The sequence below is a fragment of the Natator depressus genome, chromosome 9 (genome assembly GCF_965152275.1).
Source record: "Natator depressus isolate rNatDep1 chromosome 9, rNatDep2.hap1, whole genome shotgun sequence".
In the NCBI taxonomy this organism is placed as follows: domain Eukaryota; kingdom Metazoa; phylum Chordata; order Testudines; family Cheloniidae; genus Natator; species Natator depressus.
Window position 1 is genome coordinate 61,882,866 of NC_134242.1, and position 121,602 is coordinate 62,004,467.

General features: G+C 49.4%; 1 protein-coding gene and 2 long non-coding RNA genes across 3 annotated transcripts; 1 reads left to right on the forward strand and 2 right to left on the reverse strand.

Moving 5' to 3' along the window:
- Positions 1–8,459: 8,459 nt before the first annotated feature.
- LOC141993535 (tumor necrosis factor ligand superfamily member 10-like) lies at positions 8,460–25,524 on the reverse strand. The gene is made up of 5 exons (XM_074963082.1): positions 25,040–25,524; positions 16,220–16,366; positions 15,302–15,338; positions 12,520–12,627; positions 8,460–11,549 (listed from the first exon to the last, which is right to left on the reverse strand). Exons 1-5 carry the CDS (start codon positions 25,268–25,270, stop codon positions 11,107–11,109), a joined length of 966 nt encoding a protein of 321 aa, XP_074819183.1. The 5' UTR covers positions 25,271–25,524; the 3' UTR covers positions 8,460–11,106.
- A 1,193-nt stretch (positions 25,525–26,717) lies between these two features.
- LOC141993536 (uncharacterized) lies at positions 26,718–88,885 on the forward strand. Its single transcript, XR_012640881.1, has 4 exons — positions 26,718–26,738; positions 28,087–28,238; positions 81,244–81,339; positions 88,832–88,885. It is a non-coding gene; the product is annotated as an uncharacterized LOC141993536 (long non-coding RNA).
- Positions 88,886–102,658: 13,773 nt separating this feature from the next.
- LOC141993537 (uncharacterized) lies at positions 102,659–107,628 on the reverse strand. Its single transcript, XR_012640882.1, has 3 exons — positions 107,484–107,628; positions 105,503–105,628; positions 102,659–103,633 (listed from the first exon to the last, which is right to left on the reverse strand). It is a non-coding gene; the product is annotated as an uncharacterized LOC141993537 (long non-coding RNA).
- Between the last annotated feature and the right edge of the window lie 13,974 nt (positions 107,629–121,602).

The window sequence follows — 121,602 nt, forward strand, 5'->3', positions numbered from 1 at the left end:
CAGCCAAGAAAGGGCTTTGTGGAGTAATGCTCCAAGCTTAACAAATCAGTCCAAATGTAGGACAAACCCATGTGGTGTTCCAAGGGGATGTTGTGATCCAGGGCGTTGCTGCGCTGGGGATGGGTGGAGGCAGCATTGGCAGGTGCGTGTGATACATGTTGGGCAGTCTTGATGCAGCCAAGGTAGAGGAGCAGACTTTGGGTGATGGAGAACTGAGGCAGTCCAGCTCCGCCCAAGGAGAGGCTGTGTGGAGAGACGTGGGAAAGTCATGTCACAGCGCTGCAGGAGTAAGGCGGAAGCTGAGACAAGGCCAGGGAATCCGTTAACATGGATGTAAATCCAGGCTGGAGTCTTCCGACTGCAGGTCTGTAGCTTGTCAGCTCTCTGGGGCAGGAACTGCCTGTGTGTGTATGCAGCGCAGTGGAGCCTCTCTGCAATGCCCCATACAAATAATAATAACCCAAACGTTGCAGATTTAGGTTCAGCAGCATTGTCCCATGCACTGCAAACCTCATCCTGCTATTGTGCCAGCCCAGGGCTTCTGCTCTCCAGTGGCAGCCATTGGCAGAGCGTGGGAAGTATAGGCCCAGTCATCTTCCTGTGCAGCAAGACCTATCCTTTCCCCCCTGCTCCCGGGTTGAACTTTTGCAGCGCAGGCTCTATGCTGGGATCATGGATGCAGGTGAGGACTCGGTTGGAGTTTACTGAATGCAGTGATCCAGTGTAAGCAAATCACCTGCACCTAGTAATATTTCCTGGGAGTCATTCATGTCCATAACACAGCTCCCAGATCCTTCCGGCACTGCTGTTTATCCCTTCTTTATATACACGCACCCTCTCCATTTTCAAGCCATGTATCACAGCCACCTTCCCTTTAAGCATGCAGGACAGGACAGGAGGCCCTTAGCAGCCCAGTGTAGTTCCTCCTGCTTCAGTCCCAAAGGTGACTGCTCAGTGATATATTGTGATTCCTTTGCCGCTCTCCTCCCAATGGCTTTGCTTCTGCAGTATCCCCAGATCACCTTTGCTCAGAGCAAGGGCTCAGGATTGGGATCTGAACCCGTAGCCTTCCCCATACCAATGAAATGGCCTATATACACTCATTCAGAATCAGTCTTGCTTTATACATTGTGACAGGGTCGGGCTATAGGAGAGTAATAGAAGGCAAATATATTAGCCCCAGGCTAAGTAGGTCCCTTTTCCCTTGGTAAGGTAACAGGGAAGGTTCCAGAACAATCAGGAACCTTCTTGCGACAATTAAGACAGGCTGATTAGAACACCTGCAGCCAATTAAGAAGCTGCTAGAATCAATTAAGGCAGGCTAATCAGGGCACCTGGGTTTTAAAAAGGAGCTCTCTTCAGTTTGTGGTGTGTGTGTGTGTGTGAGGAGCTGGGAGCAAGAGGCACTAGGAGCTGAGAGTGAGAACGTGGACTGTTGGAGGACTGAGGTGTACAAGCATTATCAGACACCAGGAGGAAGGTCCTATGGTGAGGATAAAGAAGGTGTTGGGAGGAGGCCATGGGGAAGTAGCCTAGGGAGCTGTAGCTGTCACACAGCTGTTCCAGGAGGACTCTAGGCAGCTGCATTCCACAGGGCCCTGGGCTGGAACCCGGAGTAGAGGGCGGGCCCGGGTTCCCCCCAAATCCTCCCAACTCCTGGTCAGACACAGGCGTCGTCAGTCTGGACTGTGAATTCAGAAAAACGGTCAAGCTGAAGGTTGCCATGAAGCTCCAAGGTGAGCAAATCCGCCAATAAGTGCAAGACTCACCAAGGTAGAGCAGGAACTTTGCCACAACATGTATGGGAGACCTCCAGAGAAGGTCACAGGAAGTGGCGTGGAGGGTTCTGTAGCTGTCAGGTTTTCAGGATCAGTATTAAACATATACCCCAGGCTCGATGCTGGGTGGCACTCTGTTGCCAAACCCACTGTGAGACTTAGAACAGAGGCTCCGACCACTGGTGGTCATTAAAAGACCTCATGGTACTTCTGGTAAGAAAAGAGGGCTTATCTGTGTGCTCTGGTCAATTCTAGTTTGAGTGGGGGTGATCTGCTTCCCCAAAGTCCTATGCAGTCTTGATGGGCTGCCATATTCCTTTCTTCCATTCTTAAAGCATTGTGTTGATGTTCATGGTGAAAACGGCAGCTGCCTTCCACCCCAGAGGCAGCTGCAGTCCTGTCTTTTCTTTCGCTGTTTTTTTTTTTTTTAGTCCGAGACTTCCAAGCTTTTTGTGTTTCCTTTCTTGCCAGTGGTGCTCTGTTTGGAATGAAACGTGTTTCCTGTGTTGCGAACAGAGCCAGCTGGTTCCCAGCTGGGGTTCATTGGCTGAAGCTAATAATGGTTGTGCGTGGCTGACATTCAGAGTCCGTGGTGGGTTGACACGGAATTTCTCTGTTTCTGGGGTTTGTCTTATTACCAGTCTCCCGCCTGGCAGCTGGATATCAGCGCCTTACACTGATGAGACGTCTGGAAATGGCCCTACCGCCGTTTGGTGCTTTGTTTTACCCTGCGGTGCCCAGGCCTCTTAGCACAGCACCACTGACCCTGCCCCACTGCTCCACCAAACACCACTGTGAACCCCAGAGCCAGGGGAGACTTGGCCGTTGACGAGCCAACGACAGCAGAGCTGGGTGAGCTGGGGAGTGACTCGATTTATGGAGAGCCCCAGGCCGGGGATGTGTAGGGGAGGGACAGCGTGGTGGGGCTCCCCACCTTTTTGGCTTTGCAGGAGAGCCTGACTTCATCCTATGTGACACCAGTTGCTCTCTCCTCTAACACACGGTGTGTTGCTCAGCAAGGTTTGAACTGCACCCGCCTGTAACTGTAGTCACACTGCACTACTGCTAGTTTGCCTTGTATTTCTACAGCTCCGTTTGTCCCCGGGGGTCCATCCACTGGGCACAGAAATCACTTTTCCTACCACTGAAGTGCTAGCCACCCGTTACCCAAACTGGAGTTTGGCCAGGGCTAACCCTCAGACTCTTGCACAAAAGTGCCTTGGGGTCTTTGACCCGGACTCCTGGGTGGCCTGGGAGCTGGCAGGCAGCACCTCCTGCAGTGTAGCCCTTTCTACCAGTGTGCTGGGGCAATGCTTTAATATGTCCTGGGGGGGAAGTGTACCCCCCTGTCGTAGGTGCCGACTTCTAGTTTTCCCCGAGGGGGCTCCACCCTCCCTCCATTCTGAGACCCCGCCCCTGCCCTCAAGACTCAGCCCTCACTCCGCCTCTTCTCACCCCGTCCCCAAAGCCCTGCCCGCCCGCTGCTCACGGCTCTCCGCCCTCTCCCGGGCCCGTCCCCGAGCCTCCAAACAGCGGTGGCTGGTCGGTGCTGAGCACCCCCTATTTTTTTCTGTGGGTGCTCCAGCCTCAGAGCACCCACAAAGTTGGTGCCTATGCCCACTATGAATCACTAGGTCTACTTCCTACAGCACCTCAATGTCTTTGGAGGTCTCTGATCCAGCACTGGGTAGCCCTGACCCTGCCTAGCTCGTGAGACCTGCTGTGATCACAACCTGAGGAAGCATAGCAGCCAGCTGCTAAGGGACCCTAAAAGATTGAATCACTGGAGGGGGGGGGGCAGGAGAACAATTTGCCTGGGGTATTATGGGTAAAACTCTCAAAAACATCTTAGTGACTCAGGAGCTGAAGTCACAGTGAAAGTCATTTAGGTACTTTTGTAAAAAGCCTGGGGAAAAGTGGGTCTAAGCAGGGGTAGTGTATAGAACAGTGGTCCCCAAACCTTTCATGTGGGGAGTGGGGTGCAGACAAGAGTAAGGGGGCTGAGGCTGGGGGCGGGGCTGTGTCCAGGGCTGGGTGCAGATTCGTCGCTGGGAGCCAGGACCACGGCTAAGGGCAGAGCCGGGACAGGGTGCAGCTGGGTGGCCCCACCCAAATGTTCCTCTGTGCCTCCCCCCCCCCCCCCCCAGTTTGGGGACTACTTGTATAGAACTATTTCAAGTACCCTGTTCGTGCACGAGTCCTCTTGTAAAAAGAAAAGGAGGACTTGTGGCACCTTAGAGACTAACAAATTTATTTGAGCATAAGCTTTCGTGAGCTACAGCTCACTTCATTGGATGCATTCAGTGGAAAATACAGTGGGGAGATTTATGTACATAGAGAACATGAAACAATGGGTGTTGCCATACACACTGTAACGAGAGTGATCACTTAAGGTGAGCTATTACCAGCAGGAGAGCGGGGGGGGGGGGGGACCTTTTGTAGTGATAATCAAGATGAGCCATTTCCAGCAGTTGACAAGTTGACAAGAACGTGTGAGGAACAGTAAGGGGGGGGGGAATAAACATGGGGAAATAGTTTTACTTTGTCCTCTTGTGGTGCCCACCAGAAACCACCCCAAGCAGCAGTGTGAGCGTAGCTAGGCCTGGCAGGGAGTGCGTCTATTTCCTAAACACAACTGTCAATCAACCCAGCAGTGCCCATGGGCCTTCCTTCACATTGTTTGTGCAAAGAGCAACAGATGCGCCCATTGGCAACAAGAATGGGCTCCTAACCCAGGCACGCTGGCATGGCCAGTAAGTGTAGAGGCCCTCGTGAAATGGGCAAGGGCAGTGCAGCTGCAGCGCTGGGTGTGTGAGTGAGCTCCTTGTCTGGCGGTGAAAGGGGTGACAGATGTCTGGGTGTCTGAGGCAAATGGAGCTGTCTCATAGCTCAGGAGAGTGCTGGCCCAGCGATATCAATAGATGACGCTGAAGGTCTTGCCTGGGCTTGTTAAAGCCCAATCTGCAGAGGCACGAATGGGCACAGTCCCCAGTGCCCGCACTGTTTTCATGGAGAAGAACGAGTTGGAAGAAACCACAGAGAATACGCAGGCCCAGAATAGAAATAAAGGCCATTTGGGCTCCGTACAGCACTGATGGGAGAGAGCCAGGACCGAAGGGGCAGCCATTGCCCCCTATAGGAGCAGAGGGAATGAAAGGGAGGGATCCCTGTCCCTGGGCTCATTGGTTCCTACAAGGTCTGAATCATGCACTTAGCAAATCTCTGCAGGAGGCAGTTGGCACCCTGTAGGCAGGTCCAGGCAGCCCCTCCCTGCACTCTTCCCCCAGCCACAAGCAGCCCTGGGACAAGCTCCCAAACAACAAACTGACTTTGCTGAGACAGGAAAATATCCCAATGAGAACAAAGGAGCAGCTCCTGAATCCCTTAGGGCAACAGGAGTAGGGAGCCAGGCTGTGTTCCCTTGTTGGGGCAGAGGGCATCCTCCTCCTTCCACCTCCTGAGCCCTGTGTGTGGGATCTGGTAGAAGGGATTTCCCATGGCAGACTCTCACCTTGGCACCTGGGCTGTTCTCTTCCCCAGTCGGAGGGAGGTGCAGGTCCTGCTCTGCCTGGGATCGTTAGATAAGTCTAATTCAGTGGTTTTTCTATCCTTTGGACCTATCCTGTTGACGCACACACCCAATGCATGGATTCACCTAAAGCAATTGACAAGGCTCCAAGAAGAGGAACCGGTTTGCTGAGCAGGAGCTGAGGACTTTTCAGGCTGGATGGAGGCTCTGAGAGAGGGGCTCTGGGTCTTGGTTTGGGGCTGTGTCAGATCATCACAAACTATAAATGCTTTGGACAAGGGTGTTAGAAACAAGCTCTTCACCTTTGCGGGTGCCACTGGAATTGGAGGCAGAGCAAATTCTGAGGAACTGCGGAAGCAGATTCCCAGGGCTGCTGAGTGGACGGCAGATACCAAGTGGTGGTCACTGCAAGGGGCAGAGGTGAGAGAATTAGCCTGGGAGTAAGAACCACTCTGGGGAATGCAGATTTAAATGGTTCGGCCCAAGGATCAGGAGTGCGAGGTTAAGGTCCGAAAGCCCTCGGCCCAGAGTACAGCTGGATTAGAACAGGCAAGCTAGAGCTGGAGTCCTGTTAGCAGAGGGATCAAATACAGAACAAGAGTCATCTGGTTACTGCAGGCGCCTTTTAAAATCCATCTGCAAAAATTAATCCTAATCAGTTGCTCCGATGCCATGCAGATGAGCACAGCATGACCCCTTAGCTAGAATACTGTGTCTAGTGGAGGGCTGGAGTGGGAGACCACAGACTGATGGCATGTTTCCTCTACTCAGTCACCCTAACCCTACCTTCTCCCCGTTCCCAGCGGTGGTGAGACGTTGGAGTGTGGCATCCCTCTTACACTGCAGGAGGATCTGCTCTCAACCTATAAAAACAGGGAGGCTGGTTTAGTGTGTGAAAATCTTGAAGGGCCAGGTACGTTTGCAAGCTGGGTAAGTGCAGGGGAGGCAGCTGAAATGGCCAGTGCCACCCTGTAGGGTTCTGCAGCTGATACAGGCGTTAGCACACCTGGACTGCCCAGGTTTGGAAATGCCCAGACCTGGACTTGTGATCCTGTGGAGCATCACTGATTATTAATGTATGGTTTGTCATGGTAGTTTGTACTATGTGCTTTCCAAACAGACAACTAGGAATGAGCCCACCCCAAGGACCGTGCAATCTAAGGACAGACACACACCAGTAGGGAGAATGAGAAACATCAGCTAGTGTCTAGCCAAGATTTGGGCCCCATTACGCATGGGTGCACACAGTGCCTGGCACATGCTGAGAGACAATCCTTGCCCCACAGAGCTTGCAATCTAAATAGACAAGAGAGACGAAGAGTGGGAGAAAGGAAGTACTATTAGTGCCCTTTACCAATGTGAAACTGAGGCACAGAGTGATTCAGGGGCTTGCCCAACATCACCCAGGGAGCCTGCGAACGCAGATCTCCTGTGTCACAAACCAGCACCTTAACCACCAGACCAGACTTCCTACCTCACCTCACCACACCCCTCAAGAACAAGATTCCCTGTAAGCCCCACGGCCCAACTGGCACTTAACTGAGGGCAGGGGAGCGTGTACCAGGCCTAGGGCTGCATGAAGGAAGGCATCGGGCTGCTCGTGTGACTGAGTTCTCCCCACGCATCCTTTCAACCACAAGGGTCTCGGGTTGAGATTCAGAGAACAGCAAGACAAGCCAGAACAAACTCCAAGTCTCCCCAGGACCAACACATGCACTGAACCTGCTCAGCTCCGTCTTAAAGATGGCAGGGAATTTTGGTGAGTAGAGGCGTTCGCCCTGGTCTCTGGCCCGCCGTGCACAGATTGATTCTGTACACGTCTGTGTTCCCAGGGTGCTATATGCATCCGGTTTGCCTTGGGCTGTGGAATTCTTTGTCAGGAGAGGTGGTCTTGCAGTGGGAAATACTCTTACACGCCAAATGCTGGCCCTATTGAAGTCACAGGGAACTTTTCCATTGACTCCAGTGCAGCCAGGTTTTTCACCCTCTGACTTCAATGGACTTGGGATCAGGGCCCTTGTCTTGAGTTCCAGGGCTACAAGTCCTGCTCTAGAGTGGCTTCAGCCTGTGGCGTTCCCACCCTCCCTTATGGGTGTGTTGGCTGGCCTGAGAGCACGACGTAGCACCAAATCCAGATTTCCAAATAACTTCCCCTTTACTGAACTAACAAAAAGCAGCCCAGAGGCACAGCAAGAAGCACTGGAGTACTGTGTCCAGTTTTGGGCCCCACACTACAAGAAGGATGTGGAAAAATTGGAAAGAGTCCAGCGGAGGGCAACAAAAATGATTAGGGGACTGGAGCACATGACTTATGAGGAGAGTCTGAGGGAACTGGGATTGTTTAGTCTGCAGAAGAGAAGGATGAAGAGGGATTTGATAGCTGCTTTCAACTACCTGAGAGGGGGTTCCAAAGAGGATGGATCTAGACTGTTCTCAGTGGTGGCAGATGGCAGAACAAGGAGTAATGGTCTCAAGTTGCAGTGGGGGAGGTTTAGGTTGGATGTTTTTCACTTGGAGGGTGGTGAAGCACTGAAATGGGTTATCTAGGGAGGTGGTGGAATCTCCTTCCTTAGAGATTTTCAAGGTCAGGCTTGACAAAGCCGTGGCTGGGATGATTTAGTTGAGGATTGGTCCTGCTTTGAGCAGGGGGTTGGACTAAATGATCGCCTCAGGTCCCTTCCAACCCTGATATCCTATGATTCTAAGCAGTCCGTTACTAAGCATGAGGTTCAGTGATCACTCGGGCCCAGGTCCTCACAGGTATTTAGGCACCCAACTCCCATTGATTTTGGTGGCAATTGGACATCAAAGTAACTTTGAGTATCTGAGCCTCCGTGGGGCCATGTAAGGTGTTTGCAAGAGCTCTGCTTTATCCTGAGTCCGGTGGGATGCCTGCTACCAACAGGCTGGGCATAACACGAGTGCCACAGCGCCCCACCCAGACTCTGCGCCCGACCAGTCTGGGAAGCTCAGCCCTGAAAGGCACAATGCCCACTCTAAATGCCTGATGAGCCTGAACTGGCTTTGGTGGGTTGGACGTCACGCAGCAGCGACTCATAGATGATCGGTGGAGCGGCCTTGCTCCGTATAAACAGCTGCAAACTCCGTGATTGAATACAAGTTTTATTGAACAAGCACAGAAGTCTCACATCAAAAATCCACCCAGCTGGGCAGCGCATACTCACACCCTTCACTGGAGATGATCCTGCATTTCAGCCTGTCTGTACCTACCAACAGTCTTGGTGCTATTATGATACACAGAATATACAAGTTTCAGAGTAGCAGCTGTGTTAGTCTGTATTCGCAAAAAGAAAAGGAGTACTTGTGGCACCTTTAGAGACTAACAAATTTATTTGAGCATAAGCTTTCGTGAGCTACAGCTCAATTCATCGGATGCATTCAGTATACAAGTAATTACACAGATGGAAGTTGGGTCTCTATCCTGCCTGCCCAGAATCTACAAGTATCTTACACCTAGCATGGGATGAGCCAGTGAGCCTTGATTCAGTGCTAGAGGTTCAAAATCTGCATTCAGTTACACCTGTGCAACCCCACAGCCTTCAAGGTGTAATTGGGGGCAGAAATGGGCTATGCAATTGAGATCTAAGCCTTGGCTATGGTGGGATTTTAGCCACCAGAGCATGTGTACCAGTGTAGACCCCTAGTGTAAGGCATGATGTGCAGCTGAAGCAGCGTTTGTACTGGGGCAACAAACCCCAAGACAAACCACACTGGTGTAAATTGTGTCTACACCAGAGGTTTTGCATAACTGCAGCTCTACTGCTGGCTGAAATCCCAGTGCAGACAAGGCCTTTGTTAACAACACTGGTCTTAGTGATGCATAAACCAGGATGGAATCCAGTTCGCACACTCTCAGATTCGGTGACTCAGCATGGTTGATAGGAATGAAGCATATTTTGTTTCTGAAGCTCTGACTGAGCCAGATGGCAGGTGGATCTGCAAGTCAGAAGATGCTGTTTCCACTGAGTCACTTTCAGCCAGGGAAAGTCAGCTGTTAAGTGTTTCTGGGGAGAAACAGTCATTGAAAACTGTCTCCTGCAAACGCTTCTGTTTGGCACAGGCTCTGTATCCTCTCCATCCCCTTCCACGAAACCTACAGCTTCGCCCTAACAACTTTTTCTTTCCCTTTAAAAACCAACCCCACCTCGAATGGCATCTAAAACCAGCATTTCTTCTTTCCTGTCCATTAGCAACCAGCTATGCCAGCTCCGAGCTGGATCACCAGAGCAGCAAACGCTGAGGAGGGGATGTTAACCCAGAATCCTGGTAGCATCAAGCCCTTTCTGACAGGCATGGTGTAAACCATGCATCAGTGAAGAGGGGAGGTGTGTGCAGAATTGGATGGGTGCGAGAGGCCCTCGCAGGGTTGCTTTGGGCTTGTCTATATGGCTCGTGCACCCATTTAACTAAGCTGATTTAGAAGCTAATTTAGTTCCATCGGTGCCCCCCCACACACACACACACACACCCGCCATAGACACTCAAACCAGTTTCATTTAAGTAGACTACAAACCGACTTCAGCTAACAGAGTTAAGACCCTCTTACACAGATTTACTGGTGGTGCCTGCAGAGTTGTATTGGATTAAAATCCCACCTTCTGTGAAAGCAGAATGTGTCTGTGCGTGGCTCAGGCCCAGCTCTAAATACCTGCAGGCTGTCTCAGACCTACCTGTGGAGTGGGGCAGGAAGAGCAAAGAAGGGCGAACCTGATTCACTGACCTACATTCCCCTCCTGCGGTGAGCACACTCTGCTGCCAGCACCCTCCCTAGTCTCTTTTCCTCCCTCTGGCTCTGTGTTGAGACAACATGCAGCTTGCTGTACTGCACAGAGGCGGATGCTCTGGACCCAGGTGACCTAGTGGGAGAAGGACCTGGATTCAGACCCACACTGGACTGTCACATCCTGGCTACGGGGACACCAAGGTGGTGTGGCACAGCCCCGTGTGCAGATTTGATGCACTGTGGCACATTCCCCTCACACCGCTATGATGTGGCTATGCGTGTGTCACATCATATCAAGGCGTCGTCGTCATGTGTTTTGTGATGGCCTGCTCCAAAGCTGGTGCTGCCTGGATCAGACACAATCTGCTCAGTCCTAACAGGGCAGACCCATGTTCCCTGGCCCAGCTCCTTCCCCTGGGTAGGAGGCTGAATGCAGAGTGCTGACTGCTGAGTCCTTTCCACGTGTGGGGTGGCTGTGCGGGGGGAGAGAAATGACTGCTCTGACTCCTCTGACTGCTCCCCCCAGGCTTTACCCCCTCCAGGATCTCACGGGTGAGTTTCACAGCATGTAAGGGCCTCTCCCTGCCCCCACCCCTGGGGAAGGCACCAGCACGCTGAGGATGGGGTGAGGAGCCCTGTTCTGCTCTCTCTGGAGACCTCCGCACAGTTTGCTGCCTCCTCCTATGGCTCTGACTCCATGATGGGGTGGGGGGGTGCATTGGAGGTGCCCCCCGGGCTCTTCCACCCCACAGGGGACGATGACTGTTCTGCAGCTACGGGGGCAGCCCTCCAAAGGCAAAACCCAATGGGAGCGGAATCAGGGCATCGCCCCGTAAGTCAAGGAGAGCAGTTGTCCTGGCCACCATCCACAGGCCTGGCAGCCGTCACAGCACCCATAACCTGCTGAGAGTGGTGGGTTTGCAAGGCAGGAACAGTGATGGGATCAAAGCCTCGACCGGGTTTGTTGTAGCTGGGCCATGCAGGGCAGTGACATCAAGACAGTCTGCAATGGGATCGTCCAATGGGAGGAGGGTTTAAACACAGGCCCCTCCCCCTCACAGTTCAAGCCGGAAGGCCCCAAAGTAACTGGCCGCTGTATCGTCGTAATCAATGGCCAGGGACGAGACGGAGACGAAAAGCTCGTCACCGGCCTTGAGCTCGAAGAGGCCGCCCTGGTAGAGGGCGTGCAGGCCATAGTCTGCCTCGGGTGCCCAGCACTTAGTGCCGACGCCCTTCAGCAGCAGGATGGGCTGCCCATAGGAGGTCTCGCGGTTGATGCACTGCACCAGCTGGTGCCCCGAGACGCGGGCTGCGACGCCCTCGCTGGGGTAGCGGAAGTAGATCTGTGAGTAGATGTAGTACTTGCCCGCCTGGCTCACCCGCAGCTTGCCGTCCCGGTAGGTGATGTTCTGGAGGTGCGAGTGCATGGTCTTGTCCTCCCATCTGGTGATGGGGTGTCGGCAGGACTGGGAGAGCTCCCCAAAGTGTGCTGAGCTTCCTAGGGGAGAACGCAGGCAGAGGTCACTGCGGGGCCAATGGGAGCAAATAGCATCCTATGCTTGGGCATCAACCTAACTGATGGGCTTCAGGCATAGATAATAAACAGAGATTGAACATAACATAAGAACATAAAAATGGCTCTACTGGGTCGGACCAAAGGTCCATCTAGCCCAGTATCCTGTCTTCCAACAGTGGCCAATGCCAGGTGCCCCAGAAGGAATGAACAGAACAGGTAATCATCAAATGATCCATCCCTGTCGCCCATTCCCAGCTTCTGGCAAACAGAGGCTAGGGACACCATCCCTGCCCCTCCTGGCTAATAGCCATTGATGGACCTGTCCTCCATGAATGTATCTTGGTTTTTTTTGAACCCTGTTATGGTCTTGGCCTTCACAACATCTTGACAAGGCGTTCCACAGGTTGACTGTGCATTGTGTGAAGAAATACTTCCTTTTGTTTTTAAACCTGCTGCCTGTTAATTTCATTTGGTGACCCCTAGTTCTTGTGTTATGAGAAGGAGTAAATAACCCTTCCTTCTCTACTTTCTCTACACCAGTCATGATTTTATAGACCTCAATCGTATCTCCCCTTAGCCATCTCTTTTCCAAGCTGAAAAGTCCCAATCTTATTAATCTCGCCTCATATGGAAGCCATTCCAGACCCCTAATCATTTTTGTTGCCCTTTTCTGAACCTTTTCCAATTCCAATGGCCTGAGACAGAAACAAAGTCAGGATCCCAGCCCAGATCAAGGGGTTGGGGGATCAGGGAGGGAACTGCCCAAAACTTGAAGCTCCACAGCGGATGTGGCGTTGCCAACAAAATTTTCTACACCCCTTCCCTCACTGCCAAAATCCACAAGCCTGTCTTCTAATATCAGCCACCAGGCTAAGGCTTCCCCATTCCTGTGCCCTCCCTCTTGCCCCCAGGCTCCCATGGCACTGGTATCCCATTGGGAACCCAGACTCACCATCCTGGGAAGGGGTCTGCTGCCGGAGGGTGAGGTGGGCAGAGGGCTTGCCAGGTGCTCTTGTAGCCAGCTGCCCACTGGAGCTGTTGAAATAGCTCCTCGTGGCTTCTGTGGTGAAAGGAAAGGAACAAAAATCTGCAGAGGCTGTAAAGTGTGTGTGTGTGTCTCTCTCTCACACAGACACTCATACGCACCATGGTAATGCTCAGCACCTTAGTGCTGTGAAGCCAGCATGGTGAGACTTGCTCTTACTAGTAGGCATTTACAGGGAGGTGAAAGGCATTTGTGAGCCCTGAATTCAGGATTCCATGTTCCTCCTGCCACAGATCCCTTAGCCCTAAAGGAGAGAAAGGAATCTGCAGCCCTGGCCGTGTGTGTGTGTGTGTTGGGGGGCACGCTGTCGGGGCCATTTAAACCCAAGAATGAAGGCTTGTGTTTGGAATGGAGCCTCAGGGAGTTGGCCACCCACCCTCCATTGCAATTTCCTGGCATTTAAACACCAAACTCTGTTAGCACCTTTGACAAGCCCACCCTGGTTTTTGCAAAAAGAATGTTTCTATAAGAACATAAGAATGGCCATACTGGGTCAGACCAATGGTCCATCTAGCCCAGTATCCTGTCTTCCCACAGTGGCCAATGCCAGGTGCCCCACAGGGAGTGAACAGAATAGGTAATCATCAAGTGATCCATCCCTGTCGCCCATTCCCAGCTTCTGGCAAACAGAGGCTAGGGACACAGAGCATGGGATCACATTCCCGGTCATCTTGGCTAATAGTCATTGATGGACCTATCCTCCATGAACTTATCTATTCTTTTTTTGTTCACTTTTTTGACTGCAGCTACACATTGGACTGATGTTTTCAGAGAATGACCCACAATGACTCCAAAATCTCTTTCTTGAGTGGTAACAGCTAATTTAGACCCCATCATTGTATCTGTATAGTTTTGGCCTTCCCAACGTCCCCTGGGAACGAGTTCCACACTGTGCGTTGTGTGAAGTACTTCTTTTTGTTTGTTTGTTTTTAAACCCATTGCCTATTCATTTCATTGGGTGACCTCTGGTTCTTGTATTATGGGAAGGAGTAAATAACACTCCCTTATTCACTGTCTCCAAACCAGTCATGATTTTATAGACCTCGATCACATCCCCCTCCTTAGTCGTCTCCTTTCCAAGCTGAAAAGTCCCAGGCTTTTTAATCTCTCCTCATATGGCAGCTGTTCCATCCCCCTCATCATTTTTGTTGCCCCTCTCTGTACCTTTTCTAATTCTAATATATCCTTTTTGAGATGGGGCAATCAGAACTGCACGCAGTATTCAAGGTGTGGGCGTACCATGGATTTATATTATACATTATGATATTTTCTGTCTTATCGATCCCTTTCCTAATGGTTCCTAGCATTCTGTTCACTTTTTTGACTGCTGCTGCACATTGAGTAGATGTTTTCAGAAATGACCCGCAATGACTCCAGGATCTCTTTCTTGAGTAGTAACAGCTAATTTAGACCCCATCATTTTGTATGTATAAGTGGAATTATGTTTCCCCTGTGCATTACTTTGCATTTATCAACACTGAATTTCATCTGCCATTTTGTACCCAGTCACCCAGTTTTGTGAGATCTCTTGGTAATTCTTCACAGCCTGCTTTCTATACAACTATCTTGAGTAATTTTGCATCGTCTGCAAATTTTGTCACCTCACTGTTTACCCCTTTTTCCAGATCATGTATGAATATGTTGAACAGCACTGGTCCAGTACAGACCTCAGGGGGACATCCCAATTTACCTCTCTCCATTCTGAAAAGTGGCCATTTATTCCTACCCTTGCTACTCTGAAACCTGTCTTTTAACTGGTTACTGATCCAGGAGAGGACCTTCCCTCTTATCCCATTACCTCCTACTTTCCTTAAGAGCTTTTGGTGAGGGACTTTCAAACACTTTCTGAAAGTCCAAATATACCATGCGCTCTGGATCACCCTTGTTCACATGTTTGTTGACCCGACCCCCACAAAGAATTCTAATAGATTGCTGAGGCATGATTTCCTTTTCCAAAAGCCATGTTGACTCTTCCCGAACAAATTGTGTTCATCTACGTGTCTGATAATTCTGTTCTTTACTACAGTTTCAACCAGTTTGCCTGGTTCTGAAGTTGGGCTTGCTGGCCTGTAATTGTCAGGATTGCCTCTGGTGCCTTTTTTTAAAAATTGGTGTCACATTAGCTATCCTCCAGTCACCTGGTACAGAAGCTGATTTAAGTGATAGGTTACATACCACACTTAGTAGTTCTGCAATTTCACATCTGAGTTCCTTCAGAACTCTCGGGTGAATAGCGTCTCGTCCTGGTGACTTAACACAACAGCCCCAATTCTCCTCTCCCTAACACTGCTTTCATCCTGCTGTGACTCCAGTGATAGCAGTGGAGATGCTGCTGCTGGTTTGCTTTGTGGTGAGCCAGCACAGCTCTGTGTCAGTGCACCCCCACCAGGAAGTGAAACTGACCAACCGCCCGACCAGTCTAGTTTCACTATCCTCTGGCTGTGTGTATAAATCTAAACGTTACAGGCACAGGCAGGTGGACATGTAAAAGGCCGTCTGCTCTGTCACAGGCTGCTTTGGAAAATCGAGCCCTTTCCATCAAATTTAACAGGGACCCAGGCTGGCCCGATGAGTGAGATCTTCCCACATTTAAAAGTAGATGTAGCCATTTAAGTGAATGTAGCCATTTCTATCCCCTGTACAAAAGGGCATTTGCCCTGCTCCCTCCTGCCAGGGGCCGGAAACTCACCCTTCAGTGCGCTCCTGCGGATAACGTTCTCTGTCACCTGGAAGGCAAGAGGAGAGGTCAGTGAGTAAACAGGAGACTTTCCCCTGCTCCCTTAAGTCCTGTTGCCTCTTCCAGACCCCCCACATCTGTCATTTCTTCTAGTTATGTCATCAAGCTCAATCAGACTGTACGCCCCTCCTGGCAGGGTAAAGCACCAGGCACACCCTGCTGTCACCCCTCTGCTTTGCTCTTCCACTGTCCACCTGGACAGCTCAAAGACTGATAAGTGGAGCCTAAGAATCCCCCTCCCCTTGAGGTGGGTATTACAGATGCGGAAACTGAGGCACATTTGCAGCATCTGCACCAGGAAATTGACCCATTGCTGGCACTGGAATTGGCATTAGACATGGTTTGATGGCAAGTGCAGACAGGGACAGACCATGGCCAGCACCATCTCAGAAACCATGACAGAGCCCTGTTCAGAGCAAGGTTTCTATCTGTGCCCATCCCCTTTAACCACATTCAGTTCCGGTTTGGCCACACCCTTCGCTGACTCTCATTGGCAGTACCAGATAACCCTGCCAGGGCAGGCAAGGGTGGGAATGAAAGAGGGAGCTGAATTAATTCCCTGGCCTCTCTACCGAGAGGGCCAACAAAGGCGTTCCCATTGATAGAGTGGCTTTTGTGATGTTGTCCATGAGATCCTAGATGGAGACCCACCAACTCATTTCACATGGGCCACCAACAGCCATCAGATGGTACCAACTCTGAGTCCCTCCTGACCAGGGAACTGATTGGAGTTAGCAACCTACAGGGACTGGCCCAAGACCTTCTGCTGGAATGTCACCCTTTGTGGTGTTCTAGGGTCTTCCTGGCAAGTGCCTACCTCCCATTTCCCTTCCCTCCCCCCACCCAGTGTGTGGTTTGTTGTGGACTCACCATGGTCACATAGGATTTGATGCTGCTGGCCAGCTTGAGACAGGACTGGTTGCCAATCAGCTCCTCCAAGTCTGAGACTTCCTGCAATCTGTTGATCAGCTGCAAACACTTCAGCTCCTCTGAGCTCCCCTGCATCTGGGCTTTTAACTGGAAAATAATAAGATGAGTTGAATTGATTAAATGAAGTGGCCTCTTGAGCGTACAAAGGACTGAATGCGTGGCTGAGCTGTAGGGTGCAGAGGGAGGCCTCGGCTGATGTGATCCAGGCCTATGTAAACATGGACTGTTGCTCTTCTTTTTGATACTCATCCAGAGTAAGCCCTGTGCTGGGGTTGGATGCAGGAACTGAGAATAAGCCTGTGCTTCTCTGATCACAGTGCCGGAGGGGCTGAGACCTTGTGATGTGAATATGATTCCCAGGTATTAACCAGCCAGTGGACGAGTCATGAGACCTGGATTCAATCCCTGAGCTCTGCCACTGACTTGCTGTGCAACCTCAGACAAGTCATATCCCCTGTCTGGGCCTCAGGACCCCTTGCTAGCTTCAGCAAAGCACTGGGAGACTTACGCATGATGAATGCTATTGAAGTACAGTTCCTGGAATAGACTCCTGCACTGCTTGGTGCATTAGCGATTGATAGCTGAGCAGTGTTGCTATCTCATGCAGTTTTATTGTTAGTCTTGTGATATTTGATATCTTGATTGAACCTCCAGCTCCTGGAGTCATGTGAAAATGTGAATCTGACAATCTGGGGAATCTATGTACAATTTATGAATTCTAGCTTGATTTTATGAATTGTCTCTAGCCTTTTGACTGTCATCTTCTGTGCGCTGCCTCATGCTCCTTGTGCTAAGGGGAGGTGAGTGGCACCACAAATCTGTCTTTGAAAGATGTTGTTGTAGCCATGTCGGTCTCTGGATCTTAGAGACACAAGGTGGGTGCGGTAACGTCTTTTATGGGACCAACTTCTGTTGGTGAGAGAGACAGGCTTTCACGCTTACACAGAACTCTTCAGGTCTTCTTCAGCTCTGTGCAAGCTCGAAAGCTTGTCTCTCTCACCAACAGAAGTTGGTCCGATAAATCATATTACCTCCCGCACCTTGTCTTTGAAAGACACAGTCATTCAAAGTTACCAACTAGTAAATAGATATAGCCCAGATAGAACAATGAGGCACCTGGGGGAAGCCGATTTTCTCCAACTTCTCCGCAGTGGGCTGGGGTTTGGAGTAGTGGAATTTCTCCAGCAGCAGCACCAGGTGTTGGAAGTAGGACATCTAAACTCAGGGGACACAGAAACACCCAAGAAGCTGAGGCAGGAGAAAGGACATGCTTTTGTAGCAGGGGAATCTGTTTAACTCACTGCAGGACCAGCCAAAGTTAAGAGAAACTGATTTGGAGGAGAGAGAGACTCCATGATCCAGAGGAGAGGCTGTGAGCTGCAGAAGGGTCCTGGACATCCCAAAGAGCTCTGCCCTGAGCCCAGAAAATGCTCAAGCATGGTGTAGAAATGAAGGCAGGGAAATGTGCATGGGTGTTTTTTATTTTGCCTGGATCTGTGTATTTTTTTGTGCTAGTTAAAGTAAAGAGTGATTGTGTTTAGAAACCCTTTCAAAACCTGTCTGTCTGCTGTCACTGCTGTGTGCCCCTGAAGAGGTAGCTGTAAAGCCAGGGTCCTATAAAGGTGATGCTCAGGGAGAGAGTGTGCTTACACCCCTGGGTGTCGGCGTGGTGGTGTCAGTGTTGGTTCGGAGGGCCTACAGCAGATGGGTTGCATGGTTCCATTTCTGTAGAGGTAACAGACCTAGACCCTGTGCCTAGGAAATGTGCCAAAGAGGCCCAGGAGAGACAGTGCTGGAGGACAGCCCAAGGGAAGGGACATGGGTCTAGTGTGGTGGGACCCAAACACAGCAACCTGGTATGTGTCCAGCTGGGGCAGCTCTACTAGGGCTGTGTGTGACAGTGAGAATCTGAGCTTTCATTTGGGGAGGGGAGACTCCTGCTAAGTTTCTAGCTCTCCTCATTGTGGGGAAAACATTGAAAACGTGACTCCAATGTAACCTAAAGGCTCTGGAGATAAAGATCCCCATAGCTATTGTTTTTTAAATCTGATTTTTATCCCCTCTTGTTATTGTGAGGGGATTTGATTCAGGGTTTTTGACCCCCTAGGGCTGCTGGCTTAGATACATGGGAGGGTGGGGAGAAAGAGTGGGTGTTTCTGTTAAGCTAATGGCAGAGTTGAGATTGTCAGAGGCAGTTTCATGCCGTGTTGTAGCAGTGTTGGTCTCAGGATGTCAGAGAGACAAGATGGATGAAGTCATATCTTTCATTGGACCAACTTCTATTGGTGAGAGGGACAAGCTTTTGAGCTTACACGCAGCTCTTCTTCAGGGGGTTTCAGTCAGGTCTCTTGCTCAGATTGCAACCCAAGTCCCAGCGATCAAACTTAGGACACCTGGCTTCTGGCTTGTCCATCAGCAAAACCCAGCCTGAAGCCCGTGATGCCTCATCCTGGGTTGGTAACCATGTACCTCTGTTACAAATGTGCGTATCAACAGTCACACAATGCTGCTAGACAAAGCTGCCTGCAGGCCACGTTACCGTGGCTGTGTGAATCTAACTGTGGTGAAAGATGCTGGTTTAACAGCCCGGGAGACCAGAGCCTTCCATCCACAGAACAGGTAGAGGACAGGTAATGACAAGGCGAGCTTCCTGCCTTCCTGCCTCATCTCTGTCCTGGAGGGATCCCTTGTGAACAGGCCTGATCAGACGCTGGAATTAACTGTTCTCCCACAGCATTTCCCACTGTCTTGGAATCATTTTATTTCCATGCTCAGTAGGAACAGTGGCAAATGCTTTTATGCTCGGAAGACAAGCTGGGACTTGGCTCCCTGCTGGAGAAACTCCTGGGGCTAAGCTCCCCATCACTTATGGCCTGAACCTGCTAGGCGCTGAGCACCTTCAACATCCATTGTCATCACTGGGAGTCAAGCATGCTCAGCACCTGGCAGGATCTGGCTCTTTGAGCTCTCTTTCTCATCTGCACAGGGCTCTTTCTCCTACTCCAGATCCTCCTGCTTGGCAGCCCGAGCCCAGTGTAGTAGGAGCTGGGTGCTCCTTCTGGGCCCACTCTCCTCACAAACCCCAGCCCCTGCCTCAATCCGCCCCTGGTAAATATCTGCATCAACCCATGGGAGATGAACTGAACCATTTCCAGCTGAACACTGCTGCTAGCTCTGCCCTCCTGAGACCAGACATGGTGGTAGGTGGCGATTTGCTGACACGGACAATGGCTGTGACAAATGAGACCTCACTCCGTTGTTGCAGTGAGGTGCTTGTGCTTGGAGTGTACGTGGAACTAGTGCTGAGGACTGATCACCCTGCAGGTGAAGGTCCCCACAGTGAACGCGGCCCATGTTCCATCAGCAAGAGGTGACGCAGCAAGCAAGCAGTGTTGTGGGCAAGACCGCTTTAGTTAGCAAGCTGAGAGCCCTGTGCTACATGCTGAGATTCTAGAGCTCGATGTAGCAGCCTGGCCCTGCGCTGCATGCCTGAGTCCCATCGTCCCTCTGGAAAGTCTCCAGGGTCAGCTCAGGCCTTGCTCACGGCTGAGGCTGCCAGTTTAGTGCCACTTTGTGGTGCGGGACCTGGCCTGAGGCCCCTGAGTTATTTCTCATGGGCCTCAGAGGGTCGATGTTTGGAGTTACTCCCCGGCTGGGCTGAATTTGAATCAGTGACCTTGAGGCAAGAGGCCCCACAGCCTAATTCTAAACCCCAGCAGCATCCCAGCCTGCACCTGCTTGTTAGCCAAAGTGTGCGATGGATGTTCCCGCCGATGCAGAATCGCAGCCCCTGCAGCACTGTGTCCTTGGGAACAGGTGCCCCCAGCACTGCAGAGAGGGCTGCCCGTGCTTGGGGAGGGCACAGATTTAGTGTGTCTTGCGAAGGAAATAAAGGAGAAAAGCTGGATTGTAGCACGGTTCGGAGCCTAGATCTGTGCCAAGGCTGAAATGCCTGTACATCCTGGCTCGTTGCATGGGATGGGCTGCTCTCACATTGCCTTATTCCTACCAGAGAATTAGGTCAGGCATTGTGAAATTGGCTCAATCTGTAATAAACACCCAGGCCTAGCCTCCCCTCCATCTGGTTAGATCTGCGGTGTCATGTTATTGTCTCCGCACTCAGCATGACTCACCAGCCCAGACAAACAATCATGCTGGGGAGAGGTGCTTGGCTCACAGCCCTGGAGAATGGAGTCCTCTAGCTGCAGGGCAGGGGTGGCCACCCAGCAGGCCAAGTATCCCTTTCACTGCCAGTCTGCCTCAACCCCGACCTGCAGGGATCCCCCACTACTGGAGAGAGGGGAGCTGGGTCACAGGAACAATCAGCCCTTGGCCTCCCTGCTCAGACTGCCAACCAGGGAGCCTGCTGAGGGGTGGTTTGAAACTGGGCTGGGGACTGCCCTGCCCCCCAGTTTGTTACACATGGGAAACCAAATAGCTGGAGAATTAAAATACTGTACCCAGGAAGCGCAGTCCTTTGGGCAGCCCGTAGGGATAGTTAGCCACCTAGGCAGCAGTTCAGTGCCCAGTCCTTGCTGGCTTTCCCCCAGGCTGAATCGTCTGTCTCACTCTAATCCTGTAGGAAGTGGGAGGGTTTCACTGTTTCTGTGCCCTTTGTCTAGATGCTGGGTCTCGCTTCTCACTGTGAACTCACAGGGGCAGGGGACTGCAGTCATATCTCCTCCAGATCAGAGAGACTCTAGTAGCTGGCTCAGACTAAGGTCTGGCCTCCAGTGAAAAGTTAATATGGGCACACCCCTGACCAATTTAGTTATGCCGCCACGACCCCCAGAGTAGATGCAGCTGTGATGAAAGAAGAATGTTTCTATCAACACTGGTAACTTCATCTGGGGAGGTGGTGTTCCTACGCTGCCAGAAAAACTCCCATTGGTGTAGGCTGCATCTATGCTATGGGGCTATGCCAGCATCACTCTGTGGAAGTCTCTGAAGTGTAGATGCACCCTAAGGACTCCTGAATAAGCAGTAACTTAGGATGTAATTATCCAGCTCTTGTACACTGCTAAAATATTGAGTAATTCCCCAAAACCTGCTGAAGGTTGAATAGACTCAGCACTTTTCTGTAAACACATCTTTATCCCATGGCATGTGTCCCACTACCTGTCTAGTACATTTCATACAGCCCTAGGAAATGGAAACTTCATGTGTCCCGGGGCAGGAAAAGGACACCAGCTTCTGGGAAAATGAAACAAAGCAAGTTCAAAACCCTTCCCACGCCATTTCAAAACCGCTCTGTGCAGCTGCCACAGGGCATATTGGCCAGAACTGTCTCATTCTTTCCTTGGGCAACCCCCAGCTGTCGGTTCTTGTATCCACCTGTTGTCTCTCATCTTAGATTATAAACTCTTTGGGGCAGGGACATTCTTTGGGTGCTGTGTTTGTGTATAGCACCTAGCACAATGGGGCCCATAATATTCTCCCCTTCGCTGCCAACATACTCACTGATCATCACCACACTTCTCTAAAAAAAAAAAAAAAAAAAACAACCAACAAACCCAACCCTGGTTTAAGATGGATGGATTCTGATCTCACTAATGCTGCTTTTACATCACTGAACTCCAGCCCTTAGTTTGTAATGAAAGCGGCACCGGGGCTCCAGCCATTTACTTTCATAACTCATGTAGCAAGCCCAGAGGTGCCGGGGCCATGAACTGCCAGGCCCAGAGGTGCCGGGGCCATGAACTGCCAGGCCCAGAGGTGCCGGGGCCATGAACTGCCAGGCCCAGATGTGCCGGGGCCATGAACTGCCAAGGCCAGACGTGCCGGGGCTCTGAACTGCCAGGCCCCGAGGTGCCGGGGCTCTGAACTGCCAAGCTTAGAGGTGCTGGGGCTCAACCCTGTCAAGCCCCAGCACAAATGAAGCTCTCTTGAACTCCATTGCCTTCCAATGCCGAGAAGAAATCTGCCAGCTAATGATAGCATGAGAGAAAGCTAGAGATAGCTAGCACTGATTTTCTCTATATATGATAATAATCCACACGTGCGATTGTATATCTCCCTATAACATTGTACATATTTGTCTGTGTCCCTCTCTCCTCACCCTTTCTATGTAACTTGGATACTGTGTCCCTGAGGCTGTAAGCTGTCCCGCACAGACAGGTTTCTGGGCCAGCACGAAGTGCCAGTAAAGTGCTCAGCATGGGCAGAGGGGTCTGCCTGTATTGGGCAGCTTGCGGGATTAGGGTCTTGGATTGTAAACTGCTCGGACCAGCTCCTAGCACTGTGGAGTTCAGCTTTTGATTGGGTGTACTGGATGCTACTCAAATAAACCTGTGGAACAGTACTGACACTCCTGATGGCAGAGGAGCTCAACGTTTGCGCAGCCCAAAGTGTACATGCCAGATTTGGGGGTAATGTTTTACACAAGTTAACTGGTACAATTTCCAATGGAGCTGAAGGCCCCATTGACTTTCAGTGAGACTTAGGCTCCTGAGTGCCTAGAGTTCAGGTGCCTAGTGGAAGCCACAAAAATGCCTAAGCAGTGTAAGCAATGGGAGTTAGGCACCTCCCCTGCTTAGGCACCTACATTTGTCAATCTGGTCCTAAATCACTTTTGAAAATGGGACTTAGACTCCTTAGTCACTTGGATGCTTTTGAAAATTGTACCCAACCGGCCTAAATGTTTGCTCACGACTCCAACCCGATTTTCCACCACCTGTTAATGGTTACTGGCAACTGAGTTTAGACATGGGGCGGGAACAAGTGCAATGGGTTCTCCAGCTCTCCTGCTACCAGGAGCTTTTTAATGGGGTGTGAAGAGCAGCAGCAGCTCAGCATTTTAAATCATGCAGTGGGATCTCTACAGGCGAGCATCTGATGGGCAGCTGAATCCGAGAAAAGCCGGGTTTTGATGGGTTTTTAAACTGTTGCCTGCACTGAGACAGATGTACTGCTTGAAGCCGCGTTGTTTATGCCCTCCAACTCCCAGTGAAGGCACTGAGAGTCTTGGGTGCGCAGGCAGTTCAGGGTCTGGCTCTTAAGGCCTCACCCAGTTCTCGTTACAAAGCACACGTTTGGCAATGCCAGATCAGATCACTGGCTCATACGGTGCCGTAGCCTGACTCCTGACATTGCAGATCACAGCACGGACCCACATAGGGTCTGATCTAAAGCCCAACTGGGTCAACAGGAATCTTTCCATTGACTTTAATGGATTAGGCCCTGAGTCCAGCAGCCCAAGTCTTGACATACCAGGTCAGGGTACTGACTCCAGCAGTGGCCAATACCTGATGCACTGAAGAAGGCAACCCCCCTCCCTCCCCAATACCGCCATATATAGGCAATTGTGCAATGATGTTTGTGGGAAGGGGGAAATTCTTCCCTGTCCCCTGCTGGGATAAACTGGAGCCTGGCACCCAGAAGCATGAGATTGAATTACTCCTTATCTTCGGTCACTTAGCCATAAACCTTTGTTTTCTTCCTGGTAAAACTCTGTTCTCTCGCTAGTCTTTTCTGGGGTCTTCATCACCAAACACCCAATGAAAGAGCTCCATTCCCCATCTTTTCCTGATTTAGCCTACTGTTGTTTAACAGGAGGTAATTTTTCTCCCTCTCCCGCTCTGCCCAGGGGGAATAAGACTGGGTCATTCCTCAGTCATTGTTATCAGCAAAGCCATGCATTCTACAAAATAGGTAGATTCCTCCAGATCTGTGTTGATCCAGACACACACAAACCCCCTTCATTCGGTGGGGTTTGCCTATTCCTCAATTTGGTAAGACAGTAATGGATGCAAAAAACCCAAAATCTCATATTTAAAAGGGAAAAAATATTTTGTGCCTGCTTGTACAAAATGTCCTGGTTCCAGCGGGGCTGGCGTGTGCCACAAGGCAAAGCAGCAAAGGGGGCACCTCGCTCCACGTTCAGTACCCATCTGAACGGGGTTGGAACTGGCACATTGCAGCTCAGAGCCAGGCAGAGACCTGCGCCGCAGGGACCGGGCGCGAGAACAATAGTTTCGGGTTTGATCGTTATTCAAACACCTGGCGTTTCCCTCTAAAGGTGGAAACGCTTTCAGTTTCTTGTAAAGCTGCAGTCGCTTTATTGGCATCGCTCAAATCACGGCTGGGGTAATTAGGGAGCCCGCCCAGCCACCGGGGGAAAGGGTTGCCACATGCACAAACAAAACCAGGAGCTTTGACTACAAGATCCCGTTGCTAAAACTGCGCAGAGCTTCGGCCGGAGAGGGAGACCATTCCAATCAAGGCAGCCCTGTGCTTTCAGGGGGCTTGTTTCTCTCAGAATTACACCCAAGCCTTTAAGTGGAGCTGCACTGCTCACCTGAAATGATAGTTTTGCACTGATCAAGGAAGCGATTAGTCACAGTTTCAAAGCTTCCTACAGAAGCTCAATGATCCAGTCCAACGGGGGAGGGGAGGGGAGGGGAGGGGGGAGAGAGAGAAAGGCAATGTGTAGCAAGGGGTTGGAGGCTAGTTCACATGATCTGCACCACTGCAACGAATGCATGAGCAGAAGGAGACCCCTGGAAATAAAATCCTCCTGGACTGTGCCCGTAGTTTTCTTAAGCAAAATCGTATTTTTGAATTTAAAAATCACCCTGAAAAGAAACCAAAGGTGGCACCCGAAGGAGTTTGCAGTTCGCAGCACTTGTTGCTAGTTCATCGGAATCTCCCCGAAAGTGGGTTTAAAAGCTGAAATGCACAAAGATCTCGCCTCCCCCCGCTCACCCCTCTGCAAACCAGAGTGAGAGAGTTTCGGTGCTACTACTTCTGCCCTGGCCTCACCTTGGAAATCGACATGGTGAAATATACGAAGAGCCCCGTGGTAGAGGCGATCTGCAGAGCCAGGATGGACATCACAGCCATGGCGATCCACACCGGGCTGCAGTGCTTCTTCCTCCTCTTCCCAGAGCCTGGCTCGCCCTTGTGCCCTGCTCCGGACCCCATCATGCATGCTGAGGAGTCGCTGCTATCCGATCGGAAATACTGCTGGTTATTCTGCTGCTGGTGGTCCATTGCATTATATAAATATCCCAGAGGCCAGAGCCCTGGTTTTACTTCCCCTCTGAGCCCCTTCTGTGTTTCTCGGATCCTCCTCCCACCTTCCCTTCCTCACACACGCACACAAGGAAGCAAGTTTAGAGAAAAGTTCTTGCCTCGAGAGAAGACTTGTGTGTGTGTGTGTGTGGGAGGGAGGGACAGACAGAGCTAAACAGCTCCAGTCTCTTTCCAGGCGGTATTTGATTCCCTGCCATATCCTGATGCTAATCGAGTGTAAAGTTCAGTTCACCCTATAAACAAAGGCATCGCCGAGACACAACACGTGGAGACCGCCCCCTCTCTCTGCCTGCCAGTCATTGTTTAAAATTCCGTTGTTCCTGTGAGACATAAAAGCAAGGACTTTGCAACCTGTGATCTTCAGGGATGCACTTTCCCTAAGGGGATGGCTTCTTAGCTGCAGTGTTGGCCTTCCCGGTTTCCTCTCTGTTTCACTGGGATGTGGGACTCTTCTGTCCTTTGCCCTTATGTGAACAGTTAAACAGCTGCTGTGTGTTGCACCCCAGAGGTGGCTGCATTTCAGTAGTAGAAAAAATTATCTCCATCCTGACGTGCAGAGCGGGAATGAGCAATTTACTCAACTTGAGAAAGAGCTCTGTGAAGCTCAAAAGCGTGTCTCTTCCAACCGCATTTGCTCCAACCCCTCAGACAGAGACAAACACCTACAAGATCTCTATCAAGCATTCTTACAACTACAATTACCCACCTGCGGAAGTGAAGAAACAGATTATAGAGCCAGAAGAGTTCCCAGAAGTCACCTACTACAGGACAGGCCTAACAAAGAAAATAACAGAACGCCACTAGCCGTCACCTTCAGCCCCCAACTAAAACCCCTCCAACGCATTATTAAGGATCTACAACCTATCCTGAAGGATGACCCAACACTCTCACAAATCTTGGGAGACAGGCCAGTCCTTGCCTACAGACAGCCCCCCAACCTGAAGCAGATACTCACCAGCAACCACATACCACACAACAGAACCACTAACCCAGGAACCTATCCTTGCAACAAAGCCCGTTGCCAACTGTGCCCACATATCTATTCAGGGGACACCATCACAGGGCCTAATAACATCAGCCACACTATCAGAGGCTCGTTCACCTGCACATCCACCAATGTGATATATGCCATCATGTGCCAGCAATGCCCCTCTGCCATGTACATTGGTCAAACTGGACAGTCTCTACGTAAAAGAATAAATGGACACAAATCAGATGTCAAGAATTATAACATTCATAAACCAGTCGGAGAACACTTCAATCTCTCTGGTCACGCAATTACAGACATGAAAGTTGCGATATTACAACAGAAAAACTTCAAATCCAGACTCCAGCGAGAGACTGCTGAATTGGAATTCATTTGCAAATTGGATACAATTAACTTAGGCTTGAATAGAGACTGGGAGTGGCTAAGTCATTATGCAAGGTAACCTATTTCCCCTTGTTTTTTCCTACCCTCCCGCCCCCCCCCGACGTTCTTTTTAAACCCTGGATTTGTGCTGGAAATGGCCCAACCTGATTATCATACACATTGTAAGGAGAGTGATCACTTTAGATAAGCTATTACCAGCAGGAGAGTGGGGTGGGGGGAGGTATTTTTTCATGCTTTGTGTGTATAAAAAGATCTTCTACACTTTCCACAGTATGCATCTGATGAAGTGAGCTGTAGCTCAGGAAAGCTTATGCTCAGATAAATTGGTTAGTCTCTAAGGTGCCACAAGTACTCCTTTTCTTTCTTCCACCAACAGAAATTGCTCCAATAAAAGATATTACCTCCCCCACCTTGTCGCTCTCATTTCCTCAAATTAAGTAGTCCTAATGGATCTACTTTTGGGAATAAAAATTGCTGGGGAGGTATCTGCAGCATCAAGCCCTTAATTTGTTTTGGGGCCCGATGTGCACTATTGCCGTAAACAGAATTCCTACAGAAAGAAGTGCACGTTTTATTTGGATAGGGACTACAACATCAGGCCTTAGATTTCTAAAGTGTTTTAGGATTCCTGGTGATGAGGAGAGCCATATACATATAAATAAAAAGTAATTATAATGAGAGTAAATGCTTCCTTAAGTACAAAAATAAGCTTTAAAAAGAACCAAGGTATCAAAGTAATACAAAATGCATAAAGTTTGAAAAAGTAAATACAAATTACTAAATAAAAGGTGAAGTAACTGTTTAATCCGAGTGCCTGGGTATCAGAAGGAAAGGAGTCCTGTGCATGCCTGTACTGGGGCATGTGAAGGATGGAAGTGAAAGAGGAGTGAGAGGCAGTGGCAGTAGATAGGGCACTGGGCTAGGAGTCAGGAGACCTTGTTCTGCCATTGACCTGTTGGGCAAGTCACTTCAGCCCAGGTGGTCAAGGGTCTTTAGGTGCATAACTGACATGGGGGTGAGGCACCTACATACTTCTGCAGATGTGGGGCCTTCTCCTCTGCGTGTCTCTGTTCTCCTCCTGCGAAGACTCTCTCGACGTAGGCACAGTGCCCTCCAGAGCTTGAGCTTGGGTGAAGCTTGTAAGTGGTATTGTAAAAATAACATGTAAGAGTGGTCAGCATCCCTTACAGGATTAGCTCTTCAAACCGAAACTACAGAGGTGAATTGTCTTTTAAATAGTGAGAAATGTACAAACTGGAAACTTTCTGAAACAGGTTTGCCCTTTTCATTGTTCACTAGGGGAGACAACTCACCAGGCAAACACATACACAGAACAATCAAATGAGGAGCAGAAGGCGTTTTTTTCCCCATACACTTCACAGTTTCACTCTGTCTGTTACAGTGGCTGGTGATGTCTCCTGCACCAAGACCTGCCAAGTTCCTGGTACTTTGTCAGAACAAGCTTCCTGTGTTGGGAAGAAGCTCAAGAGTTAGGACATAGGAGATGCCGTGGCCCATTGGAATGCCTAGGCAAAGAAGTCATTCAAAGGTGTGGTAAGAGATGTTCTACTCTTTGAAAAAAGAATCTAACCTCCCTTTTCTCATTCATTTGCATCATGAACTGCATTGGACTCATTAACCTAGGCTTTCAAGCCAGCAGCTTCCTATTTGAGTGCTAATTATTTATTATAAGCTCTTTAGGCCAGGGACAGTCATTTACTGTATGTTTCTATAACACCTAGCCCAAAGGGCTCTGGGTCTGGTTGGTCAGTAGCATTGCCACAATTTAAGTGTTTCTTCTTCTTCATCATCACCATGATGTATTTCACGATTATTTTGCCATTATTTTCTCTCCTTTGTAAATCTATGTAGTGATCAGACTCTCTTGTATATTATGCTGGCATTTTCCTTTACCCTAGTTTATATTTGGAAATAATCATAATTTGGCTATGTCTCTGCTGCAAGGGCTGTGATTTGCAGCTCCTGAATACATATCTGTTCTGGCTTTAGTTTGGCTAGCTTGACAAAATCACAGAACAAGGTGGCATTGGCGGCAGTGGGAGCTAGCAGTGACTAGAGGGGTCAGGCAGCCTCTTACAGCCTACACTGCTGCATCCTTCTTGTTGTTTTTAGTGAGCTAGCTAGGTAGCTGTAGCTCACGAAAGCTCATGCTCAAATAAATTGGTTAGTCTCTAAGGTGCCACAAGTCCTCCTTTTCTTTTAGCTAGATTAAAGCCAGCGCAGGTACATCCAAATGGACTGCAAATTACACGTCCGGTTAAAGTGTAGACATAACCTTATTCAGCTCCCAGAAGTATCCGGGGACTTCACTGATGTCTCTGATGACAGCTGCTAGTGAAGGCAAAGCGTGACTGTACCTGATCAATGTCTAGCATGCAGCAGAACAAGAGATGAGGGAGGAAGGATGGTCTTGTGGATAAGGAACAGGACTAGGAGTTGGGAGGTTGACTGTTATTTATCATTTGTTTGTGGTAGCTCTCGTAATGTGCTAAGCATCTTGCAGACACCCAAGAAGGGATGATCCCTTCCCTGAGAAGCTTATGGTATAACCATGGGTTGAATTGAGGATGTACTCCTTCAATTTTAGCTTATAAAGAATTATATTAGAAATTACTGTGTCGATTGCATTTGACTCCAGTTATGATCCATCATATTTTTGCTGATGCTCTGTTGGAGGGATTGTCGGGAAAGGGGAACATACTTGCTCATGTGATGGTTGTGTCCAGAAATTAGTCAGTTTCCGTAGGAAATTATTAAAGAGATTCACCTTATAACAAAATGCCAGCTTCCCAGAGATCCCCTAGGGTGACCAGACAGCAAGTGTGAAAATCGGGACAGGGGGTGGGGGGGAATAGGCACCTATATAAGACAATGCCCCAAATATTGGGACTGTCTGTATAAAATCGGGACATCTGGTCACCTACCCGACCCTAATCCTCCAGTAAAGGAGCTACATTTTAAACAGAACTACAGATTAATTTCTTTTTTTATTGTTAGCCGCGAGACTTTGTATTGCCAAAATGTGACTTCTCCTCCTATTGAACTGTGGTATAGTAAAATATGGACTGTGCTTGTAATGGGAAAGCTTTCACACCAAGTACGCACACAAGTGCCAAAAAGGTATGTCTCTTCCACCAGCAGAAGTTGGTCCAAAAAGAGATATTACCTCACCCGCCTTGTCTCTCTCAAAAAGAGGACTGGTATTTAGAAATTTGGTCACCCTTTTTAGCATACTCAGAGGAGGAGGGCTTCCCAGCCAGCAAGCCAGAATCTTTAGCCAGGTTATTTGAATATTAACCTGAACCTGAATAAGTAATGTACAATGTAGTATGGAAACATTATATTGTAACTCTACATTGATAAAAAGTTTCCAACCCCCCCCCCCAACTATGGGCTGTGTTACGGCCAAGTCCCTGCCCTGGTTTGGGCCTCAGTTTCCCCATCTGTACAATGGGAATGATCCACTCATCCACCTCCCCAGGGGAGGTATGTGGCTGAATTCATTGATGTTTGGGCAGTGCTCTGTGACCTTCAGACAGGAAGCGCTAGAGAAGGGCAGACAGTGATAAAGGTGACTCCATATGAGTGACTCTGCACTGTGTCTGAACTTGATTTTCATGGTTCGGTCTTGCAGTCCTGCCGTGCAAGACAATTAGACCTGAATTCATGCCAAGCATCATCTAGTTGCATCAGTAATTGGAATTATTTACTCACTTACTCTCAAATCCATTCCTGCCTTGAGCTGTTTAGGCACAAGTTACAGAGGTTTTAGAGGATAACTGTTAGTGAACTATCCCCATTTGTGAGCTGGGCTCCGCAAGTTCTAAGAGCTGCCACCCTTGGAAGCGCTTATGACTTATGTCTCTGATTCCTCACTGAAGTGGCTGTAGCCTCCTGCCTGCAGACTGTAGGTAACACGTCATTAGGCAATAGGCACGATTTTGCTGATCCGTCTGACCAGTACTTTGCAGGAGCTGCTGGCAGAGAGCCAAGCATACGGGGCGGCTCTTACCCAAGGTAAGGAGGGCTTCTGCACGGAGCATATAGAAGATTTGTGTGTTGGTGGGGAGAGGGGGGAAGTTCCTTGTCTGCTGAACAAAATGGCCAGGAGGATCTGGAGGAGGAGCATTGAAAGGACTGGAAGCTCCATCGCAAGGACTTGCCAGGTTGGGAAAGACAGGTGCTCCCTTTGCTCTGCTCTTCTGTTTCCTACAGCTGCTTTACAGGAATATGCAACCCCTTACTCCCAAGACACCTCGCTGTATGCCCCTAGTGAGCACACTGAACAGGTGCCTAGCACCCCCCTTGTCACTCTCAAGCTGTGTCTGCACTAGCCGTTAGTCCCCACCATTGCGACAAGGTGCTGGTAGCCACCTTGAGCCAGAGTCATCCTGTACTCCTGGCTCAGGCACTGGCATAGGGACAGAGGGGAGGCAGTGTATGCCTCTGGGCTGCAGGGGCCAGTGTGGCCTTTGGGGCAGGTGTGAGCAGCCCTCCCCCTGCTCTGGCCTGCTCCAGAATGCTCCCTGCACCCAGCGGTCCTGCAGAGGTCCCCCGGCACTGGGAATATTCCTTAGGAGGCCTGTGTGCCGGCCCTATTGCCCCTCTGCACCAGCCTACATGCAAAGGGCCTTAGGCTAATGATAAATTGTCACCGAGAGCTGCTCTGAGCCAGGCCAGACAACCCAGTGGAGCCCTTGTCCACACTAGCTCTTCCACCAGCAAAGCTGCCACATTTTAGGAGAAAAGACTCATGAAGGCAAGACCCTAGAAAACTCCATGACCTGCGGGAGTTCAGTTAGTGTGAAGTCTGTTGTACCAGTTGGGGAGGTGAGAGCCAAAGACATGCTCAAGGTCTGCGTGAGTCAGCGGCAGAGCCAGGAACAGAACCCAGGAGTCCTAACTCCCAGCTACCTGCTCTCCCCACTCTACATGCTGTGTTCTCACAGGGAGGAGAGTGAGGGAGAGTTGTTATTACTTCAATAATGTCTGAGCTACCTGTGAAAACACTGCTTTTATAACCCCAGCACACTCCTTTATGAGGCTTGGTCAATATTTGTTTTCTCCTGGCAGTTTGGTCTTCTTGGGCTGTTTGCACACACAGATCTGAGCCCTGTTCACCTGCTCTCTGGGCCCATCTCTTGCACAGCCTTGTTGTCAGCCTGCCATGTTTGCAGGGCAATGAAATATAGTTTGGTCAGTCCCAGAGAATCTTTCTAACCCAAATCTCGCCCATTTGGTTTCTTTTGGGGCTGGGGGAGAGGGCTGTTCCCTTTGAAGGCGATCCCTGTTTCTCCCTGTAGTCTTGTGCCTCCTATATCCAAAACAAAGACCAATTTAACCCCTTGAGCAACAGGTACGGTGGGCACTCAGGAGCCATGAAGTTTGGAATGGCACCCTCTACACTGCATGCAATGTCCATGGGATGTGCCAGCCTCCTCAGGCTAATACTTGGTGCCCACCCACTTTGGGTGATCATCCAGGATGTCTACATGCTTCAGGTACTCAGTTTTCCTGGGTAGATAGAAGTGTCTGGCCTTTGACATTATGCCTGGCAATGCTCCTCTGGCATGTGAGAGCCTGGGTGACTACCATCTTATCTGATTTTATTGCCTTTATAAACTAGATTATACAAGGTTTCACCCTGTTTCATGCAAACTCCCAATAAACCGTGGCTCAGCCAATCAGTTATTTACAGGAAAACATTCCCAGGTGACCTGCTTGGGGTGTGTGTGTGCTGGGAAATGGGCGTGTGCCCCTTTTTTGCTTCTTTATGATCGATGTTAAAAAAAAGTTTTTGTTTTTTGCATTAAAAATCCAGCTCTTGTTTCTCGTGTTTTTCTTGGCAGTCTCTATGAATGACTGGAGAATCGGTAGATTTATGACACTCCAGGTACTGAGCAAGGGAAAACCCTTGAGAGGGAAAGTGATTGTTTAATTCAGACCCTTTAAAACTCTTTGGGTTGTTTTTTGTTTGTTTGTTTTTTTGCCACTCAAACACCCAACAAGCCATTGGTAGGGGGAAAAAAAGACTGCTGAAGATTCAACACTGCAGCTCCCCTAGGTAAAGGCTAAAGAAACTCCTGATCCACATTTCAGGGTTCTCCATGGAAACCTCCAGCAAAATGAGGAAGACCAGATTTTAAGGCAACATCAAACACAAAAAACCATAATAAAAGCAAATCGAACTTTTTTCAGGCATCCTTTACATAAATCTAGTTCCTTTTTCTCACTGCCAGTCGGCTTTAACAGGGTGTTGCTCTCTGCCTCTTCATCAGTGGCCCTGTGTGCACTATTTCTTGTGTTTGGTGGGAACTGGTTACAAGAGAATAGTTCCCATGGTGTGGTTAAAACAGTCGGCTCTTGTGGTGAAGATGGGACCGAATGAACCATTTGTTAACCACTTTCCCAGGTGATGTCTGAGCCATGTAAAGATCCAGTGTTTGATTTGGGAGATGCTTGAAATGGGACTCTGCCTTGCACTGTAACCAGGACCAAAGCGTGTTTTATCTGTGTCGGGGGACTGCCACACTGTAGCCTGGTCCTGTAACCAATTACATCCCAAATTATGGTGTAGCTGGCACTGTGTCTTTCCATAGCCCAGTCTACACTATAGTTCAAATTGAATTAGGCAGATCCATGATAAAACATGCTGGAAATGTGTCACATCCCAGTGTAGACATGGCTTTTGCAAACCATTTTATAACCTTCAGGCCAAGATTTTTTTCTGAAGTGACTAGTGATTTGAGCACCCCAAAATGGAGACACCTCAAAAAGGCCTGACTTTCAGTGACGGGTGCTCAGCACTGTCTGAAAATCAGACCCTTTTATGCCCCCTCGAAACTGAGACATGCACAATCACTGGTCACTTTTGGAAAGTCTATATAATGGCTAAGATGTATCTATACTGGGATTCAGTTTCTTCCCAGGCTAAGCTGTGTCTGAGCATGGCTCTGGCGAGGATGCTACTCTAGGTATGGGTTGTGGCTCTCTCCCCTCTGTAGCGAATTGCTGTATCATAATGGCTTTGACTGAACACGGGTCGCTGGCTGTATCCACTCTGATTCTGAACCCCCATACAATACCCTCGCTGTCCCCTAGAGAGGTCAGCAGAAAGGCAGCATTGATCCTGACCGGGGGGGGAGGGGAGCAGTTGGGGCGATGAGTCCCATTGCTCTGTCTCTCCCATTGATGCATACACTGATTCATTCACAGCAAAGGCCATGCACTCTGAGAGCTCAGCTGAGGGGGGTAGGAGGGGGAGAGTGCTCCTCAGCAGCCTGATTTGTGATTAGCAGTGCCAGTTGAAGCCCTGTTGCCCTGTACCCCTAACCCACACATTCTCTCTGGCGTCAGCCCTATCTGCCTCTGTTGGGAGGAAGGGGCGGGGGGCGGTGACATGGCTCCTGAAATCGTAGTGACTTCCGTAGAGTCAGGAGGGAGTTGACATCTGGGTCCCTGATTCTTCTCTCACACTGCTGTAAATCACGAGTCACTTCATTTGTGTAGGTTCAAGCCTAGGGAGGTTCCCCATAGCAGTGCCAGTGGTCACTGGCCTCCGTCACACCCTGCTTGTGCATTGCACTCTCTGCCGGCTAAGTTTTATTCTTTCTTCTGTTACAGTAGGGCCCTGAGCCCCAGCTGAGATCAGGGCCCCATGCTGCCAGGACTGTGTTCAGACACAGTGTGAAGCATTCCCCGCCTTGGAGAGCTTACAGTCTAAATAGGCAAAACCAAGCCAGTGGGAGGAAGAAAGAGAGTTGCTCTGCCACTGACCTGCTGGGTGACTTTGGGCCAGGAATAATTGTACCCAGGTCTCCTGATTCCCAGTCGAGGACCCTATCTCCTGAGTCAGCTCCATTCGCTTCTCCTCCCACTCTGGCCTCTGCCTTCTCTTTCCATACTGCTCCCTAGCATGGCAGGGCCCCTCTCTCCTCCAGCATCTCAGCCATTCTCCACTGCACTCTTTCTCTTCCCTTGGCAAGCTGCGATCTAGCCCCTGTATTTCTAATGCAGTCACAAGCTGTGAAAGTGCAACCTCTGCAGAGATGGTGGGAGGGGCGGAGTGATCCCTTCAGGCCATGGGGGTCAGAGACCAATCCCAGGGGATGTTCTGATCAGATCTGAGCTTTGGGCATTCAAATCCAGGGTTCATGCCTGTATCTCTCTAACAGTTATCACGATATCATGACACTGCAGCATACTCTGCTAACTCAAATGCCGTGATTTTGTAATTCTTTATTATTTCCATAGCACCCAGAGGGGCCAATCAGGATCAGGGCACCACTGTGCTAGGCACTGCCAAAGTGCTCGGATGAGCGTATTGCTGAATTGGCACCTTGTGATATGGGGAAGAGGGGTGGGTTGTATGGTCGTTTTAGTTCATTCATAATTAAGGCTACGATTTTGTCAGAGAACTTGCCCTAGATGCCAGTTCAGTCCCACTCAAAGCCTATTTGGAGGGCTGAAGTGGTGCACAGATCTTGTGTGAGCCCTGCGCACAGGGGGTAAATTTGCCCTACAGGAATATATACTTGCTATTCACAGAGTGACACATCTTGGGGTGTGAGAAGGGATGTTTGTAGTGACCTGCAAGTCCCCAGAGCCGGGTGCTGACACAGCCTGCTGAGATCAGGATTATCCAGTGAAAATCAAGGGGAGGGGAGCTGACAACATCCTGAAGGCAGTTCAGATGAGCATGGCTTTTCTTTTGATTGCTTCCTGCTTTGCAGGCTGGCAGCTTGGAGAGGTCAGCTTGGCTCTGGGAGTCCTGCTTGTGCATTAACCATTAAAGGAAATGAAACATGGATTTTTCAGGGGTCTCACAAAGAGCATGAGGAGAGCACGTGGCAGTGGGGATACTAGAAATAGATCAGTTAGACTGAGAGATAAGGGCCAGTTTTTCAGGTATCCAGTTACGAGCCAGTTGTCCAGGTTTCAATTGCTGTTGTGGTAAATGTACATGCAAACAGAGGTGCAATTCACACACATGAAGCATGCACAATCATGCCTCAATCTTTCTGAATATTTTTATTTATGACCCCTACATGCAAAAAATAAATCAAGAATCTCTATCTATATATTTAGGCTTGGGAGGACCTTCCTCGTTGTATTACACCAGTTTTAATATGAATCAAATTTTAGGTGATGCTATCCCTTTAAGACAGACTGCTGCCTGTCTCAAACACTGAGCTGTGGGGTGATTTCTACCATATGTTGGCTATGTGACCCCTACACAGGAAACGCACACCTCCCGGGGACCTGAAATCATTCCATGCAATTCAGTTCAGCTCAGGCAATCCAAGCCTCACCCCGCTGGTATGTTTCATTAAATAACTTTTGCTATGCATTTTTTCAATATTCCTTTTCATGTTCAGTTTTATTTTGAAAGTAAACTCTTCACCGTCCTCTCCTATGGGATATTTCTTAATGTACAGGCCTCACCGGGTGACCATTCTGGGCATTGTGGCTAAATATGTGCAAAACACCATGGGAAAATGACCAGGGGTAAAAAGCTCAGCTAGAACCCTAGTATCTCATGGCACAGCCACTGATCCCAGAGAGACTGGTCAGTTGACCTGGATGAATTCATTCCATTTGTTGGCCCAGGTGGCAGCTGCTGGAGCAGCCAGAGGATAATCCGCATGAAACAGTTGCTCCAGTCTGGTTTAGATGTTTCCTTGGTGCAGCATTTGTGATTTAATTGTGGAAGGCAAGATGATCTAGCCCAGGGATACTCAGACTGAGGCTCGTGAGCTGCAAGTGGCTTTTTAATGTTTCTCCTTCAGCTCTTTGCAGCACATGATAGTAAAACACTGTGTGCTTTAATTATTAACCAGTCTAAGTTATTAACCAATCAGGATGCTTGTAGTTGATAAAATACTAATACTTGGTCAGTCATTTTGCTGTGGGAATTACATATATGTATAGTAAACGAAACAATGAATTCACATACTGTTGCTCATTTGGGTAATGTTAATTGCTAATTTGGCTCCTGAACCACTGAGGTCTGAGTATCACTGATCTAGCAGTTAGAGTACAGGGCTAGGAGGCAGGAGATCTGTGTTCAATTCCAGACCTTCCTGTGAGAGCCTGGGCTGCTCAAGTCTAGCTAGGTTTTCCTTTCTATATGTTAGTTTGCTCACCTGTTTAACAACAGGGAGTCTGTGAGACTTAATTAATTGGTGCTTTTGAGGCACTCTGATATTGCAGTGATACGCAGCATACAACTGGCTAGAAATACAAAATATCTCCTGCGGAGGGTTAATTAATTCATTCCTGTCAAGCTAATTGAGGTCTGCAACTGGAAAGAGCTAGCAAAGGGCACAGCTTTATTACTAAAAGCAGCAGGAGCTGTAGCAGGGGAGTGGGAATCAAGAGACTGCCATTGATGTGCTTTGGGCCGGTCATGTGCCCTCTCTGAACCTCAATTTCCCCATGTGTGGAATGGAGATTATGATATTCACCTGCCTCCCAACAGGGCTGTGAAAGTCACAGAATCATAGAAATATAGGGTTGGGAGGAACCTTCAGAGGTCATCTAGTCCTGCCCCTTGCACTGAGACAGGGCCAAGTTTATGTAGACCATCCCTGACAGGTGTTTGTAGAACCTGTGCTTAGAAACTTCCAATGACAGGGATTCACAACCAGCCCTGGAAGCCTATTCCACTGCTTTACTATCCTTATAGTTAGGGTTTACTCATATCTAACTGAAATCTCCCTTGCTGCAGATTAAGCCCATTACTTTGTGTCCTGTCTTCAGTGGACATGTAGAATAACTGATCACCATCCTCTTTAGAACAGCGTACTTGAAGGCTGTTATCAGGTCCCCCCATAGTCTTCTTTTTCAAGACTAAACATGCCCCGTTTTTTTAACGTTTCCCCACAGATCGAGTTTTTAAATACCTTTACCATTTTTGTTCACCTCTAGAGCCTCTTCAGTTTGTCCACATCTTTTCGAAAGTGTGGCACCCAGACCAGGACACAGTACTCCAGCTGGGGTCTTACCAGCGTCGAATAGAGCAGGACACTCCTGTTAATACACCCCAGAATGATATTAGCCTTTTTTAAATTGCATCACATTGCTGACTCATATTCAATTTGTGATTCACTATAATGCCCAGAGCCTTATCTTTAGTTTTACTGCCTAGCCAATTATTCTCCATTTTGTAGCTATTTGATTGTTTTCTTCCTACGTGTAGTACTTTGCACTTATCTTTACTGAATTTCATCTAGTTGATTTCAGACCAATTCTGTGCTTTGTCATGGTCATTTTGAATTTTAATCTGGTCCACTAAAATGCTAGCAATTCCTCCCAGCTTGGTGTCATGCACAAATGTTCTAAGCATACTTGCCAACATTTTCATTAATGATTTGTATAATGGAGTGAATAGTACTGGACCCCGCTAGATATGTCCTCGAGTTTGACAGCAAACCATTGATAACTACTCTTTGGGTATGTCTACACTACAAAATTAGGTCGATATTATAGAAGTCAATTTTTAGAAATCGATTTTATACAGTCGATTCCATATGCCCACACTAAGCGCATTAAGTCGGTGGAGTGTGTCCTCACTACTGTGGCTAGCACCGACTTACAGAGCAGTGCACTGTGGGTCGCTATCCCACAGTTCCTGCAGTCTCCGCCACCCATTGGAATTCTGGGTTAAGCTCCCAATGCCTGATGGGGCAAAAACATTGTCACGGGTGGTTTTGGGTACATGTCGTCAGTCACCCCTCCCTCCGTGAAAGCAACTGCAGACAATTGTTTTGCGCCTTTTTTCCGTGCGGATGCCATACTGCTTTCAGCAGATGGTGCAGTAGGACTGCTAACTGTTGTCATCCACCGCTTCTGCTGCAACTCTGCTCTGCTGCTATTGTCTCAATAGTGAATTTCTCCATGTTGGCTGTCATGGGCTCCAGGGTATGAGTGTTCTTCCTCGGGAAATGTGCATGGTGCTAACCGTCATCCTCCACTGCTTCCGCTGCAACTCTGCTCTCCTGCAGATGCCATACCATGGCAAGCCTGGAGCCCGCTCAGATCACCGCGGCAGTTATGAGCATTGTAAACACCTCGCACATTATCCTGCACTATGTGCAGAACCAGAACCTGCAAAAGCAGGCGAGGAGGTGATGGCAGTGCAGTGACAAGAGTGATGAGGACATGGACACAGACTTCTCTTAAAGCACGGGCCCCAGCAAGTTGGACATCCTGGTGGCAATGGGGCAGGCTCATGCCATGGAACGCCGATTCTGGGCCCAGGAAACAAGCACAGACTAGTGGGACTGCATAGTGTTGCAGGTCTGGGATGACTCCCAGTGGCTTCAAAACTTTCGCATGCATAAGGACACTTTCTTGGAACTCTGTGACTTGCTTTCCCCTGCCCTGAAGCGCAAGAATACCAAGATGAGAACAGCCCTCACAGCTCACAAGCAAGTGGCGATAGCCCTCTGGAACCTTGCAATGCCAGACAGCAACCGGTCAGTCGATAATCAATTTGGAGTGGGCAAATCTACAGTGGGGGCTGCTGTGATCCAAGTAGACAACACAATCACTGAGCTGCTACTATCAAGGGTAGTGACTCTGGGAAATGTGCAAGTCATAGTGGATGGCTTTGCTGCAATGGGATTCCCTAACTGTAGTGGGGTGAGAGACGGAATGCATATCCCTATCTTGGGACTGGACCACCTTGGCAGCCAGTACGTAAACCACAAGGGGTATTTTTCAATGGTGCTGCAAGCACTAGTGGATCACTAGGGACATGTCACCGACATCAACGTGGGATGGCTGGGAAAGGTACAGGATGCTCGCATCTTCAGGAAATCTGGTCTGTTTGAACAGCTGCAGGAAGGGACTTACTTCCCAGACCAGAAAAAACTGTTGGGGATGTTGAAATGCCTACAGTTATCCTTGGGGACCCAACCTACCCCTTAATGCCCTGGCTCATGAAGCCGTACACAGGCACCCTGGACAGTAGTAAGGAGCTGTTCCACTGTAGGCTGAGCAAGTGCAGAATGGTGGTAGAATGTGCATTTGGATGTTTAAAAGCACGCTGGCGCAGTTTACTTACTTGGTTAGACCTCAGGGAAACCAATATTCCCATTGTTATTGCTGCTTGCTGTGTGCTCCAAAATATCTGTGAGAGTAAGGGGGAGAGGTTTATGGTGGGGTGGGAGGTTGAGGCAAATCGCCCGGCCGCTGATTACATGCAGCCAGACACCAGGGCGATTAGAAGAGCACAGCAGGGTGTGCTGAGCATCAGAGAAGCTTTGAAAACCAGTTTCATGACTGGCCAGGCTACGGTGTGACAGTTCTGTTTGTTTCTCCTTGATGAAAACCTGCCCCCTTGGTTCACTCTACTTCCCTGTAAGCCAACCTCCTTCCCCCCTTTGATCACTCCTTGCAGAGGCAATAAAGTCATTGTTGTTTCAAAATCATGCATTCTTTATTAATTCATCACACAAATAGGGGGATAACTGCCAAGGTAGCCCAGGAGGGGTGGTGGAGGAGGGAAGCACCTGGTGGGGTGGTGGATGAGGGGAAGAGGGAAGGACAAGGCCACACTGCTTATTGAATGCCAGCCTTCTGTTGCTTGGGCAGTCCTTTAGGGTGGAGTGGTTGGGTGCCCGGAGCCCCCCTGCGTTCTTGGGCATCTGGGTGAGGAGGCTATGGAACTTGGGGATGAGGGTGGGCAGTTACACAGGGGCTGCAGCAGCGGTCTGTGTTCCTGCTGCCTTTCCTGCAGCTCCACCAGACGCCAGAGCGTATCAGTTTGATCCCCCAGTAGCTTCAGCATTGCATCCTGCCTCCTGTCATCATGCTGCCACCACCTCTCCTCTTGCTCCCACAACCTCTCATCTTGCTTGTCCCTCCTGTCCTCACGTTCATTTTTTGCTTTTTTGGACTCTGCCATTGTTTGCCTCCATGCATTCTGCTGAGCTCTTTCAGTGCGGGAGGACTGCATGAGCTCAGAGAACATTTCATCGCGAGTGCGTTTTTTTTGCCTTCTTATCTGTGCTAGCCTCTGGCATGGAGATGATAGGGGGAGTGTTGAAACATTTGCAGCTGCAGGAGGAAAAAAAGGGAGAGTAGCATTTAAAGAGACACATTTTAGAGAACAATGGGTAGACTCTTTCACAGTGAACCAAGCTGTTAACATTACATAGCACATGTGCTTTCGGTACAAGGTCGCATTTTGCCTCTTATATTGAGGGCCTACTGGTTTGGTGTGAGAGATCACACAAGCAGGGCCGGGCAACAGAATTCAGCTTGCAGGCAGCCATGGTAAGCCACAGTCTTTTGGCTTCTTCTACCTTCATAACATGTGGGAATGGTTTCAAACAGCAGCGCCCTCCATTCCCAAACCAAGCACCTGTTGGGTTGACCATTTAAAAGGAGGGGCTGCGGTTTTCAGGTTAATGTGCAGCACAAACCCAACTAACCCCCCCCCCGACCCCGCAATTCTCTGGGATGATCCCTTCACCCCTCCTCCCACCACGTGACTAGTATCAGGGAAGATCCCTGCCAGCCAAACATGAACAGCTCAGAGTGAACGCCCCCCCACACCGTGTGGCTAAAAGCAGGGATGATTTCTTTTCAGCCACAGGCAAACAGCCCAGAAGGAACGGCCACCTCTGAATGTCCCCTTAATAATGTCACTGGAGGATTTCTGCTCCATCCCCAGACACATTAACAGACTTTTCCAGTAGCTGTACTGGCCGCGAATGCATCCCGAGTCTTCAGGGCAAATTAATCATTAAACACGCTTGCTTTTAAACCATGTATTATATTTACAAAGGTACACTCACCAGAGGTGCCTTCTCTGGCTTCATGGTCCGGGAGCCCACCTTGGGAGAGTTGGGAGGGTATTGGCTCCAGGGCGATAAACTGTTCCTGGCTGTCACGGAGAATGGTTTCTCCACTTTCCTGTTGTGCACTATCCTCCTCCTCCTCCTCGTCCCCAAAATCCTCATCCCTGTTGTGTTAGACTCCCCCCCCTTGCAGGTGTCCATGAACAGGGATGGGGTAGTGGTAGGGGCACCCCCTAGAATTGCATGCAGCTCATCATAGAAGGGCATGTCTGGGGCTCTGACCCGGCGTGGCCGTTTGCATCTTTGTTTTTTTGGTAGGCTTGCCTGAGCTCCTTAATTTCCACGTGGCACTGCTGCGGGTCCCTGTTGTAGCCTCTGTCTATCATACCTTTGGAGATTTTTTCAAATATATTGGCATTTTGTCTTTTGGAATGGAGTTCTGATAGCACGGATTCCTCTCCCCATACAATGATCAGATCCAGTACCTCCCATTTGGTCCATGCTGGAGCTCTTTTGCGATTCTGGGACTGCATGGTCACCTCTGCTGATGAGCTAACCATGCTGGCCAAACAGGAAATGAAATTCAAAAGTTCCTGGCGATTTTCCTGTGTACCTCACTAGTGCATCTGAGTTGAAAGTGCTGTCCAGAGCGGTCACAATGGAGCACACTGGAATAACTCCCAGAGGCCAATACTGTCAAATTGCATCCACACTACCCCAAATTCGACATGGCGATGTCGATTTCGGTGCTAATCCCCTCATTGGGGAGGAGTACAGAAATCTATTTTAAGAGCTCTTTATGTCAACAAAAATGGCTTTGTCGTGTGGACGGGTGCAGGGTTAAATCAATCTAACGCTGCTAAATTCGACCTAAACTTGTAGTGTAGACCAGGGCTTTGAGTATGGTTTTTTCAACCAGTTGTCACCCACCTTATGGTAAATTTCAACTAGACCACATTTCCCTAGCTTGCTTATGAGAATGTCATGTGAGACTGTGTCAGGAGCCTTACTAAAAACAAGCTATATCATGTCTGCCACTTTGTCTCTATTCACTAGGCCAGTAACCCTATCAAAGACGGAAATTAGGTTGGTCTGGTATGATTTGTACTTGACAAATGGTACTGGCTATTTCTTATAACTCCAGGTGCTTACAAATTGATTATTTAATACTTTGTTCAGTGTCTTCCCAGGTATCAAAGTTAGGCTGATTGATCAGTCTATAATTCCCCAGTCCTCTTTGTTCCCTTTTTAAAAGATAGGTATGTTTGCACATCTCCTCTCCTTTGGGGCCTGACCCATCCTCCATGAGTTCTTGAAGATAATCGCTAACAGTTCTGAGATTGCTTCAGCTAGTTCCTTAAGTATCCTATGATGCATTTCATTAGGCCTTGTTGTCTTGAAAACATCTAACTTATCTAAATATGCTTTAACCGGTTCTTTCCCTATTTTGGCTTGCATTCCTTCTAGGGCTGTCAAGTGATTAAAAAAATTAATTGAAATTAATCGTGCAATTAATCGCACTGTTAAACAATAATAGAATACCATTTAAAAATTTTCAAATATATTGATTTCAATTACAACACAGAATACAAAGTGTACAGTGCTCACTTTATATTTATTTTTGATTACAAGTATTTGCACTGTAAAAAAACAAAAGAAATTGTATTTTTCAATTCACTTAATACAAGTCCTGTACTGCAATCTCTTTATCATGAAAGATGAACTTACAAATGTAGAATTATATACAAAAAACCTGCATTCAAAAATAAAACAATTTAAAATTTTAGAGCCTGCAAGTCCACTCAGTCCTAGTTCTTGTTCAGCCAATAACTCAGACAAATAAGTTTGTTTACATTTGCAGAAGATAATGCTGCCTGCTTCTTGTTTACAATGTCACCTGAAAGTGAGAACAGGCGTTTGCATGGCACTGTTGTAGCTGGTGTTGCAAGATATTTATGTGCCAGATGCACTAAAGATTCATATGTCCCTTCATGCTTCAACCACCATTCCAGAGGACATGCATCCATGCTGGTGACTCAAAGTTCTGCTTGATAACAATCAAAAGCAGTGCAGACTGATGCATGTTCATTTTCATTATCTGAGTCAGATGCCACCAGCAGAAGGTTGATTTTTTCTTTTGGGTGGTTTGGGTTCTTTAGTTTCCACATTGGAGTGTTGTTCTTTTAAGACTTCTGAAAGCATGCTACACACCTTGTCCCTCTCAGATTTTGGAAGGCACTTCAGATTTTTAAAACTTGGGTCAAATGCTGTAGCTATCTTTAGAAATGTCACATTGGTACTGTGATACAGCATGGCCAGAGGGCAGCAGGAGAGTGTTTTTTTGAAGCAGAAAAGAATTTTATTTGTGTAACACTTACAAGGAATCACCAAAAAGGATAAAGCAAAACTATGGAACAAAACAAAGCAAACACAAGGTATAACACAGCAGCCTTCAGGAGGGAGAAGTGTTCAGGCTAGCCTGGGCCCAGAGCGGGGGGGCCTCCTCAACACTCGTGGTCTTCCACCCTCCTGAGTTACCTGGTGGCCTAGAGTGGGGGGGCTTCCTCGACACTCATGGTCTTCCACCCCCTCGAGTTACCTAGTGCCACGCCCAGTGTCACCGATTATTCCTCTCCTGAGAGTGCCTGACAAGATGGGCATGGCTGCGGGGTGGGCGGTTTGGGGGTGGGGGGAGATGTACACCACGTGTGATAGGACCCCTCCTAGGTGACAGTGATGATGGTATCCACAGCGGCAACGGCTGGGGTCTCTCGCTCTTCCCCTCAATCAAAGGGTCAGACGGAGGGAACCGGATGGGGTCACCGAGCAGAGAACCTCGGACAGCGCCCACTGCTCCTCGAAGGTGTCAAGGGAGTCGGTGGATGCCGCCCAGAGGAACTCCGCCCGGATACGTGAATGTACTGAGGATCGGAAAACGGCCCTACAATTGCAGGACGCTTCATTAGCCAACCTCCCCTCTCTGGTTTTATAAGTGGCTGTTTTAGCTAGGGCTAGGAGGAGGTTAACCAGGAGATCTCGCGATTTTGTGGGGCCATGGATGGGGAGTGTGTAAATAAAAAGGTGAGGGGAAAAATGTAGCCAAAAGCGTAATAAAATATTCGTGAGGAGCCGGAAAAGGGGCTGCAGCCTGGCACACTCTAAATATATGTGCGCCAGGGTTTCCCTCATCTTGCAAAAAGGGCAAGTATCTGGGATGGGGGTGAACCGTGTCAAAAACACGCCTGTGCTTACAGCTCCATGAAGGAGCCGCCAACTAATGTCCCCGACGGGCCTCGGGACCAAGGTGGAATACAGGCTGGCCCACCGGGGTTGCTCATCCTCCAAAGGTGGCAGGAGGTCCCGCCACTTTGTATCGGGGCGGGACACCAGGGTGTGGGCGTGAAGGGTGTGAAGCGTGAGTGTGTATAGATATTTCCATGGTGCAACTTGGAAGCTGACTGGCTGCAGTTCATGCAGCCGCTCGCAGTGAAAGGGTGAAGGGTTTGTTGGGATCTACGGGGTAGGGGCCCAACTGAAAGGTCCGGCGGGCCTGGGGTAGAGGGTGGGTGGGGCGTGCCTTGCGCAGGGCTCGGTTGAGATAAGCCCGAGCAGTGGGCGTCAAGGCGGCCTTCACCTCCTGAAGTACGCGCCGGGGGGTACGAGGTCTGGAGAGCCCCATGCGCCCAGCGAGCGTCAGGGGATCCAGCCAGTCTCCCCGGTCATAGTCCAGGAGGTCTCCGACTCTCGTGACTTCTGCCAGGATCAAGCTCTGGCACACTGAGCGGGACTCTGCCGCCTGCACACGGAGCTGGGGGTTGTGTAGCAGGGGCTCCGCGAGGAGATCTGCTCCCACGGTGGCCGCCACGGACCTGGTCGTTGAAAACAGTTTCCAGGTCCGGAGGAGGTCCTGGTAGAAGACCGGCAGCCCGGAGAGGTCTTGCGGAAAACCTCTTGGACAAAGATAAAAGAGCTGCCGGTCGTATCGGAGCCCTTGGAAGCGGCGCAGGAAGGCGTGCGCCAATATGCTCCACGTCGAACTACCTGCACTATAAAGGAGCCTCTGCAGGTCCTGGAGGCGGAAGACATGGACCTGAATGTGCAGACACTTCAGGCCCTGCCCTCCTTCCTTCAGGGGTAGATGAAGAACCCCAACAGGGGCCCAGTGCATTCCTGACCAAAAGAACTCTAGAATCGATGTCCGGAGGTCGGTCAGGAAACCCGGGGCTGGGACCAGGGTGTTGAGCCGGTACCAGAGCGTGGACAGGACCAGTTGGTTAAGCACCAGTGCTCTCCCTTGGAGGGAGAGACAGCGGAGTAGCCTCGTCCATTTCCGGAGCCGCTCTATCACCCCGCCTTCTAAATTTTGCCAGTTCTCCAGCGGAGAAGGGTGCATGGAGAAAGGTAAACGCCTAGGTAGAGCAGTGGACCCGCGCTCCACCGGATGGTCTGAAGCGCGGGTGGGAGGGAGCTCACCCGCCGCCAGTCCCCCACCGCCAAGCCAGAGCTCTTGACCCAGTTGACTCGGGTGGAGGAGGCTGCCGAATAGATGGCCTGGCAAGCCTCCACCCGCGCCAAGTCCCCCGGGTCCTGGACCACGAGGAGCACGTCATCGGCATACGCCGACAGGACCAGCCGCAGCTCCGGCTCCCGCAGCACCAACCCTGTCAACCTCCTGCGGAGGAGACAGAGGAAGGGCTCAATCGCCAGAGTGTACAGCTGGCCCGAGAGGGGGCACCCCTGCCGTACTCCTCGCCCGAAGCTAACCAGTTTGGTCAGGGTCCAGTTGAGCCTAACCAGACACTCCGCGGAAGCGTACAGCACCTGGAGAAAACTCACAAACTGAGGTCCGAATCCAAAGGCCTGCAGAGTGCCCAGGAGGTACCCATGGTCCACTCTATCGAACGCCTTCTCCTGATCAAGAGACAGGAGGGCGAACGACAGACCGTCTCTATGCCCGAGTTCCAAAAGATCTCGGACTAGAAATAGGTTGTCAAAAATGCTGCGACACGGGACAGTATAGGTCTGGTCTGGGTGGATCACGTCCACCATCACGGACCCTAGCCGCAGTGAGATTGCTTTTGCTACGATTTTGTAGTCCGTGCTAAGGAGCGAGACGGGACGCCAGTTTCGTAAATCACGGAGGTCCCCCTTCTTCGGCAATAAGGCGAGCACCGCTCGCCTGCACGAAAGAGGGAGGACGCCGCCCTGCAAAGACTCAGCCCAGACAGTGGCTAGGTCTGGGCCAAGAATGTCCCAGAACGCGCAATAGAATTCCACGGTCAGCCCGTCCATGCCCGGAGATTTATTGGTAGGCATGCGACGGAGGGCTTCCGAGAACTCGGCCAGGGTGAGAGGCAGCTCTAGTCGGTCTCGGTCGCCCACGCTGACCATGGGGAGTTCCTCCCAGAGCACCCTGCAAGCGCCAGGATCGGTCGGATCCGGGGAGAAAAGGCTTGTGTAGAAGTCACGGGCCCTCCCACACATCTCCACCGGATCCGTGAGGGGGGCGCCGTCTTCTGCTAGAAGGCAGGTGACATGTTTCTTGGCCCCCCTCATTTTCTCCAGGGCATAGAAGAAGCGGGAGCCGCGATCCATCTCCCGAAGGAGGCGGATGCGGGATCGAACAAAGGCACCTCGGGCCCGATGGTCCTCGAGGGCCCGGAGCTCCTCCCGCTTCTCCCAGCACGCTCCGCAGAGGAACGGATCCTCGGGGCTGGCGGCCAGACACCTCTCCATCTCTAAGACCTCCCGTTCCAACTGCTCTATCGCTGCATTTCTCCGTCGGCTGGTGCCCCGGGTGTAGTCACGGCAGAAGAGCTTGGCGTGCACCTTCCCTAGATCCCACCATCGCCGCACAGAGGGAAAGGCACGCCGCTGCTCTCACCAGGCCAGCCGAAACTCCCGGAAGGACGTCACGAAGCCCTCATCCTCCAACAGGCTGTTGTTAAAGTGCCAATAGGCCGGTCCCGGCCTCTCTGCACGGAGGGAGGCTGTTATGGTGGCTAGATGATGGTCGGAAAATGGGACCGGCCAAATGTTGGAGGAGTGGGCCTGTGAAAGATGGAAACGGGATAAATAAATATGGTCCAACCGAGAGTGGTGTGACCGATGGGCCTCCACCCAGATAAAGGTGAACGTGGAAGTGTCATCTGGGTGGTGGTCATGCCAGACATCTACTAGGGAGTGATGTTCGACTATTTCTTGGAGAATGTTCGCAGTGGCCGGGCTCAGCTCGGCCCCTGAGCGGTCCTGTTCCTCGAGGGTGGTGTTAAAGTCCCCTCCCAGGACTAAGCACTCGTGAGAATCTAGGGTGCTGAGGAAGTCGGACACCCGCTGGTAGAATTGCGGCCGCTTCGGGCTTGTTGTCAGGGCATAGATGTTGATGAAGTTGACCACGAGCCCCTCCATACGGACTCGGAGATGCAGCAGGTGGCCCGGCACGGCCTCAGTGACCCCTAGCACCTCGGGCCGTAGGTTGGGGGAGAACAGGGTCGCCACTCCAGATTGTCGAATCATGAAGTGGATGAAGTAGACCCCGTCCCCCAACTCCAGCCGCCAGCTGTCCTCGGCGGTCGGATCCGTATGGGTCTCCTGCAGGAAAGCCACAGAGTACCCTCCTTCCCGCAGGTAAAAGAGCACCTGGGACCTGCAGAGAGCCATCCTACAGCCCCTGGTGTTCAAAGTTGCAATAATGAGGGGCGTCATGCGGAAGGCTGGAGGGGTGGGGGTTCCTTGTTGGTGGGGGTGTTCGCAGCCCCGGGTGGGTTGCGCAACAATCCGTGACCCATCCCATAAGTGAGTAAATCGTCACGGAAGCTGCAGGCCCGCCCGTAGGCCGCGGCACCGTGCCTTCCTTTCCCTTTACCCTCCTTTATAAGGGCCCTTGTGGCCTGGAGGATTTGATCGAAGTCCCCCCATAGCTGGAGAGCTAGCTGTACCCTGTTGCGGGAGCCACGGATGTCTTCTAAAAACTGTCGCAATGCTTTTCGCAGCTCATGGGGGGGTGGGGTTGCAATTTCTGGGTTATTCCCTGGTGGGGCTCTTGATGCAGCCTCATGGTCCACTGAGGCGGGCAGGCAGGGTGCAGACCACCGACGGGGCGTCTGACAGGCTAAAGTTATTAGGTCCGTCTCGAGCCTTGGGGTAGAAGAAGATGGCAGAGGGAAAATTGCAGCTCCTAATGGGTTGCAGCAGGAAAATGCAAAGGTTGCTCCTTGGGGAGGATCCGCAAAAAACGGGAAAGAAATAACCCCAGGGGTGGCAATAGCATTGCAGGAGGAGGTGGATTGGGCAGGGACAGGGGTAGGGGCAGGGGCAGAGGCAAGGCTCTGGGCTTCAGGAGGCAAGCAGCTGAGAGGTCGTGCCTCCCAAACAGATTTGAGGGTTAAGGGGGTGGGGAGGGGGCTCCCAGTGATGCTAGGTGCAGGCTCTGTGGTGGATTTGGCAGCCATGGCCTCAGGTGGTGGACCACCTTCTGCAGGGTGCTCGCCCGGGAAGGCGGTTAGGGGGAGGGAGCATGGGGAAAGGGGGACTGGGGTAAGGTTGCCCAGATCGAGGCCAGCCGGCAGTAGGTCATTCTCTCCCTGGGTGACCGGGGTCAAACCTAGGGCCTCGATCTCCTCATACATGGAGGAGAGGTCATCTTCTGCCACCCCGGGGGTCTCCCCTCTGGCGCCCGCTACGACGGTCGCTTCGGGGTTCGCGGGGGGTTCGGATGATATTCGGGCAGAAGGGGTTTCCTCAGGGGTCTCGGAGGGGAGGGTGTCCTGTGGAGGGGAGAGTCTACCTTCCAGTGCTATTTTGTCTTCCCCTCCCGACACCGGCGGATGGATCTCACTCGTGGACATAGCGGAAGGCTCAGTGTCAGTGCCTCCCTTCCTGGTCTTCCGGGGGGCCTCCGCATCGGATGGGTGCAGTGGAGCTCGAGCCTTCCGCTTGCCTCGCTTTCCCTGGACTAGGGTCCAGCCCTCCACAGCATCGTCTGGGGGCTGGTTAGCAGGGGTCGTGTCGGGGGGCAGAGGCGATGGTTCAGGGGCTTGGGGGGGTAATGGTGAGGCAGCATGAGGGGGGGCGGTTCTCCTTGGGGCAGGCCCTCTCCTATGCCCGGTAATATCTTTGTTGCATCCTCCTCCATAGGCTCTGCTGGATTGTTAACAGCAAGGGCAGGGCTCCCTCGCTCATCTGGGTGTTGTAGGGGAGGTGTCTCTTGGGCCCGGGCAGGAGCAGCGGTGGATCGAGCAGGAGAAGAGGTGGTTTCAGATGTCGGGCGGCCAGGGGCATCGGCAACAACAGAGCCGATGTCCTGCTGGGTCTCAGTGGTCTTGGGTGCCCCTCCCCGCCGGGCCAAGGGGCAGTCTCTTCGGACATGCCCGCTGATCGGCAGAGGTAGCACTGGGCCTCTCCTGTGGAATAGTAGACCTGATAGCGGGCTCCCTGATAGAGGATTAGGAAGGACCCCTCGAGCACCTCTCCGTCACGCGCCACCGGCGGCGGTAAAAGCTGCACTTGCCGGCGGAACGAAAGGACGTGACGGAGGGTGGGGTCCTTGCAGCCCAATGGGAGAGGGCTGATGACGGAAACGGGTTTCCCCAGGGTGGAGAGAGCGGGTAACAGGGTGGCATTGGGTAGAAAGGGAGGGACGGAGGTCAGGACTAGGTGGACGCCCAGGTCTTCTAGCGGCTCCAGGGAGACAAACACCTCCCCCACCGCCAGGCCCTTCTCCACCGCCTCCTGGGCGGCAGCCTCCGATGCTAAGAAAAAGACAACCTTCCTGTACATTTTGGAGGCCGCCACAATAGCTGTGGGTCCTACCACCCTTGCCAATGCCTGCACGTATGTCTCCACGTGGGGCGAAGTGGGCACCAGGAGGCAACGGACGCCATGCTTCCTGGTCATGGTGGGAAAGGGGCCCCAGCCGCTATTGATGGTAGTGGAGGTGGTGGGTGGGTGAGATGACGAGGCGGGGGGGGGCTGCCACCACCCGGGCATACGGCCTGGGGGCCGGGGGAGGGACGCTCGCAGAGCTGGTGGAGGGAACAGCGGGGAGGGACGCCATGGTCGATGATGAGGCCACAGCGGAGGGGGCAGCCTCTGCCATGGAGGGCTTGGTGGTTGTAGCGGGACCCTTCCCCTTCTTCGCACCCTGGCCTTTCCAGCTAACTGGGGGGGCTTTCCTAGAATCTGGGGGGCGGTGGGCGTAGCAGCGGTAATAGTCGCCCCGGTGCCTCCGGCTGCCGATGCCCCAGCGGGGGCGGTGGCAGGTGTTTTGGCAGCAGTGGTGGGGAGGGGGGCTTGGGGGTTGGGCAGGGGGGTAGGTGGGGGAGGGGCAACTGAGGTTGTTAGAGGGGCCTCACCCCTCTCATTCCCCACCATCGTGAGCAGGGAGAGACGAGGAGACACCAGAAGGAGGAGGGGGGAGGGGGAAGCAGATTAACCACTTCTCCCTGTTGGGCTGCAGGCGGGGGGGGGCAAATGGATCGGACTGGACAGGGGAAGGAAACAGGAGTTGGGGTCAGGTAGTGGGGGCAAACTGTGGGGTGGGCAGTCCGGGGGTGTGTGGGGGGGAACGCGGACCCACGCGCGTTTATTCAAAGAGTCTCGTTTGGTCGGCTGTTGTGTCTGGTCCGGATGATGGAATTCAAAGCAAGCAGTTGAGGCTAGAGGCAGACAGCAGGTTGCCAGCAGGGACGGACGGCGGGGGGGGCCGTGACGGTTGTAGTAGAGTTGGGGGGGCACCGATGGATCGGGGGGCAGCTCCGTGCCACACCCCCTGTGCCCCTAGAAACGCAGTTAAGACACAGTCAAACTCCCCCCACACGAGAGTACAGTTCAAAAGTTACTCAGTCTTATGGCCCCCTCCACGATGATTTGTAGCTTCCCTGGGCGATGTCTCCGTCAGCTGTCTTCTCTCCCGGTTTTTGTGGAGCATTCCAAAAATGCCAAGCAAAGATAAGAAGACGATTAATTGCGGGTCCACAAATGAACAGCAAAATGGTTGGGTCTGGGGGCTTCCACTCCCCTCCTCTGGGGAGCGGGTCGGCAGTCCTCCCCCCCTCCTCCGGGGATTGCAGCTGAAGCAGTAGCAGCGTCCGAGGGCAGGCGTGGAGGCGCTGGCAGGCAAGCTGGCAGCCGACCAGCACTCGATCGGTAGCAAAAAAACCCAACAAAACGAAGAAAAAGCATCTGGCCCGGTCGCGGGTCGGGGGAACTAAAGCAGGGGCAAAAAGCAAGGAAAGCCCAGGCCAGAGGGCAGCAGGAGAGTGTCAGAAGGGAGCCTTCTTCCCTTGAGAGAGAAGAGAGTTTGCTATAAATTAATTAAAGCACCTGAAGCCAATTAGAGCACCTGAAGCCAGTCACATGATAAAAACCCCTTGCTTCAATCAGACAAGAGGAGGAGTTGAAGCAGAGAGGATTGATGTGGGAGTAGAGAGCAGTTTGGAGGAGTTGAAAGAGAGTGGATTGGTGTTGGAACAGAGAATAGTTTGGAGGGAAGCAGAGGAGAGTCTGGAGAAGTGCTGTGGTGGGCTAAGAAGACAAAGACCCTAGGTAAAGGGACACCTGGTTTGTGCAGAGGGAGGGCAGGAAGCCCCTCAAGCTGAAGGGCAGGAGAGGGAAGTAGCCCAGAGGAAGGAACCGCTAGTTCTAGTGGTTTACCGCTATCCCTAGGGTTCCTGGGCTGGGACCTGAAGTAGAGGGCGGGCCCGGGTCCCTCCCTCTCCACTCTCCTCCTCTAGGACACTAGTAGGGCAGTTAATACCCCAGTTCAGGGGCAAGAAATGGTGCCCTGAACACCCCCCCCCCCAAGAAGAGAAAGCGCGAGACCCATCATAGTAGTGCCGGCAATTTGCCAGACATGGTGTCAGGAGTGGGATTCTTCAATAACCCCGACTTCCAGCATCTTCTTCACTTCTGCCCTAATCTCTTCCCTTTTAGCTTCCAGTATCTGGTATGGTCTTATCGTCACCCTTACTCCGGGCCTGGTGACAATATGATGTTGGACCAGTATTGTACGGCCCAGCTGTGTACAGAACACGTCCTGGTTCCGTTGGATCATATCAATGACCTCTGTTCGTTGTTCTGGAGTTAACTCAGGAGATATCTGCACCTGCCCGTGTGGGTCATCTGTCTGGGCTGGAGCTCCCCGAATGACCAGGCACGTCTCTCGGTCACACCAAGGCTTCAGTAAGTTGATGTGGTAGATTTGCTCTGACCTTCAGTGGTCTGGTTGTCTGACCTTATAGTCCACCTCCCCAATGGCTTCCACTGTCTCATATGGTCCATGCCAGCTGGCTAGGAGTTTGCTTTCTGCTGTCGGCACTAGCACCATCACCCGTTCCCCCGGCTGAAATCTCCGTACTTTCACCCAACGGTTGTAATATGTCTGGTGGGCCCCTTGTGCTTTTTCCAAATGTTCTCGTACTATAGGGGTTACTCGAGTTATTCACTCTCTCATCTGTGTCACGTGCTCAATGACATTCTTTCCTGGGTTGGGTTGTTCTTCCCAATCTTCCTTGGCAATATTCCGCGTGGGTGGCGTCCCTACAGTAGAGAGAAAGGGAGAGAAACCAGTGGACGCCTGGGGGACTTCCCATATAGCAAACATTATATACGGTAGAAGGGTATCCCAGTCTTTTCCTTCCTGAGCTACCACCTTCCAGATCATACTTTTAAGGGTACGGTTAAACCGCTCGACCAGTCCATCTGTTTGTGGATGGTAGACTGAGGTTGTATGGCCTGGATGCAGAGTAGGGTACATAAGTCTTTCATTAATTTTGACATGAACGGGGTTCCTTGGTCTGACAGGATCTCCTTAGGGATGCCCACTCTGGCAAAAACCTGGAGTAGTTTGTTTGCTATTGCCTTGGATATGGGGTTTCTTAAAGGAATGGCTTCTGGATACCGTGTGGCGTAGTCACGGATGACTAGTACGTTTCGGTGGCCCCATGCCAATCTTTCCAGTGGGCCCACTATGTCCATGGCTGTCCTCTTGAAAGGGACTTCAATAATAGGCAAAGGTACTAATGGGGCCCTCAAGTGAGGTCGGGGGCTATGCAACTGGCATTCAGGGCAAAAGGCACAATAGCGCTGGACCTCTGCACGTATTCCTGGCCAATAAAACCTTCTTAGGACTCTATCGAGTGTCTTGTCTACTCCTAGATGTCCCCCAAATAGATGACTGTGAGCTAACTCTAGTACTGCCCTTGCGTGTTTCCGTGGGACTAAGAGTTGCTCTACTTCTTCCCCTTGTATTTGCGCTATCCTGTACAACAGATCGCGTTTGAGCACATATGGCCTTGGGCCTTTGGTCTTTCCTTCCACAGGTACGCCATTTACTTCTAATACACTGTCCTCCCTTTCGGACTCCATGGGGCCCCTACAACATTCCAACGACTTATGGACAAATTGCTGCGACCCCATGCTAAGTATGCCACCGCCTATCTAGACGATATAGTCATCTACAGCCCTGACTGGGAAACGCACCTAGGAAAAGTAGAAGCGGTGCTAGATGCCCTGCGGAAGGCCGGCCTCACTGCCAACCCTCTCAAGTGCGTGATAAGACTAGCTAAGGCCAGATACCTCGGGTATGTAGTAGGGAGAGGTTTGGTGAAACCCCAGTGGAATAAAGTGGAGGCAATACAAGGTTGGCCTAGACCAATTCGCAAAAAGCAGGTCAGAGCATTTCTAGGGATAGTAGGATACTATCAGAGATTCATCCCTCATTTTGCCACAAGAGCAGGGCCATTGACGGATCTGATAAAGGCTCGGGGCCCCGAGATAGTAAAGTGGACTGATGCGGCAGAAGGAGCATTTGCAGATTTAAGGACAGCCCTTTGCTGCCATCCAGTACTCATAGCCCCAGACTTTGAGAAGGAATTCATCCTACAAACAGATGCCTCAGAGGTAGGGCTAGGAGCCGTCCTCTCGCAGATGGTAGGGGAGGAGGAACACCCGATCTTGTATCTCAGCCAGAAACTCCTCCCCAGGAAACAAAAGTATACCATCGTTGCAAAGGAATGTCTGGTGGTAAAATGGGCTATGGAGACGCTCCGCTACTACCTACTGGGGCGGTGGTTTATCCTCGTGACAGACCATGCCCCACTGCAGTGGATGCACAGAAACAAGGAGATGAACGCAAGAGTGACTAGGTGGTTCTTATCCCTGCAGCCCTTCCATTTCTGGGTATAGCATAAGGCCGGAAGCCAACACGGCAATGCTGATGGCCTATCACGACAGCACTGCCTCTCGTCCCAAGTAGCCCAACCCCATGGTGTGAGCGGGGAGGTGGGATATGTGATACAGCATGGCCAGAGGGCAGTAGGAGAGTGTTAGAAGGGAGCCTTATTCCCTGTAGAGGGAAGAAAGTTTGCTATAAATTTATTAAAGCACCTGAAGCCAGTCACATGATAAAACCTCCCTGCTTCAATCAGACAAGACGAGGAGTTGAAGCAGAGTGGATTGGTGTTGGAGCAGAGAGCAGTTTGGAGTAGCTGAAGCAGAGTGGATTGGTGTTGGAGTAGCGAGCAGTTTGGAGGAGTTGAAGCAGAGTAGATTGGTGTTGGAGTAGAGAGCAGTTTGGAGGAGTTGAAAGAGAGTGGATTGGTGTTGGAACAGAGAGCAGTTTGGAGGGAAGCAGAGGAGAGTCTGGAGAAGTGCTGCAATGGGCTAAGAAGACAAAGACCCAAGGTAAAGGGACACCTGGTTTGTGCAGAGGGAGGGCAGGAAGCCCCTCAAGCTGAAGGGCAGGAGAGGGAAGTAGCCCAGGGGAAGGAACCGCTAGTTCTAGTGGTTTACCGCTATCCCTAGGGTTCCTGGGCTGGGACCCGAAGTAGAGGGTGGGCCCGGGTCCCTCCCTCTCCACTCCCCTCCTCTAGGATACTAGTAGGGCAGTTAATACCCCAGTTCAGGGGCAAGAAATGGTGCCCTGAACACCCCCCCCCCCAAGAAGAGAAAGCGTAAGACCCATCATAGTAGTGCCGGCAATTTGCCACAGTACCTTCTTTGTGTTTTGTCAAATCTGCAGTGAAAGTGTTCTTAAAATGAACAACATGTGCTGGGTCATCATCTGAGATTACTATAACATGAAATATATGGCAGAATGCAGGTAAAACAGAGCAGGGGACATACAATTCTCCCCCTAAGAGTTCAGTCACAAATTGAATTAACGCATTATTTTTTAACGAGCATCATCAGCATGGAAGCATGTCCTCTGGAATGGTGGCTGAAGCATGAAGGGGCGTAAGAATGTTTAGCATATCTGGCACGTAAATACCTTGCAATGCCAGCTACAAAAGCGCCATGCAAATGCCTGTTCTCACTTTCTGGTGACATTGTAAATAAGAAGGCAGCATTATTTCCTGTAAATGCAAACAAATTTGTTTGTCTTAGCAATTGGCTGAACAAGAAGTAGGACTGAGTGGACTTATAGGCACTGAAGTTTTACACTGTTTTGTTTTTGAGTGCAGTTATGTAACAAAAAAAATCTACATTTGTAAATTGCATTTTCATGACAAAGAGATTGCATGACAGTACTTGTATGAGGTGAACTAAAAATATTATTTCTTTTGTTGATCATTTTTACAGTGCAAATATTTGTAATAAAAATAATACACACTTTGATTTCAATTACAACACAGAATACAATATCTATGAAAATGTAGAAAACATCCAAAATATTTAATAAATTTCAATTGGTATTCTATTGTTTAACAGTGCGATTAAAACTGCAATTAATCACCATTAATTTTTTTTAGTTAATCGCGTGAATTAACTGCGATTAATCAACAGTCCTAATTTCTTCCCCCTAGATGTTAATATTTATTGTGTTACGTATCCGGTTACCATAAATCTTTTTAGTGAAGACTGAAGTAAAATCGGCATTAAACACCTCAGCCTTCTTGATGTAGTCTGTTATTAACTCTCCTTCTATGCTAAGTAGGGACCTATGCTTTCCTTTGTCTTTTTCTTGCTCCTAATGTATCTGTAAAACATCTTATTGGCTTTAGTGTCCCTTGCTAGATGTAACTCATTTTGTGCCTTAGCCTCCCTGATTTTATCCCTACATGCTTGTGCTAGTCTTTTGTATTCATGCTTAGCAATTTATCCATGCTTCCACCATTTATAGGTTTGTTTTTGATTTTTAGGTCATTAAACCTTGTGAATGTTTGCAAAGCATTTTGAGATGCTTGGCTGGAAGGAACTAGATGAGGACAAAGTCCTGTAATTAATTCATTCCCATTGTGGGTGAGAGTATTGTTGCAAGCATTGGGTTATGATGTTGCTGCGTGAATCAGATGGGTGGAAGCTGGATGGAGGAAAAGGACAGTAGTCTGCCAACATAGAACTCAGAAGTGATGGGAAAGGAAATAGCTGGAGGGGGCACAGGATGCATACTAGGTGGGAGGGAATGTGTGTCATGCAGGCCTATTCTACATTGATTTTCTCACAGAATGATGTTGGTAGCCATATCTGCTCTGGGGTTTGTCACACATTCCTTACTGGAAGCTGCTAGCCCAGAACCTTAGCGGTCAATCAATGATTTCAGTGAAGCCAGTTCCCATCAGCTGAGGATCTGGACTGTTATATCTCTTGGATGATATGTAAATGCTGGTGCTAAAGCGCTCCTGGGATCTTTGATGACTGCAGCCTGCTCCACACAAATAGGATGTTAGCCCCAGTGTCCTGGCTAAATTCCATTTCAGGTGAATACACGCTTCTTACATGAAACCCCCATGTTTTTTCAACTGGATACAACATTCTTTGGTTCCTCTCCTAAAAGGGTTGGGTTTTGTCATGCTGCAAGTGCGGGCGGGGACCTACCACAGCATACAATATCACATACCACAGCTCCTGTAAAAGAACAAGTTGTTAACTTGCTGTGACGCTGATGATCAAAACTGTAGGCTGCACTGCAAACTGCCACATTCACAGCTGGAAGTGAGGCCAATTCGCGTGTGCATTCATATAGGTCAAAGTGATTGTTAAAGGTATAAGAATGTATTTGGTATTTAAGCTTCATGAAAACTAATGGGATGTTACACTCATTGCTGTCACTTATCTGTGTCCTGTTATAATGTAGCAGCAAACATTTACATTGTATAAATCCCCGTCACTAAATAACCCATCAAATGAGAAAGAAACCTTGTGTAATTCAAATGAAGAACTTTAACAGGAAAGTGCTAATTCCTCTGCATTTGAAGGCAAGTGGTCCTTGCAACTGATGATCAGAGCTCAAAGACTCGAAGTGCACGTTTACACTTGCAAAGTTACAGCGCCGCTCAGAGAGCACCGAAGGGAAACCGCTGTTGTGTGTTCACACTGACAGCTGTCTGCGCAATAGCGTGTTCACACCTGCGGCACTTGCGGTGCTATTCGGAGCGGTGCACTCTGGGCAGCTGTCCCACAGAGCACCTCTTTCTCTTTTGCTGCTAAGACTTGTGGGAAGGCAGAAGGGGTCGCGGGGCATCCTGGGTCCTGTCCCAATGCCCCGTGATGCATTGCTTTGCATCCCAGCAATCCCTGTGCTTCCGTCCGCATTTGGCGCCATCTTTCAACGGTTTGTGTACTGTGCACCAAGCCCTGCCTTGCCTCTTTCTGGCTACAGGAACGGATCCCGAGCTGTTGACCCGAATGCTGCTCACACTGACCAACACGTCATGAGTGGCAGTGGAGTTATTCCTTAAACTACAAAGGCAAGAGGAATGCGACATTGATCTCGCCATGCATACTAGCTATGACACGAGAGGTGCTGACCACAGTGGAACGCCACTTCTGGGCTCAGGCAACAAGCACTGAGTGGTTGGATCACACCGTGATGCACGTCTGGGATGAGCAGTGGCTGCAGAACTTCTGCTTGAGGAAAGCCACATTCATGGGACTGTGTGAGGAGCTCGCCCCAGCCCTGCGGCGCTAGGACATGAGAGTGAGAGCTGCCCTGTTGTTGGAGACGCTTGTGGCGATTGCACTGTGGAAGCTGGCTACTCCAGACTGCTACCAAATGGTCGCTAACCAGTTCGGAGTGGGAAAGTCGACCATTGGACTTGTGTTAATGGAAGTCCGCAGGGCCATTAATAGCATCCTGCTCCAAAAGACCGTGACTCTGGGCAACGTGTGTGACATTGTGGATGGCTTTGCACAAATGGGCTTCCCTAACTGCGGAGGGGTGATAGATGGCATGCACATTCCAATTCTGGCACCAGACCACCTGGCCCCGAGTACATTAATCACAAGGGGTATTTCTCAATGGTTCTCCAGGTGCTTGTGGATCACTGTGGGTGTTTCACAGACATTAATGCAGACTGGTCTGGAAAGGTGCATGACTCACACATCTTTTGGAACAGTGGCCTATTCAAGAAGCTGCAAGCAGGGACTTTCTTCCTGGACCAGAAGATCACCGAAGGGGAAGTCGAAATGCACATTGTGATCCTGGGAGACCCCGCCTACCCCCTTAATGCCGTGGCTCATGAAGCCATACATGGGGCAACTTGACAGCAGCAAGGAGAGGTTCAACAACAGGCTGAGCAAGTACAGAATGACTGGAGTGTGCATTTGGCCATTTAGGAGCCACTGGCAATGCCTGTATGGGAAGCTGGACATGGCTGATGACAATATTCCAATGCTTATAGCCATGTGCTCTACACTCCATAATATTTGTGAAGGGAAGGGTGAAAGCTTCACTCAGGGCTGGACCGCAGAGGCTCAGCACCTGGAGGCTGAGTTTGAACAGCCAGAGACCAGGGCTATTAGAGGGGCACAGCCATAAGGATCAGGGATGCCTTGAGGCAGCAATTTGAAGCTGAAAGCCACTAATATTTGTTGCGATGCTCGGGATTGCAGTGCTTGTAATGCTAGGAGGTGACTGGTGCACATGATGCAAGAAGGGGCCTTAACATAATTGTATGTTGCTTTGCAGTGCTCTTTTTGCTTTCACTTAATAGAATAAAGATTGATTTCAAACCAACACAATTCTTTTATTAAAAGACAACAACCAGAGGAGAGAGTCAAATGAAAAAAATCATCAGCAGGAAGGGGGATGGGGGAAGGGACGGTCTCCAGACGAGGAGGGATCCTGGGAGAGCTACAGATTTGTGTATGTCCAGGGATCATACCCAGCCTTCTCCTTTGGAGTACGATGCATCAGGTGCTGTACTTCAGCAGGGCCAAACTGCAGATGGAGGAGTGTTGAGTGCAGTGGGTAGTGGGAGTCCACACTGCTGGACTGCAGGTAGAGAGTGGAGCCAGGAGGTTGATAAGAGTGTGGTGGTGGTGTGCGGAGGGGTGCATGGGAAAGAGTTTTGTGACAGCGTCTGCAGCGGAGGGCAGGCATGGAGCTGCTTGGTTTGAAGAGCTAGTATCGCCCAGTGCATGTCCGCTTGGTGCTCCATAACTATTAAGAGCCACTCCGTAGCTTCTTTCTGGTGTGCCGCGTTCTCCTTTCAGTCCCTCTTCTCTCTGTCCCGCCACTTCTTCAATCCCTTTTTCTCAGCGGCGGAGTGCACGATAACCTCACGCATAAAGTCCTCCTTGGTTCTTCTTGCACGCTTCCTAATTCTTCGCCACCATTCTGCCGCCGATAACAAAGAGGGAGACTGTGCTCCCAAGGTCATCTCTGTGAAGTTTAAATGCAACATTTTACAGAAGCAGTATTGTTTGCAACACAGACAACACTGTTTCAGTGCTTTAAAATACAACTGGCTGACCCCAGGCAAGCACACATAAGCCACAAGACCCCCAAAATGGTGAGTAGCCACAGGAGCAGGGTAAATCACTGTTCCTGGACTCTGCTGTACACTGCACACGTGGCTCTTGGGCACTTGGGGAAAGCCAGCACCATAGGGTGGGCCTGATAATCATTCCTGTCCCCACACTTTCCACAGGAGGTGATCATTATGGAAGATATCTCGCTGCTGAGGGTGAGCAGGTAATCAAGGGAGGGTCTTCTCCAAGCCTGCAGCTTCTGCCCTGGCCCCTATGCAGCTAGTCTGTGTGCAGCTATGGTCCCCTTCCCCCTCCTCCCCCCCCCCCCCCGATGGCACAGTGGTGCAGGAAAGTTACTGTTATCAGGGCAAGAAACACAGGAGCTCTGCCGAGGAACCTGTGGCAGCAGATTGCCCAGTATCTCCACAAGAGTTTTCTGGAGATCTCTGAGGCAGATTCCCGTGAAGTGAGGGAGTGTATCAACAGCCTGTTCCACCGCTCAAACTAGGCATGAGATGGGAGACATGCCAGCTTTCTGCAACCCTCCTGCCCCCAACAACTCGCTTCAGCAATTCCCAAAATCAGATCCACTGACCAGGGGCCTCCTCTCCTGTTTGCGCTTTGCCAAGATCCACCTGCTTTGACTGGCTAGGCTCCTCCAGGGTAGAAAAGAGCTCCTGACTGCATGCATCTCTGGCCTCTGAGTCTCCTCTGCCTCTGGGTCCCCCTCCCCCGCTTCATCCAAGATTTCCTCCTCCTGGCTCAGTCCACTCTCAGCTGGCATGCAAGCCAATGAAGTATCTCCAGGGGCCTTCGCAGTGGAGGTGGGGTCGCCGCCGAGTATCGCGTCCAGCTCTTTGTAGAACCGGCAGCTCATGGGCACAGCACTGGACCAGCTGTTTGCCTCCCGCGCCTTGTGGTAGGCGTTCTGCAGCTCCTTCACTTTGACCCTGCACTGCAATGTGTCCCAGTCATGGCCCTTTTCTATCATGCATCTAAAATCTGTTCGTAGGTATCATAATTCCTATGGCTGGAGCGCAGCTGGGACTGGACAGCCTCCTCTCCCCAAATGCTGATGAAGTCCAGCAGCTCGGCATTGCTTCAAGAGGGGTATCGCCTGGTGCATGGAGCAGGCATGGCCACCTGGAAAGATGCACTGAGACCACTGCATGCATCACCGAGCAAACAGGAAGGGGACTTTCAAATTTGCAAAGGAATGTACAGGGCGGGGATGACGGTTGGTCTCCTGAGGGCAGGGCAGTAGAGTTCAAACCGATGACCAGAGAGGTGAGAACAGGCATTGTGGGACACCTCCTGGAGGCCAATCGCAGCACTGTAATTGCCACGGTGTCTACACGGGCACCGCAGCACTGTAGCCCCGGCGCAGAAAGCTCTACGCCTCTTGTCCGGGTGGTTTTTTTAGAGTGCTGCATCTGTGCAGTTTCTGAGCACTAAGTGGCTTGGCAGAGTGTACACCCCGGGAGTTACAGCTCTCAAAGCTGCTTTACTGCGCACAAACTTGCCAGTGTAGACAGAGCCTAAATGCACTCCTCTCTCTCTGCCAATCAAAGAAAATCCCACCTGTGTGGTGACCCCGTCAGCCTGTTTTCTGTGAGAAGAAACTGTAAGTATGGACTCAGGGAAGGATCCTTCATCTCTGGACTGTTTGGATTCTAACTGGGCAGAATAACTGAACAAGAAGACATAGATCACAGAGCTGTTCTGGGTAGCCCTGGGAAATTTCCGAGAAACTGGCAGATTACTACATCTCTGTTACCATTTGAAATCATAGACTGTGATTCAGCTGTGCATATACTTTACCTGCATTAATCTCTCATTTCTTAGCTAATAAACCTTTAGTTAGTTTACTATAGAATTGGCTACTAGCATTGTCTTCAGTGTGAGATCTAGGCTGCAACTCGACCTGGGTGAGTGACTGGCCTCTTGGGACTGGGAGTAACCTGGAATATTTGTGATTGTTGGTTTAAGTGACCATTTATCACATAGTCCGTTTTGCCTGGGTCGCAAGATATAATGGAGTCACAGACGGTACCCTGACATGCTCCAGTGTAAGACTGTTGTAGTATTTTGGGAGTTCACATACTACCAGTCTGGGGTGTCTACCCCGCTTTTGACAGCCTGTCATGAGGTCATGCCACTCACCATCATGATGCTTGTACCATGTCTTTTTGTTCTGTGCTAGTAAGGACCTAGCACAATGGGGAGCTGGTCGCGATGATAATACAAATTAGATACACAGCTACAATATTATTATTATAAAACAAAACCAAGGTTAAGAAGTGACTCGATCACATTCTACAAATCCCTAAATGGGGAGAAGATTCCTGGTAGATGGCTCTTTAATCTAACAGGAAAAAAGCATAATGAATTCCAGTGGCTGGAAGCTGAATTTAGACTAATTCTGGCTAGAAACAAGGCACATTTTTTAATGATGATGGTTAAGGCTATGAGTTTGTATGGAGGTTGCGGAAGTCATGGATTCTGTGGCTTTCCGCCACCTCCATAAAATTCTGCAGCTGCCACAGCTAGGGTGGCTGATCCCAGGGCCGCCTGAGCAACTCCAGACTCATGCAGCCCTGGAGCCAGGCACACCAGCCACTCCTGGAGCTGCCTCCCAGCCAGCTGCTTGGGCAGCCGCGGGAGCAGCAGCACCAGCCACTGCTTGGAGGTCCTGGGCCTCTGGCTCCAGGAACCATCCAAGCAGCAGCTCGTGTGGCTGGCTCTGGGGCCCCCCAGAGCAGCAGCTGGTGGGGCTGGACCTGGGGCCACCCAAAGCAGCAGCAACCTGGGGTGCCCTGCAGAGCAGCGGTGGCCTGGGCCAGCTAAGATTTAGTCAGGGGTGTTTATAGTAAAAGTCATGGACAGGTCACAGGCTGTGAATTGTTGTTTATTGCCCATGACCTGTCCGTGACTTTTACTAAAAATGCCCATGACTAAATCTTAGCCTTAGTGATGGTAATTAACCATTGCAACAACTTGCCTAGGTGGATCCTCCATCACTTGGAATCTTTAAGTCAAGACTAGATCTTTCGAAAAGAGATGCTGTCGCTCATCCAGAAGTTGTGGGCTTGATGCAGAAACTGAAGGATGAGGTTCTCTGGCCTGTGTTATACAGGAAGTCAGACTACATAATCCTACTGGTCCCTTCTGGCCTTAAACTCTATGGAAAACTAATTGTGGTGGTGGGTTACCCTTAAGAAAAAAGAAAGACATTGGCGGGCTGAATAGACAAGACAATAAACAATAGACCCACTTTCGAAGAATGAAAAACCACTTCTATTTCAAGGTCCTAAAACCTGGCAAGAGCTTATCCAATTAGCTTCAAACTTGCCGAGACATACTGTCCTCTGGCTGCAAATGTTCAAGGTTAAAGGAGCTCAGGGTGTGAGGGGTCAAAAGCAGGCTTAGAACAGAAACTGTCTTAAAACCTTAAATTATAACATCATGCCTAGTAATACACTGTGAACTGTGCACTTAGGGTGTAATTAGAACCAGATGTTTTCCTCTCTCTCCCTCAGTTGTGGAACCAGCAATTTCACAGTGCATGTAATTCTGGTCCAAGTTCAGCCTGCACTTTGCGACTCAGATGCATATGAGACAGGAAACAGCAGTGCTCCTCAGTTTGCAACCCAAGAGGATCCAAGGTCAGAGGTGAAATCCACATTCTTCCTCGCAGCCAGCATGGCCCAGATATAATTCACACCACACACATGAAGGGTGAGGGTGGTTAGAATGGCAGCTCCCCTGCTGTTAATGGGCTTCGAGAACTCGTCCCACCCACATGTACAGCTGGAAGAATCATCGCCACAGTGCTGATATTAGCACTGTCTCCGGCCAGGCCAGGGGTTCCCAGCCTCATCCTGGCTCCATGTTACAACAGAAGAAAGTTTTGGGAGCTCCCCCTGGCATTTAGGAATATAGAAAGAGGGGGGTCGTGACCCCCTGAAACCTGTTTTTGACCCTGCTGGGGATCACGACCCCCAGGCTGAGAACCCCTGAGCTAGGCTATTTAGCTATTATATATATTGGAGCAGATGAGTCCTTTACACCAAGGGTACAATGCAAGTCTGGTGGAGGGGAGGGCAGCTTATATGTCAGTGAGTACAGTGGGCCTGGGTCTTTTCCACTGCTCGACTGTTTCTCTTCTGACACTCCTGTGATCTCTCCTGCCTGGGAATGGCCTTGCTGATGAGTCCTGTCTGTAGAGCTGAGGTCTTTCCCGAAACCCCCACTGTACCATATATAGTCAGGTGCATGGACAGTGTCTATGTAAGTCACTGAATTCTGCAGCTCTTTAATGACTAAAATGAGGGGGCCATATTCATACGTTAGCTGGCTTCTAAGTGAACGTCACATGATGGCTGGGTCTTTAAGGAATGTTTGACCAAGCCCCCCACCTGTGACTAAATCCGCAGGGCCGGCTCTAGGCACCAGCAAAGCAAGCACATGCTCGGGGTGGCACAGTTCCAGGGGCAGCCTTCCGGCCACCCTTTTTTTTTTTCCACTTGGGCAGTTGCGCTCTCGGAGCTTAGGGCGGCAAATTTTTTGCTTCAGGTGGCAAAAAGCCTAGAGCCGGCCCTGCTAATCAGCCGCCGCCTCCTCCAGCGAGTCAGCAAGTCGACAGCTGAGCTGAGAGTTATGGGGAATAGGAAGGTTTCTGTAGATGACAGACCCCAGTTGACAGGTGACTCCCAGGAAAAGGGGCTGTGATGTGTAATCCTGGAGGGAGCAGGCTAGGGAGAAGACGGGAGCGGAGAGGCTTGCCTTGACTCCCAGGCAGGCAGGGCTGCCGGGATTAGCTAGGCTCCTGCAGGAGGCCTTGGGTCGGGGTGAAAGCACGTGGTTGAGGTGCTGAACTTTTGTTAATCTTATTCTGAAGAAATAAACCCAAGTCGCTGAAGAGAAGGGACTGAAATCCTGTGGCCAGAGTGGTGTTTGGTGCAGGGGCTGTTGAGCACCCACTGTCTGACAGTGAGCTGATATGATGATGACTAATTTATTTGCTCTTTCTTCCCTGGAGAATTCTAGCAGAGCTACGGCGGAGATGAGGGGAGGGGATGGGTGGTGAGGGGAGAGGAAGATCACACATGGGCAGTACCCCGGATGCGACCTCTCCAAATTCCAAAGAAAAGTGGTGGTGGGAAAGAATGATCCGGTGGAGGAAGAACCTTTCTGGGAAGAAGGAATGGAGGCGGTGCCAGCCATGACTCAGCCTCTGGGAAGCCAGGCAGCCAACAAGTGCTGATTCAAGAGCAGTGTAGGCCTGGGCCTACGTTTCGCAGTGTATTGCAGGGTGCAGGTCTGATGTCCCCATCTGAGCGTGGTCACAGCTAGGGCAGTAGGCTCTAGCATTATAGGGTGTCTCTCTGGGAGGTTAGACTGCAGCAAAGGGGTCCCTCATGTATCCCGGGGGCCAGTGGCACTTGGTGCCAGATGCTGTCACACCGCTCTGCTCTTCCTCTGTTCTGGGAGCCACTCCTTGTTGTGGTGTATGTTTGGTGCTGCCATGCAGCTGCCACTGTTACGTCCTAGGTTACTGGGAGCTCCTTAGATCAAAACACTGCGATGCCACAGTGTGGTAAATTCAGTACCTGTAAGCTTTATTGGTCACTTATGACTGCATGGCATAAGCAAGCACTGACTAGACTCCCAAAGTCCTGCCCCACAATGCACTGGGCTCTGATGATCCTGGGGACAGATTCTTTGGGACCAGGTTTGTCTAGCTGTTCCAAAGTCCAGATCAGGGCTTAGGAGGGCATAGCCGTGGCACATTACAGCCACAGGAGGTGGATGTTCCTTTCATTCAATCGCTGTCATGGGCCAGAAATGACATGGTCCTTCCCCTATGACCATGTCTCCCTCCACTGCACCACAGGCTCCCTCTAAGGACGTGATTCAAGTGCTGTGAAAGGCAATGGAAAGTTTCCCACTGATGGCCACGCGAGACGGAGACCTTTGAGTTAGCTTATGTCTGCACAGTTCTTTGACCATGTAAATTTGTAGATAGGACTGAGTATCTCTGTGAAGGAGAAGGCTAGGGACCCAGCTCTTGTCTCTCTTTGTTGCCAAGGACACCCCTCTTTTCACTGGGTTCCCCAGATCCACGTATATATTGGCACCCACCTGTCCTGAAAAAGTGTCCAGCCTGATATAAATAAAGAGAAGGTAAGAAAGGACATTAAAATATAGTAGTAACTGGATGGGACTACTTTAGTGGAGCAGTGGAAGGACTGCATTGGGAAATGCCTTGCTGAGTATCCCAGCATATAAGTCGCTCTGGCTGAGATGATAGCGAGGGCTGCACCTCTCAATGTACAGTTGTGGTGTGATGGAGTGCACCCGTTTTCACACCCTACACACTATTGTAATAATCTTTATACAAAACACGCTTTGCACGGTATCATTGGACTCATAACTCATAACTCACTGGTCAATAATGCTGGGATGAAATGTGGGTAGCAACATTCTATGTAAAGTTATGAATTTCCCCGGAACGATGTTGGTGGCACATGTTCAAAACTACATAGTTCCGATTAGGCAGAACTAGTCAAGCAGGCCTTAAATAAAGGAACGTGTTTAACTCAATGTGTATATATGTAGTAAACAAGGTCCTTGAAACAGCAAGAGGAAAGCAAGGCAAATCTGCAATTTAGCAAACAACAGCATGTAGCCTTTTTCACGAGGAGACTCCCATGTCTCCAGTCTCACAGCTGGAAGGAACTTTATCTAGGGGTAACCCTCTGGAAAATGCATTTCAAAGAGTGATTGAACTATAAAAGTAAGGTGTGATAAATGAAGGGAGGGGGTAGCTCCCTTTTATGGACATCCAGTTAGCTATAAAGTCCCTCTGGGTGGTTGTTCTCTGCTTACTTTACCTGTAAAGCGTTAAAAAAAAGTCCCCCAGGTAAAGGAAAGGGAGTGGGCACCTGACCAAAACAGCCAATGGGAAGGCTAGAATTTTTTAAAATGGGGGAAAAAATTTCCCCTTTGTGTTTGTTGTTGTTCTCTGGGAAAGAGGGGAACAGGGAGCAGTTATACCATGAGAAGCTTTAAGCCAGGTATGATCATAGATCATCAGATCATACCTAGAATGACTTATTTGGAACCCCCAGATGTGTAAGTAGATCAGGAATGTTTAGAAAGATGCAATTAGGTTTATTTCTGTTTATTTCTTATGGCTAGAGGACTCCTTTGTGCTAACCCCAGATGCTTTTGTTTGCTTGTAACCTTTAAGCTGAACCCCCAAGAAAGCTATTTTGGGTGCTTACTTTTTGGAATCACTCTTTTAAAATCTAGCAAAAGCCTACATTCCAGATGTATTTTTTTTCTTTTTTGTTTTTAATAAAATTTATCTTTTTTAAGAACAGGATTGGATTTTTGGTGTCCTAAGAGGTTTCTGCATGTTGTTTAATTAGCTGGTGGCAACAGCTAATTTCCTTTGTTTTCTTTCTCAGCTCTTCCCCAGACAGGGGGTGAAAGGGCTTGAGGGTACCCCACAGGAGGGAATTCCCAAGTGCGCCTTCCTGGGTTCCAAAAAAGGGGTTTTGCATTTGGGCGGTGGCAGCATTTACCAAGCCAAGGTCAGAGAGAAGCTGTAACCTTGGGAGTTTAATACAAGCTGGGAGTGGCCAGTATTAATTTTTAAAATCCTTGTGCACTCAAAGTGCCAGAGTGGGGAATCAGCCTTGACAGGGGTAAAACCACACCAAGTTGTCTCTCCCTATCCATCTGTCTCCTATTCATCTAAGAAGACAAAAGAAACAGACATTGGGTTTTGGAAGCAGATCCTGACCTGACACTTGGTCAGCATCGTTACTGGGAACCTGTAGTAAGAACTTCCCCTTAAACCAAGTCTGGTTTGTTAAGTTTAGAAAGTTCAATTCTGACTTCAGTGCCGTATGCTTGTGCTCACTTAGCCTATCTCTGTGTAGTTAAACTAACTTGTTTTATTCTTTAATCAAAACTAAACCAATTCTGTGAACTATGCAGGTAACTCCATTTATGGCAGCAAACTGTTGTATGTTGCTCGCCTTAGAGGGGCAATGGACCTAGTACAACTGGACTGTCCCAGAGAGGGTTGGACAGTGCAGAACACATGTTTTTTGGGGAAATCCCAGGACTAGGTGTGGTTTTGGGTTACCCTGCAGGTGGTAACCAAGCATAGTGGAAGTCAGAATGTGGCTGGTGTGTGCCAATAGGCTACTGGGGTCAGAGTTGCTGGACTTGGGCTGTGGCTATACACCGGTGGTTCTCAACCCACAACCTGGGGGTCACTTGTGGCTCAATCAGCACACAGTTGTGGCCCATGTGACATCCTCAGCACCATACAGGTAGTATATATGTTGTGTGGATGTGGCACACATAACCCATAGAGGGCTGCTTATGCGGCCCACAATAGTAAATAGGTGGAGAACCACTGCTATACACAGACAGTCAGGGGGTGCCCTGCATGCTGTCAAGCTGTTTGTGAGAAGCCCAGGTTGGGTGCTACAGCAGCTAAGCACTGTGAGGCACCCCAAGTTGCAGGCAGGGGTGACCCAGGCCCTCACTGGTCTGGATTGCACCCTGGAATGTCACATCTGGGACATCCCCTCCAGGTTCTTCACTGGGACTTTGTTTTTCTACAGTGAAGACAATCCCCAGAGACTGTATCCCAGGTGCTACCCTGAGCCTGGTGCATGCTGGGGCAGGACTCTGGGGAGTTATTCTATGCAGCACAGATGTGCCCAGTGAAGTCTGTGATAGTGTCACGCCTCTATATGGAGTCTAAGCCCTCTAAGGAACTCCCAAGGCCGAGCTGAACAGTAAAACCCTGTTGGAAATGGTGCCAGTCGTACTGCCTCTTTCCACGCCTTTTCCCACCTACCTGCCATGCCTCACAAGAGAAGTCTGGGAGAACAAAAGCCTGCCCAAGTTTGCCTTTAGCATAAGACTGAGGCCCTGCTCACCTATGCATCAGCTGTCTCATGGCATTTTCCTCAAGAGGCAGGGTGTTAACCCCAGTGTCCTGGCCTCATTCAAACACTGATAATTATATTTTTCCTCTTGAAATCCCCCCTGATGCTTTCAGTTGGCTATGGTATTCTTCACTTCCTGTCCTAAACTGTCAAACAGCTGCCATGTTCCATCCTGGGGTGGCTACATTTTGGAGACAGATGCAGTAGCCCCTCTCTATCTGTCCCACATTGTGACAGGTAGTGCTTGAGGATCATTTGGGCTGGAATGTGCTGTAGATCATGTGAAGGCTTGTTTGAAATGAGGGCACCACTTTCAGTTATGATTTGTCCTCTTTCCTCCTCTTCCTTTTCCTTCTTCCTTGTCCAATGTCCTGCTTTGACAAAAGCCACAGCCCAGGAACTGAAAGCTGCCCTGAAAGGCTGAGATGCTCTTATTTGCTAGGGATGTTGCTTTAATACTCCAAGCCAAGGTCTTGGCCCTGGTCAATGGGAACTTTGCCACTGACTTTACTGGAACTAGGATTTGGCCCTTAAAAAATGTTACAGTAAAGGCAGCTGCATCCAGTTGCTAAACCTGAACCATTTCTAGCAAGTCGATCTTTGTATCTTTCCATAGACTCATTGAGCTTCCTCAGAGCGGGCCAAAGGTTGTAGCAGTTACCCTATAACAACGAGCTACTTGACCCCAGGCACCATGATTGTGTGATCCACGAGCCAGGCTGGGATCTGCATCAAAACATCCTGCACTGTAAAACAGACGTGCATGATGCCCTGTCTCTGGAATTCCTAATCCACTCAGACCCGGGCAAAGGGCATCCTGTGGATTTCCTAACAAAGCGGCACTAAAAGCATTCCCCCTGCCCAGGGCTAAAAGAGAATCTCTGCTTTGTTCCTAAATGGCCCAGCAAGCTGGGAGAAATGTGCAAACCACAGGCGTGGAGGAAGCAGACTACAGCAGCTGTGGCCAGGGAGCTGACTCCTCGGAAACCTTCACCGCAGGCTTTCTGCTGGCTCAGGCGTTTTGTTCTGCATCGCTCCCCCCTCCCTGCTTTTTCACTGGAGTTGACACCATTCCCTGTTAAGCAGGAAGAGAAAAGCCAGCTGTTCCAATAGCTCAGGCCCCTCCCAGAGCTGTGAGCTGAGCCACGCACCCAGGGTTGCTGACACCTGAGAACGGAGCCTGTTCAGCATGTGCTCTATTGTAATTTTGTTCTTGTTTATTTTTAAATTCTTTTTTTTTTTTTGGTTCACTGGAAAGGGAAGAAAGATGCTAGTTTAAACATTAAAGTGAAGAAGTTGCTTTGCTGCAATAAAACTAAATGTATACACACACACACACACACACACACACACACAAGTGCTCCCCAGTGGAAGCTCCCTCTGCAAAGTGCCAGGCAAAGTCACCCTCTGAGCCAGATTCTTCCCTGTGTCCAGCTTCTGCTGCATGCAGCAAAGGGGTAAAGCTGCCAGGCATCTACTTACAGCTCCCTTGCTCTCTGTCCAGCTGCAAGTTCAAGTTAGAGCATCCTTTGGGCTGCTGTAAGGTGTGCCAGTGGGCAGTAGTCCCTGCCTTTCTCCAGCCTGGATGGACAGGCCCCTGTGCCAGAGGCTGTGGAGAAGGGAGAGGCATGAGCTAACTCTGCTGGATCTATATCGGCTGGGGACCCCCCCATGCTGAGTTTGTTTCCAGCTAAGGGGCAGTCCCAATTCTCCTTCCACCACCTGAATGATGCAAGTCAGAGAATCTGTTCCTCTATGTCTACAAACAGCTCGGAGCCCTGAGATTTATTGTTCTTGTAGCCTGGGTATCTAGCAACTGCTTCTGCAAGTGCCAGCCAGTGCTGTTCCTTTGATGGAGTCACAGAGGGAATTGGCTACCACATCCTTCTCCCTCACAGGCTTCCTCTCCGCCCTGCTATCCCAAAACATTTGTGAGACAGAGGCAGCTGTCCCAGGCCCTGGGTTTTCCACAGAGAGATGGATGCAAAGACTGGAGGAATTGCTCACCAAGCAGGGGTCAGGTTGAGCCAGTCCAGGCTTGTATGTTATAGCAGCACTTTTCTCATAGCTGCTGTGGGCTGTGCAGAATTTAAGCTCTTACTAAAAGCGAACAAACACAAAACCACCCAAGTTTCCAGTCCTAACGGGGCTGAAGAAAACCTTGAGTGTGGACTGACATGGTGCCGTGTGACAGTTTGCAGCCGCTCAGCCCAAAGAGAGAGGGGTCCACCATATTCGTTAGGGAGGGATGAGACTTTGGTCAGTTGAATCCATTACTGGCTGGGCAAGCTCGTCCTTAGACAGAGGACACAGCAGTTAATTAACTGATCATCTCAGCTTCCCCTATCTGGGGCATCACTCACTCCTTTAACTCCATCCCCAACGCTGGCTTTTATCTTATTGCTATCTTATGCTGGTTATTAACTTTCAAGCTTTGGATCTTTCTTAGGGGATTCCAGTAAACATTATACATGTCGCCAAAATGCTCCCAGCATCGCATCATGCTTCTTCCTCCATCATTGCACTTTTGCTCTTGTCACAGGGAAGCTGCAGGGATTAATTATTTTTTTTTAAACACCAAAGGTAACTGAATAATAGGCCCCGCTCCTGCAATCTGATCCTTGACCCCCTGTAGGCCATTGACTTCTGTACTCCGTGTAGGGGTGAGGCGCCGCCCAAATGGATCAGAGCCTAAGGTTACAAGGCCTGAACCTCAGCTGGTGGAAGTCCAGTAACCTGCACATTGGTACCAGATGTGCAAGCTCAGCACCAGTGTGCTGAGCTCTTCTGGAAATCTGGCCCCCTGTAGCGTCCGCAGCTCCATTCCAAATGTGAGGGTGGCCGGAGGCTGCATGCAGAGCTCTAAGGGTCGTCTGGCTGGCAGGCTTCACCTCGGCCCCTCCTGCAGTAGGAACGAAGAAAAGGGAACTATTTTCATACTGAATCATTTTTGGTTTTGAAACCTTGTGTCGAAACAGATGCTGACAAAAGCAGAGAGGCCCAGCGCCCTGCCAGTCCTGAGACAGCCCTGGCTCAGGTACCATGCGTGCATTGCAGGCACCCAGACAGGCCAGCTGTGCTTCCCTGCCTCGCCTTCTGCCCTGGGCTTCTCCTTTGAGATCCTGATCCGCAGCTGGCTCTGTCACAAGCCCAAACTCTACAAGGTGAAAGTAGGGGAAGGAGGGTCATGGGGCTAGAGCATGAGACTTGGAGTCAGGCAGTTGGGGTTCTGCTCTTCTGCTGACTCATTCTGTGACCTTGTGCAAGTCATGGCACTGCTCAGTGCCTCAGTTTCCTTGTCTGCAAAGTAGGGATGATGACCACACTGAGCTAATGGAAAATGCCCTCAGAGCCTGTGATGTAAGATTGCAGCTAAGTACTATGTAGCTAGAGGGAAGGAGTCAGGAGAATCCGCCTCACTTCATCTCTCTCTTTGGAATTGATGCCCAGTAGAATCTGATTCATGTGGTTGGATTGATTTTCCTGTTTATGTTACAAAAACTTTGAATAACAAAGGAAAAGACAAGGAAGAAAACAGACTGGTGGGTAATTCTAGTGGCTCCTGCTCTGCCAGTTGCTGCAGCATCCCCCTCTTCCTCCTCCTGTGTGAAATATTTTCCCCAACAGGAGAGCTTTAGAGAGAGACCCTCTACTCAACCCCCCCCCCCCCGACTATAGGGAGGGGGCATCTGGCGCTGTTCTCACTGAACCCAGCACGGCTTGCTCTGATGGGTTCTGGAGGGCTCGCAGCCTTTCGTGGCTGGGGAGACAGGCACAGATATGCTATCTTCAAGATCAGTAAAGGCCAAAGGGGTGGTGTTCAGATATCACCGAATAGAACAGAAGCGATCTTGAGAAAACATAGCAATTGAGCGTAGTGCATTATAACAACTAGAGGGAGCTGGTACATAGGAAAATGGCAGCTATGCTGTCTGACTAATTCCATCATTGGGGTTTAGTGGCAGGGACTGGGTTCTTTAAGGAGCCTGGATACCAGAGCAATAAACTTGGGCTGGTCAAAGATTTTCCACTGAAACTCTTTTTGGACAGAAAATTGGATTTCTGACTTCTAGTTTGCAGCTAATCTTTTTTTTGTTGTTGACAAAGTTTTCCATAGAGTTTTCATCAACATTTTCTGAGCGGGGATTTTCTGACCAGCTCTAACCCTGACTAATGTCACCTTAGCAAGGGTGACTCAACTCACAGGGCTCCTAGTGTTGATGCCAGACCCTGGCACCATACCTCCTGTGATGGATTGCTTGTTTCTGAACCCCAGGCAGTACCATCACTCCCAAACATTCAAAACCATGAGTCAGGCCTCAAAAGTCATGAGATCAGCTTAAAAATCGTAAGTTGTTTTTTTTTAAAAAAATCAACTATGGGTTCTTTTAACTTGTGTTCTTGTTTCTGAGCTTTTTGGGTACACTTGGGTCATATTTTTCAAGTGACCATAAGGGCCAGAAACTTCCTGAAAAATATAAAAGCAGAGGGCTTATCTACACTTGAAATGCTACAGCAGCACAGCTGTGCTTCAGTGTAGACACTCACTGCAATGACAGGAGGGGTTCTCCCACTGGCATAGTTAATCTACCTCCCCGAGAGGTGGTAACTAGCTTGAGTTCTTCCGTCAATGTAACTTTTGAGTCTAGACCTGATCTGAGAAGCTCATACAGTCACATGACTCCAGCCGCTGGAACTTTAAGAAAAAACACCAAATATTGTGAGGCTCACAATAAAATCATGACTTGGCAATTCTCGCTGTGTGTACCCACGCAGTCATGCCCTGCTCGCTGCTGACAGGCAGCCTGTAGCAAATGTGCTCTCACTGCCTCACCCGGCACCGGTAAAAAAAATAAAAAAAAATAAAAAATGGAGGTGGCTCACGTTCAAAGTACTGTTCGTACCATAGGGTTTGAAATGGGGTGATTTTTCATTTCTTCTATATTGTTATTTTTTAAATCGTTTTTTTGACCATTTTGAATTTTTTCATTTTTTATTCTCCCTCTCTTGGGTTTTTCCTTTTCCCCCCAGAGTAGAGGACAGAGGGAGGGAAAAGGGCAGAAAATGTGATGAAATTAATTTAAAAAAATGACTTTTTTGCATTTGCCAGTTTAATTAGAAAAAAAATAGGAAATTTTGGAGGGGAAAAGCAAAATTTTTTAGTAAAAATTCCCAATTTTGCAAAAGGCCATTTTTCTACAACTGCAACAAAACAACATTTCATCTGAAGCCAGAGAGCAGTCCTGACTGGGACGCAGATCTCCGACGAGGCTGTGAAATAATCTCCCAAGAAAAGATGTGAAACCTCATTGCTTGGGGCATTTGGAGGTAGAATGGACAATGCCTTGGAACAAGGCCCCATTAGGTCCTTCTCTTTATGCCCTCAGTGGAGGTGGTCTGAGGTAACACAGACCAATACACCATGTCCATGTTTTCTACAGTTTGCAAACATTATGGTGCCTTTCCTACATAATACTCTGGCCTTTTGCTCCTACCCCTTGTATCATGGGGGAAGCCCTGCCACATGAGAAAGCGGGCTGGAAAGGAAGGCATAGGTGCAGCTTCCCAGGGAAGGAATTCCTGTGACATCTAAAGCCAGGAGTTAGAGTTCAGAGTCACATCCACCCTCAGCAGCATGGGCCGTACCCTGGGAATCCTCCTCCTGAAGACTCCACTGCGGCCCCACAGCTGCAAAAGGGTTGCTCCCTGCTCACCTGCCCGATATCCTCTTGGTGAATCCGACACTGATCCTGCATGCCGTTCAACTCCCGGTTCCTTCTCAGGGCCTCCATAGCATGGGGGTGCCACTCAGAAGCATTGACAAAGGCAGCACAGACATGGACCAGGTACGACAATGTGAAATAGCCAGTCCTTTAGGACAAAGGATGATGGCACAGTCCCACAGCAGCCCTGGCTGGCTGTTTCCTGCAGCCCTCAGTATGGGATCAAAGCTCTCCTGGATGAAATGAACTGACTGGAGACCTATAAGCCATGCCATGGTCAGCAAGAAGGCCCCACCCTGGAATAAGGGTGGGAAGTTCCACTGAGAAATGCTGATAGCAGCTGCACAGGGCCCCCTACTGGAAAGGTGCTGCCAGCAGGTGACATTACTGGATGGAGAGTGAGAACGAAAGTATGAACACTGAGAATGAGCTGGACTCCTTGTGACTGATTCTAACAGCAGCAGAGGGCAGGGTGTGGCTGTCTGGGGCCAGGCTGATCCAGGTAAGGACCTGCAGGGAGTAGCAGTGAATTGGGGCTGCTGGAGGGGGATTCAAGGCAGGATATAGGTTGGCCAGGAGGAGTGGGGGCAAGGCAGTAGCAATGCATGGCCCAAGAGACTGGGAAGCAGCAATGCTTTGGGTCAGAGGAGGGGCCTATCTGGGGCAGTTGTTCCCAATCTATGTAAATTACATAGCTGATTAAGTTACCACAGAGGTTCCCTGTAGTTCTGAGCTTCCTGCCCCTCTTCTGGTGGCATGAGATGAAGAGGCTCTCCTGAGGGATAAAAAGGTCACAGTTTCCCAAGGAGAAATGATTGTGACTCACATGCTCTGCTCCCAGAGACCCGGCAAACTCATCACAAGAGACAGGCCTGAGTTTTATTCCCAAAGCTCTGAAGAGGTAGACAGGGATGGGCTTGGGGACCCTACAAGGAGGGCACCATTTCCCCCTTTTGGAGCAAGAGGTTTCATTTGCTTGTTTAATGCTGTCGGAATTTAGCCCTTTTAGGTCTGGGTGTTTTTCCAGCCAGCTGCTGGGGAAGCAACTAGCAAGCCCTGTGCAGATCAAAAGGAATCTTACTGTTTCTTGCAATCCTATCCTCCACTGAACCAGAGTGAAATGCTTTGCTCCATCAGTGCCCCTGGGCCCCTGCCCTGGAACCCCTCAATAGTCAGGACTGCAAGGTGGAGCAGAACTCACTGATCTCAGGCAGCCCTGTTATTGCTGAGCTGAGTCAGAAAGCTGCTGACAGTCCCAGCATGTGCTCCCCAGTGTAACAGGATCATAGGTGTGCTGTGGGGACAGCAAATCACTTCCCCCCCTTGCTTTCCTCAGCCTGGGTCCTTCCCAATCCCGCAGGGAGTGGAAATGGAGTTAAGGAAGCGCCTGCCCTGACTCATGGACAGAATACGAAACGTGCACCAATGTTTTCACTAAAACAAATAGGGAACCAGCAGCACTAAAAATCATTAAGAACATAAGAACGGCCATACTGGGTCAGACCAAAGGTCCATCTAGCCCAGTATCCTGTCTTCCGACAGTGGCCAATGCCAGGTGCCCCAGAGGGAATGAACAAACAGGTAATCATCCAGTGATCCATCCCCTGTTGCCCATTCCCAGCTTCTGGCAAAAAGAGGCTAGGGACACCATCCCTGCCCATCCTGGCTCATAGCCATTGATGGACCCATCCTCCATGAACTTAGCTAGTTTAAACAAGCCCTGCCATCCTTCTAACAGAGGGATGGGCAGCTGTCCAGCCTCCCTGTAATTCCTGTACTGTACATGCCTTTGTGCCCTTCATTTATGCCAACATTGCCCCCTGGCAGTCAAAGTCCAGAGAAACAAGGGTCTTTAACCAGTATCCCTCCACCAGTTTTGGTTCACTGATATAGCATGTGACCCACTCCACCGATATCGACCCACTCATCTGAAGAATGAGATCGGATCTTCTCAAATGGTGGTTCCCAATCTTTTCAGGCAACTCAGCTTGTTTATTATTCCAGCCAATGCCTACTATCTCCCATCGGATTATGTACATCCTAAACTCTCATTGGCCTTGGGACTACTCCAAACCCTCTCCCAATATCTGCTCCCACCAGCATGGCAGCCTCATATTGGAACACGGGACTGTCCTCCTCAATGCTAGTAAGATAAGGTAGGACCTGGAGAAGAGGAGGAGGATGCCTCCTTGGATCTCCGACCCTGCTCCAGCAGCTGGTCTCCGCTACTTTCTGTGCATATGGATTCATATTTCCTTGTACTGAAGAACTCAACACTCTGGGTAGAGAACGTCATCATTGGCTTCCTTACCTGCCTGGGTGTCTTTGGTTCCTGCTGCTGAAAAGCATCAATTAGCTTCTCTTCCCAGCCCCCTGCTGCTCAGCTGTGGATGGAGAAGGCGGCTTCTTCTGGTGCAGAGGTCAGGGTGAAAGGACGCCACTGCAAGTGGGAGGCAGAGGGACAATTGATGAAAATATACTGGCCCACTTCCATGTTTAAGCCCTTCTTGTGCACCTGTAGTTCTAATGTGTTTGATAGGTGCATGACAGCCTGTGGGAAAGGCACATCCGCCAATCATGAGTATGTCCCACCCAGTTGCCACTACAGCTACACCACTGCTTACATTGGCTGGAGTAGCTGAGTTCCCCCTGCCCCCAGCAGTGCTCCTTCCCCACAGCCAAAAGTGACTTCTGCTGGGAAAGGGCTGGCATTGGAGTGGTGAGGAGCTCCCTACCCCATTCCTTTCAGTGACTCCTGCTGGGAAAGATCCCTACAGTGATCCTTTGTAACTAGGTGGTCTGCCCCTTTAAGGGCAAGGAGGTCTGAGGCCAGCCAGCCTTGTTCAGTTAGCACCACCCTGCTGCACCTGTATGGGGTGTTGGAGTTCAGAGGAAGAAAGCCCAGCAGCAGATGGGGGCTGGTTGGTGAAGAGGACTGGCAAGCTGCTCAGAGATGCGGTAAGAAGCCTGGCTTGGCCTAGAGAATGTGGGAAGGCTCTAACCTGCCAGAGGCCCTTGGTAGGAGGGCGGGCTTGGCGGGCTGATTGGTGCATAGGAGCTGATGGCTAGGCAGTAAAACAGGCTGCTGCTGGGGCCTGCCTGCAAGTAAGGGGGCTGAAGGCTGAACCCAGTGGAGCTACAGATTCTCTAGTTTTGGTACTGGTTTGTACTTGGACTAAGGAGCCTGGTTACCCTGCAAGGAATGAGAACATAAATGAGACCTAGATGGAGAGCCAACTCCCCTCCCCAGCCCATGGGAACCCTGCAGAAGAGGGTGAGGTGGAGAGATTACAATGCCAGCTTTTGCCCTTAGGGGTGCTCTGGCATGGTGAGTTGTGTACACCCCAGCCGGAGAGAAGCTGAGAGGGGTAGCTGTGGGAAAATAGGATTTTATTTCTTGATCTCCATAATGGAGTGGGGCAGATGAAAGCTACACCCTCCAGGGGAAGCGGTTGTCCTGATGCCCCCCCTTACCTTTGTAACAATGATGCTGTGTTGAATGTGAGAACCGTTACACCTTCTCACAGACCTAGAGAAGGACTGGGGCCAGCCCCACTGCCAGGACTGTGCAGACAGAAGGGAATTATACAATGTGAGGGCCTTCCTGCCGCAGGTGGGAGCTGAGTGGAGGTTTGGTGGTGGAGGGCACCGATGTTCCTCCAGAGAGATGCCCAGATCAAATGCTCCTATATAACATTTTGGGAAATGTATTATGGGACATGGTTCTATCCTGGCACAGCGTGACATGGCAGCACCAGCACTGATAGTAGTAGCTTGCGCTATAGAGAACTGTCCCACTCAGTTTGATTCAGGTTTTCCTAGCACTCCCATCGCCAGGGTATCTGTGCACCTTTTCAGCTGGAGCTCCCAATACACTTGGCAGATGTTATGTAAGCCTTGCACCCCCTCCCCCTGTGCAGTAGGCAATTATCCCCATTTTACAGAAGGGGAAAACTGAGGTATACTGCTGCCATTTCTCACCTACTCCATCAGGCAGGGAACTAGCAAGGAAGAGGTGGGTTGGCCTCTGGGGTGGTGTGTTGATGAGCAGTGCCTGGAAAGTTGAGCAGGGCTGAGACAGGTAGCTGTGGGGAGGCTGGGAATGGGTCCTGTGTGGCTTACTTGGCACAGTGAGGGTGAGAGAAATTAATCTCTCAGGATTCTGACAGGGCGTGTTCTCTGATCTTATAGGGTTTGTCTTTCTTGGTAGGACAGAGAGAGAGCCACAAAACAAGTACAGCATAGACAGCGATGGTGCAACCTCCCCCATACTGCCCTGGTAGCCCCCCTGACCAGGAAGAACCACTTCTGTGGGGGGAGGAAGTGAACCCCCATGGCCAATTCAGTCCTTGATCTCAGCTGAATCTACTTATGAGGGTCCCAGTTAGTGGTTTTGGTGATGCAGCCTTTGGGAACTGGACTGAGACCACAAAACTCCTTATACAAAGGACAGCAACAGCCATCAGATGGTAATAACTGTCAGTCCCCAAGCGCTAGAATTTCAACCAGTGCCCTAGATGTGAACAGGTCTGTAGCCCCCTTAGAATTCCCTGAGCCCCAAGCCATCTAATCACCCAGAGGTGGAGTGGTAGATCTGTTATCACTGGACCTATTTTATTTCCTGGCTTCAGTCACTCTTGCAAGGTGCTCTCACTCAGGGCTAGTCTACACTGGCAATGCTAAAAAACCCACCTCCACGAGAGGCATAGCTACCAGTGCTGGGAGTGCGGTTCCCAGCGTTGGTGCCCAGCTTACACGGGTGCTTTACAGCGCTGAAACTTGCTGTGCTCAGGGGTGTGTTTTTTCACACCCCTGAGCGAGAAAGTTACAGCGCTGTAAATTACCAGTGTAGACAAGCCCTGAGTTCTGATCCAAGCTGGTGCCTCGGCTTTCATTTAATCAGTGTGCTAATGTAGTTTAGTCTCCCCAGGTCAGTGTCTGGATCTAGTGTATTTACTATAAGGGGATAGTTGGTTTTGTAAATTATCTTTGTCCGTTTCCTTATCTGGGTGGGACATGAGGCTGCAGGGGCCTCTTGGGCTACATCTATGCGGGTGGAGGGGGAGAACCCACCCTCAGCAGCATATCTCAGAGCCCAGATGAGCTGATTTGGGTTCAGGCTGCAGGGCTAAAAAAATAGCAGGGTAGATGTTCAGGTTCAGACTGGAGCCTGGGCTCTGAAATCCACCTCTCCTGCCAAGTTTTGGTGCCCAGGAGTCTCCATCCAGACAGAGCCAGGGGTCTTTTTTAGCTGTGTAGACATACCCTTAGAGTGAGCGCTCAGAATGCTGGATTTGTATGTTTCATCCATTCCTGTGGGTGGCTCCTTAGTGTGTAGATATGGGATCTGATTGGTCACCTTGTGAAAGAAGTAAAACGACAGCAAGACAGTAACAGGCTGAACAACCAAAGGACTATACCGCAGAGTCTGTTGTACAGAATTCCTATCCAAAGCCCCTTTTGCTTATGGACAGCATGACACCAACTTCCTCTGTGAGCTTCAAATGATTCATTCTAAGCAGAGTGCACAGGTTGATGCTCTGAGATGGTCTTGAAGACAGTGTTAATATGTGAAATGGTGGGTGAAGGGGGACCCGCCTTTAATTAGGGAGCAAGAAACAACGGAGCTGCAGAATGGGAACTCAAAAATAGAGCCCTAGAAAAAGGTGAGACAAAGAAAGGAACATGGTTCTGGTGATTGAGCGAGATCTGCTTCCCTTACAGAAATGACTCTTAGGATCACCATTAACCCAGACAATTGTATTCAAATAAAGAAATAATCATATAGATGGTGTCACAGGCGTGTGCATGGTGCTTTATACGTAAGAACAGCCATACTGAGTCAGACCAATGGTCCATCTAGTCCAATATCCTCCACCCAGTATAAGTTAGAGTAGGTCCCCCATGGCTCTAACTTATGCCAGTAGCCTGATGGCCCGAAAGGGTTGTATGCCAATGGAGGATCAACGTAGCAGGACTGTGCTTGGCAGGTCCTCTCTGCTCCTCTGGCACACCCTCACGCTCCCTCCTTCTCTGGAAATGGGGGGCTGGCTGGTCTAGGAGCTGGCTCTACCATCTCAATCCACCTTACACCAGTGGAGAGCTCCCCACTGCAATTGGGATTCCCCACCTGTCAGCCACAGCCTCAATCCATTCCCTTCTGAAGGACTTCTTCCTCTAGGCTTGTGTGTGTTTGGAGGGTCACAAAAAAGGACATTAGTTACCTGAAGAAGGTAATAGCGAGACGTTAACATTCTTTGCTCTGCACCCTTCATGTTTTTTCTAATGATGCAAAAAAAATATGCTCATGCTCCCCTGTCTTACTGTCTAACAGGCTTAAAATGCACAATGGAGAGAAACAGACTCTGGGGCAGTTTGAAGGCTCAGCATCAGGCTAGCCCAGTACCTGGGCCGTGATCCGCACTGTTAGGTAAGAGATCAGAATTTGATTTCCACACCCAGCCTCTTGTTCCCTGGGACAGCAGGGCTGAGCATGCTGCAGAGGACGGGTGAGCAGCCCACTGAGGAAAGTCTATCAACTGCATGAAAAAACTTGTGGCACCTTAGAGACTAACTAATTTATTTGAGCATAAGCTTTCCATGGAAAAGAAGCCCTTGAGGAATTCCACCATGATTTCAACAATTTCCATCCCAACATCAACCTCAGCCTGGTCCAGTCCACACAAAAGATCCACTTCCTGGACACTACAGTGCTAATAAACGATGGTCACATAAACACCACCCTATACCGGAAACCTACTGACCGCTATTCCTACCTACATGCCTCCAGCTTTCACCCAGACCACCACATGATCCATTGTCTACAGCCAAGCTCTACAATACAACCGCATTTGCTCCAACCCCTCAGACAGAGACAAACACCTACAAGATCTCTATCAAGCATTCTTACAATACCCATCTGCGGAAGTGAAGAAACAGATTGATAGAGCCAGAAGAGTTCCCAGAAGTCACCTACTACAGGACAGGCCTAACAAAGAAAATAACAGAACGCCACTAGCCGTCACCTTCAGCCCCCAACTAAAACCCCTCCAACGCATTATTAAGGATCTACAACCTATCCTGAAGGATGACCCAACACTCTCACAAATCTTGGGAGACAGGCCAGTCCTTGCCTACAGACAGCCCCCCAACCTGAAGCAAATACTCACCAGCAATCACATACCACACAAGAGAACCACTAACCCAGGAATCTATCCTTGCAACAAAGCCCGTTGCCAACTGTGCCCACATATCTATTCAGGGGACACCATCACAGAGCCTAATAACATCAGCCACACTATCAGAGGCTCGTTCACCTGCACATCCACCAATGTGATATATGCCGTCATGTGCCAGCAATGCCCCTCTGCCATGTACATTGGTCAAACTGGATAGTCTCTACGTAAAAGAATAAATGGACACAAATCAGATGTCAAGAATTATAACATTCATAAACCAGTCAGAGAACACTTCAATCTCTCTGGTCACGTGATTACAGACATGAAAGTTGCAATATTACAACAAAATAACTTCAAATCCAGACTCCAGTGAGAGACTGCTGAATTGGAATTCATTTGCAAATTGGATACAATTAACTTAGGTTACCTTGCATAATGACTTAGCCACTCCCAGTCTCTATTCAAGCCTATTTCCCCTTGTTTTTTCCAAACACCCCCCCCCCCCCAGACGTTCTTGTTAAACCCTGGATTTGTGCTGGAAATGGCCCACCTTGATTATCATACACATTGTAAGGAGAGTGGTCACTTTAGATGAGCTATTACCAACAGCAGAGTGGGGTGGGGGGAGGTATTTTTTCATGCTTTGTGTGTATAAAAAGATCTTCTACACTTTCCACAGTATGCATCCGATGAAGTGAGCTGTAGCTCATGAAAGCTTATGCTCAAATTGGTTAGTCTAAGGTGCCAAGTACTCCTTTTCTTTTTGCGAATACAGACTAACACGGCTGTTACTCTGAAACTTGCTGCTCTGCAGTGTCCCGTGGGCAGACTAAGGGCTGAATTGCGGTGCTCCAGATGGAGGGCCTGCACGGTGCCTGTGGTCAGAACAGAGACGATGATACGTGGGGAACACCTCGCTGGTCAGAGGGGAAGCACCATATGAATGGTGACTCACAGCAGGAGGAAACTCCTGGGAAACCTCAGAGCTGCTCTGGCTTTTCTCCAGCTGTGGTAGCCAATCCTGTAGGAGCTGTTTGCAGATGAGTGCAGTCCCTGCCTCAGCTCAGCTAAATGGCTGCAAATGCAGGAAAACAGTGAGACTGGAGAACTCAGGAGATTCCTTCGTAACTGGATTTTGAAGTGGGAGGTCAAATTCTGCCTGCTGGCAGACAGCCATTACCAACGGATGGCTGCTGGGTGACCTGTGGGAATTGGTGGCTTCCTTTCCACTTCTAGAAGTAGCTGCACCAGATCAGGTCTGGAGTGGGGGAACACAGGAAGAGAGTGGGGCAAATCTCCATTGTCACTCTCCATGCTGAACTTGTCTGCAATACAATCAGGGTGTCACTGACTAAAGCTGTAAATAGTTGTAAACTCACTTAACTAAGAAACTAAGTGACTCTGATCATTGCGTTGTCCCTACAGCACTAGGGAGATCCGTGGTGGAGCCGGGCTCTGAATGTCACTCAGACAAGAGGCTGCGTGTGCATCTTCGTTCAGTGAGGAGAAACCATTCTCCACAAGATAGGACACTCACTAGTTGTTTCAGACCCGGAGAGTCCTCCTCCCCCAACCTGGACTGAGTAGGAGAGCTAGCAGTTAATAGCCTGTGCACCTGGACGACACTAAACTATCATTGAGATCACGCAGTGGAGCTCAGCACCTTCCCCGTGGGACTGGGTGTCCTAAAAGGAATAAGTCTTCATGCACTGAGCTCTGTCAGCCAGCCGGTACAGAGTATTTGTCAACAGGTGCCTGGCTGGCGCCTTCTCAGAGGAAAATCTCGCTAGTGAGGTTAGCCACCTGGATGAAAAGGAGATCGTTGGGAGCAGGTTTCAGGTTTGTTCTTTTCTCCTCTAGCATATAAGAGTCCGAGTTTACATCTGGATGTAACAGTGACTAAGTCCCATTGCTAAAGGAAGCACCTTCCTGGCGGCTAACCAGAGACCCGTCTGAAGAGGTGGGAATAGAGGGAAAACCTGAAAGGAACTTTCCCAAGATGCTGTGATTCTCCTCCAGCCGTGGTGTTAGAAAGTGCTCTGACAGTTTATATGGCCTTCTGAAGCTACCAGGCCTCTCAATGCAACATCAACCAGGATCAGGCTTTTATCCAGTAGAGAAGACAGATCCCGGGGCCTGTTTCTAAATCTCTCTTTATGTGCTCCACTCACCTTCTGCTGTTTGGTAGCAAATTGCTTGATCACTGCATACATCAGCATTACTCCAAGTGTCCTCATCAGGATAGAGCAGGGGTCTCAAGCACATGGGCCGCATGTGGAAAAAACCCTTTCACCTGTAAAGGGTTAAGAAGCTAGGATAACCTTGCTGGCACCTGACCAAAATGACCAATGAGGAGACAAGTTACTTTCAAAGCTGGAGGGGGGAGAAACAAAGGGTTCTCTCTGTCTGTGTGTTGCTTTTGCCCGGACCAGAGCAGGAATGCAGGTCAGAACTTCTGTAAAGGGCTAATAAGCAATCTAGTTAGATTTGTGTTAGATTCGGTTTTGTTTAAATGGCTGATAAAATAAGCTGTGCTGAATGGAATGTATATTCCTGCTTTTGTGTCTTTTTGTAACTTAAGGTTTTGCCTAGAGGGATTCTCTATGTTTTGAATCTGATTACCCTGTAAGGTATTTACCATCCTGATTTTACAGAGGTGATTCTTTTACTTTTTCTTCAATTAAAATTCTTCTTTCAAGAACCTGATTGCTTTTTCATTGTTCTTAAGATCCAAGGGTTTGGGTCTGTGTTCACCTATGCAAATTGGTGAGGATTTTTATCAAACCTTCCCCAGGAAAGGGGGGTGTAGGGTTTGGGAGGAAAGACATTTCCAAGTGGGCTCTTTCCCCATTATATGTTTGTTAGGCACTTGTTGGTGGCAGCAATAAAGTCCAGGGGCAAAAGGTAAAATAGTTTGTACCTTGGGAAGTTTTAACCTAAGCTGGTAAAAATAAGCTTGGGGGGTTTTCATACAGGTCCCCAAATCTGTACCCTAGAGTTCAGAGAGGGGAACGAACCTTGTCAGCATGTGAGGCAGAACCAGTCAGACAAGCACCTTAGAGAAAGAAAATGCTTGTGCCACTTCAGAGCCCTAGGACATTAGATGGGGAGGGCTATCTCCATTTTTGATGCTTCAGAGGGAGAGGACCCCCAAAAAATAAAATAAAATAAAAGTCCACCAACAACCCTCACAACCCAGAACACACTGAGGAGGGAGAGGAAAGAATCCCTTCCTGGCCCCGGCTGCACGTGCCTGTCTGAAGCCCTGAAGGATGAGACGTCAGGAAAATTAGACATGAACAGAAGGGACTCTCAGGGCTGCTGAGCCCTGCATCCTACCATGACAGGCACCCCTGTCAGACAATCCCACTCAAATTTATCCAGCTATATCTCAAAACTAATTAAGCTGGTTGCTCCCATAACTCCTGTTGGGAGGCTGTTCCAAAACCTCTCCCCTCAGATGATTAGAAATTTTTTTAAATTTCCATATGCCCATTTGTTCTTGTTCCTTTAGCTTATGAAGCCTTTCATCCTTCCTGGCATTTACCCCCTGATGTATTTATAGAGGGCTTTCTATAAATACATCAGGGGGTAAACACTAGAGCAACTTAAGCCTTCGTTTTGGTAGGCTAAACAAGCCAAGCCCTCTATTACCCGGATCATCCTAGTAGCCCTTCTCTGCACCTGGACAAAGGCAGCTGAGATCCTTGGAGGTATTAGGTGAGGCATTTCCAGAAGTGTTAGTGCTATTGTACAAGGTACTGATAAGACCTCAGTTGCAATACTGTGTACAGTGCTGTTCACTATGTCCAAAAAAGAGGAATACAAACCGGAAAAAGATGGTGTGTACAGACAGCTATCTATAAATACATTGGGGGTGTGGGGCAAGTGGGGGGACAGTAAATGCCAGCGAGGATGAAGGGCTCTTTAAGCTAAAGGACAATATTAAGCTAAGGGACACCCATTGAAGTCTGGTCAAAGTGTTATAAACTCCCCCATTTGACCTGAAATATCAGTTTGAAGTTTATCTAGAGAATGCTCCATTGGGGATCTCCACTGGGTACGAGATGGGAATTTATGTCCTCATGACTCTCCCTGCCCACCACATCCTTTCCTTAATTTTTTCCACACCCTGAAGTCCTTTACTGGACTCAGTTCCTTTAGCTGGTCTGGCCACAAGTTACCTTCTCACTCCCTCTAGTGGAGCATTATAAATGTGTCATTTTAACATACAGACCATGGCTTCCCCTCCAAGAGGACCCAATGGAAACACCAACACCCAGTGTTTCATTTACTGCCTCTGACCCCATAAACTCCTAAAAAGATTCCCGTAGTCCCAGCGTCAGCCCAATGTAGCTGACAAGGTGCAGCATAGGTGAGTTGAGTAAAGACACACAGGAAGGGTGTAGGTATGTACGCGAGTTTAGACCCTACCTGGCTCTCTACTTGCCGAGGCTATGCATCTCCATCTACACTGGCATTTTAGTAGTATACTGTCCCTTCACCCCAGGGAAAGGCTCCAGCAGAGGGGAGGTAGCGGGACAGTCTCCAACAAGGGGTTTTCCCAGCTGCCTCCCCCACCAGAGTCTTTCATGGACACATGTCGCTACACACTGCGGTGTGGATGCAGCTTGGTTTTCCACTGTGTCATGTAGCTACATGTACACTACACACTGCTGACACCGGCGTGTAGTGTAGATGTAGCCTTTTAGATCCTAGCCTGAGAAGCTTGTCTGACCATCCCTCCCTCCCCCGCTTTTGAAGAGGCTCATTTACATTTTAAACTTCAATTAACCAGAATCAGAATCTCCTTCCCAGAAGCCTGCCAGCCCTGCTGTCCAGGAAGCTCAGTAATCAAATCAACTTCCTTTTGTGGTGGCTTGTGGCTGGCGAGCCCCGCTTTCCCCTCAGTCTGTTCTAAAGTTTTCAACTTCATTTGTAAATTGGAAATTGTGGTTACTCAGGAGAAATCTACAACCTCTCTTCTTGCTGAGCACCCAGCAAGTAAGCTAGGTGTTAAGTATTTTAATACCCGAGGCTGGCTGAGTTACAATCAATTTATACAAGCAACCCAGGCAATTGGTCTGCGTCCTTGCAGGGGGGCGCACATCCCCAGTTTGAGGCCTTGTCTGCACTTGCAAGTTAGAGCGCATTAAATCAGCCTCGGGCACCCTAACTCCTGAGGTGTCCACACTGGCTAGGCACATAAGGCGCCCGGACTCCGTGGCTGGAGCGCCCCTGGTAATCCACCTCCACAAGAAGCATAAAGCTTGCTGTGCCCCGGCTGAAGCACCACGCTGCCAGTGTGGACACCCTGGTCTATTAATGTGCTCTGATTGGCTTCCAGAAGTGTCCCACAATGCCTGTTCTAGCCACTCTGGTCATCACTTTGAACTCTACTGCCCTGCACTCAGGTGACCAACCAGCAGACCTGCCCTTTAAATTCTTTGGGAATTTTGAAATTCCCCTTCCTGTTTGCTCAGCCGGGCATGGAGTGCTCTCAGCATATCTTTCCAGGTGACCATGCCTCCACGCGCCAGCCAATCCCCAGTATGGAGCAATGATGAGGTGCTGGACCTCAGTGTTTGCAGGGGGAGGAAGCTGTCCAGTCCCAGCTGCACTCCAGCCATACAAATTACAATACCTTTGGGTAGATATCAAGGGCCATGATGGAAAGGGGCCATGACCAGGATGCAGTGTAGTGAAGGGTTAAAGTGAAGGAGCTGCAGAATGCCTACCACAAAGCCCGTGAGGCAAACAGCCGCTCTGGTGCTCCCCCTGCGACCTGCCGTTTCTACAAAGAGCTGGATGTGCTACTTGGGGGTGACCCCACCTCCACTCTGAAGACTACCATGGACACTTCAGAGGACATAGCAGCACAGAGTTCAACAAGGCAGGAGGAGGAAAGTGGGAGAGAGGGTGCTGGGGGGGGGGCAGAGCCAGAGGACGGCCTGGCATCCCTAGGTGCATGCAGCCAGGAGCTGTGTTCAAGCTAGGAGGAAGGTAGCCAGTTGCAGCAGACAGTGCTTGGGGAAGAACAAACAGCAGAAGAGGTGCCCAGTAAGTGGCTTTTATTTTGGGAAGGGAGTTGTTCAATGCGGGCTCTTGGGGAGAGGAGGGTTGCAGAAAGAAGGGTTAGGGCTGCATGCATGCCTAGATGCGGAATAGGGCATTGATGTGCTCTCTCACATCACGGTAATTGGCCTCTTTGAAGGTCTCATGCAGAAGCTGGGCAATCCGCTTGCGCATGTTCCTTGGCAGAGCTACTGTGCTCCTTGTCCTAATAAGGCTAACAGGTCTGGACCACCATGCCATGAGGGAGGGTGGGGGGAACCATTGCTGCACACAGGCAAGCAGCATAAGGGCCAGGGCAGAAACCACATTGTAGAAAAAGACTCTCCCTTGCTTCCCAGATCACCCTCAGCAGTGAGATATATTCCAGGATGAACTCATCCTGTGAAAAATGTGGGGACAGTGTTCAATATAGGGGCCCCCTGCAGCTGTTGGCTCTCCCCAAGGCACAGAACCAACCCCAGAGGACACTATGGCCCTGAAACAATCAGTCCCCCTTGCCCCTGTGATTACTCACCATTTTGGGGCTTCTGTGGGTTATGTGTGCTCGTTTTGGGACCGGCACTTTCTGCTATTGTGTACACTGTACTTGTCTTTAAGTATGGCAGACTAATTGCTCTGTCTAGTATGAACAATGCTGACTCTGTTAAGTGTTGCATTTTGTCTTTACAGATACAATCTTGAGATCCCAGCCATCCTTGTTTTCAACAACCGAAAGACTACAAAGAATCAGGAAGCGTATGCGAAGAACCAAAGAGGACCTGCGGCATGAAGTCATTGAGCAGTCCCTTACTGAAAATCAAAAAGTAAGGGTGTGGGAGACTGAAAGGAGGCTCCCCCAACAGAATGCAGATTGCCAGCACCAAAGCATGGAGCAGCTCATATGCATTATGGACCTCCAAGCAGACTCTATACAGGCTCTCATAGCACTGCAGATGGAGCAAATCCGTGCTCTCCCCCCCCCCCCCGCAGCCCTTGTCCCAAAACTCTTTCCCTTGTGCCACCATGTCACCGCCAACCAACTTCCCCCAACATCCAGTTTCTTACCACCACCGGCTGCCTCCAACACCTGTAGCTTCACCACCCAGCCCTGCAAACTATGACCCTTACCCACTGCACTCAACCCCCATCACCATGCATTTTAGCCAGCCTGAAGTGCAGCACTCATTGCACGGCACTCCAGACAGGAAGTCTGGATATGATAACAGGAGATACGCAAGTCTGTGATTGTCCCACTTCCCACCCTGCCTCCTTTCCTCCTCCCACACAGCATAGATGTGTCATGCCCTGTTTCCCCAGCAGTTGTTTTTCAATAAATGATATTTTTGGCTTTGAAAACACGCTTTATTACATTAAGTAAAAGACACCGAAGACCAGGAAAGCAACAGGCACTGCAAGTCAGTGCATCATACGTAGCAAACACAGATGCCTACTAGCATTGGAGCCACCGCACTTCACCCCCATGGCTTTCAGCATCAAATTGCTCCCTCAAGGCATTCCTAATCCTTACAGCCCTGCGCTGGGCCCCTCTAATAGCCCTGGTCTCTGGCTGTTCAAATTCAGCCTCCAGGTGTTGAACCTCTGTGGTCCATGCCTGAGTGAAATTTTCACCCTTCCCTTCACAAAATGTTATGGAGGGTACAGCATGTGGCTATAACTGTGCGGATGTCATCATCGGCCAGTTACAGCTTCCCATACAGACAGCACCAGTGGCCCTTTAAACAGCCAAAAGCACACTCAGTCATTCTGCACTGACTCAGCCTGTTGAACCGCTCCTTGCTGCTGTCAAGGCTCCCTGTGTAGGGTTTCCATGAGCCACAGCATTAGAGGGTAAGCAGGGTCTCCAAGGATCACAGTGGGCATTTCGACTTCCCCTACAGTGATCTTCTGGTCTGGGAAGAAAATCCTGGCTTGCAGCTTCCTGAAGAGGCCTGTGGTCCAAAAGATGTGTACATCATGTACCTTTCCAGACCAGCCTGCGTTAATGTCTATGAAACACCCACGATGATCCATAAGTGCCTGGAGAACCATAGAGAAATACCCCTTCTAATTTATGTACTCAGAGGCAAGGTGGTCTGGTGTCAGAAATGGAATATGCGTCCCATCTATCACCCCTCCACAGTTAGGGAAACTCATCTGTGCAAAGCCAGTCACAATGTCATGCACATTGCCCAGGGTCACTGTTCTTCTGAGCAGGATGCAAGGCCATGCAAACTTGCATCAACACGATTCCAGCAGTCCACTTTCCCACTCCAAACTGGTTAGCGACCGATCGGTCGCTATCTGGAGTTGCCAGCTTCCAGATTGCAATAGCCACCTGCTTCTCCACCGGCAGGGCAGCTCTCAATCTCGTGTCCTTGTGCCCCAGGGTGGGGGCGAGCTTAGCACACAGTCCCATGAAAGTGGCTCTCCTCATCCAAAAGTTGTGCAGCCCCTGCTCGTCATCCCAGACTTGCATGACAATGTGATCCCACCACTTGGTGCTTGTTTCCCGAGCCCAAAAGCAGCGTTCCACTGTGGTGAGCATGTCCATGAATGCCACAAGCAATCTCATGTCATATGTGTTATGCGAGTCGACATTGGACTCCTCACTGTCAGTTTGTAGCTTAAGGAGTAACTCGACTGCAAGTCGTGACATGCTGGCGAGACCCATCAGCATATTCCTCACAAGTTCAGGATCCAATCCCACAGACCGAGAGGGAAGACAGAGCGTGCAGTACAAAAAACATTGAAAGATGGTGCCAGATGTGGACGGAAGCCCAGGGATTGCTGGGATGCGAAGCGATGCATCATGGGGCATTGGGACAGGACCCAGAATGCCCCACACCCCCCTTCTCACAAGCCACAGCACCAGAATGGGAAGAGGTGCTCTGTGGAATAGCTGCCCATAATGCACCGCTCCCAATGCCGCTGCAAGTGCTGCAAATGTGGCCACGCCAGCGCGCTTGCAGCTGACAATGTGAACACATGGCAGCACTTTCCCTGCTGTGGTCTCTGAGGGCTGGTTTAACTCAAAGCGCTCTACATCTGCAAGTGTAGCCATGCCCTGAGAACCTCTGGTCTGAAGGGATTATTTTGCCAAATCACAACATACATTTCCCCCCAAATGGATCTGTGTTGTGGTGCACTATTATAGGATTCCTTTGCACAAGGCTTTCCAATATCTGAGCCCTCCTCTTTCGAAGGAGTTTTAAGGTTTGCCTGATCTCTAGAGATTAACCTTTAATGTTGTTTTGTATGCTGGGTAAAAATAAATAAAAAAAGACTCGCTGTTATTGTGGTTGGTGATTGATTCCTTTGGTATACCCTACCCATATTCCCTCTGCTGCCCAGACAAGCTCCTGTGGCGGTCCTCGCTCAGGGGTTGGCTGTTCCGGTAGCGTCAGGGATAAGGCCTGCGATTTGCAGGGGGTTGTTGGTAGGGGAGTCAGGGCCCTCCCACTCCACCAGGCTCCATAGGTGCTAGAACAAGGGGTGCTGCAACACTTCCTGGCTTGAAGTGGTTTCCATTTTATACACAGTTTACAATTTGGTTCAATGGCTCTCAGCACCCCCACTATACAAATTGTTCCAGCACCCCTGCCGGGCTCCAACCCAGGGCCCTGTGAGGGGCTATCAGTGATCTGACAGCCAGGGCTGCATATGGCTGCCCTCCTGGCCACTTCCTATCACCCCCACCTCCCCTGCAATTGTCCCAAAGTCAGGTTAAGGCAGTGCAAAGGGTGTCTGCTCACCACAAGGCTCCATGTAGTGTGGTATCTCAATCTCTCTCTGGTTATGGCCCACCCTCCTGGGCCAGCGCAGTCCTACGGCTTTCCCCTGCTGGGGTAGTCCAAACAAAAAATAAAGGGGATTACCAAAGTCCACACAAGGGGGAGAAGGGGAATGCTTTGCTCTCCGGCTGTCTCTGGGGCAGGCCCTCCCTTACCTTGGGGCAGTTGTCCTAGGGGGAGATTCTGCCTTCCCTCAGCTCTTCTGCCCTGGAGCTGCAGGTGGCAGAGCTGCTCTCTTCCCTGGTCTGCCAATATGGGAGCTGCTCTTCTGCCTTTTAACTCCTCTTCCTGCTGGTGTTTCTCCTGCAGGTGTGATGGGGTGGGGCTGGCTGGGCCCAGAGCAATTCCTTAACCACTCATTGCCCAGTGTGGGGTTTGTTTACCCAATCAGCTTCCCCCTTGAGGGGGTGGGAAGGAGAGTGACATAGGAGCCACTGAGCTGGACTATGCCATCATAGCATTCCCTGACCCAAAGGGAATCCTTACTTGGCTAGACATACATGATTTAAATCCACTCTGTGCAGCTGGAGCCCTGTTTTAAATAGAAAATGTATTACTATTTATTATATTTTACTATCCATCTTTTTATTTAGGGAGTTTTAACAGGTTTACAAATCCTAGCTATGTAAGTATCAGGCAGCACAATAGTCATTACAACAGTGAGCTTTTGTTAGAGAAACGTGGGACAGTCATACAGTCATCAGATCTTTCTGTTTAACAGGGTCTTACCAAATTACCAAGGCAGCATCTTTTTACTACCCAGGACATGTTGTGTCTGGTGATGTTATTACACTGAGGGAGATCTCTGATTACCCGTATTTAACAAACCGGGCATATTCAAAGACATTGGACAGGTATGCAGGTGAGTGTACTTTGTCTTAGTCTTGAATAAATGGTAACCAAATATCTAAGAATCTATTTGTCCTCTGTCTATTTTGCTGGTATGTAATTGAAAATACATTATTATCACCCAGTGTGGAATTCTCATCAGCCAATAGAATTTCACCTTCCAGCTAAAATATTAATATGAAATAAAATATTAAAGAGCTTAGGAATTTTGTGATGTGCTGGGATAATTGAATGTATGCCTGGTTGGGGCACTGTTGAGCCATGGGAGGCACTCATTCCCCTTGAGCTCAGCACTCTTGCCAGCCCTGCAGTCTCAGGAAGAAGCTGGAGAGCGGGACTGGAAATCCAATTCTGGTCTCCCATATAACAGTGCGTTATTAGCCCTAGGCACCAAGTTGGCATATTGCTAAACCGTTTCAGTGGCAAAACCTCCTTATCCTGTTTCTGTTGCCTGTGGATGAAGGGGAGCATCAAAGCATATTTCTCCCCTACCTGGAGAAGTTGTGAAGTGTGGTGGCAAAGCAAGAATTTGACATTTAACTTGTGTCTTTTTCTGACCTTTACCAAGCAACCTATGCCCTTGCTGGCATCCTTGAGAAGCACAGGGCCGTGGCTGGAGAGAAGGGCCTATTTGCCCTGCTGTTGCACGTGCAGGTTCATCACAACATTGGACAGAACCTGCAGGCCAGCAAGGGCTCCAGCGGTATGGCTGAACTGTAGGCCGGGGCCACCTCAGTTAGCCCGGTGAGGTACCACAAATACTGCAAAACCAGAGTGTTAATATGAGAGAGAGAGAGAGCGCTTCTGTTCTGCCTCACAGGTTTGGTGTAGGGCTTCCAGCACTGAAAGCTCTTTGGGGCTGGGACTATCTCGTGCTGTGTGTACGCACAGCAGGGAGCACAATGGGGCCTTGATCTCAACTGAGGCCTGTAGGGGCTATTGTAATACAAGCAATAATTCATCTTCATATGCAATAGCCAGCAAGGGCCCTGTTCTATGGGGCTTCCTCTATGATCTCATCCCGAAGCCCACCCCCACAGCTAGCACTAATGGGTACCGTGCAGGCAGTTTCAGCAGAGAGGCCGAGAACTGATTTGCCCATGGGGATCCAACTCTCCTCTCATGTCGAGAAGGGATTCCTCTTCGCACAGTGGATGACAAGGCAGTGTGGAAAGCTTGTGTCATTGCTGCTCATACTGTACCTGGCTTGTAGCTAGAGAACTTTAATCTCCAGAGCTATCAAGCCAATAGATGACTCAGACAGGAATGGGTGGGAGGTAAGACACCAGGCCTCAAATAAGCGAAATGTGAGTCTCTCTGCACTTAGCCCTGTTGTTTATGATAAGCAGAACTGGGATTCAACAGCGTGTTGTAATCATTGATTGAATCAATGGCTTTTTAAATTCTTTTTACATGTGGAAGATGTCATAGCCCAGCTGCCTGACTGACACAGCTTGGAGAGCTGTCACGGAGGCCCCCAGATTTCTCAGCATCCTCCTTCAGAGCTTGGGTGGGAGAACAGCATCAAACTTACTGCCAGCAAGCTGCTGCTGTTCTTCGTTGATATAAGGAAACAAGATGTGTGAGGCCATGTCTACACTATGAAATTAGGTCGAATTTCTAGAAGTCGGTTTTGCAGAAAGCGTTTTTTATACAGTCGATTGTGTGTGTCCCCACACAAACGTTCTAAGTGCATTTAGTCGGCGGAGTGCGTCCACAGTACCAAGGCAACCATCGACTTCCGGAGCGCTGCACTGTGGGTAGCTATCCTGCAGTCTCCACCACCCATTTGAATTCTGGGTAGAAATCCCAGTGCCTGATGGGGCTAAAACATTGTTGTGGGTGGTTCTGGGTATATATTGTCAGCCCCCCCCCCTTCCCTCCCTCCGTGAAAGCAACAGCAGACAATCGTTTCATGCCTTTTTTCCTGGGTTACCCGTGCAGACACCATACCATGGCAAACATGGAGCCCGCTCAGCTCACCATCACTGCAAATCTCCTGGGTGCTGGCAGACACGGTACTGCATTGCTACACAGCAGCAGCTCATTGCCTTTTGGCAGCAGACAGTGCAGTATGACTGGTAGCTGTTGTCGACGTAGTCCAGGGTGCTCTTTTAGCTGACCTCAGTGAGGTCGGTCAGGGGCACCTGGGCAAACATGGGAGTGACTCAGCCAGGTCATTACCCTTTTAAGTTTCATCTCATGGCGATTCAGTCCTGCCGGCAGTCCTACTGCACCGTCTTCTAATGAGCAGCCAGGAGATGATGATGGCCAGCAGTCATACTGCACCGTCTTCTGCCGAGCACCCAGGAGATGACAATGGCCAGCAGTCGTACTGCCCCATCTGCTGCCAGCAAGATGTATAAAGATAGATGAAGTGGATCAAAACAAGAAATAGACCAGATTTGTTTTGTATTCATTTTCTTCTCCCTCCCTCCGTGAAATCAACTGCCTGCTAAACCCAGTTTTGAGTTCTGTCCTTGAGGTTTTGAGTTCTATCCTTGAGGGGGCCATTCTGTTTCTCCTTGATGCAAAGCCACCCCCTTTGTTGATTTTAATTCCCTGTAAGCCAACCCTGTAAGCCATGTTGTCAGTCGCCCCTCCCTCCGTCAGAGCAACGGCAGACAATCGTTTCGCGCCCTTTTCCCTGGATTGCCCGAGCAGATGCTATAGCACAGCAAGCATGGAGCCTGTTCAGCTCACTGCAGCAGTTATGACCATTGTAAACACCTCGCGCATTATCGTGCAGTTTATGCAGAACCAGCACCTGAAAAACCAGGCGAGGAGGCAACGGAAGCACGGTGATGAGGACATGAACACAGTTTTCTCTAAAACCGCGGTCCCCAGCAATTTGGAGATCATGGTGTTACCCGGGCAGGCTCATGCCTTGGAATGCTGATTCTGGGCCCGGGAAACAAGCACAGACTGGTGGGACTGCATAGTGTTGCAGGTCTGGGATGATTCCCAGTGGCTCTGAAACTTTCACATGCGTAAGGGCACTTTCTTGGAACTCTGTGACTTGCTTTCCCCTGGCCTGAAGCGCAAGAATATCAAGATGAGAGCAGCCCTCACAGTTCACAAGCAAGTGGCCATAGCCCTGTGGAAGCTTGCAACGCCAGACATCTACCGGTCAGTCGGGAATCAGTTTGGAGTGGGCAAATCTACTGTGGGGGTTGCTGTGATGCAAGTAGCCAACGCAATCATTGGGCTGCTGCTATCAAAGGTAGTGACTCTGGGAAATGTGCAGGTCATAGTGGATGGCTTTGCTGCAATGGGATTCCCTAACTGTGGTGGGGCGATAGACGGAACGCATATCCCTATCTTGGGACCGGACCACCAGGGCAGCCAGTACATAAACCGCATGGGGTACTTTTCAATGGTGCTGCAAGCACCGGTGGATCACAAGGGACATTTCACCAACATCAATGTGGGATTGCCGGGAAAGGTTCATGATGCTTACGTCTTCAGGAACTCTGGTCTGTTTAAATGGCTGCAGGAATGGATTTACTTCCCAGACCAGAAAAAACTGTTGGGGATGTTGAAATGCCTATAGTTATCCTTGGGGACCCAGCCTACCCCTTAATGCCCTGGCTCATGAAGCCATACACAGGCACCCTGGACAGTAGTAAGGAGCTGTTCAACTATAGGCTGAGCAAGTGCAGAATGGTGGTAGAATGTGCATTTGGACGTTTAAAGAGTCGCTGGTGCAGCTTACTGACTCGCTCAGACCTCATCGAAACCAATATTCCCATTGTTATTGCAGCTTGCTGTGTGTTCCACAATCTCTGTGAGAGTAAGCGGGAGACGTTTATGGCGGGTTGGGAGGTTGAGGCAAATCGCCTGGCCGCTGAATACGCGCAGGCAGACATCAGGGCGGTTAGAACAGCACAGCAGGAAGCGCTGCGCATCAGAGAAGCCTTGAAAACCAGTTTCAGGACTGGCCAGGGTACTGTGTGACACTTCTGTTTGTTTCTCCTTGATGAAAACCCGCCCCCTTGGTTGCCTCTAAATTCCCTGTAAGCCACCCACACTCCCCGCTTCGATCACAGCTTGCTTGCAAAGGAAATAAAGTCACTATCTTTTAAAAAACGTATTCTTTATTAATTGATTATAAAAATAGGGAGGTTTCAGAGTAGCAGCCGTGTTAGTCTGTGTTTGCAAAAAGAAAAGGAGTACTTGTGGCACAAGTACTCCTTTTCTTTTTGAAAAATAGGGAGATAACTCACAAGGTAGCCCAGGTAGGGTGTGGGAGGAGGGTAGGAGGGAAGGAAAAGGCCACTTTAAAACTTCTTGAATGATAGCCTTCTATTGCTTGGGCTGTCCACTGGGGTGGAGTGGTTGGGTGCCCGGAGCCTCTTCCCCTCCCCCACCCCCGTGTTATGAGGCATCTGGGTGAGGAGGCTATGGAACTTGGGGAGGAGGGAGGGCGGTTAAACAGGGGCTGCAGCGGCAGTCTGTGATCCTGCTGCCATTCATGAACCTCCAGACTCCGGAGCATGTCCATTTGATCCCGCAGTAGCCCCAGCGTTGCCTCATGCCTCCTCTGATCTTTCTGCCGCCACCTCTCCTCACGTTCATTGGCCAGTTTCCTGTACTCTGCTATTGTGTCCCTCCACACAGCTCTGTCAGTGCCGTGTCATTAAACATAATGATTTGTGTCCTCTGTAGTGGAGGTACAGACCCTGGTATAGCTGTGTTGGTAGGATTAGACCTGGTGTCATGTGTATCAGACACAAACCTGCTGTAGCCCCGTGCAGTTAGAAAGGCCCCAATGTCATCTATTAATCAGAGGTGCAGGCTCTGCCAAAACATCCCTGGGACTCCACATCCCACCAGGCCTCAAGCACACAATTAAGGGGATCATGTGAACAAAGGGACTTTCAATACCCTCTGTCTTTTAAATGCTCTTGTTTTCTTCTAACAGGCCACCTTGAATTTCCCCAGCCATTCTTGCTGACCACAAACCAATGGGAACTGAACTTGTCAAGGTAACGTACAGACACTAACAGCTGACTGATCAGAGAGCACATCACAATACAACCCCTCTCCTCCTCCTTTTCATTACATGATCATTTATGGTCTATGGGAGCATGTCTTAGGTGCAGCTGTACAGCCCTGGGCCAGCTGTTACTGCACTGTATCTACGTATCTCAGATGCAATAATATCACAGGATGTGTGTGGTTGTGGATTTACACATCAACAGGCCAACATCCGCATGAGGCAGGAAGCTTCAGCACAGGACAGCTGCACACGCTGGACAGTTCTATGCCAGTCGTTTTGTCAAAGGAAACACTATAGGCCAGATTCAGCCACTCTTACTAATGCTGAGTAGTACCTTGCTCCAGGGTTAGTCCCAGTCATTCCAATGGGATGACGCAGAGTGAAGCATTGCACAAGGTGAGTGAAGGTTGCAGGGTCTGGCCCTTTATCAGCACTTGCATCCAGGAGAGTTACTTATCGATACAGTCCCAGTCTTTAGTTCACATTACGCTGAGATCATTCTGCAAGTGGAGTGTAAATCCCTATCAGAGTGATCCCTGCTGTTACAAGGTGACCCAGCCCTTTCACCCTCTCCTTGTGTGTGTCCCTCCCAGGTGAGACTGGAGGTGCGCTTTGCTGCAGGAGCAGTTAAAGTGCAGGAGAAGCACTTTGTGAATGAGGGTGTCACCTGCAGCCTGGTTCCCCTGCTTCTGCTCCTGCAGGACCAGGTCCTGAGCTGGTTAAGGTAAGTCCCACTGTCGTTATCTCCCCAGCATGACAGACCCTCACTCCACAGCTTCTCCCGCTAGCTTGATCTTCAGATGTACTTTCCATAGCAACATCCCTTACCCCACCCACGTTCTCCTGTGTGGATGGACAGTACAGAGGAGTGGGTATTTCCTGGCTTCCATCAGTCACTTCCAATGCAGCTATTATGAAAGAGGTCCAAATGTCCATTAATGGCACCAGTGGGGACCCTGAAGGACTGGAGACGTCTGCACCAGATGGTCCCTCAAAATTCCACCTTAGACACTTGGCTTTTCATTGTCATTTATTAGCTGGACAATATTCACTGTTTCCTATTCTCCATTGTGCAACCCTTCCCCATCTCACCTTGATTTCTAGGCATCTAAAGAGGCCAGCTGGAGATGTGGTGAAGTCTAGGGGTAGTGACTGCTTCAGCGTAAGTGCAGATGGGACAGCTGGTGCAACCGTCCCAAGATTCTGGGCAAAGTCTGTGAGGACCTTGTAAGAAAGCCAGTTCTCTGTCACTAGCTTGTAGTACGTCGGTTATGGCTCCGGGATGCGAATATTGCCAGGAACAGGTTAACTGAAGAGGTTTCTGTGCTCATTAGTCAGTATTGGACCCCTGATTGCAGCAGCTGAAGCTTTGAAATTACTGTTTAAATAGTCCCCGGTGCATGCCAGGGTTGTGTGGTTTCCACAAGGTGAAATCTGTGCTGTTGGAGGGAGAGGCCTTGTCCCCAGCATGGAGCTGGATGTGAATTTTCCCTATATTATCCAGACTGGAAGCAGGGGGAATCAGCACATGTATTGGGCCTGTGCATTCCACTACAGGAACCTGATCATCTTTGAAACGGAGATTATTCTGTGCTGCATAACACCCACGATGGGAGGATCTGGGTGGAGGGAATAGCCAGGGAAGAGGCTCCCAAGCTGGCAGAGTGGTTCATGCCCATAAGCCCCTGAGGGGTTGAAAGGATGGAGGAGTACAGAGTCATAAAGGCAGGTGCATGCCTCAATGCAGCTCTTCCCCAGACCCACCTTACACAGGTAAGACAGAGATTGCTGGGGCTGAGCGATGGAGGTGGGGCCCAGCCTGAACCAGCCCTCTTCCTGGCATCCCTCCCTGGGCCTCCTGTGCTGGGCTGTCCCTCCTGCCCTCTGGGGGTACTAGCACCCATGTGGTGACTCCCTGAGCTATGTGTGCCTAGTAAGAAAGATATTCCAGGGAGGAACCAGACCAGGGGCCAGAGAAATTCTAGGTGACAGGAGCAAATGCAAGGTCCAGCCTCAGGTGGGACCCTTGGACGCTGATGTTGTCATCAGGCTGCTCACTGCAGTGTTCACTCTGGACATCTTTCCCTGTACTGATCAGCCCTTTGCTCTGGCACCCTCCTGCGCTTCCCTCACAGTTCACCTCAGCCTTCCTCTGGCTGCCCTTCCTCTAGTCCCCTCCCCTCCATGGCCCCTCGCCCTTCCTTTGTGTTTCTGTTTTAGCTAGTCTCCTAACTAAGCCCTCCCCAAGGATTAAAAACAACCTCCCACCCTCCAAAAACCAGTTGTAGCATTACAATGCCATTTGCCAACCATCCTCTGCTTACTCTGCTTGTAGGTTATGCGCCGTTCCCCAGCCCTTGCTCTGTTGTGTCTGGTTAGGCTGTAAATGTAACGAGCAAGAGGGTTGCTGACTGAGGTTATGCTATGTAGGACTAATTTACTCTCCCCTTTTTCCTTCACGTCAGCTTACGTCTGTGCTGAAACACAGGTCAGAGAGTTTGGTTTGTTCATTACTTGTCAGCAAAGTGTTACCCCGCGTTCAACCTCAGAGCTGTGGTATGCAAAACCCTGAATGTAGGTGTTAATAGCTGCCTGTCAGCGTTGGAGGGAGAGGGAGAGAGAGAGAGAGACTACCACACAATGTCTTAGGGAGCAAATATTTAATACGTACACAAACATTTGCAAACAGATTTTGGAAGACTTTTGAGTAACTTCTTAACCCAAGCTATTAGCCAGTAAGCCTACTGGTGTTCTTTATACAGATTTCCCCACTTGGTTGCTATCATATGTTTCAATATGTGGGTTCATAGATTCCAAGACCAGAAGGGACCTTTGTGATCATGTAGTCCAGTGGTTCTGAACCCGTGGGCCACTCGCAGCCCAATCAGCACACAGCTGCGGCCCATGTGACACCCTTAGGGCCATATAGGTAGTATTGGATGTGGCCCACAATGATAAATAGGTTGAGAACCACTGATCTAGTCTGACCTCCCAACACATGCAGACAGGTTCCTCTCTGATCTTCTCAGTCTCTATAGTGCAGTCTCACAGTATGTGCATGTACTATTGACCTGGAATGACATTCCCGAGGGGTACCCTGGATTATCAGGCACCTCACAACCACTTGCCCTTTGCATAGGGTTGCCAATTTTGGTTGGACATATTCCTGGAAGTTTCATCACAGGACATAATCTTTAATTAAAGATTAATCTGTAATTCCTGGAAACTCCAGGACAATTTGAGGGGTTGGCAACACTACCTTCACAGGAGACAGCCTTGTCTGTGCCTGCTGTGGATCAGCTCCCTGAATCCACTAGCCCCTGCCAACACAAGCCCTGCCTTCCAGGGCCCCGCAGGCCTGGCTCTGTCTGTACAGGTAGCACTAGGCACACATCAACCCCCGATTCCTCAGATCATTCCCTGCAGCTTCCAGCCCCTGAACCAGTGCACACTCCAGAGCTGCCAGGCCTGTTATTCCCAAAGGGACAGTACCCACCCGCTTGTAAGATTCAGCTCAGCACCAGCACTTAGACAAACTTATTCTTGTTTTCAGTATAAATATATTATCAAAGTTTAGAGATCCAGGTAACAGTGAGTGAGAATACTGGGAACAGGTGGTTACATGTAAAGCAAAATCGTAACACGCTTTCAAGAGACTAAATTTAACTAAGAGGTTAACTTCCTGTCTAAAGAAGTTTGATCTCACTCAGTGTTCTCTTCAGCATTTTTCCATCAAGCTTGTTGCTTCCCCCAAGAAAGGTGCTCAGGCATCTTCTCTGCCCCCCAAATACAGTCAAGCAAACCTTCAAAGTGCTCCCCCAGATAAGGTTCCCTTCCCCCTTCTGGTCTTCTTTTCCCGTTAGATATGTCTGAAGTCCCCCTCCCCACAGCATCCTTCATTTCCATACAGTTCAGACTTGATAGGAAGCCCATTGAGAATCAGAAAATACTCAGTTTACATGTGAACAGATAGATAAATAACACACACATCCCCGCGTTGTCTGACAGAAAACCTGTTTGCACCGGTGCTGGTGTGGGCTGGAGTGCTGAAGAGAAACCAGAAGATTTAGCCAAATTAATTTTAAAGTCCGAGAAGGAGCCACCAATAGTTCTAAGATTGCCTGCTCATAACTGGATTTAGCAAGGTCAGAGGTAAAGAGAAACCAAGCTTAGAAATGTCATGCTGATTTTATCCTTTGATAGACTGTAAGAGTTCATAAAGGAGCTCACAGATACCTTGCTCATGGTGGTGGTGACATATTTTAGACTTGTCCTGGAAGATTTCAACATGCATATTGACTCTTCTCACTTGCCTCTCTATGATTCTCACCTCTTTGGTCGAATCCACACAGCCAGTCGCACCTTGGACCTGGTCCTTGGTTTAGATGTCAATATGGAGGACATCACAGCCCAAGCCCTGTTTCAGATCATCACCTCATGAAGATAGTGGTCAGAGCTCTCCCACTTTCCGTGAAAGACCCACAAGTCTGATTTGACCACTAAGACCCCACCAAATTCCAAAGCGTGCCAATAGGACAGCAGCAATCACGCAAAAGACAAGGAGTCGAGGATCTGGTGAATTATTACCCTTGTGCACTATCCTCAATGCATTGGCCCCTAAACTGCCCCTTCCTCCCTATCACCCATAGATCTCCATGGTTTTCTGACACCCTGTGCCAGACAAAGAGAGAGGGGTAGAAACGGGAGTGTCGATGATGGGAAAACAAAAGCTGAAACAGACAGAAGGAAGCAAAGACTTTCTTCAAGCCTAGGCAGAACCCAGCACTAAGCGCTGTGAAGAACTGTCATCCCACTTCATGGAGAAAATCCTGCCCATTGAAGAAGGCCAGGACTCAGATTGTTCTTGAGGGTGCTGTGGGCATGGCAGCGGAGCTGAAGGTAAATGATCTACAAGGTGGTGGGGGATGAGGCAACTTGGGGAGATATTGAGCACAGTGCTTTTATTTTGCAATGCTGTAGCTTGGTGTCACTTATGTAAATGAAGTAATGCATATGCATAAAATGGAAACATTGGAGAGGGCTCCTCCCAGAAAGACAATGCATATCTTCACCAACACGGGTTGGTGCTGGGTGGTCCAACGGTTGGAGGGCTAACCTGGAACTTGGGAAACTGGGATTCAACTTCCTTCTCTGCCTGAGGGCTGGTCTACACTGCGAAGTTGTTGACAACATTTTGTCTTTCATGGGTACTTGGAAAAGCACCCCCCCAGTGAAAGACAAAAGTTTTGCCGACGCAAGTGGCAGTGTGAACGCAGCTTTGTCGGCAGGAGCACTCAGTGGGCTGGACGTAAAGTGCCGACAAAGTACTGAAAAAGACACAGCCTTGTTGCTAAAAGCTGCATGATGTAGACAAACCCACAGACTCTGTGTGATCTGGGGCAAGTCACTTAGCATCTCAGTTCCCCACCTGTAAAATGGGGAAACCAATGGGTGTTGCGAGGCTAAGTAAATAATTAAAGATTGTCATGTGCTCAGATACTTTGGAAGCAGGAGTTCATGTAAGTACCACAGGTAGGTAGACAGGTGCATGCAGCTAGTGTGCACAAAGGCAGTTTTACTCCATCTGTAGAGCTCTTTCTTTCTTTCTTTCTTTCTTTCTTTCTTTCTTTCTTTCTGAAGCCATCTCTTCCCATCAACACTGGGACGTGCACACTAGCAGGACAGGCTGAGTATTTTGTACACATAATAAAACAAAGCCACTCTGAATAGAAACCAGTCTTTCTCCTACCCTTTAAGATTACTTCTTGACGTATTTTATGTAGACAGGGGGAACTCTTTTACAGCTCTTTGTGGGGGGTGTTTCAAAAGTCGTGTTTTCATAAATGGTATCTGTTTAAAAAGCAGAAAATAAAACAAAACGAGTCTCCAAGATGACTCTGCATGGATCAAGCAGCTTCCATGTGTGATACCAGGTGAGCTTCAGGGGCAGATCATGAAAAAGTGATAGCACTACCATCACATTTGATAACCAGATATGGCCAAAACCTGAGGAAAGGGGCTTACTAAATACCAGAGTGAACCCTACCATCAACTTCTTGTTTGCTCCAGAGGTGGTAGCAGAACCGGTGGGGTAAGGAGTGCGCTGGAATATCTGCGGCTGGTATGGAGCAGAGTGTAAAAGTGTATCTCTATGTCATGGCTGCTCTGCCCCTCCCTGGCACCTCCTGTCATATCAAAGGCTTGCCAGCAGCAGGGTGGGGAATAAAGCTATCCAGGATGGTAATCCGCAGCAATTTGGGGGATTTTAAATCTACCAAGTCTCCCTCTCCAGAGATTTGTATTTGATGCCCTGAAAAAAGTCTACAACATTTGAAAAGTGGCTGTTTCTGCATCTGAAACATGCAGAGGTTTCAGTTTTGAACGGCACATTTCAAAACCACTTTTTACTCAGGAGCGTAAAGTGGGCATTTCTCAGTGCTCTGCTCCACCCTTGTGTGTGTAGCAGAAGGCACAGAGACTCCTGATTGGGGCAGTTTTGCAACTTCGTTGCAGATGTTTTGCACATTTTAGATAAAACCTGCTTCCTAGCATTAGCTCTCTTGAGGTACTGCGGTGGAGCCCGGCCCTTCCTGAATGGCTGGGAAAGATAGGATGTGGGCAGGGCCGGCTCTAGGCACTCGTGGGGCTGCACATTTCTAGGGGCGGCATTCCGGCCCCCGCCGCCTGCTCCCCTGAGCGCGCCGCCGACGCTCCGCTTCTCCCCGCTCCCTCCTTCCCAGGCTTGCCGCGGTTCGGCGCGGCAAGCCTGGGAGGCAGGAGAAGCCGAGCGGCGGCGCGCTCGCGGGAGGGGGCGGTGGTGGAGCGGAGGTTTCTCTACTCCACCCCCAGTTACTTCCTGCGCTCCCCCCCCCACCGCCGCTCTCCCTGCTCCCGTGAACGCGCCGCCGCTCCCTCGCTTGAGGGTGGGGGGGAAGCGGAGGGGCGGTGCGTTCAGGGGAGCGGAGGTGAGCTGGGGCAGGACGGGGGGGGGGGCGCAGGAAGTAATGGGGGGGGGGGAAATGCGGCACGCCAGGGGGAGGAGGCGGGGCCGGGGATTTGGAGAAGGGGTTGGGGCGGCAAAAATCCTAGCGCCGGCGCTGGATGTGGGAGTCTGCTCAGGGAAGAAGTTGTTAACCCTCAGCTAAACACAGGTGCTCAGGGGGTGAACTATGAAGAAGTGCTTGGGAGGCAGAAGTGGCGAATGGCTGTGGGAAGTGAGGCTTTACACGCCCACAGTCATGGGACTAAGACCTGGGCTGTGGGTTTCCTCTTCCTGCATTTTTTTTTTTAAACTTGCGTTAACTGTTCTCTGGTTATCAGCATTATCCTTGTGTTTCAACTGTGCTGGCTATGGGCCTCCTCTCCGCAGCCTTGCGGCTTGTGCAAAGCAGGGTAAAAACACCTCTAAATCAGAATGCTTCCCTGATTCCCCGTGGGAGCTGCGTTTTTCATCGCTTTCCTATCAGCCTTGTGCCTCACCTCCAGCTTGCGTGGTGAAAGGCATTGCTGAAACTTCAAAAATCTGCATTTATTTGGCAAGCTAAAGTGTAACCAGTCCCTGCATTGGCCCCTTAGAAAAGAAAAAAATGACTGCATCAGGAATATCTAATTACACTTTTCTTTGCACACAGATGCTTCTATGCAAGCCTTGTAATGGCTGATGGAAGGCAAAGGGGAGGGAAGCTCAGCAGTTGAGGGGCAAGGTGGAGGTACTGGTACCTGACTGGCCTTTGGAGCTGCTTTTCCTGGTCCTTTTCACCCAGCTGAAGATGTAGAAGATGACAATAGCGTAGCCCAGATAGCCAGGGTACCCGTAAATGCCATAGCTCCACCAGGGTGAGACACCTGGTTAGGGTTGACAGAAACACAGAATACAAACAAAACATCTTCAGGGTAAATGATCCAAAGTGCTTCACAAAAATGTCTCCAGGTTTGAACCTTGTGGTTGCATTGACACCTGGGTTTTTTTGGGGGTGTGTGTGAGAGAAACTGTAACCGGGCTGCCGCTTCATGAGCAGTCCCTCATGGCCAGAGTTCCCTTCACCGCAAGCCTCCCCTATTTTCCCTTTTCAGGGCCCCAGAGAGTATGTCTACACTGCACACTAAGCCCGGGCTCTGACACAGGTTTGAGGGCGAGCCATGCTTCCAGGCACACAGAAATCAGTCTGATTCAGGTCTGCAAGCACTCAGGACCTGGGTCCGGAAACCCTGCTAAGAGGGGTGGGTCAGAGCCTGAGTCCCACTGGGACTTGGTCCAAGCCCTGTCATTTTCAGTGTGGACGCAGTTCAAGCTGCAGACCTGAGTCAGAAGATCTGCGTCGTGCAGTATGCATACATTAGCATGGTTGTGAGACCCAGGTCCAGAAATTGTATACCGAGGTTTACAGTGCAGTGTGAATGCTCAAGTGTGTTAAGAGGCAGAGTGAGGGCAGGGCCTTGGGAAGAGGGAGCAAAGTGGGGGCCGGAAGAGACAGGGCAAAGGAGGGGCCTCAGGGAAGGGGCGGAGTGGGGAGGGTCTTGGAGCCCAGCGGAGGTGGAGCACTAGGGTTGCCAACTTTCTAATCTCACAAAACCGAACACCCTAGCCCTGCCCCTTCCCCGAGGCCCTGTCCCCCCGCTCAGTACATTCCCCCTCCCTCAGTGACTTGCTCTCCCGCACCCGCACTCACTTTCACTGGGCTGGGGCAGGAGATTGGGGTGCAGGAGTGGGTGAGGGCTCTGGCTGGGGGTGCGGGCTCTGGGGTGGGGCTGGGGATGAGGGGTTTGGGGTGCAGGAGGGGACTCCAGGCTGGGGGAACAGAGGGGTTCAGGGTGTGGGAGGAGGCTCTGGGCTGGGGCAGGGGGTAGGGTGTGGGAGGGGGTGAGGGCTCTAACTGGGGATGCGGGAGGGGGTGGCACCAGAAATGAGGGATTCAGGTGTGGGAGGGGGCTCCAGGCTGGGGCAGGCGGTTGTGGTGCGGGAGGGGGTGAGGGCTCTGGCTGGGGGTGCAGGTTCTGGGGTGGGGCAGGGGAAGAGGGTGTTGGGTTGCAGGAGGGGGCTACAGGTTTGTGGGAGCTCAGGGCAAGGGTTGGGCCTTGGGGTTGGGGCACAGGCTTACCTTGGGTGGCTCCTGGTCAGCAGGGCTGGGGAGCTATGGCAAGTTCCCTTTCTGTCTGGCACTGTGCTTGCACCCCGGAAGACTCCAGCAGGTCCGACTCCTAGGTGACGGTGCGGGAAACGGCTCTGCGCGCTGCTCTCACCCTCAGGCACCGCCCCTGCAGCTCCCATTGGCCACGGTTCCCGGCCAATGGGAGTGCGGAGCTGGTGCTTGGGGTGGGGGCAGCATGTGGAGCTCTGTGGCCCCCTCGCCTAGGAGCTGGACCTGCTAGCTGCATCTGAGGCACAGGGCGGATCCAGGACAGGTAGCGACTAGTCTGCCTTAGCTCTGCACCACCGTCGACTGGACTTTTAATGGCCTGGACGGCGGTGCTGACTGGAGCTGCCAGGCACCCAGTCAAAAACCAGACATGTGGTCACCCTATGGAGCACCCACTGGGAAAAATAAAAGACAGCACCTGTGTCTGTGCCCACATAGTGTCTGAAACACAGATAGGTTTCAAGAAGTGATAGCATAGGTCTTTGTTCGCTGCTTTCGATCTCTATGTCATAGCATAGGCTAGAATTATGATAACAATAATTCATAATGAGTTTCCCTCTTACCAGTCTCAGCACAGAGCTGCAGGATGAAGTCTTTATGCCCAGAGCTGAGTACATTCTGGGCCACACATCTGTAGTTCCCAATGTCGGATTGCTGTATGTTAATGAGGGTCAGGGATGCGTTGTCCTTAGACAGGATGGTGCGGTTTCCAATTGGCAAAGGCTGGTTGCATTTCTGCCAGGAGTAGGATATGGCATTTCCTTCTGTCCCCAGGCAATTCAAGGTGATGTTTTTCCCCTGATGAGGAGCAGATGTCTGTCTGGTGATATGCACATTCGACACAGGTACTGAAAAACCACAAGAGGAGCTGTCAAGTTATGGTGACCTCCAAATACAGAGTAATGGGGAAAGCAAGGGATTGTGGGTAACATTATGTACATTCCCGCAAAGCCTCACTGCTTTGCATAACAAATCTGCATTCTAGTCTCTACTTTAGAGCTGGGCAGAATACGTTTCATGAAAAGTTGTTCATCAGAAATGCTTTCACTGATGTTTTCAAAGCAAGAATTTCCAGTTTTCTGGTTCAAAATAATTTTTTATTTAGAAATTGAAGCAAATTAGACTGGGAAATAGGTTTTTTTTAAAATGTCAAATTCAAAACAAAACCTTTCAACAGGCCCAAAATGGAAACAAAAATCAGATTTGGGTTCATTAATATTTTTGAGATTTCAACTTTTCATCCCAATTCAAGATGGGGAAAAAAGGTGAACTTTCGAAAATATTCACAGGATGGGAAAAAGGTTTTCCAACCAGCTCTGGTTGTAGGTACATATCAATGATTTGAATGTTTATTATCCATTAAGTTTAAATTTACAAGAAACTCAAACCTTTGACTATCTGGAAATCCCCAGTTCAGGCACCAAGCTACATTAACTCTGCCAATATAGAGACTATTTATTCCCTTTGCATGCAACATATCAAAAACGTACATATCACAGGGTAGCTGGTCCCTGTGAGTAGAGCAGACCCAGTGCTCCTATGTCAGAGCAGGTGGGCCCAGCTGAGCGAATTAAAAGTGGGTGGGGCAACACCTGGCGCTATACTACCCTTCCAGAGGGCAGGAAGGGGAGAAGTGCTTGGGACAGGCAGTGCCTGGGAGAGAGAAGCCACAGTGGAGTAGAACTAACTGCTGTGGTGGGTCCCTGGAGCAAGCAGCCAGGTGCTCCAGAAAGAGCTGGCTGGAACTGGGAAACTGCAAAAAGCAGGATCACCAGAGACCCCGGGACAGGTGTCTGTGAAACCCAAAGACAAAGGGTGAGCTAAGGGACGGTTTCTGTTTGTTTAATTTGCTTTGTTTGGACAATAAACCTTCTTAAAGGGGACTGGGCATGCTTGGAAGCTGGGGAGAAGTCCTGCCCTATGACAGTGCACCACACAACTTTGGCTTATTAATCTGTTACATACAATCATGCCTCTGATATTAAGCATGATGGTTTGTCACATATCAATCTTTGCCCTTTTCATCTAAGTGCTGCAGTTTCAGGATCTGGGCATGTGAGGTTTGTATATGGAGACATGTTGTGTCTGTGGGTGATTATCTGCCTTGTGCAATTGGAGCCCAAAGCTGTTTGGTGCTGAGCACCTTCTGCAAGGTGCTGTGTGCTCTTGGTGCTTTGTAGGATCAGGGTCTTTATGAGAAGTGGTGTATGACTGCTTTTATTTTGCCATTTGCCTGTCAAAAAATCATACAATTATTTGAAGTGCACTGGGTTTGACTGTGAAGAAGGCTGAAAAGTGACCCAACCACTCTATGATTAAGATTAAGTCATTCTAGTTTTTTGTGGTCACTGATCAGATGATAATATTTGCCATGGATGGATACGATAGTATAGGTTTCTGATTGTCTCATGGTATTGCTATGGGAGCAGGGTTCAGGGGTTTTGGCTACATTAACACTGAATTTCTGAATTTTTTCAGTGATAATTCTTGGTCTGTAGCTCTTCTATAAGCAGTTCATTGTGAGCATTCACTACTTGACATTCAAAATATGAGCCATTTTGATTGGACTGATATATGGTATGCACCTGTTCCAAGATTGGATGACCAAAACTGTTAGAATTTTCTGGTGCAAATATTTGTGACCACAAATTCAGAATTCACTGTTCATGAAGGTTCCACAGGGTTTCTTTAGAATTCACTCTTTTAGAACATTCTCCACACACACACATTCTCTCTGAACAGGATTTGGCTTCTCCTTGCTTCCTAAAGAAAAACTTCTGATCTTTTTACATTTGGACGTGTTTTCTTTAAACCGTATCCTCCCTACCCCATTTATACTGCATTGTCAAGCACCAGAGTCTTATAGACCTCAGTAACAGGCTGGGTTCAGGTATTCATCTTTGTACACTATTAGTAGCAGCCCCTAGAGGGCCTAGCCATGATCAGGGCCTCATTGTGCTTGCCATTGTGCAAACACATAGTAAAGATGCTCCAAATAGACACAATAAACAAAGGGTGGGAAAGAGCAAGTATTAATATTATCCCCATTTTATATGTAGGAGAGGCAGGAATTGTCCTGAGTCCCAGTGCAGTGCCTTAACCACAGGGCCACCCTTTGGTCTGTTGTTAGTCTCCATGGTCAATAAACTGGCTTTAAACAGAACCAGTTTATCAGCTCTCTGTACGTTCTCTTGCATACCTCCCTTTGCCCACTTCAGCCTTTTCTAATTAAATGAGGGCAGGTGTGTGCACTGGAAATTTGTCACTGTCTAATCAGCGGAGGTGGCTCATGCAACTTGGGCTGCCATGGATTTTACAAAAGGCCACTTACTGATCACTGTGACTCTTGACTTGTCGATCTGTTGCTGCCTGTCAAGCAGCTGGATGGTCAGTGTATAGACTCCTTCGTCACTGAAAGTCACACAATGAATCGTCAAGGAAAAGTTCGTACGAGAAAAGACAACTCTCTTCCTGTAACTTTCATTAATATAGATGTTCTTGGAGCTGGGTGAGTATGTTAGAATGGAGACCTCTTCGCTCCTGTTCAGCTGTGCAAACCATTCCACGTTAAAGACTGAAGAAGCGTTCAGATTGGTCCCCATCAGCAGTAGTGTGGTGTTGAAGCGCCAATAGACTTCTTTAGTCTTTTGGTCCATCGTGACCTCTGAGGAGAAGAAGTCAAGCAGAACAGCATTAGTCGTGCTGGAAAGGTGGCCAGAAATTAACTCACATGTTGCTCAAAGAAGTCAGAAGCCGTGTTGGAAGGAGGAATATTATCAGTGCTCTGGGGTGCATTGGCAAGGACTATCCTCACCTGGGCCTCCTTCAGAAATGGGGAACTCGATCATTAACCCAGAGCCCAATCACCTCATCATTTGTATGTGCACAACTCCAGCTGAGTGTACACAACTGTCATGAAGGGTGAGACTCTGGAGTTAGAAGAGCAGCCAGCCCAGCGTTTATTCTGAGGTGCATAAGAAGAAAAGTAGGGAGTCAAAAATTTTGGAGCGTGACAGTGAAACGTTTGCTCCAGTGAAAAAATTGGGGGGATTTAAGAGGAAGCTCTTCTAAGCCCACCATCATGCTTTCCTTGCCCAGCAGGTTTGCTCGCCATTATGATCCAATGACTGCCGCACTGCTGGGCTGAAGACCATGATAGAGAAGGGGAAACTGTTTGAAATCACCTCATCCACCTGCTGAGGTATTCTAACCTTTGACAGCAAGATCTCGGGCAAGATACCGAAGCCACAGTGTGTCCCGATCTCATACTGATTCAGGTGTGTTTTTCTTTTGCTGTAGCAAATCTAGGACCAGACATGTGACCAGCTCAGAAAGACAGATACCACGGTGAGAGATGCCTTAGAAATAGCTAAGACAGATGGGGAAGAGCATGGAATGAGCTTCTCCTTTCCTAAAAGCACCTAATAAAGATATTTAGGTATGTTTTAAATGCCCAAGAATTAAAACAGACAGAAGAGAGAGCACCATATTTTCAGTGTCTGTGTAGCCCTGTCTAGACTGGAGTTTTTAATCCCCGCTGTAACTTGAGATAATTGGCTGCCATTTAACTCCACCTAATTAACATGAATGTAAATGCAATGCAAATACTCCACATTGCTCTGGACACCAACATTTGTCCCTGGTTGTAGCTCAGCATTGAGTTCAACCGGATCTTGTTGCACTTGTGACAGTGCTGTGATTCCACCATGGAGTAATGGGAAAATATTCTCTCTGCAGTACTGTTGCTGACTGAGGAGGAGCAACGCGAGAAGTGGCACAACTGCTTTTCAGCAGAGACATTTACAGAAGCTGTCACAAAATTAGACAAGCCTTTCAACTGCTTTGCACGTGAGTTGCAGATCCCAAGTCAAAGCAGCTGCAGTAATTATAAATATGGAACAGAGGAAAGATCTGTGTCCAGATTCTCTGAATTAAACAGATGGAAATCAGTGCAGGCCCACAGTCCTAGACCCCACCCTGCTGCCCCCTTTCTCAGCACTCTGCTCCCCACTAGAAGCAGGAAAGAGCATCCCCTGTGCTCCATAGCAGCCATGCAAGAGGAAAAACTTTTTGAGCACCCTGTGCACAAGGGCCGCTCAGAGTCTAGCCATCGCTGCTGTTTGCCTGTATAGGATGTGCCTGCATGGCACTAAGTCCCCTAACTTGGTCACTCTGGAAGCCGTTTCAAGAAGCACATAACCCTACTGCTGTTCAAGTGACCTGTGGCTTCACATCTCTTGTTTCCTCTTTGGCATCAACACCTCTTTTGCCTTTCCTCCTCTGCTTACCCAAGGCAATGGCCATTTTGCAACCTGTGTTTCTCAGAACTGATCTCACTTCCTGGCTCTGACAACAAGGGCCAACCTTTCAGACTCTGCAAAGGGCAAATGGTGGGCAAGTGGCTGTCAGCACCTCACGCACCAAGGAGTGGAGTTGACACTGCTGGGGCCAGAACAATATGCAAAGACAAGGGAAGGGAGACAAACGTCACATCATGCCCACAGTGTTCCTAGGGCTTAGTATCTGAGAAGGTCTAGAATAGGGGTGGCCAAACCATGGCTCTCAAGCCACATGCGGATCTTTTACAGATAAAGTGTGGCTCGCAGAACCCCACCCCCATTCTCCACCTACCAGACTGCAGGGACGGGGAACAGACCTCAGGACCTCTGCCTTGCAGTGGGGTGGTGGAGTAGGGGCTTCTGCCCAGCAGGGAGGGGTGTTTTGGGGCCACAGACCCATGGGGTGTGGCAGCCGGGGTCTCGAGCCTTCAGCAAGAGCAGTGCTGAAGCGCCGAGCCCTGGCGAGCGCCTCCTGCTGGGCTGAAGCCCCGAGCCCCGGTAGGTGTGCCCTGGCTCTCAAACTTTGGAAGATTGTTGGATGTGGCACAGAGGGCCAGTAAGTTTGGCCACCCCTGGTATAGAATATGCCAACAATAGTTTGGTGCTGCTACTCCACTGACCCCCTGTGGGGAATTTTTATTTTTAGCACAGCTGTCAGTACGGGGTGAGACAGGGTGGGTGAGGTGATACCTTTTACTGGGCCAACTTCTGTTGGTGAGAGAGATGAGCTTTTGAGATACACAGTAAAAGATATGACTTCACCCTCCTTGTTTCTCTAATATCCTGGGACTGACCAAGCTACAACAAAACGGCATAGTACAGTGTGATGCATTTTACAGCTGCTATTTCTCTTGGTATTACCCCTCAAATTACTCAGGTAAATGCGGCTAACAGCTAAGGCCCTGGGCCATCACAGAGCTTAAAACTTTCTCTAAAAAGCTGATCCTAGACAGTGCAAGCCAGTGGGAGCTTTGTCTTCGGCTTCAGTGGGAGCACGATCGAGCCCTAAGTGCAGATGCAAAGAAGTGCACTGGAGTTCCTGGATCTGCCACCCCTGGAGAGCTGAAAGCAGTTACCTGATCTCCCAGTTGGGAGGGCAAATCTTCTGCTTGTCCAAAGGCTCTGCACAACATGGGTAACAGCCATACAACTTTTCCCCACACTGAACTACCAAACTGCCTTTTGGACTTCACCAAAGGGTAGGAATGCCCAGATTTAAATAAAGGAATCAAAATGAGATCAAGAAAAGGCACATCTTATTTGCCAGAATTTTTATTTTGCTGCACTCACCCAACTCTGCTCCTAAATTGAAAAGTATGTTGCAGAGAGGAGACACAGTCTGACTTTCAGATCAAAGACACAGTGCATACAAGATAGTAAGTGTTTGTAGCATTAGACCCTAGACAGACAAGGAGACAACAGAATTTCTTTCCAGATATGCCAGTTCCTGTGACATAATCGTGAGTTTTGTGATATTGGGTGTTCTGAAAGCCCCAGCTCCTGGTGTCGTGTGTATGAGAATCTGAGCTTAAAGTAAGTTTCCAACCTTCATGGTTGTAGAGGAAAGCTGGAAAACATGATCCCTATGGGATCAAAAATGAGAAGACAAAAAGACTCCAAATTCATTCTTTTACAAAAATCTCATGGTTTTGGGGGGACCTGGCTTATGAGTTTCAAATCTTTCGGGCTGGCAATACCGCAATGAGATGGTCCCCCCACATTGAACTTCCGTACATTCATCTATCACGTGATCATTCCCTGTTCTGTGGCCACACTGAGGGCTTCTGCTCCCAGGCTGTCGCTCGAGTTCATGGGGACTAAATTCACTGCAATTGTTTATTTAAGAATCTTTATTTTCAAGCATGAGCGAGGGAGAAGGCAGGGCACGCTGGACATGTCTTTGGGTTTAAGAGCAGAATTTTTAAAAGAAATACCTATGCTGATTAGCAGCTAAATTGTGACTTTAACTACATGCCCATACAGGGGAAGTAAGAACCCTGCTTATGGGTCTAACTGGACATTGGACTGGGAGGAGTTTATGGATGGGCAAAGGCCAGCGACATGACTTCCCTCACCCGCTCACTGGCATAGGGGATATCATAATTTGTTGCTGGTATAGGAAAGCAGCAAACTATTGCATTTCCTTCCCCTTCCCCAAAGCCAGGAGGAAACAGGGGTATAACTGTGACTCAGAGGGGTGTCTCTGAGTCACAGTGCGTCCTGGGGCTTCTCCTAACTTGGCATTGCTTTCTCACTACCCTTTGTTCAGGGCTGCATCTAGGGTCACAGTCCAGCCCTGTGTGATCTGACTGACTGAAAGCGGTTCAGTTATTTCTGGTGCGTGGTTTCCTGGTATCTCCTCCATCAGCGGATGGTGAGTTTCCTTGGGAAACGACTTTCTTTTAAATTTAAAAACTTTCTTCAAAGCTGTTATAGGGCTGGTGTGATGCTGGCTCACGGCAGAATCAGCCTTACTAAACCAGTCATTACTGCAGGACATGGGCACATCAGTAGATTCATGGAGAAAGCTCGATGGGCAATTTCCACTTGCTTGCCCACTTTTTCACTTGCTTCTTGAGTCCAATCTCTCCACTCCCATGCAGCTGCCCAGAGTTGTGGGGATGGGAGAGGGAGAAGCAGCCTCACATTTGCCTTTGTGTGATGAGGATGGAAGTGGGGAATGGAACCTGTGGATACAATCTGAGCTCCTTGGGACCAATGCAGTTGGGCCATAGGGAAAGCCAACTGAAGTCAGTAGAATGACTCCCATTGACTCGAGTGGACTTTGGATCAGGCCTCTCTCTGCACCTTGGGTGTCCAGTTTAACCATTTCCTGTTCCACAGCGATGAGTGTGGCATAACAGATCAGACAGACATACTCCAACAAATAACCCAGCAACTGGTTTTCTAAAAGATCTGCTCAGTTCAAACAGGAATTAATTCAGAGAAGCCTTGGAATCTATTAATCATTCACACTAGAATTCGGGATACTTTTCTTTCTGTGAACATTCTGAGAATAAACCCTTCCTCATCCAGACTCACATGGAAGGGGGGTTTATCATTTGTGCCCCGGCTGAACCCCACTGACTTCAGTGGGGCTGTAGGCATGCTTGACTGTCCACCCACATAGGTTCTGATCCTGCAAGTGGATGAAAGTTGATAAAAGGGTTTGTGAATAATTGTAAAACAGAGCAGCAGGTTTTGTGTGCAAGAATATTAATATTGGGTTGGCTTCCCCCCCTCCCCCCCACCTTGTATTCACCCAATTCTGTTCCACAATCTCTATTGACAAGGATGATGTATATGATGCAGAGTGAATACAGCTTGACTTTCATAGCCCAGACGTAACTGGTGGTGATGGCAGGCAGAATACGCTTGCTTCTATTAATTTAATTTTTTTGGTGTATAAGAGTGCCCATCAGTACATTCTCCAGGCATGGAGCAATATGCAAAAACAAGAATTTGTTGAACAATAGCAGCATGAAAGACATTTTTCTCTATCACACAACTGTAGACTAGTTCTGTCCTCAAAACATCCACACACACACACAACTTCATCACGCTAACCTTGAAAACTAAGCCCATTTGATAAAGGGATTATTGCTGGATGGTTATTGTCACAAAAGTTGCTTTAACATCAGACACAGACATCACTTCACTTACCAGGAAGAAGGCAAGCAAGATAGAGCAGAAGAGCAAGCAGCATCTCATGCAGAGTTTCCCGGGGCATGTTCTTCCTGGAAAGTTACAGAAGAGCTAGAGCCTGAGATAAAAGGAGTGAGAAGTGTTGCTTTAATAAACATTTTTTTACAGCAGTTTTCTTGGACAAATCTATCTTTGCATCTATCAGATAGAAAGGCTGGCCTCCTGGGTCCCAGCTGAGTGGTTTCAGTTTAAAACCTGGTTCTACCACAGATACTCTATGTAAATTTTGACAAATCATTTAATCTGTGAGATGCTCGTGTAATTAAAAATGAATCATAATGCATATGCATATGCACAAGGGTGGGGTGGGGGGGTGAATTCAGGTTGCACTGCCAACCTCAGTTCTGGTATTTCCTAACTTTCCACTGTGTGACTTTGCAAGCTTAGTGTCCTTTTCATATAGCTTTGGGATGGAATTTCTTACATTTTTAAAAACATTAAAAGTTGAAAAAACAAAAATGTCATTTAATCACATTGACTCCCCGTGTGATTCATCAGCCAGGTGGGGAACTTTAGTTCCACAGCATGGTACTTTACCACTTCAGCTAACAGAGTAACTGGTAGCAGTAAGAGGTTGTCATCTTCTACATAGACCTGCTACTACAGGGCGATGAGCTGCGCACTTTGTCAATGGGTGTCACAGCTGTATTTGTAAAAAGAAAAAAGAAAAGGAGTACTTGTGGCACCTTAGAGACTAACCAGTTTATTTGAGCATGAGCTTTCGTGAGCTACAGCTCACTTCATCGGATGCATAGCATATCGTGGAAACTGCAGAAGACATTATATACACACAGAGACCATGAAACAAAACTTCCTCCCACCCCACTGTCCTGCTGCTAACAGCTTATCTAAAGTGATCATCAAGTGATCATCAAGGAAGGCCATTTCCAGCACAAATCAAGGTTTTCTCACTCTTCCCCCCCCCCCCCCACACACACACAGACACACATACAAACTCACTCTCCTGCTGGTAATAGCCCATCCCTCTTTGAAACCTCTCTTTATAATGCGCATGATAATCAAGGTGAGTCATTTCCAGCACTAATCCAGGTTCTCACCACCACCCCCCCCCCACACACACACACCCCTCCTCCAAAAACCACACACACAAACTCACTCTCCTGCTGGCAATAGCTCATCTTACAATGTGCACAGCAATAATCCAAGTTTAACCAGAACGTCTTGGGGGGGGTTGGATTATTGCTTCCTGGCCATTACAGCCACTAAAGATCAAAGCAGCACACCACAGACTTTCATGGCCCGATCCTACAGTCCTCATTCAGGCAGGATTGGGCCCATAAAGGGTTAACAAATCAGAAGGAAAAATAAGCCCCAATGAACTCAGCCTTTCCATCTTGAAAACAATCAATATCAAAGTGTCAGCTAAGTATAATGTCACATTTTCTGTTAAAAAGAGGGGGAAGCAGATTAGAGAAACAGAGGTTAACAGCCTTGCAGAAAGATAACCTTTAGAGACATGGCTTTTCCCCTTTCTTTATTAATCAGTATACACCTGTCTCCATGAAGAAAGAGATCACTATAACATATGGCACATACTGTAGCATGGAACACAATAATTCAGACAGAGAAATTCCTCTATAAAGGCTGGGCCTAAAAACTTTACCAACATGAGTAATCTTTACTCACCCAAGCAGTCATGTTTCTAAGGGCTTGGCTATCCAAGGACATTCAGGAAAATGAATTTGAATTAGCTAAAGGTGTGGATTAGTGAAATTGCTGTGTGATTGCTCTTATTCAGAATTAAAGTGACCTTCATTTTGTTTAGCTTAATTCACTTTGGAATTCATAACCTAAGTGTTGTAGGATAGAACCCTACTTTTGGCCCTGATCCTGCATTGGGCTCAATTAACATGGACCCTTGCAACCAGACAGAGTCCAGTTTACTTCAATAGGAAGTAGAGGTGCAAGGGTCCACACAAATGCTTCTTAATTCAGGATCGGAGCCTTCGTTAGAAATGATCTGCACGCAGGAGGCATATAGAAGAGGACCGTTCAGCCTTGGAGGCAAAGTGAAATGTTAGCCCGATAAGCAGATGTATTTCAAAAGCAGTTTAAAAATAATGCAGTGCTCAAGACAGGCAGGAGTGGAAGAAGATAATATGATGTGAGGCAGAGAGTGGGAATAAAGGAAACAAAAGGTAAGAGTGAAAATACTAAAATGAACCTGAGTCCCTGGCAAAAGGCTGAGAAAAACCAGAATTGGGTACCATAGGGAGTACAACACAGAGCCCTCCCCACCTATTAGTCTTCAAGCAAAACTCCTGCTGAAGCCAACGAGAGGTCTACTTTGAATGGATAGACCCCCACTAGAGCTTACAAACTACCAAATCCCTGCTCCTAAAAGAAAAGAAATAAGCATCCTAAGTGATTGTTCTCTAATCACAGTGCAGTAGCAGAGCCTTCCAGGGGACTTAGATCCAATGTGCTGGGAGGATGGACACACTCATTGCTTAACACAGCTTTTCTCATTCTGCCCATATTCTGAGTGAAGACGAAATAAACTTTTACAAACACTAACCTTCCTTCCTCCCGCTCAGGACTGCGTGGACTCTGTGTTGGGTGACAGAGGAGAGTGGTAAGGGGGGTATGTGGAGGGAGGGGAAATGACACGTCTACTTCCTGCCTCTGGAGGTGTCTCGCAGTATGAGCCATGATGCAATACAAACAAAAGCCCCCACAGTGACATATGAGCAGCACCATTGTCTGTGGAAAAATGCAGAGAAAATGCTGATTAGTGAAATCAAAGGGTATGATTTACCTGCTATCAGAGGAGTGATTGCAGCTTGGGCTGGCAAATCCATGTTGGCTTTAATTGAGCTAGCATGGCTAAAAATAGCAGTGTGGATGATTTAGAATTCTCAAATCACTTTAATTCTCAGGGGGTTTCCTGGTTCTGCTTTCAAGCAGAGGGCTCTGTAGGGAAGTGTGAAATCTGCGTTTTCAGTCTGCAGCCAGCCTCAAGTGGGACGGGGTGAGGTATGCCTTTCTATTTTAGGGAGCAGCCTGCTTTCTCTCTGTCTGGTTTTGGTTCTTGTGTGGCATCTTTCTGGACTGGAAGAAATAAAGTTGTCTTACATTGCAACCTTCCAGCTAGAGTGTTGTGTTTTTACCTAACTTCACTAAGTGTAGGCTGTGAACATAACCAACGGCATTAGGGCACCTCGTATACAGAGAACACTGAAGACATAAAAAGAACTTGAACACAACTAAAATCTCTGTGACTAAGGCCTGGTCTGTACACTGTTTGTGTGGTTTAAATAGCTCACTAAGAGGTATGGTTTGCTTGTTTTTTAAACCAATATAGTTAAATGGGTCCAACCTGTAGTATGGAGACAGCTATATTGGTATAAAGAGGGGAATAAGCTATACTGCCATAAGCAGGTGTGATGGGATGTACAAACCCCACACTGGCCAGAAGAAGGGTAATGAGGGAGTCTGGGCCCAGTCACCCCACCCAGCTATACCTCCAGTGTCAGGTGTGGGAAGGGGAGTTAAAAGGAGAGAGCCTAACAAGTTGAGAGCTAACCAGGAAGGAGAGCAGATCCAGAGAAGCCTGGTTGCTAGCCAAGAACAGAGTCTGCATGCCAGCAAGGCAAACCTCCCTAGGGATAGGGTATTTGAAGACAGGCTGTGATGGGGTGAGATCTCCACACTAGCCCTGCAAGAGCAGAATTGGGCCAGGTGGGCCCAATCAGCTAATTAGGCTGCAAAGAAGGGAGCTTTTGGCTGGAAGTGGCTAATTAGAGAGATTTCAGAGTAGCAGCTGTGTTAGTCTGTATCTGCAAAAAGAAAAGGAGTACTTGTGGCACCTTAGAGACTAACAAATTTATTTGAGCATAAGCTTTTGGGAGCTACAGCTCACTTGTGCAGGAACAGGCAGGGCATATAAATCCAGGAAGCTGGCTACAGGTTGGGGGAGCTGGGAAAGGATGCAAGAAGGCAGGCAGCAGTCCCTCCTTGGGAAGAGGGTTCTTGGAGCTGGTACACCCCAAGAAATAAGGGGAACCAGAGTGTAGAAGCAGTCCAGGGAAGGAGCAGTGAGGGCAGAGGGAGGAGTCCAGAACTGCTGAGCTGAGGGTCTCTAGGCTGGAACCCAGAGTACAGGGCGGGCCTATGTTCCTTTACCAGCCATTGGAAAGTGGCAAGGGGATTGGAGATGCCAGACAGACAGTGGGTCTGGAAGGACTTTGAATTCCCTGGAAGGGGAGGACCTTAGCTACCTGGCTGGAGGGCCAAGCCACGAAGATGAGACTGCAGTCCCTGAAGTGAGAGGGGCTGCATGCTGAGACAGCACGGAGTGTGACCACACTGGAGGGGGAGAGCAATGCCTGGCAGAGCTCATTCCCAGGGTGGCCAGCAGGAGGCACTGCTAGCAGCGAGTGAACCTGTGACACAGGCCCTAAAGTGAAAGGCAGGGTTTTGCTGAAGACTTGCTGAATGGGTGCCCCCTCACATCCCCTGCTTGAGTTCCCTGTGCCTCTGCTGGTCACAACTGAGAATACCAAATTCAGGACAAACTCCTGAAAAATAGGGCAAACACACCCCAAAACTGGTGGTTATTCTCCCATAGAATATACCAAACCAGCAACAAAAGTAAACTTTTCTGTTTCACCACACTGGTTAACAAAACCTCAGAAAAGCAGTCTCCTTTGGTATTCCAGTCCTTGTATCACCACCAGAGACACTAAACTTAATGATTGGTTATTTAAAACCAAGTTCATCAAACAAAAGTGTTCTTCTGATCCCAAAGGACCAGCCACATTCCCAGCTCAATATATAACTCAGATCTTACCCAATAATCACGCTGTTGCAAATCCTTTAGTATCTAAAATATAAAGGTTTATTTATAGAAAGAATGTTGCGAGTTAAAATTGGTTAAAGGAATCAAATACATACAATAAATGCAAAGTTCTTGGATCAGGCTTGTAGCAGTGATGGAATAAACTGCTGGTTTGTTAAGTCTCTGGCTGCTTCCAAATCATTGAAATGTCCTCAGTCCATTGGTTAGAATGCTCCCATTAGTATAAATTCATAGTCCAGAGGTTTGAGCAGGAAAGAGGCAAAATGGAGGTGTTTCCAGGGCCTTTTATAGCTTCTGCCAAGTGAAGGGAATCCCATTGTTCTCACTATAGAAAATTACAGGTGACAAGTTGGTGTTTGGGGTCGCGTGGGCAAGTCACATGTCCGTCATGATTTTGCTTAGTCATAGCAGAGGCCACCACAGGAAAGTCCATTAAGCGTAGCTAGGCGTCTCCTATGGTCCATTGTGAGGTAAGTGTTCTTTGATGGGTCACTCAATTTGAATAGTTCCTTTCACAATGTCCTGGATAAATACCTTGTTGGTATTCTCACGTGACCAAACATTTGAAATACAGGTATATAGTTAATATTTATAACTTCAGATACAAAAATGATACATGCATACAAATAGCATAATCACAGTCAGTAAATTGTATCCTTTCCATATACACCTTACTTGACATACTATGTACAAGAGTTGTTGCAATTTTATAACAGTGATGGCAACAATGATCTACATGGTCGTATTTTGTCAGATAACTGTCACACCCTGTTTTCCCTTGTTTGGGGTCTTTGACACCCCAGAACGGGTGGAACT

What these genes read in the sequence shown, in the direction of transcription:
- LOC141993535 (XM_074963082.1), bottom strand. Translation starts at nt 25,270, where the DNA reads ATGGACCACCAGCAGCAGAATAACCAGCAGTATTTCCGATCGGATAGC. An exon ending in TCACCATGTCGATTTCCAAG is followed by an intron (nt 16,367 to 25,039) that starts GTGAGGCCAGGG and finishes ATTATTTTCCAG; the next exon opens with TTAAAAGCCCAGATGCAGGG. An exon ending in GCAGACCCCTTCCCAGGATG is followed by an intron (nt 11,550 to 12,519) that starts GTGAGTCTGGGT and finishes GTTCTCCCCTAG; the next exon opens with GAAGCTCAGCACACTTTGGG.